Source organism: Salvia splendens, chromosome 21, assembly GCF_004379255.2.
Source record: "Salvia splendens isolate huo1 chromosome 21, SspV2, whole genome shotgun sequence".
Classification (NCBI taxonomy): domain Eukaryota; kingdom Viridiplantae; phylum Streptophyta; class Magnoliopsida; order Lamiales; family Lamiaceae; genus Salvia; species Salvia splendens.
The window spans coordinates 20,904,556-21,048,734 of NC_056052.1; the positions used below are offsets into that span (position 1 = coordinate 20,904,556).

Below are 144,179 nucleotides of genomic sequence, written 5' to 3' on the forward strand. Positions count from 1 at the left end.
TCAAGTGATGTCGTGCCCAGGAGTAACTACATGGGAACAATAATCAAGATGATGGCGGAACTCAAGGGCGAGTTCACGGGATTCAAGTGCGAGCTCAAGGAGGGCCAAGCCCGGATGGATGCACGGTTGAAGAAATCCGAAGTCTGTATACTTGCCACCCAAAACACTCTATTTGAAGAGTTCAATGTTAGAGTTTGTATACTAGAAATCACCTTTCGAGTGATTGAATACTGTAAAACTCTATATGTTATTTTCCAAAGGAATGAAACAGATTATTTTTGTCATAATGTTGTTATGTTTTACATTTAATGGATGTTTATTGCATATTTAAATGTATAAGCAACGTAACAAAGTCTAAGTCTTTGTTTTAGTAGACCGGTTGTGGGCGTCGTCCACTTTAAGGTAACACGGTCAGTTCTGAACAAAGAAAAATAAGAATTTCACAACCTAGATAAGCCTAGACTACCTATCGTGAAAGGTTGCAATGTCAGACCGCATATTTCTAATTCTTACTGAAATAAGATGACATTGGTGTGGTATAACACTGAATTGGATCTAACAACAAGACGAGTCTTTTTACTATCTACTGAAAGACGAGGTCTTGATAATTAATTTCTTAATCAATGTACGTTAGCATTGAGCATACAGTATTGATTATGCACTACTTTGACTTACCAAAAGGTGCGAGTTTTTCGCAACCCAAGAATCCTGGTATATTGGGTAGTGGTGATTAATATCTAGCGGTGCTAGGATTGCTATTATATTGAATCGTGTGCGAAGTTAGTCTCGTTTGATAACGTTCACAAAAGGAGCTCGAAACAAGATTTTATTATTCGGAACCTAGCTAGTTGGAGTTTGATTACTCTATGAATAATAAATAAGCATTTTTTGCTAAGTCAACTCTTGGAGTTAATGATATGTTAATTAATTAAGTCCATAGAAAAAATTGATTAATTAATGGAAGTTTCTATCTTAAGCGCGGAAAATTAATGACAAACAAATGGAAACCCGGAATACTTGTAATTTCGGATTTAGATGGGCAGTGCAATATTACTTCTGTAGTGGCTGCTCGTAATGTTCCAATATAAGCTTATATTAAATTGTGGGTTCAATTTAATTAGTAAAAAGCTAATTGGGTGAGGTCATATCCAAATTCTTTCATAGATCTCTGAATGGGTCCAATATGTGACTAAATATAAATAGGAGAATAAAGGAGATAGAAAATACACTTGTATTTTCCATCAAAATTTCATCCCCCTCCTATTTCTATAGGGAACGATTTTTTCTCCTCCGTGAGAAAGGATTTTCGTCTTCTTTATTTAAGTCCTAGTTCTCTGGTGAGATTAGCTCACACTAATATCAGATTACAGTCCGGGAACCAGTCAGAAGATCTGTGGTTTAGTACTCAAGATCTTCACGAGGAGAAGACGCGAGCCATCTTCGATTCTTTAGTGAATTAACGAGGTAAATTGGCTTACTCTGTAGAAAGCATGTTTTAGGTATTATTTGTGACTAAAACGTGTTTAAATTCAAGTTTTGAGCATGATACATATGAGAATTACGCGAATATAATTTGTATAAATAATCTGCTAAATAGATCAGAATTTATGTGATCCGTTTTGAACGCACGCTTCCACTGCCAACCACAACAATTGGTATCAGAGCCAGTCTTTGGCTCTGATGATTTGGATTTAAATTTTACAAAATTCATGTATGCATGTGTTATTTGATTGCGAAGCATGTTCTTGGTATTTTGTTTATTTTATATGCATGATGAACTCAAGAACTATCGAATCTTAGAACTTGATTTTTTTGATCGTACGAGACGTGCGATCCGTCGTCGCTCGCGCCGAGACGGATCGCACCACGCCAATGTTTGTAAGTCGTCCGATATATCGCGATATATCGCCTGTATCGGTAGGCCAAGGGTCGATACACACCCAGATGCGACTTAGGCGACTAACATTCGAGTCGTCCGATATATCGCGCGACTCGACCGATTAGTCGGCTGATCGAGTCGAGGACGACTTAATGGGCTTCACTCCAGATTGGGCCAGGCGGACAAGTAGGTGTCTATTCAGCCCATTAGGGTTTCTTTATACATCCCCCACACCCCCTCCCCACGTCCTCCTCCTCCAGAACTGCAGCCGCCGCCGACGCTCCCTCCACCTCCAGAAACTGAAGAACGCCGCCGCCTCTCCTGGACACGCCTCCGGCCTACCTCATCCGCCGCCTCTCCTCATTCAGGATGAACTCTAGTTCCGGTAATGCTCCAGTTCCTCTTCCTCTCTTATGTCTCTCCTCTCTCGTCTATTATTTGAGTTCCTCAAGCGCTGCATCTGTTCTCTATTGTTATTTTTTAGAGCAACTTCAATTCTTGACTGTGTTCAAGCGCTGCAAATCGTTGAACATGACTAAATCATTGAACAATATGATGTTGTGTTTTTTCCTGTTGTAATTTGAAGTATATATTGCATATTTTACATGTGTAAAAGGGCAAGTCGCTCGATATATCGATATATATCGGTCTTGAGGGACCTGGACGACTTGTCTGGTGAGTCGCCTGACTTACTATCGATATATCGACTTAGTCGACCGATATATCGACTGAGTCGATATATCGGTCCTATGGCGACGCGGTTCGATTCACCGACTTAAAAACATTACACCACGCGCGATCGAGACAAGGTGGTCGATTGACTGGGAGCCAAGGGTTCACGATCACGGGGCGACAAGAAGAAGAAGAAGAAGAAGAAGAAGAAGAAGAAGAAGAAGAAGAAGAAGAAGAAGAAGAAGAAGAAGCCTTCGAGGATGTGTTTCAAGTGTGGAGAGAAGGGGCATTGGAAGCCAGATTGTCCTAAAAAGGGCAAGGCTACAGGTATGCACCAAGCTCTAGTGGTCGAGTCATGTTTGACTTCGACATCTACTCATACTTGGGTCATAGACACTGGAGCCACTGATCATATTTGTTTTGATCCTGACTTATTACAGGTGACAAGATGGCTATATGATCATGAGATCAAAGTCCAGTTAGGTGATGCTACAAAAGTGGCGGCCGTTGCAGTGGGAGACGTTTATTTGCATTTTAGTAGTGATAGATTTTTTATTTTGAAGAATGTTTTGTTGATACCTTCTTTTAGAAGAAATTTAATTTCAGTTTCTAAATTGGTTTTTGATGGATATTCGATTTCTTTTAATGACAATTGTGTTATTAAGAAAGATGGTTCTTATATCTGTCGTGGTATCATGGAAAACAATTTGTACACAATCACATCTACACAGTTTAATAATCACAAATCAGAACTCAATACAACATCGAAAATTTCAAAGAAAAGAAAAGCACCTTCAAGTTCAATGAACGAAACGTACTTATGGCACCTTAGACTTGGTCATGCCAATGAAAGGAGGATCCATTCTCTTATGGAACAAGACCTTATTAAAGGTCTAGAGAAGGAACATTTTCATAAGTGTGAATCATGCTTAGAAGGCAAGATGACCAAGAGATCTTTTAAGACTAAGGGCAATAGGGACAAGGAAGTACTTGAGCTCGTTCATACCGATGTATGTGGACCAATGTCAACACAGGCAAGAGGTGATTTTTGATACTTCATCACTTTTATTGATGACTTCTCAAAAATTAGATATGTCTATTTGATGCGCCACAAGTCTGAATCTTTTGACAAGTTCAAAGAGTTTAAGACTTATGTGGAGACGTATCATGGAAAGAATATCAAAAGCATGCGATTTGGTCGCGGAGGCGAGTACCTCAGTACCGAGTTTTTGGACTACTTATCGGTGGCGGGAATTGAATCCCAACTGACCGCGCCGGGCACGCCCCAGCAGAACGGCGTGGCTGAAAGAAGGAATAGGACCTTGTTAAACATGGTCCGGTCGATGAAGAGTTTTGCACGGCTACCTATTTCGTTTTGGGGACATGCCTTGCTTTCTGCAAGTCATATTTTACACAACTTACCGTCAAAATGCGTACCTACTACTCCTTATGAGTTGTGGACTGGGCACAAGCCTAATCTAGCACATCTCAAGATTTGGGGTTGCCCGGCTCATGTATTGGAAAATGATCCAACTAAGCTGGGATCAAGGACGGAGGTATGTGTGTAGGGTACCCTAGAGGATCGAAAGCTTATGAATTCTATAGTCTCCGAGACAAGAAAGTTACTATGAGTACTCACGCGACATTCTTAGAGGAAAACTTTGTAATGAATCATAAACCCAGCAGTGAAGTGGCTCTTGACGAGCTAACTTCTGTCACAAGTTCCATTAACCAAGAACTCATATCTAGAGTACAAACAATTCCTGAAATTTCAACTTCTACTCCAAGTATTGTAGTGTCGCGCCGCAATGGGAGTGTCTCTCATGAGCCCGATAGATACATTGGTTTGGGGGAATCTATGGATCACTCCTCGGACAGCAATGTGTTAGATCACTGGAACTTTTCGTAGGCGTAGGCAGATGTCGATCATTGCGAATGGGTGAAAGCAATGAATTTGGAACTACAATCTATGATAGACAAAGACGTGTACGATTTGTCCATCCTACCTGAAGGCTGTACTGCCATTGGGAGCAAGTGGATATACAAGCGTAAACGTGGACCCGATGGACGAGTTAAACTCTTTAAGGCAAGACTAGTGGCCAAGAGGTATACTCAAAGGGAAGGTATCGATTACGATGAAACCTTCTCCCCGGTGGCCATGCTCAAATCTATCCGGATACTGTTGTCTATTGCAGCTTACATGGATTGGGATGTATGGCAGATGGACGTTAAGACTGTGTTCTTGAAAGTGGAATGTTGTGTTTATAAGAAGATTGAAAAGGGGAATGTTGTGTTCTTAGTTTTATTAGAAGATTTAAAAGGGGAATGTTGTGGCCAAGTGAAAGTTGCGTTTATAAGAAGATTGAAAAGGGGAATGTTGTGTTCTTAGTTTTATATATATATGACATTCTTCTAATTGGAAACAATAAAAAGATGTTGCCATCAGTACGAACTTGGTTGTCGAACCAGTTAGAGATGAAGGTTATGGGAGAAGCGGGACACATCATCGGGATCAAGGTTCTTAGGAATCGTAAAAGACGACGTTGTGCTTATCTCAAAAACCTTACATCAATATTGTACTTAGTCGCTTTAGCATGCAAGATGCCAATAAAGGTTTCTTACCTTTTAGACATGGCATCCATCTATCTCAAGAGATGTGCCCTAAAACGCCATCTGAGATAGAAAAGATGAAAAGGATTCCATATGCTTCGGCAGTTGGAAGTCTCAGTATGCTATGCTTTGTACAAGGCATGATATTTGCTTTGCTGTTGGCATGGTGGCAAGATATCAGTCGAATCCGGGCCAAGGACATTGGACTGCCGTAAAGAACATACTCAAGTACCTTAAACGGACTAAGGACTATGCTCTAGTTTACAATGCAGCCGAGCTCTTTCCTTTGGGATATACTGACTCGGATTTCCAATCTGATCAAGACTTGAGAAAATCTACTTCTGGATATGTGTTCACCTTAGGCGGTGGAGCCATAATTTGGAAGAGTGTGAAGTAGAAAGCATCGCGGACTCGACCATGGAAGCCGAATATGTGGCCGCTTCGGAGGCTGCAAAAGAGGTTGTATGGTCCAAGAACTTCCTTATGGATTTAGGTGTGGTTACGAATCTTCCAAAGAGCATCACCATTTATTGTGACAATTCTGGTGCTGTGGCAAACTCGAAAGAATCAAGAGCTCACAAAGCGAGCAAACACATAGAGAGGAAGTATCATATCATCAGTGATATAGTGCAGAGAGGAGACATACAAGTGGTCAAGATTGCGTAAGAGAACAACCTGACATATCCCTTTACAAAGGCATTGGCGGTGAAACCATTCGAACGCCATGTCGAAGGGATGGGAGTTCGACTCATTCAAGACCTCAACTCGCTTTCAGTATAAGTGGGAGAATTAGACGTGTGCACCTATATTTTTTATACTCGAAAGCTGTTTTGAGTATAGCTGGGAGATTGTTAGAGTTTCTATACTAGAAATCACCTTTCGAGTGATTGAATATTGTAAAACTCTATATGTTATTTTCCAAAGGAATTAAATAGATTATTTTTGTCATAATGTTGTTATGTTTTACATTTAATGGATGTTAATTGCATATTTAAATGTATAAGCAATGTAACAAAGTCTAAGTCTTTGTTTTAGTAGACCGATTGTGGGCGTCGTCCACTTTAAGGTAACACGGTCAGTTCTGAACAAAGAAAAATAAGAATTTCACAACCTAGATAGGCCTAGACTACCTATCGTGAAAGGTTTCAATGTCAGTCCGCATATTTCTAAGTCTTACTGAAATAAGATGACATTGGTGTGGTATAACACTTAATTGGATCTAACAACAAGACGAGTCTTTATGCTATCTAGTGAAAGACGAGATCTTGATAATTAATTTCTTAATCAATGTACGCTAGCATTGAGCATACGGTATTCATTATGCACTACTTTGACTTACCAAAAGGTGCGGGTTTTTCACAACCCAAGAATCCTGGTATATTGGGTAGAAGTGATTAATATCTAACGGTGCTAGGATTGCTATTATATTGAATCGTGCGTGAGGTGAGTCTCGTTTGATAATGTCCACAAGAGGAGCTCGAAACAAGGTTTTATTATTCGGAACCTAGCTAGTTGGAGTTTGATTACTCTATGAATAATAAATAAGTGTTTCTTGCTAAGTCCACTCTTGGAGTTAATGATATGTTAATTAATTAAGTCCATAGCAGACATTGCTTAATTAATGGACATTTCTATCTTAAGCGAGGGAAATTAATAACAAAAAAATAGAAACCCGAAATACTTGTAATTTCAGATTTAGATGGGCAGTGCAATATTACTTCTGTAGTGGCTGCTCGTAATATTCCAATATAACCTTATATTAAATTGTGGGTTGAATTTAATTAGTAAAAAGCTCAGTGGGGGAGGCCATATCCAAATTGTTCCATAGATCCTGACTGGGCCCAATATGTGACTAAATATAAATAGGAGAATAAAGGAGATAGAAAATACACTTGTATTTTCCATCAAAATTTCGTCCCCCTCCTATTTCATATAGGGGACGATTTTTTCTCCTCCTTGAGAAAGGATTTCCGTCTTAGGTATTTTTTGTGACTAAAACTTGTTTAAATTCAAGTTATGAGTATGATACATGTGAGAATTACGCGAATAGAATTTGTCTAAATAATATGCTAAATAGATCAGAATTTATGTGATCCGTTTTGAACGCACGCTTCCGCTGTCAACCCCAACATTCAACACTTTGAAGGAAGAGCGGAGGACTAGACCTCCCACTCATATGGGCAATGCCATACCCAATGAGGTCCCGGAGAAATTTGTTGAAGAGGAGGTATATGAGGGATGGCAAGGAGGGAATGTTCGGGATAGAGTTAACAACTTGGAGAATGGACGGTTTGGGGGAGGTAATGGAGTCAATATGCAGTTTGGAGGAGGAAATGGGGGTATGGTCGTTTTGGGGTAGGAAACCAACATGGAGGGATAGAGCCTTATGGGAATAGATTTAGGAGGGATAGGTACTATGAGGAGGAACCCCGACCGAGATTTGGGATGGGCAATCAACGAGGGAGAGTTGAGCTCTATGGTGATGATAAAGGTGGCTATGAATCAAGGTTTCATGAAGATGGACTTGATAGGAGAAGTCGTGGGGAACGAGCTCCAAAGTTTCATGGAGAGTGGCATTCTAGGAGTGTGAGAAACCATGCTAGCTTTAAGGGGTTTGAGAGGCCAATTGAAGAAGAAGTCTCATATAGAGGTCAATTGAGGCCTACCTATCCACATGGTGGTGTTGACACAAACCAAATGGGTAACTCATCAAGTCATTTGACTACATCATCTTATTTCCATTTCTCACATAAGCCACTTGATGTGTATGGAAATATCCCCTCTTCGATGAGCTTAAGCCAAATTAGTAGAGAAAAAGAACAAGAGAGAGAGAGAGAGAGAGACAAGGCTTGAGAGTGAAAGTGAGTCTAAAAAGTCAAGAGAGTGTGATAGAAGACAAGAGTGTGAGGTGCAAAAGTCAAGAGAGAGTGGTGGGTGAGAGAAAAGAAAAATATCAAATGAGATAAAAACCACAAGCACAAGTGAGTAAAGGGTACTTATTAGATTCTAAAACCAATCTTGGGTGGGCACTAAATGAGCCTTTGCCTCTTGCCCTTGGTGAGGAAAATAAGTTTTTACCCACACTTCTTGTATGTCTTCTTGTGTTGATGACTTTGTAGTGAGTAAAATTGAAGACATAGGAGTGATGCACCAAGTTGTACATGGCTTGGAAACTACTCCCCCGGATAAGGAACAAGAGGAACGAGGGCAAGTGGATGAACTCCTTGCCCAAGGTTCAAGTGCACTATCCTTATCTCCTTGTGATGATTCATTGAGTGTGATTACATTAGAGAAGTCCCTTTGTGTTGATAGATTTGTTATTGATGACTTGTGTAAAAAGTGGACTCATGAGCTTGAATCTTTGAATGCTAAATCTACCTATGCACCATATGTTGATCCTTTTTGGTTAAATACAAGCATTGATGGACGTGACATTTCTCTCGTGGAATCTATCTTGAATGTTGGGGTGACTTCTTCTCTTGCTAAGATGCCTAAGATTTTATTTGTTAGTAATTTTGAGCTTCATGAATATGTCGATGAGAATAGTAGAGCCAAGATAAGTGAAAATGTTGATTGCTCTAGAACTTGGTGTTTGCTATGTTGTCATTGCAAAATGGTAAGACCCTTCAATGGGATTGGGATTTTCTATGGTCGTTTTGTAAAGGATTTTTCCACTCACATGTCTCTTGTAGATTGTGTTGTGTTTAATGGCACGTGGATACATTGTTCCCATAGTTGTAGTTGTGTTCTAAAATTGTTGGAGCAATTATGTGGGACTTATTTTGAAAAGTTTCTCATGATACTTGATATTGCTTTTTACAAGGGTCACATGCATGGTGTTGTGCTTTGTCTCCATGTTGTGCATAGTGGTTTATGGACGTATTGCTCCCTTATTTTTGATAATCTCTTGAAATTGTTGGGGCAATGAAATGAAATCCATTTTGATGAACTTGGTTTGTTGGTTGATACATCTTCTTGCAAACTTGATGTGAGTTGCGATGGACGTACTCTATGTGTTGAATATGGGCTTGTCCATTTGTGGAGTAGCTCTCATTTGAGCAAGAATGATATATCAATGGTTTCTTATGATCTTTTGTTGCGTAATCTTGAGAATAGGAATCTTGTGAATAGACCGTGTTTGGTTATTTTTGAATATACACACTATGAGGATCTTGTCTTGTATATGCCTAGTCTTGTTGAGAATGTCAAATCTTTTGTGAAAATGTTCAAGAGTTTGGGCATAGATAGTGTGGGGATGATCGGGCCAAATGGAAACAAAGTGCTCGGGGAGTATGTGACTTGGCATGTTAATTGCATTTATTGCATGTCAATAAAGCCTTTCAATGGAGTTGGGATCTTTTATGGACTTTTTGTTAAGAACTTTATATCTAATGGTTCTGTTTGGGACTACATTGTGAATGAATGCCTAGTCTTATGTGCACCCACACCTAGTATATATATTGTGAGGTTATTTGAGTATTGGTATGAAGGATATCTTGATAAATTCGTCTCGATTCCTTATGGGTGGAATTTGGGCAAGAAAGAATTAATGTTTTTGTGTTTTCACACTTATTGTGACTTGGCCTTGAGCTTAATGGAACATGAATTTGGAGATCCATACAAGGTCTTTGGTGTAGTATTGCCTCTTAGAGCCGTTAGTGGTCTTAATCGTTTTCATCATACTTTGATATTTGATTTTCTCTCGTTCCATTTTATATGTGTGTGGAATCTGGATTTGAGGGAAAATCCTTTCCAAGAAGGGGAGGATGATATGACCACGAGTGCTACACGTCAAGGATCTTCACTTCGGCGTGAGCCATGGGTTGATTGGGGCCCAAGGGTAAAAGAGAAGACATGCCAAGGATCCAACAAAGCTAGAGGACCTTTCGAGGATGTGAGGAATAGAGAAGGCCCCGATTTGAGGACAAATCTTTTCCAAGAAGGGGAGGATGATATGACCATGGGAGCCGCGCATCAAATTTTGTACCTGCAGTTGACTTCAATCAGTATTCTGCTATCAATATGACATCCAAAAGCTTTGAGACTACCACTATTGTCTTCATTTTCGAGAGAGCTTCGCGTGAGTATCTTACACGCCCCAATCAAAGTCAGGAGGAGGGAGTTATGATCGTTTTACAGAAGTTGTGCAGTGCAGAAAAAGATATGGCGGGATCAGCAAGTTCCACCCAGATGGGTGGCTTTCGCCACCAAATTCCACCCGGGCGGGTAGCCCACGCAAAGACCAGATTTTGTGGGCCTTTTTCTTGGAATTTGGCCTTCAACTATAAATAGGACTTTACCTCATTTTCTTCTATTGATTAATGAATAAAGATATCTCCTTGGTGAGTTTTTCCTCTTTGAGGATTGTAACCTATTCCTTCTTTGAAGATTGTTTGTTTCAATTCCATAGATTGATTCAAGTAGAGATATGCATCAATGGGGTGTACTCATTGAGTAGTGGAGTCAAGGTGTGATAGAGCTAATGAAAGTTGCTTATGGTTGTCTCCATCTTTTTGGTTAAGGTCCTATGGTTGTAGCTCTTTTATCTCATTATTATACATATGATTTCCTTTCCTAATCTACCATCCTTTCTAGTTTAGATTCAATTTTTGTGGTTGGATCTCTTTTTATTCTTTGTTTTTATTGAGAAATTGAAAATCAATCTCACAAAAATATCTAGATCAAACATTATAAATGGATAATTTCTTGGGAAATGGATCTTAAATTACTTGGATCCACATCAATAATATAATTATAATTATAGTTACATGGAGATCATTATTATAATAATAAATATTATTATTATTATTAAAATATTTACGAATATTATAATTGAATAAATTTTATAATTTAAAATTTCACTATGAATTTATTGATTAATTATTAATTTATAAAATATAATAATCATTATTTATTATACTAGTTATATTATATAATTATATTTTAATTATATAATAAATTATTAATTTCTATGTTGAAATATTGTAAAACATAGTTATAATTATGGTAATTTAATCATAGTTATTTATTATACTGAAATTAAGTATGATTTATAATTTTATATTATTTTAAAAATATTGTAATTAATAATAATAATAATAATAATAATAATAATAAAATATACTATATTACATTAAATATGTAAAAATCCTAAAACTGGGAAAAAGAATACCTAAGAAAAGTTAGAATTCAGAATCTTGGAAAGTTGTATTAACTTTCCTTGTTCTCAGGATTCTGATTACTTTCACAGTTTAATTAAAAACCGGAACAAACATAGGAATTTAAAATTTAAGGAATCAGATTACTTTCCCAGACAGAATCCTGACAACCAAACATTGTCATGAAGTATTTTATAACTGACCTCCATCGTATTTGAACTAGTTTAAATTTTCGTGATTTTCGGGTCGTTAGCTTTTTTGGAAAATTTAATTCTCCCTTTGTCCCATAAAAATAGGGACTTTGGGGACAATACTTATTTTAATGCAAAATTGGTAAAGTATGAGAGTGATAAAAATGAAAAAAATGATTACAATATTGTTCTTGGAAAATGGGATCCACTTTATAAAAGAAAAAAAAACTTGTCAAAATTAGAAGATAACCAATTTTGTGGGACACTCCAATATGGAAAAAGAAATATTGGTTTAGTTTGTAATAAAATCATTTTAAAGTTATCAAACTCCTGAAACATAAAACTTCTGAAACATAAAACTTCTGAAACATAGAAATAGTGCAACCTCCCATAATTAATAAAATCTTAAAGTCATTTTAAATTTATGATGAATATCCAATAATAAAAAATATAAATAACTATAATTGTAATAGTAATAATTATATTTATTATTTTTACTATTTTGTTATAAATTTATAATTTATAAGATAATCTTATTGTAATTATAAATATTATGAATAATGAATAATACTAATAATTAATATGTCCGTCCCTTAAAAATAACAACTTTTGAAGGGGCACGAGTTTTAATATGCAATTAGTAAAATAATAAAAATATAGAAAAAAGTAATCGAATATTGTTAGTAGATAATGAGTCTCACTTCATTACGGATAAAAAAAAGTTTCCTGCAAAGTGTATAATTTTAAAGGACAGACTAAAATGAATTCATAATATGCATAAAAGTAATCCGATCGAAATCATATTATTTGGAATCTTATTATCTGAAATCATAATCTCCAACAACAGTACTATCATGGCGAACAAACATACTCTTAAATTGTACTTGACAAATTGAGAATGATTAAATAGAGCTTGTGTACAACTATCCAAATTGCATATTCTGAAATTACTGTGTTGCAATAGGCCAGTACATTTTTTTGTATGCTCTAATCCATTAACTTTCGAGTTTAAGTGTGTTCGGAGATGATGCCTAAGTTATGTAAAAAGTCATCCCTTGATGTAGTGTTACAAGAGATAATGCGTTAAATATGATCGTATCAATCGTATTTATAAGTTGAAATCTATTTTGTTTAGTAGAAAAAGAAAACGCTCATGCAACGAAAATGTTCAGCTTAAAACAATGGGTTGAAAGTACCTATCTGAAGCTTTCGCATTGCTTATAAAATGGGTACATAATATTATTATGTTGTTCAAAAAATTTCCGGTTGATAATGAAATTACTACTGCTGACTTTTCGTTTTCTTATTGTTCAATTCAAACTTATCATTATTCAACTCAAATATGCGCCACAAAGTCAGATATAATGAATTAAATAGTAATCTGTCAATACTTTGATATATTCACACTTCAAAACGCCTAGAAGAAATAGAAATTCAAGTCTGTGGAGATTGGAGAGTCACGTATTATCCCAATTTATTACTCATATACATTAAGTTATTTGCAACTTATACTACCATTAAAATGCTAATAATAATATGAATAATACTCCTACTATCCATTAACACTACTTTAACTATCATTCTCCTCTCTCTCTCTCTTATTTCACTAATTTTGTTTTAATTTCGGTGTCGTATCATATGTCCATATTTTTATGGGACGGAGGGAGTACTAATCTGTCAATACTTATTATACATTTGCAGATAGTTCAACTTCAAAACTCCTAGAAGAAATAGAAATTCAAGTCTATGGAGATTGGAGAGAATGTGCATTTGTGACTTTGATTAAGAACAATTGGTGAATAGAATAAGTTTGTAAGAAAGAATATAGCATGAAGTTGAGTTGTCTTTATTGACCATTCTCATACATTCAAATGCATCCGCGCTCAGCAGATACATCATCATCATCATCTCTTCAACTCTTTTTCCTATAAATACTCTTTCAACATTATGCCAAAGTGTCATTCACTCACTCCTTTTTCTCTCTAATTTCTACTATTGTTTGCTTACATTTTGTATTAAATGGCGAAATCACACGAAACAGAGCACCCTGTGAAGGCATTTGGATTGGCTGCCACAGACTCATCTGGCCATCTCTCTCCTTTCAAATTCTCTAGAAGGTGCTTTGCTTTTCCAATATATATATATATATATATATATATATATATATATATATATATAAATCTCTGATGATGATGAAGAAGAACAAGCTAGGAGCCTAGGTAGTAAATTATTATACTTATAGTTGATCATTTTGCAGGGCGACTGGTGATGATGATGTGCAATTCAAAGTGTTGTATTGTGGGATATGCCACACCGATCTTCATTACCTCAAAAACGAGTGGGGCGTCACTCAATATCCAATTGTACCTGGGTAACCTTCTGCAAATTCATATCATGTAATCATGCCATTAGACGCCCATAATTGATATGGATATATAATTACAGGCATGAGATCGTTGGTGTGGTAACAGAGGTGGGAAAAAAGGTTGAGAAGGTCAAGGTCGGAGACAGAGTTGGTGTGGGATGCATGGTCGGATCGTGTCGATCATGTGAGAGCTGCCAGGAAGATCTTGAGAATTACTGCCCCAAGATCATCCCCACTTACGCTGCTCCCTACCACGATGGCACCATCACGTATGGTGGTTACTCTGATATCATGGTTGCTGACGAGCATTTCATTGTTCGTATTCCCGACAACATGCCATTGGATGCAGCTGCTCCTCTTCTATGTGCAGGCATCACCACCTACAGCCCCATGAGATACTTTGGACTAGACAAGCCCGGGATGCACATTGGAGTTGTTGGTTTGGGTGGACTAGGCCATGTCGCTGTTAAATTTGCCAAGGCTTTCGGTTGCAAGGTCACAGTCATTAGTACTTCCCTCAGCAAAAAGGACGAAGCGCTTTCGCATTTGGGCGCAGATTCATTCTTGATCAGTAAAGATGCTGATGAAATGCAGGTACAAAAAGAAATATCCCAATGTTTTATCAACATCATCATCATCATCATCACTAAATTAATATAGATTGTATTACTATGACCTATGTAGGGTGCGGTGGGAACAATGGATGGTATAATTGATACAGTATCAGCTCATCATGCCTTGATGCCACTCATTGGCCTCTTGAAGGCTCACGGAAAGCTCATCATGGTTGGCGCCCCAGATAAGCCTCTTGAGCTACCTGTGTTTCCTCTACTTGCAGGTACAATACCCATATGGAGTATCATATTCTAAGATTGTATATACTAAAATCAATCATTTTGATGACATTAATGTGTGGTTGTAATGAATATTGTTGTAGGGAGAAAGATGATATCAGGGAGTGGGATTGGAGGAATGAAAGAGACCCAAGAAATGATTGATTATGCAGCCAAGCACAATATAAAGGCAGATATTGAACTAATTTCAGCAGACTACGTTAACACTGCATTAGAGCGGCTGACCAAGGCTGATGTGAAGTATCGCTTTGTGATAGATGTTGCCAACACCCTCACACAATCTTGAACTCAAGTCTTCGATGGAAGTGATTGTTCTTCTCCTGTTTTGTTCGGTCTTTCATGAAAGCTATTGTTCTTCTCATGTTTAGTTCGTCCTTTGATGGAAGAGATTTTTCTTATCTTCTTTTGTTCAATTTTACGCATATATTCACTGTTGAATTGTGTTTGAGTTTTGTACCTGTGTTTTATACACACATATTATAATAAATATATGCTTTTGTTTGTGAACTGCATATCATATTCTCAAGTTCTGTACCCGTGTTCTTCTCTTGTTTTGTTCGGAGGGAAGAGATTGGTTCTCTCCTGTTTTGTTGAATTTTACAATTATATATTTTATCTAGGAAACTGAACGTCACGTTAGTGTTGAATTTTCATCAACTTCCGTACCTGCATTGTATATACATATTATAATAAAAATATACTTTTGTTAGTTGACATAAAGAAAACAATTTCAGCATAAACATAAAGAGAAAAAGTTGGTTGGATAAGAACAATAAGATGCAACATAATTTCGTTATTATTAAGTGTAGAATGAAACCGGAAGAAGATGTGAAGATGATGCGGCAGTGCACGAGCCAACGGTATTCCCACCGATCGAGTTACTATTGCCCGGCCTAACAATAATTCTATAGCAACATGACCCAGACTACCTTTTATTTTGTAATTAACTGAGAATTATAATTTACATATCTAATTTTAATGTAATATGTGAGTATTAGTTTATTTATGGTAATTTTCTCCATAAAAAATACTCCCTCAGTCCCAACTAAGTTGAGACAAAAAAATTTAGCACGGAGACTAAAAAATTGTGTTGAAAAGTAGGAAAGATTAATAAAGTAGGAAAGATAAAGAGAGTAAAGTAGATAGTGGAATAAAATGCCCCCTCCGTCCCATTAAAGATGACTCACTTTCCTTTTTGGTTTGTGAGTTTGTCCTAATCAAGATGACCCATTACTAAAAATGGAAATACTTTTATCTCTACTTTATTCCCTCTCTCTTACATTACTCTTTCCACTTAACATACAAAATAAAGCTACCTAAAATCTCGTGCCGCCCAAGGAATGAGTTATTTTCTTTGGGACAGAGAGAGTAAGAGTGATTGGATGTTTTATTTTTTATTAAAAAAAGAAATGACTCAACTTAGTTGGGACATCCCAAAGAGGAATACGACTTAACTTAATTGGGACGAACGGAGTAATAACTTTGTCCCAGCCTAAGCGAGATGTTTCATTTTCGAACATGTTTTGGAAAAATGATTATAAATAGTTAAAGTGGAGACATAAATGATTATAAACGTATCGCTTAGGCTGAGACGAGGGGAGTATTGATTAGTTGTCTTAACTGGGTAAACAACAAAATACATAAAGGTTTAACATGCAAAATAGTACTCCCTCCGTTCTCTCATATTAGAGGTGAAACTTTTCGGCACAGAGTTTAAAAAAGGGATGTTGAGTGTGTTAAATAAATTGATAAAAAAAAGTAAGAGAAAGAAAAAGGTAGAGAGGATAAAGTAAAAAGTGAATAAAGTAGAGAGAATAAAGTAAGAGAGTAAAGTAAAAAAGAGAAAAAAGTTACTATATATGGAATGACTCAACTATGAGAGAACTTTCCGAAATGGAAAAATGATTAAACTATGAGGGAACGGAGGAAGTAATTAGTAGATTTCGAAAAGGAAAACTCACGAGCAGATTCTATTTCGCGACTACCGTGGAATCAAAAAAATATTTGAAAAAAGTAATATAACCCTTTTAGGGTACGGGCTATTTGATTTAGGGTCATTCGGTTGTGACTTTTTTGGGCTATAAATATTCAACCCTAACCATGTCAAATTGTCTAACTAGGCATGCACAACGGTTCATGAACCGGCGGTTCACGGTTCAAGATATGCATGAACCGGAACCGGCCCGCCAAGGGTCCCGGCAGTTCCGGTTCCGGTTCAAAAAACTGGCGGTTTACGCGGTGGTTCAAAATCGCCGGTTTTCGGCCTGAACCGCCAGTTCCGGGCCGGTTCGGCGGTTCGTCCAATTTTTTATTTTTTTGCATTTTTTTATTTGTTTATGTATGAAATGTGCGTAACTAAAATTCAAAAAAATACGATGAAAGTTGCAATTTTATTGATATTACACGTTACAACAATTACAAATCAAAAAACCTTGAGGCCTTGAAGTCTTAAACAAAAATTTAAATACGAACGAGACTACTAGTTAACAACGAAACTAATTACAAATGGCAAAAACGACGTAGAAGTTCTTCTAAAAAAACTTATAAGTATATATACTCTTAATCGGCGAAGGATATCTTTCTACATAACTAAATTAAGGACACATTTAGCAATTCAACTTTAAATGTTGAGTTTAGTCTAACAATTAACAATTATAGTAGAATTGTCAAAAGTTTCCCGGATTTAGCCGTATAGAGAAATCTACTTCATCGACTAGAGTATATACAAATACAATTATCTGATTGTATTTGCATATTTTTAAAGTAGGAACAAATGGGAAAAAAAGAAATAAAGGAAAAAGGACTTGAGCTCAACTTAAATTTAAAATTTAAGTTGAGGTGCCAACGTATCCACAATGCTCATTTGCAAAAGGGAATCAAAGCCCACGTAGTTCTCTTACTTTACTTACCTATTTGGCTTGGCCGGCGGCGATTGACGGTTGGCCTACGATTCATCCCCGATGAATTCATCTTGTGATCCCTCCTGATGATCATCCCAATCATTTTCTTGTTCTCTGACGTTGGCTTTGGCCCAATCATCAAGTAACATCACGACTTCCATATTTTCCTCCGAGAGCTTACTTCTTGATTCATCCAACACACGCGAGCCAACACTAAAAGCGGACTCGACGGCGACAGTGGAAGCCAGAACAGAAAAAATCTCCTTGGCCATTGACGCAAGGATGGGAAAATCTTTCTCGTGGGTTCCCCACCAATCGAGGACGTCGATTTGGGAGGGAGGAGTAAGACCTTCATCACCAAAGGAAAAGAGTGAATTGAAATATATATCTAATTCACTTACCATACTTGAGTACCTTCCGCCGGTGCTGTAGCTGTATAGGTCGGCTAGTTGGGATTGCGCGTCGGGGTCATCATAATCGGCTTGAAATGCAAAGCCATAGTTATGTTGTTGAGGAGGGGGGTCTTCTAACTTGGTGGGTATTGTTATACTTGGTTTCATATTCGGTGTAGAGAGCGCGCAAGTTAAACTCGAAGGTATGTTGGATAGTCGACCGGTCCGGGAGGGTTATTTGAAAGGTTTCTGAGAGGTCTACTCCAAATTCGTCACTGGTATCGGATTAGATTGCTTGAAGGGGGCCAAGATCAATTGAACTCAAATTGTTATAATAAAAATCTAAAATCTTAGAGGTACCGGCTAATTTCCATTTTGGATCCAATACCTTTGCAATCAAAAATACGGTTGGAATCTCACTGAAATACCATTTTTCAATCATATAATATAAACACACATTAATTCAGGTGAAGAGGAAGCATTTTTCATTACAGTTTTAAAACCAAGTGATATATACATGCAATGATCTAAAACACGTATAACGGTGCAATAATAAATACTTGATAATTCAACAGTAGCATTTTTTAAATATTTGAACAATTTAAATAAAGCGACGCTATGTTCCCAACAACTATGTGAAAGATATAAATCATGTACGGGATATTTCTAAAAAAATTACATAAAGAATCTTTATGCATCAAAGTGGAATTCAAACAATCATATGTTGAATTCCATTTATGAGACACATCCATAGTAAAATTCGTATATCTAACATTCTTTTGCTGACAATATTTCTTCCATGCTTTGCCAATATCTGGCTTTTGATGGATTAATCTAACTGCAGTTCTAATAGGACTAACATGCTTTTGCCATAATTCAAGTGCATCTTGTACACATAAATTTAAAATATGACATATGCATCTTTGATGAAAATACTTACCTCCAATTACCGGAGAACAAGCCGCAATCAACTCGCTAATACTTGCGGTGTTAGTAGTTGCATTATCAAAACCAATAGAAAATATCTTGTTGCATAATTGAAACTCATTCAAAACTTGTATAATCAAAGAAACAATTTCGGGTGCACTGTGCGGAGTTTCAAATTCTCTAAAACCTATTAAGCGCTTGTTTAAAGTCCAACTATTGTCCACAAAGTGAACTGTAATGCCCATGTATGAATGGCGGTCAAAACAATCAGTCCACACATCTGAGCAAATGTTCACTTTGTGGCCCAAGTTAACTAAATTAGGTGCTAATTTAACATTTTTCTCTAAACATTGTCTAACGGTAGATCGTTGAACGGTCATTCTACCTATTCTTTTGATACCTACGTTTAAACCACTTTGCATAGTAACCTCAAATTTTTTGTCATCATAAACGTTAAAAGGAAAATGCTTCATTGCCGCCCATCTAGTCATAACATCAGAAAATTATTTTTGATCATATTTAAAAAGAGACGTACCTGACGAACACGAGCCATCGGGTTGGAAGTTTAGTTGGGTTTGGGTAGAGGTAGTGTTGCATTCTACCGGATGCTTTGTCACCAAATGGCGACGGAGGGTGCCATATCCCCCACCACTCGAGAATTTGTACACTTTATCGCAATAGTTGCAATACGCATGAAACGCCGATGTCTTTTCTTGAGAGTGCGGATCATGAGGACTTGGAATCACCATCGGGACCTTCTTGTAGTGTTTGATAAAAATATCAGATTTCAAAGCTTTTGCCGTGTTAGTGGGTGGAGGGGGAGGCATCTCCTCATTTCTGCCGATGCTAGACGGAATACGAGAATGAGATCTATCATCGTTGTTGTCCTAGTCTGACGATATAGACACATCGTACTCGTCATTTTGTTGGGAACCCCCGCCCCCACCCCCACCTTGATGCATTTCAGCGAGTAGCATGGTCATCCTATGATCTTCTTTTATCTATAAATATAATATAAGTTGAAGTTTAATTAGGAACACAAAAAAAATTAAAAAACTCAATCTTATGAAATTATGAAATATGAATTGTAAAAATAATTTTTAATTAATTACTTGCATGCGTTCAGCCTGCACTCGGGAAACCTCTTCCATAATTTCTCGACGACTAGGTCACCTTGATTTTGAGGGACGACTAGTACTTTGATCTTGGGCAATTCCCTTGCCCCGATCACCACGTCTCGGTCCACCACGAGAAGAAGACATAGTGGTAAATGAAAGTAGTATGGATGGAATATGTATGGAGTATGGAATAAGTGGTAAATTACGAGCACAACAACAAATATAGTAGTAAGTAGAAACTAGTAAACAACTTGAGCAATTAGAGAGAATGATGAGAGAATAGAGAAATGGAGATTGAGAGAAGGAAATCTTTGTTAACACGAGAATGTGGTGAGTAGAAATGAGGGGGGAGAGGGGTATTTATAGGAGTAAAATTGGAAGAAATAAAAAAAATTGCAATTTCTAATTCGGCAGAAACCGGCGGTTCAGTCCACGGTTTTCTGACGGAAACCCCCGGTTTCTGACCGGTTTTCAGGCCTACACACTGCACCCTACGACCTGTCACCTGAAAAGTCACGGAACCGGTGGTTTCTAACAAAAACCGCCGATTTTCGTCAGAAACCGCCGGTTTTCTGCCACCCTAGCCTGCACCCCTACGGACCCTAGCCGGAATACCGCCGGCTCACGGTTCAACAATACCTCGACCCTTAACCGGCCCGTATGAACCGGCAACCAGCCGGACGGTTCAACCCGCCGGTTCCGGTTCCGGTTCCGGTTCATGAACCGGCGGGCCTGAATCGGCGGTTAACCGCCGGGCCGGTTCGGGTTGTGCACGCCTATGTCTAACTATTCAGGCCAACCTGCGAATTTTGGGTTGAATTCACATCCCTATCCGCTATTGTTTGGGTTGAATTCACATCCCTATCCGCAATTGTTATCTCTCGATCCAAAGGAGATCCTAGTCTTGCAACGTGCTACATTATAATTAAATCTTCCTCCCTGACACCCTCAACATGAGTGAGGAGTTCTTCTAACTCCGTTTGGTAACTCATAACGGTGGTTTTGTGTCAGTTTTGACAAGCTTCCTGGCGGAATATATTGAAACAATTCTTATTATTCAGTAGTAGCATTAAATTATAGTTGTCCACGTAAGCATATAAGCTACTTTCTTAATTTTCGAGTAATGTCAAACAGGCAAATAGATAAGGTGAGGTTAAGATTCTAGAATGAGTTTCTAAGACTAGAATTTAAAAAATGAATGTTGGCTTTATTGAATAATCTTTAACAGTCAAAGCAAGGCTTACGCTTATTCCAATGGGTATTCACACATCATGAGGAGGCCATGCGCTCAGCATATACATCATCATCTCTTCCATTCTTTCCTATAAATATGTATCTAACATTCTCCCAAATAATCAATCACTCATTTGCATTCTCTCAATTTTCTATATTGCTTGCATACATATATTTCTAATTACCAATACATATACATACATTTGTGTTAAATGGCAAAATCACACGAAACAGAGCATCCTGTGAAGGCCTTTGGATTGGCTGCCACAGACTCATCTGGCCATCTTTCTCCTTTTCAATTCTCCAGAAGGTGCTTTTCCTCTCCTCTCTCATGCTGCTAATTCTTTTATATCAATGCATCCTAAAATACAACTCATTTCCTTTATTCTGGCAATCGATTTTAACTATAACATCGATATCCGTGGCGTATTTTTCAGGGCTACTGGCGACGAAGACGTACAGTTCAAAGTGTTGTATTGTGGGATCTGCCACTCCGATCTTCATTACCTCAAGAACGAATGGGGCATCTCCCAGTATCCTCTTGTTCCCGGGTGAGTTTCCCTTTCTTTCTTACTATAAAACATTTTCTTACCTAATATATAATGTGAATTAAAATGACAGGCATGAGATTGTGGGAGTAGTAACAGAGGTTGGGAAGAAGGTGGAGAAGGTGAAAGTAGGAGACAAAGTTGGTGTGGGATGCATGGTCGGATCGTGTCGATCATGCGAGAGCTGCAAAGATGATCTTGAGAATTACTGCCCCAAGATCATCCCCACTTACAGTGCACCTTACTCTGATGGAACCATCACATATGGTGGTTACTCTGATATCATGGTTGCCGACGAGCATTTCATTGTTCGTATCCCTGAAAACATGCCACTGGATTCCGCTGCACCTCTGCTATGTGCAGGAATCACCACCTACAGCCCCATGAGATACTTTGGATTGGACAAACCTGGAATGCACATCGGAGTTGTGGGTTTGGGTGGACTCGGCCATGTTGCCGTTAAATTTGCCAAGGCCTTCGGTGCTAAGGTCACCGTCATTAGCACCTCTCCTAACAAAAAGGAGGAAGCACTCTCAAACTTGGGTGCCGATTCCTTCTTGATTAGTAAAAATGATGATGAAATGCAGGTACAATACAATCACTTTGATTTTTATTGAGCATCTTCACGAATTTATTCATCAAGACTAAATCAATTTTCGGGTACTAATAACAGGGTGCTATGGGAACAATGGACGGTATTGTGGATACTGTATCGGCTTATCATCCTTTGATGCCACTCATTGGCCTACTCAAGGCTCACGGCAAGCTTATAATGCTAGGTGCCCCGGATAAGCCTCTTGATCTACCCATCTTTCCTCTCCTTGCAGGTTCAAAACCCTTACATATATGCATAACATTGTTTCTTTCATGTGTCCATTATTATAGTGAATTGGATGAATATTGTTGCAGGGAGAAAGATGATTTCTGGGAGTGGGATTGGAGGCATGAAAGAGACTCAAGAAATGATTGATTTCGCGGCCAAGCATAATATAAAGGCAGATATTGAACTAATTTCAGCCGACTATGTTAACACCGCGTTGGAGCGTTTGGCCAAAGCTGATGTGAAGTATCGGTTTGTGATAGATGTTGCCAACACCCTCAAACAAGCTTGAGCCACTATTGAATGTTATTTTCATCCATATTATACTCATGTCGCTTGTCTTTACATTTTGTACGTGTATTTTATACACACTTATTTTAATAAAATATATACTCGATTGTTGAAATTTACATCATTTTAATCCGCATTATTTATAACCGAGACTCAGCTTGAAGCAAGGTAATCACATCCATCGTCAAAGATGAGACAATGGAGTATAGATTGGCAATCTGAAGACCAAACACATTTATGTTATGTTACTTTGTCTTCAGTATTTATTGCTTTCGTGTTTAGTATGTTAGGCTTTAACAAACCCATCATATATATAAATGAATAAGACTATTGCAAGAATAAGGCTTGCTTTCGTCTATTTGTTTCATTGTTTTCTTCATAACTCCAAACCAATCTTAGGATCACACATACAGTGACTCAAAGGAACCAAAAAAACCGGAGACTAGAGCAAAACATTTCCAAGATATCAGCCGACACCAAAAATTCAACAATCTTAAATACATACACGCATCATCAACTAAAAGTCGAAGGAACCTGTTTTAGAAGACCCGGAACAACTACCAGAAGAACCATAAGAGCTTCCAGTTGCACCATCTACAGGTGCTTGGTTTATACATTCCAAAACTAAGGATCTTCGCTTTTGCAGTTTCATCGAGAATGTGGTTGTCTCCAGAATTGCAGGGACCTATGTTAGCTAGGGCATGAATCAGATGTTTCTAGCCATATCATATTATGATAATTTAGGAGAAAAACGTTCTAGATGAGTTCAGATGCTTCATTGTGATAGATAACAGTGATTTTACTACACAAAAAAGAGTATAAATTACAAAAACAACTGCAATAGTATAAGTATCACTTCCAGTTTGATATAGGAATAGTAAATGATGTGCCTTTTTTCCTTCCCAATGTAGAGTTCAAAATTTCTAGCTTTTCACTGTAGTGCTCATACAAAACAACATAACAAAAAGCATCAAGTTGTAGTAGCAAACCACACATATGACATACCTGTGTGTTAAAACGTGCAACTTTGTGCACACTAAGAAGTCCAACCATATCCTGGTAGCCTGTAAGAAGCTTCGCCAGTTCCTTGTCTTCATCTAATCGAGGCATAACTAGTATGTTACATTTCTTTGCAAGTATTGCGGGTAGGTATTATGTGTGAAAATAGAAAAGAACAGTAAACACCTGGAATTGCTTTCACAGAAACTAATGTGTCAGCCAAATGTTGCAGCCTTATTGAGAAGGTTGTTGAAACGAGAGAAGGTGAAAATGTTACGACAGCTACTGCATTTGACAATCTCACAACACTTTTCAATGATCTAACAAAAGAAAGCATTTCCCATTCCTACAGAAGAGTAGAGATCTATCAGCAAGGCCAAACACCTAATCAAATTATAGTAAAATACAAGATTCAAATGAAATAGATACTTACTCTGTTGGAATATTCACACTGCGGCGAACACAGTGACTGAATAGCAATACGCCCCCCTGTTATGTTCCCATTGTTCCTAAAAACAGATGAGACAAATCAGATTATACAACCTCCAGGAACCAAAGAATGATTGGGTCATGCATATATAGTTGATTGATCAACTTTGATTTGATCACTGTCATCCCAATTCGATCAAACATCATGTTGATTTATTCAGTAATACCATGAATATTGACCTACTAGTAATCTAGTATATTCATATATAAGAACTTTTAGGGGCTTTAGTTGAAGCATGAATGTAATATGACTTACTGATTTGCTTGAGATAAGAAACTCGAACAACGTTCATGAAATGCGCCAAGATCAGCAGATTCTTTTAGGCTAACACAATCAATCTGCTTCCCACTAAAGAAATGCCTCTCCAGGGGCTTCCGCAGATCAAAGTCATTGCAGTACTCTGACTTTCCATCTGTTTATCAAGCACATGAAGTCATGAACCATTTTCAGACAGGAAATGTGAAGATGTAACTGCTAGCAAGAAATAGGTGAAACAAGCCAGGCTCGCAAATAAGTCACATTCATAGGGTCCAGTAATATTCTATTGCATCACGAAATATTGAGTAATACGAATCTTCCACCTGATCTCACAAGCAATTAAATTTATTTGCCACTCGACTTCATGCACATCCTTTGTCTCGTCTTATGTTTTGTCGTGTTATTCAATTATGCAAGTAAAAACAATGATTTTATTTCCCTTTCTTTCTCGGGAAACACTTTCATAAGTGACTTCCGACAAGACTTTTTTACCACATATCTCAAAAAAGTAATGTCTCTTCAGCCAGTTAATGTTGATCCACAATATAATCTATCTAATACGGATTAAAAGTGCTTCCCTAATGCAGATAGTGGACAGCCATATTTACCAACTCATTTCAAACACCAATTGGAGGAAGAAAATAGCTAAAAATCACATTAAGCAGTAAAAGCTTATAACAAATATCGTGATTACAGAAGTTGCAAACAAGAAAACACAGTCGTAAAACTGACCGATATTGATTAACTTCACCTTTGTGAGACTCTGAACTCTGCTCTCCAAAATACTTCTTGTATTGCCATGCAATTCTCAGCCCTTTCTCCTGCATTCAGAATACATTTATTCTTTCAAAGCCCATGAACTCTAAGCAAAAAACCATTAACTAGAAAAAGGTACCTGCTCAGTCTCATGGACACGAGATTTGTCATCTTTGGACACCATGGGACTAGGCAAGGTACCAAGAAATCCTCTGGGATCACTTGCAGGACTTGCATATATTAAAGGTTGATGATGAACCAACCCCTGAGACATGAAATTTCTCAACAATAACATATGATGTGGTGCCTCTGGATCTTCCCTCACCACCACTAAACTTCCCAATGCAAGCCCACCACCTAGAATCTCTGTCAAGATAAAAAATAATCTCAAATAATGCACATGGAACTAAAACAAAAACCAACTCTACTGCGTAAAAAGAATTACTATCCAGGTCAGGAATGCCAGAAGAAAGTAACATGGTCCCGTTTGGACCATGCTTAAGCCCAGGAATGCTAGGAACAGAGCTTGACGCTCCACCGAAATTCCGTGAGAAACTGCCGCTCCGAGGTTTATTAGCAGCCATTACCATAACTGAAGCTACCACCACCACAAGTACAGAAAATGAATCTAAAATCAAATTAACAGAACTGAACCAAGTCAATTCCAGAAGCAGAATGCTTTGGGCATTTCATCGAACACATGATGTGCAACAACTCGGTAGAGTCAGGTTTAACCAAAACAGAGTAGTTTTGAGAATCGAAGAAAACCTCTGGATCCTCACTTCAGTCGGCGACAGAGATGCTAAAGAAACTTCGGAGAATTGAAGTTCGAGATTGGCAATACAAAATCAGTTAAACTGGAATCAGTCAATTCATTTGTCAAAATGAGTTCTGAGAAGAAGAAGGCAACGCTTACGGTAGTGGGCCAAGTTATGTATTCAATATATGGGCAGCCCATTTTACTTTGTGTGGGCTTACACAGATCCATTATTCAAGTTTCACACGAACAATTTACCGTTTTACTTAAAACAAAAACTGAAAACCACAAATCATTTCAGGTTAGTATTATTGATGACATCACCAGCTGATGCCATTTAAACAAGGGTACAGTTGTAATCTATTTTTTTTATTTAGTACTACTGCTTTTCTTGTTAATGTAACCATAAATAATATTTGTAAATAATTAGTCCACAATTAAATTAGATAGGGAAATAACAGAAATTAAACATAACGCATGGCATGAGAAAGAATTAAAATAAAAAAACTCTATTCAATTATTGATTAATCCATAATTCAGTTATGCATACATGTATATTTTTTTTTTAAACATTCAAATTTTGGTAATAAAATTTGAGTATTATAGTTGATTGTATATCGATAAATTTTAATCTTGTATATAGTGAAATTCATGGTGGGATACATGCAATATGGAGTATGAAACACAATATCTAAAAAAAATCGTCTAAATAGTGTGTTACTTTGGTCAACTCTCACGGGAAATCACACCCCTTCACGACATGTTTCACTCTCCCAACTATTCATCATTTCATCATATTATTACTAATTGATAACAAAAAACCGATTTTACGCCTTCCTTACCACGTTTATTCATCATATTTTTATTAATTGCTAATAAAAAAACAGAATTTACGCCTTCCTTAACACTTTTATTAATCATATTTTTATTAATGGCTAATAAAAAACCGGGAAAAAAAATAAATAAAACCTCCCTAAATACTGCTCTATTTGGGTTTGTTTTATACTAGTATCTATCGATGCAAATGCAAATCCATTTATATATTGCTTGGATTGCGAAGTTCGTAACACCGACGCTAATGACTAATGTATCATGCATATTTCTTGTTTCATTTTTTATTCTGTTGTTTCCTTATATACAATATTATGCATGACATAACAAAATATTTATATGATGACAGTAAAGTAGTGGTTTTAATTAGCTATGTGTAAATTGATAGCGTTGTATCAAAAAAGTGTCTAATATTTGAGTCACATGATGAACTTAGGTGATGGTTGGGTGAACAGAAAAATAGATAGTAGTACTTATTTTATTTATAACCCATAAAAATAAATATGACAGCATAAACGTGTGTATATGTGTATGTATCAGTGAATGATTATGTCACGCCCGCATTTTCTAAGGATAGAAAACACGGTTGATCGCGACTAGGGGAGGATTAAAGAAGCGGGGAAGAAAGGGGGAAAACAACACAACTCGACCATAGCTCGAAACAAACGGGAATAGCTTGAATAAAAATCAGAGTATCATCTCAACAATTGAGAACTCAAATAGATTATATCTCAACAATACATAAACTCAAAAGAAACAACATTCAGCGGAAGCATTTCGAGAGTAGAATAATGCTATGTATGAAGACACAACATATTCTAGACATTTGATAGACATTCTTCACCTTTTATGCTCAACACCCACCGCACTCGTCACCGCTCAATCTGCACATTAAGAAAAACAATATGCAGGGCTGAGTACTTATTGCACTCAGTGGACACACGCCAAAAACATAGTTTGTCATGCCATAACAGTGTAACCTTGGGGTTTTAAGTGTAAAGAAAATAACCAAGTACACTAAAACATATTTCATAAATTCGACTGCGCAGTCATTTTCCAGAGATTGCCACCGTTATTCCCCCATCATACACTATCTGATTCAACGGGTGACAAGGGGCGTGGCCACACCCCAGGTCAACTAGACCGGCCAACTTGCTCTCAGATGGCTCCCGATCTCGTGTACACTAGCCTGAGGGTTCGCAGCCCAACAGACCCGAATTCGATTAAACATATGTGGTAAACCACTTCAGATAGGTTTCAAAACAAAACAATTGGCAAGACAAACAGTTCACCTCCATAAACATTTCCGGAACAGAGTCCGTATTTGAGATAACCCACAAAATAGTAGGGTAGAAAAGCCCACCTCGAGTGCTTAAACCGAAAACAATTTCTTTCCCTTGCGATCACGATTCACTTGCGATGTTTCACCTTTAAAAAATTTACATAGCACATATATCAACATATTTTCCAATCACATAAATCACATCATAACGTACATCTTTGCATATCCTATCACTTCATCACATATATAATTTCATTTGAAAACTGGCAGCACTGCGCAACGATTTTATAAAAATCATTTAAAAAATCATCCGACTTCCGTTGGGGCTAAAACTTTACCACAATACAGAAGACTCATCAAAGGACTTCCAGTTAAAATTTCATGTCCAAATACCCCTTTTAGGTCAGTTAAAACAACCACGTAACCTACTGGTCGAGAAAACATTTTCGGCAGAGTTGCGCAGTTAACTTCAAAAATTCACCAAAAATTCATCTTTAATCCAAAAGGGTTGAAATTTACACACAACATAGAAGACATCATGAAGTTTACTCAGGAAAAAGAATTGGTCAAATCGGAGTTCATTTGGTCGGTCAAAAACGTGTCGGAACTTACTGTTCGGAATTCATCGAGCAGACGAGCGGTGCCATCGCTGTTCGGCCCGTTGCTGCACGTTGTTGCTGTTGTTGGCTGCTGCACAGAGCCGGGAGACGCTGCTGTACGAACGTTGCTGCTCCGCCGTCGCTCCCTTTCCTCTTTCGACCACCATCACTCATCTCTCTATCAATTAGTTTTGTTCCATCACTGTAAACTCTGCAACTCACGGTCCAGATCGGTCGTCGTCGGCTACTGCCCGTTGGTCAGCCTGTTCGCCGCCGACGTCGCCGCTGCTGACTCCGATTCGTCACCCGTGTCCACCACAGACGCTCGGCGCTGCTGCGTCGTCGCTGCTGTGCAGTCGAAGGTCTCGCAGCGTCGTCGTCATTCGCAATTAGCCACTGCATTGTCTGTTTGCTGTTCGGACAGCCATCGTTCCTCACCGATTCAACCTCGAAACGACACGGCAGCCCCTGAAACATCTCCGAACAGCCCCGAACCAACTCCGAACCGCCCCGAAAGATAAGTTCTCCTTCAAAAAATATGTTCTTTCGTTTCAGTTTTCAAAACGCAGCAAGGGGGCCACTGTTCGTCGCCACTGCTGGATCGTTGCCGCTGAACTGACGTTGCTGCGTTCGATTGAACCGGAGCCCTCACGCTTCTAACGTCGCCATTTCTCTTCCTCATCGCCGCTGCCTCACTCTTCTTCTCCCCTCATCTCTCGGTTTCTTCTCCTCTCTCTCTTTGTTCTTGTTGTAAAGTATAAAGTGAGAAGAGAAGTGAAAGGGTGGAGGTTTAAATGGGGTGTCTTTTGGTTGTAGGATTAATTGAGGGAGTTGGAAGGTGGAAGATGAAGAGTGGAAGGTGTCGTGGGGTTGAGGAAAGGATGCATGTAGAAATCATTAATCTCTAATTGGGCTTCAAAGTGTGGTTTCCAAATAAAATGAATTGGGCTTGGAAACTTAAAGTTCTTTGATGAAATTGGGCCCAACATGTAAATTGTAGAGTTTGGCTAAGTTGGTTAAAGAATAAGAAAATTTGGATGACCCAACACTCTTAAAATTAATAGCCCAAAGCCAAATTGTAAAATTATTCTCTCGACAAAAGAAACAAGGTCGAAAAAATTTTCAAGTGTACAAACGACGGTCCTTTCAAGAACACAATAAAAGAGTAGAAAAAGTCGGGGTGTTACAGATTAAATATGATAAAGAGATTGTTTGATGTACAAGATTATATCTCATAATTAAATATAACATTGAATTTTGGAAATGGAGTATATATTTGTGCTTACCAATTATACAACCCATCTCAATTTTTCTAGAAGCCAAATATTATTTTATATAAAACTTACACCATGTTGTAAGATTATAAAATAAAATTATTGTGCTTACCACTCATCGTATGTTATCTATGTTTATAAAGGCTTTTAAAAGATCGGGCCGTAGCAATACAATTAGCATAAAGCGATTAATTTTCAGCCTTCTCATAATTAGAAAATTGCACATGGATGCGGCAAGCGGCTTCTCTTTCAACACTGCATTAACGGTCTTCTTTGCTAACATTTCTGCATGAGTATCTATGCATCTAAACAATTATATTTCCCTTGAGCTTGCGAAAAATGGACCGGCAGCAGGAGACCCTACAGGAGAGCCGGCAAGAGCAATTGACACAACCGTCCCTGACACTCTGGAAAAGGAGGGGACTAACGCTCCGACACAACCACAACCACAGGAGAAATCACATGAAGTAGGGCCTGATCCAGATCCTGCCAATGCCGAGCAAAGCACAAAGGAGGGAGGCCATAACGAACCAACTGCCGATGGTGACCAAGTTGCTGAAACTTCAGGACGACAAGGCCGGACCCCAAAGAAGAAAGGAGACACCAACAGGAGGAAAAGCTGTTCCAAATCATGTACAAAGGAGGAGACTGAGTTTGTAACGCCCCACTTTTTGAACCCTAATTTGTGAACCCTAAAGTACTAGTTTTAATGCTATTGTTTTGCGAAGATCCGTGATTTAATTGTGGTGAATTAATTAGTGTTGGACTGAGATTTGTGAAATAAATGGCTACGCGAATCTAATTAATTCCTACCCGTGAGGAATATTTATTGGACTCAATTCCGTGTTGGATCCGATAAACTAAATAATTAATATAAAAGTCCAGTCCGTGATTAATAAATTGGGTACTGCACAATTTAAAATAAAATACAATGGGCCGTGAATTAAACTAAACTAATTAAAATAAAATATCTTTAATTAAATATTCTACGCAGATTTTCCTCCTCCGTGAGTAGATATTTCTCCTCCGTAATCTGCAAATAAAATACCAAATAAATTCAAATAAGAAAAAGGGGAATTTCAAAATTTACTCTCATTTCCCACTACTAAAAAACCGTCCCTCCATCTCTCCCATAAATCTCTCCCGTATCTCAACCTCCTTTCCCCTATATTAAATCTTCAACCATTGCTTTTTCCTCACCTATCGTCTCTGCAAGCGAGAATCATCCTTCAACTTCTACTCAAGGTAAACTAAATCCTATCAATTTGTATCTAAACTTTCTCCTGCTTCAAAATCTAACATCAAATTGTGCTATTGGCAGTAACCAAAATCCTCCCGCTTCAAGAACCATTTTTTTTCTTCCTCAACAACCGCCTGCAATTGAAGGTAAACACCTCTCCCATCCAAATTTCAATTTCATTCTACTGCATCCATACACATTACACCCTACAATTACCACAATCTGCAATATACCTTGAATCGAAGCAAAATAATCTAAAGAAACAAATTTTAATCAAATAAAGAACTTACCTTCGGGGAGGAAATCGTGGCTGCGCGGTATTGATTCGGGTCGATTCGGGGCTGTTCGGAGTTGTTCGGGGTTGCGCGGTATCCGTTCGGGGTAAGTAGGGACTGCCCCGATTGAATGACGGCGACGGTGGTTTGCGGCACGGGCGAACGGCGCTGCGCCTCCTGCTGCGGCCTGACCGTGCGACGGCGGCTTCCGGCGGGGAGCACAGCAGCGCCTCCCGGCAGCGACGGCAGCAGCAGCGACCTTCCGGCGTCGAGCTTCTGCAATTTTGGGCGAGAGAGAAAGAAGAAGAGGGAGAGAGAGAGAGAGAACCGAGAGTGTGAATGTGAGGGGGAGTACATTTTGATTTTGGGCCTCATTAATTAGAAATAAATGGTATGGGCCTTTTGTTTTTTTTGTTTTGGGCCTTGTTAATTGATTGAGGAAAAATAAGAATTAGCTTTGGGCCTTTTTAATTTAAATGGTAGGATTTGGTTAGTTGGGCTCCAATTTAATTTGTTGGGGCTTCCTAATTTAATTGGAGACATAAAGTGGGGGAAATAATTAAGTTTTGGGGCTTTTAAATAAATCTTTGGGCCGATAATTAATTGTGTCGAATTATCTAATTAATTTCGGAATATTTCAACGAACGAATAATTATATCCTAAGTCTGAAATAAATATAGTTCGAGGGGAAAATGCTTGCGATAATTTAATTACTTTTATTAATTTTGGGGATTTTAATTCGATATCAAGAGGGAAATTACGAGGAGCCATCGGAGCGATTATTGGCGTAAGCGGCCGAATAAGCGAAAAATTGAGAGAACAAGATAAAAGACTTCAAGTAGAGCGCATGCATTTTATTGATTTAATTGGAAAGTATGTTGATATATGTATTATTTAAATTCTAAAGGTGAGACTTCGCAAGGGAATCGAGATACTAAAGGGAAGGAAGTATAGAGAATTATTCAATTGAGGTGGGCTTTCTTTTAAATAAGGACAACGTCCTAAATATTTTGTCGATGGAAATGAAACTGTATTTATCATGCTATGATTTGATTTTTACGTGCCTATCTGATGTGGCTTTATGCCATTATTATATAAATCGAATTCGGGTCCTTGTAGGGCCGCAAACCCTACTTGGGCTAGTGTACACCTATGGTAGATCGTGTGCTAGCGTACGGGCTGGCCGGTCTAGTGGCTTGGTTTGTGGCCACATTCCAAGTCATGTATTGGCAGATATGGTAAACGTCTATGGGAAAATGACTAATCAGTCGATGTTTGAAATGAAAATGATTTTAAGTGCCTCGGGCATTTCTAAAGCTAAACCCCGATGGTTACTTGTGAATGGCATGATAAATTACTTTTTATGGAAATTGTTTTCGGCATGAGCCCATTGAGTATTTTTATAGTACTCAGCCCTGCATGTGTTTTCCTTATGTGCAGGTTGAGCGGCGACGAGAGTACGGTGGTGTTGAGCAAGTAAAATGGTAAATGAACTGTTGTTTTTGAATTATGGGTGTCGTTGTGTCTTCACACATGACGTCACTCTTACTCTTGGTCATTTCCGCTGGGATTTTACTAATTTATGTCAAATTCTTGGTCGTTTTATTTGAATATTAATTGTTGGTCAAGCTCGTTATTAAAACCCTAGTCCTTTTTGTCTTTTTATTAAATTCTCTTAATCACGATCGCCCATATTTATTAACCCTAAAGGGCGGTCGTGACAGAGTTGGTGTGGGATGCATGGTCTGATCTTGTCGATCATGCGAGAGCTGCCAGGAAGATCTTGAGAATTACTGCCCCAAGATCATCCCCACTTACGCTGCTCCCTACCACGATGGCACCATCACCTATGGTGGTTACTCTGATATCATGGTTGCTGACGAGCATTTCATTGTTCGTATTCCCGACAACATGCCATTGGATGCAGCTGCTCCTCTTCTATGTGCAGGTATCACCACCTACAGCCCCATGAGATACTTTGGACTAGACAAGCCACATTGGAGTTGTTGGTTTGGGCGGACTAGGACATGTTGCTGTTAAATTTGCCAAGGCTTTCGGTTGCAAGGTCACAGTCATTAGTACTTCCCTCAGCAAAAAGGACGAAGCGCTTTCGCATTTGGGCGCAGATTCATTCTTGATCAGTAAAGATGCTGATGAAATGCAGGTACAAAAAAGAAATATCCCAATGTTTTATCAACATTATCATCATCATCATCACTATATTAATGTGAATGTGGATTGTATTACTATGACCTATGTAGGGTGCGGTGGGAACAATGGATGGTATAATTGATACAGTATCAGCTCATCATGCCTTGATGCCACTCATTGGCCTCTTGAAGGCTCACGGAAAGCTCATCATGGTTGGCGCCCCAGATAAGCCTCTTGAGCTACCTGTGTTTCCTCTACTTGCAGGTACAATACCCATATGGAGTATCATATTCTAAGATTGTATATACTAAAATCAATCATTTTGATGACATTAATGTGTGGTTGTAATGAATATTGTTGTAGGGAGAAAGATGATATCAGGGAGTGGGATTGGAGGAATGAAAGAGACCCAAGAAATGATTGATTATGCAGCCAAGCACAATATAAAGGCAGATATTGAACTAATTTCAGCAGACTACGTTAACACTGCATTAGAGCGGCTGACCAAGGCTGATGTGAAGTATCGCTTTGTGATAGATGTTGCCAACACCCTCAAACAAGCTTGAGCCACCATTGGCTTTGGATGGAAGTGTCAATTAGTGTTGCACGTTATTTTCGCTGATTCGTTCATATTATGACTCATGTCGATTGTCTTTTAATTCTGTTCATGTTTGTATACACATATGTGCATTTCAATAAAATATCTCTCTTTCAACTCGGTGCTTCATTGCAGGAGAAATTAGAAGCTGATTGCTTGAGAATGATTTGAAAGTGCAATCTTGGTGTGTACAAATGATACTAATTTTGATTATAAGCAGTAAAAGTGTACGAATAATGATACTGAATGTAAATAATAAAGTACATCATTAAAACCAAAGTTGTGGAGGCTATCTACTACATATAAGAATGAATGACTGCCTGCTTATTCTTGGTATTACTTGCTCTATTCTATAAGCAAATCTTGGATATGAATATTAATGAATATATATAACTAGAGTGAGGAGGAGGATTATTCATCATCTTGTTTTCAGGTCGTTGCTCTTCTTGTTGTTGATGGTGGTGGCACTCCTCATCAAGTGAGATGCTCTAGCTTGATTCATTCTGTTAAATTGATGTGATAAGAATCAAGATCTGGCATAGGCTAAGTAGATCTGAAATCGAGTTTTACCTGTGCAACCGCTTCTCCAAGAATCTGGCCAAGGTTGCTCGTCGAGCCATCGCCACCGTTGGAGTATGACCTACACCATCACCATTACAAATCAATACTGAAATATGTGTAAATAAAAGACCAATTGTCTCACGTCGAAATCACAACACGTACCTACTGTAGACATGCCGGTGGATGCAATGTAGACATTAGTTTCAGCCGACAGAGATATGTCCCTACAAAAAGTAATATTTCCAACTATAAGTTTCCACCCTATATATCAAACATGTGATTCATCATTTTATTATTATAAAATTGCATAGTTAACACGGATATACGGAAACATATGGATAAATCTTTTAATGTCGATAATGATAGACATGTGAGTAACATGGCTGGCCTATGATATTTTTTAGTAGGTTAATGTTGTCAAATGAAGGGATTAAATTTCACTTCCCTTTACTTATTTAATTCGATTGGGAAATAAGCTTCATAACCTTTACCTTAAAAATATAACATGTTTAAATAATCATAGTACTAAATGAGTATTATCATTGAAAAAAGTTTAGGCTATTGCACTACTATTGTCAAATATTCCCTATATTCCTTAAAAATAAAATGTTTTCCATGTTTTGTTGTGCTATTAAAAATAAAACGTTTAATAAAATGATAACGACGTCATTTATATTATTCCATCTCTTCTTAGTTTGATATTTCTTCATTAACTCACAAAACAATATAAAATTTTATGCCGAAAACTAACTATTTCATATTTATTGGGAAGGGAAGTTTTATATTGCTAACTCAATACTTAATTGTTAACTACAACTAAATAATAGTCATTAAATATTCAAATTAAAGGCCTAGATCATTAGTCTCGGAATGTCAATACGATCAACCAAAAACGTCAATAAGAGTATTAAGGTCAATTTATAGCAAATTAGTTGTACATAAGTTTTGAAAAATATCTCATAACTTTAAAACGTATATAACTTTCTCGATTTAAATTATTTTTTCGCACAATATATATCAAATTAAAGATAAATTCATAAGAATTCTAACGAGATCTCACTTGCATATGTTGCGATGTCAAAATTTGAAAAAAAATTTGAAAATTTTCAATTTTTTCGTACAACAACAAATGTTAACATGATATATAAAATATGTCAATATAATACATGTAGAATGTCAATATAAGCAATGTGTTAACATTCTCAAAGCATTCTGTTGGCATTCTCACATCATTGTGTTTATATTTTTGAAACACTATATTGACATTTTCATCCAAATCCCTAATTAGGTAGTTTTTTTTATTTTTTTCGATTTAATTAATAAAAATAAAAATTACACGTGACAAATTATAAACCACAAGTTTTTTAAAATCCTATGATCTTAAATTAGTCGTAGTTAGCAATTAAATGATGAGTTAACAATTGATCACTCCCCTTATTGGGAGTATATATATGTGTAGTTAGATAGATCTCGAGTTTGAGAGTTGCCTCTAAATTTATTATTAATTTGCCCATAAAAATAATAGAATATAGATCTCCCAAGATATTGGATTAGATTAGGGACCTTAAATTGGGGGTGGCATCATTGAGGTGGTAGAGAAATCCGGCGGCGGCAGGAGGGCGGAAAGCAGGCGGCGCAACCACAAGTAGGCTTGGATTCTCGTGAGAGTAGGAAGAAGATAGCATCTCATCACAAGCTGAATATTCCCATTTCTTCTTCTGTAACTACAAAAACAAATGCATAAGTCTCCAATCTAAATCACAAAATACAGAAAAATGAAAATGAAAAGAGTGGGAAAACACACATCGGAGAAATTGAGGGAAGAACTTGTACTGAGAGACAAAGATATCTCAACACCTCCAGCTGGAAAATCAAGAATACTGTGTTAATTTAATTCCATAAAATCCAGTAATAATTTGAAAAGTACCTGTATCTGAGATTGGATTCTTGAGATTCCCCTGCTCCAATTTGTACTTGGGAGAATTCAAACCCAGAAAATCTATCTCCATGATATAGAAATTAGGAAGAAGAAAGTGAGAGAGAAATGAAAAGCCAGAATAGAAAAGAAGAAATACAAATATTAATAATGGACATATTAGGGTGGGTGTGGGGGCTTGTCTAGACTCTAGAGAGGCAATGAATGGTTATCTTTAATAAAAGTAAAAAACACGTGCTGAGATGAACCAATGAATATGATAAAAAGATAAAGAAGCACCACATAAACTGAACCACGTGAAACTTTGCCACATTTATTTATATTTGAAGTTTCCACTACAACTCTCTCTCTTCAAAAAGAAATCGATCAATTGCAGCAGTACTACAAGCTATGTGTACATTCTTTGATGTATGCAACCAAGTTCAATTACGCATATTTTATGGCAAGGTGATGAATTCCAGATTTGCGCACTTCTCATGCTCGGTTTAACACACAAATTATACTAATACAATATTGCGAAAAATCAAAATTCAAAACTATAATTTGAGAAGAGATAATAAAATAAAACACACAATTATTAGTATTAATTCCTTTATGGGAGGAGGATATTACTTTCCGAAAAGAGTCTCAAAAAATAAGGGTAAAGTTTAGGGACTTATTATGATATTTTTTTTAATGTGCAACATACAAAATTCAGATCGTATTTATGTAGTTCACTCAAAGAAAAGCAATTATTCCATGAATGTACGATAATGCAAGGTATAGCAATGTACATACATTTTCAATAAGGTACCCAATAATTCTAAAACTATATAAGTGAGGGATAATGTGATAGGATGTGTATCCAATTCAACTGAAATTTTTAAAAGAGCTGTTGGCTTTTATAAAAAAACACGTTTAAATTGTTAAAATGGTCAATAATTCATATTGGCCAGTATTTTCAATGTGTAAGTGGAATCCTAATCTGGATTGATTTAATATATTTGAAAAGTTGGAATATATAGTAAGTGGTCAACTTACTCTGTAAATAGTCCAGATTGATTAGGCGTGTCTATGATTCAAAACCAGCACTCCTTCTAGTTATTTAAATTTTACCTCAATTTTATACCCTTTTTACTATTTAGATCGGAACGAGAGATGTGATCAATTACTAACTAAATTTTTAATTGCTTACTACAACTAATTTAAAATCATAAGATTGTAGAGACTTAGTCGTCTATAAATTATCATGTGTAGTTTCGTTTTATTAATATTTAAATTTAAAAAGATAAGAAAATCACAAAATTAGTGTTTTTTATTAAAAAAATGTCAATATACTGTATTAAACATATCAATACGATTCATTTAATATGTCAACACAATTTAGCATTGACATTGTATATGCTTTATATTGACATATTATCTTAACTGCGTTGACATTAAACTGTTTATAAAAAATACGAAAATTCTAGATTTTTTTTCAAATTTTGACATCGGAACATATGCAAGTAATATCTTGTTATAATCCCTATAAAATTATCTTTAATTTGATGTATATTGTGTGAAAATTTTTTTATTGAGATAGTTATAACAATTTAAAGTTTTGAGATATTTTTAAAAAGTTAGTTATAACTAACTTTTTGTTAATTGACATTAATATCATTAATTGACATTTTTTGTACACTCTATTGATATTTGTTCCTTAATGATATGCTACATACCTTATATGAGTTTCTTATGCGAGCATTACTCTCGTTTGACACATGTTAACGTTGTTCGTTTCGCTTTATTTATTTAGTTTAATTCTAATACATTAAAAAATGTTATTGAAATTTCTAATTTCACAAAATTAAATAAATCAAAGCTTGATTTATTATTTTATTAATTTATTTGAAATTATAGATAAAACGAGCAAATCGAACTTTGATTTTTATGAATTTTATGAAATTAGAAATTTCAGTAACATTTTTTAATGTATTAGAATTAAACGAAATAAATAAATCGAAACGAACAACGTTAACATGTGTCTAACGATAATGGTGCTCATATAAGGAGCTAGCATGCTCATATAAGGAGCTAGCACAAGGTACGTAGCATATCATTTCTTATTTAACCATATATGAGTAAGATAATATAATAAAATATAATGATGTTAGAGCATCCGCATCGCTGCTCGATGCGTCGAACGGCATCTATGCCGCTGGCGCGGCATTGTGCTGTCCGCCGCTATGCTCTTGCCGACGGCACGGCGCTGCTCAATGCATCTAGCACGTCCGTGCCGCTGAGCAGGGCGACGTGGCGTGACGGGATTGGCCAACGGCATAGTCGTTGGCATTTTAATTTTTTTAATTCAATTTTTAATTAAAAATCATTTTTAAATTTAAAAAAAAATCCACTTCCCAATAAATTATATCCGTTTTCTCACCACTTTTAATTTATTTTTCAATTTTTTCCCCAAAACTCACATTTTCATCTATATATACCCTCATTTCCATACAAAAAATTTCCCACCACACTACACAATTCTCATTTCAATTCTATCATCAATTTCTCAATCTTTCCAAATCCCAAGTTTACACACCATTCAAGTACCTCAACGCTTGGCTGGAGGTGCGTATTCATCCGAAGTATAAGGGAGGCGTATCATCCTCCTCCAGCTCCTCAGCAAACGGTCGAGGTCGGTATCCCTATCCGACGCCGGCGATGATGAGGTGGCCAACCGCCGCCGCGCCGCCCCCGCTCCCTTTATGCCTCTTCAACCCCCCATCAACTCGTTGTGGACCCTTTTGGCTCAACTCAATATGGCAGAGACGTCTCACATGTCACCCGAGCAACTTGAAGCACATCGGGCAATGATACGAGGTCTCCGACAAACATTGGGGATAGGGCCAGAGAACTAGTCTTCCACGAGGTATTTTTTAGCCTTTAATTATGTAATTTTTAATTTGTAGGATTTTAATTATGTAATTTTTATTTTTTAGGATTTTAAGTATGTAATTTTTATTTTTAAGATTTAATTATGCAATTTTTATATATTTTTAATTTGTAATAGTAGTTCGAGTATTTTTAATGTATTTTTATATTGTAGAAATATTTTTAGTAATTGAAGTATTTAAATTAAATAATGGAATGATGAGACACTTGAGCATTTCCTTGCGGAAGAGTATGAATATGAGTGTTGTGCTTTTGAGGAAGAGCAGAAAGTAAAAAATTAATAAAAGTGGGTGTCTAGGCCACATCCATCCTCTTTGACAAGAGCATGGATGAGGATGATGTAAATTGTAATTCATTCTATTAGACACGCATCACCTAGTATCGGTCCTATATTTATTATTAGACACGCATCACACAGTATCGGTCCTATATTTATTATAGAGTTTAATAAGCCATTTAATAATGTTCCGGTAGAATTTATACTCCAAATGGAAATAATTTTAGTTCTAAATTTTTTGCAAGGCAGCTATTTGGATCGATTCATGTAGGACAGGTTTAAAAGTTTTTGTGAATTGTTTTTAAATGCATCATTTAATTATTATTTGTTTTCCCCAGTAAATGTTGAATCATGTTAATTGATTGATGTATTTGAAGGTGAAACGCTACTCAATTAGTAAAAATTTGCCAAACAATCAAATAAATAAAATAGGTATATGTCTCGAAAAAAATCTTTAAAAAAATCCTCCCGCCCTATAGTGGCCAAATTAATTGAAAGGCACAATTCAAACGGTTACGTGTTTTAATTTCTACCAAATTTTGAGGTTGAGTTGCATAGGATAGTCGATATGGTCCATATGATTTGGCAATTGGCAATACAGTTGACACCTATACAATACGACAACGTTAGGCTTGGTTGGGTGAATTTATTTAATGTCTTTTACTTGAAATTCGTACAAATAGTGAAAAGCATATATTTTCATTATTTTTTCACTCTTTTCGTGTTCTATTTCTGGATATTAAAAAATATCTGACAACCATTTTTCCTATTACAATAATTATTGATATATTTTTAATAGTCGAGAAAGAGAAGACCATTAGTTTTGGGCCAATAATTTTTATCATTGGGCTGCCATTTTGGTTATGTATACTTATATATAATGAATATCCAATCCAGATTTCCATGTTTCGTAATAACAATTTGGGACTTTTGAAACAAATTACAATTTGTGATTAAAGCTATGTAGCAGGCTAGCTAGTATTCGAATTATATAGAAATTTGTAAACTAGCTGACTAGCAACTGTGGAATATATTATAGTAATAGGAATGAATATAATTTAAGAAATCTTATATAGTAATATTTCAATCAAGGCCGATTAATTATATAGGTAGTAGTAGTAGTAGTAATAAAGTTGAATTATTTAAATATTGAAGATTGGTGAGAGTTTTTTGACTTTTCTTTGTTAAATTCATAAGACAAATCGGCGAAGTAGAATGGAAGAAGAATAGATGAATGAAATTTTAATTCTATACATTCAGTGAGAAATTGTTTTTAAAAAGTGAAAATGAGATTATTTTCGATTGCTTCAAGATATGATGATTAGTAAAAAACAGTTACTACTCCACCATTTTGGGTCTCATAAAATTTGTATAAACATTATAGTATATAAAATTGAATAATTTAATGAATATTAGTATGTTTTAAAATTTCAGTATCGATTTATTTAAATTTTTTATTTTGTCACTAGTTCGAATACCTATATATAATTTTACGTGGATGTATTCAGATTAATGTGTAAAAAACTGTTAAAAATTAAAACCACGTGGATGTATTCATATTAAAGTGTAAAAAATTGTTAAAAATTAAAACTAATTCTATCCATTGATTAGTGGTTATCTGATGGTTGATATATGAGCCACTTGTAATTAAATTTAAAAATAAAAAATCGAAAAGGGTACGGATGGTATAGCACAAAATCAACAATTATTCATAGCACATGATTCACGTAAGATTTTTATTCTGGGAGATTTATTTTCCGTAATTATCACACATCACCACTAATATTCTTCTTTGCGCCGATTCTGGAGAGGAGAATTACTGTAGTTCTTCATCGCCTTCTGCTTCCAACAATTCGAGTAACTACAGTTGTTCATCGTAGTCGTCAATTCGTGTAGGAAATCGTTATTAAACCTGCCAATTCATCTGCAGTTGTGGACGATGGAAGAAGGTAGTTTTGTATTTTGTATTTATGATTTGTGAATACTCTTCAGATTTCTAGTATTGCTTGCATTTGTTTTATGGATTTGTGAATATTGTTCGTCATTTGATTGTAACGATGATGCACGCATATGATTTTTTAATGTACAAGCTCTCTCTGCATAATGCACGAAATAAGCCGTTTAATGTTTTGGTGTAATTGATTCCATACCCTTTGGGTTTAGCAACCCTTTGGGCTAGGTTGTAGTATTGATTGACTAAAGAAAACTTCACCAAGGCTAGGGAGATCAATCCTTTTCCCTAGGGTTTATAAATTCATTTGGCAATGGCAATTACCTTCACTGTCATAGAATTTATATTTTTACTCTTTGATTTTGGTTTCATATAGAATTTGATGTACGAATCTATTTTTTAATGTATATGCGTTCTTTGATTAATGTACGAAAGAAGTAGTTTAATGTGTGAGTCTAGTTGAATCCATACCCTTTGGGTTTCACAATCCATGGGGGTTAGGGCATATTATATACTAACAATTTCCTGTAATTTATGTTCGTATTTTTCTGTTTTTGGTTTCATACATATATTTATGTATGAATATGGTTTGTTAATGTATCAATCGTACACATTAATGTAAGGAACTGATTGAATGATGTAACATAACATGATGTGGAGATATTGCTTATTCATGTAACAGTGAAGGATGGTATGCACTTATGTACACTTATGCTTGTATAATGTATCACGAGTCAACACATTAATGTAGAGAATTTAACCTGTTATTTTTTGCTTTGTTTACAGTGTTGGTTGTACCCGAATGTTCTCAAGAGTTTATTCCGGTTGTTGGTCAGATGGTCAAATCACTTCACTACGTTGTTGCCTTTTATGACGTGTATGCCTGAGTTAAAGCTGGTTGTTGATATTTTTTATTTTCTGTTTCAAACTTTTAGTTTTAAACACTTGCTTCCGGTATTCATTTGTGTAGAAGTTGTTTCTGACATTATATTCAGGATTTCGTACATTAATATTTGAGTATTCTTTTTTTAAATCATCTGCATTACTATTAGTTAAGTTTTACATTAATATGCAGTACTAGTTCTATAAATTAAGAGATACATTATTATGTTGTAATAGTACATGACGCATGATTAAGATTTCATTCTCTGTGTAGTAATAAAAAAATTTATGCTAAATATTAATGTACACGTATTTTTTTACCTACAACATGGAAACATTATATTATGCATTTTTTACATTATTCATTATTTCACACATTTTGTACATTATACATTATGACATGCATTTTGTACATTTATCTTGAATATATTAGTTGATTAACTTAATTATTTTTGCAGCATCTTTATATCAACCAATACATCAAGTCCTTATGATGGCTATGTTTAAAAGTGACGGCGTACATTATTATACCATTTTCGTACATTATCTTATATAATTTTTGTTTGTATCCTTTGGGTTTTTGGTTTCACACAGATCATGATGTACGAATATGGCTTCATAATGTAAGAACGACTTAGTTTAATATACAAAAGATTTAGTTTAATGTCTTGTAGCACGTTGCATCCATACACTTTGAGTTTAGCAATCCATCGGGCTAGGTTGCAGTACCAACTGACTAACGAAAACTTCACCAAGAGCAGGAAGATAACTCTTTTCCCTTAGGGTTTAACAATCCATTTGGCTAAGGCATATTACCAACACTTTCCTATAATTTCTGTTTTTATCCTTTGATTTTGGTATCATACAGAACTTGATCTACGAATATGGTTTTGTAATGTACGAAAGACTTAGTTAAATGAAGAAAAGAATTAGTTTAATGTCGATGTTAATGTATGAAAATGGTATTTGAATGTATGAATCCCAGACATTAATGTAATTAAATTATTGAATAATGTATGTGCATATATAGTTACATCATGTTGCAGTGAATGATGTTTTGAAGTCATGTACAATTATGCACGTATAATGTAACATGGGATGGGAAAGGTTGCATTTCCTCCTCAAAGTCCTCATCACCAAGAATTTTTGGGGGCTTTGTACCTATTCAAAATATTGTATTGAGGAGATTAGACTACAGGCAATATCAAACCAAAGTACGAAAAGATTACACTATAAGAAACATCAAACAAAAGTACATCAAATAATAATATAGATAATCAAATGTATGTAATGTACAGAACATGTTCACCATTGTAACTCAAACTACCTTAATACATATTAATATAGCAGATATCAATGATTAATCTAATGTTTTCCATCAATGTACTTCTGAAAAATATCCACATAATAATGCAAGTTCAGAGGTAAATAATGTACATCTGGGATTGTATAATGTAGCAGTCTATATCAAAATAATGAACAACGATGTTTTGTTAATGAGTCGGTACTATACCCTAGCCCTATAGATTGCTAAACCCTTTAGGGGATAGATTTAACTTCCGCAACACATTAAACTCATTATAATCTATATTAATATGAATGTGACATATACCTTAAACAATCATACTCGTACATTAAATTCAAAGAAGTATTCACAACGATTGTTTGATAATCGTACATTAAATAACCATAATCGTACATTACCGAGTAAATGTATCAATTTGTGCGAATAATGTACACGACCTGAATGTAAAAAAAATTCAATTGGCGACAAGCATTCACCAACATTACGTTACAGTTGAAATCACACTTAGAAAGATGGTTTATAGTGATTTTAAGCACTACATCAAAGTGGGTTTCACCACTTTAACCACTTTAGATTCCCTAATGTGCAATCACAGGCGAATGAACAATGCAAAATCAATTGACAAAAGCTTCAATTTTATGGCAAAAACCAGAAACTCAACCAACGAAAAACCCTAATCCACACGAACAAACTTAGAAATCAAATTTGACACCACGTAATGTACCAAGACAATCAAATAGCAGTTTCTCAAATTTGAATCTACCAGAATTTGAAGCAAACTTAAAGTTTCGGCCTTACCTTTCATCCCACAGTCGAAATCAGATGTTAATTGAAATGCTTCCGTCGCCGAAAATGAATTTGGTGGGTATACACCGGGATTCTGTCATCGTGATGGACACCGATTCGCCATGACAAAGGTCGTTCGTCGAGATGAGGGTAGGTAGAAGAAGCTTCGAGTGAGGCAGCGACTAGGGTTAAGTAGGATTCCTACTGAGGGAGGAGAGAGGGTGGAAGTAATGGGGAGAGAGGGTGGGAGGGAAATGAAATGACGAGGAGTTGAAATCCCGTAAATGACGCACCTGCTAATTAGAAACCGAACCGTCCAATAATGTTATACCAAAATTGTCCTGCTATGTACGAAACTAATATCATAATGTACCGTCTACCATTTAATCAAAGCCATTAGATTAATAGACCCAATGGTGTATATTAGTCCTATGTTTTATACTAAGGTGTGAAAAGGAGGGGTCATGCACCCTACTTTACATATGTGATATGTAGATAAATAGTAGAGGCTTAGTCCCTGTGTCGCTTGATTTCCATTGTCTTCTTTTTTTTCAACTAAGATATTTATAAAGCAAACACTTTTATTTAATAAAATGCTAATTATTTCAAATAGAACCCTTATAACAGCTAGCTCCTACCGGAATCCAGCCAAAATATTGTTAAAACTTTCAAAGACGTGAACCCACGTAAAAATCAACAATTAATAAAAATAAAGATTAGCATTAATAGCTATCATGTTGGAATGGGAAGATAAAATCAGATAATATCTGCATAGAAGGGGATTGAGGATTTATTCAATTAAGCCAATTGAATGTAGTCATAAAAAATTTTCTGCGTATTTTTCAATTCAATTCTGCGTATTTTTCAATTCAATATTTATTTCCGAGTCTCAATTTTTATTTTTAGCATGTCCCACGCCAAACGAAACGTTACTCCAAAGTCCCAACTAAGTTAAACTTGGAATGTAAAATCTAAACTAATAATCACTAGTACTATCATGTACAATATGAAAAACATTTTATTTTGTTTTGTTTTTACTTGTGTTAGTATCAAATTATCTCTACTACAACTAGATTGCCAAGATACATAGAAAATTAATAAAATATTGCTTATATAACAAAATTGAAGTAAATTATTACGAAATTATTTTTTACTAAGAATGCATAAGTTTATAAAATATCTTATTATAATTGAAAATTACCATTTTTCAGAATTTGATAACTTAGAAGTTCATCAAAAAATAAAATTTAGAATATCATCATACTACAATTCAAAATTGTCGTTGCACTTATTTCCTTTCTGGGCGTCCCAAGTTATTTGCACTATTTCCATTTTTAGTAAAAAATTTCACCTACAGCCGTAATATTTGACTTTGCTATACACTCATTCCTTAATCTCCGTGCCGAAAATTAAACGTGCGAGTAGTGCGGGACGGAGGGAGTATTATATTAGATCTTTCTTTTGAATAAATCGCACTCCCAATCTTTTAGTTGAGGCCATTTGAGAATGCTACTCAAACTCAACAACTTTAAAGAAACATACATTTCGATTGATTCCAAAACTTAGAAAGCAGTCATTTATTGAAAATAAATCTTGAATCGATTGGATTGGATTGTATAATCCCAGAATAGCTGCTGCTAACTTATAGTATCAAATTATACTAGGAAATCTCCTCTGCAGACTAAAATAGTACTCCATTTTTATAAAAAAAAAAAAAGTAAAATAAAAAAGGGCCTAATTCAGAGTGGTCCGGTCCCCAAAAGATGAAGAGAAAATGTGTAAATAAGAAGCAGCAAAAGGAGAGAAAGAAAATGTAAGAAATAGACAAGTGATGAATTTATGTGTGTGAGAGGATATTGGGAGCGCAGAGGAGGTGAATGTGGGCGGCAACCTCCGGCATAGAGGGGCGGTTGTCCGGGTAAGGAAGGGTGCAGTGAAGCCCAATCTGCAGCATCTTAACCATATCCCCTTCCACATTCTCACTCACTACCTCTTCATCCAACACTTTTGAGGTCCAGTCCTGTTTCACAACACACCTCACCCACCTCGGCAGATCCACCCCCTCCTTCCCCGTCACCAACTCCAGCACCACCACTCCGAAGCTGTACACATCCGCCTTCTGCGACACTCTGTGAGGCTCCGTCACCTCCGGTGCCCTGTACCCCGTCACTCGGTTGCTGGGGGTCGCGCTCCCCCCAAGCTGCGAGAGGCCTGTGTCCGAGACACGGGCCTCGTACGACTCCGTGAGGATGATGTTGGACGACTTGATGTTGCCGTGGGACGCGGTGGGCCCCTGCGAGTGGATGTACGATACCCCTCGCGCTGCGCCCAGCGCGATCGCGGCGCGAGTCTCCCAATTCAGCGCCCTCCTCCCACCCTCCTTGTTTCCTGCAAAGAAAAACAAGTTTCAAACTCATTTATTAAACTAATGTACAGTCGACGATCCTAATATAAACTGACCATGCAGGAGTGCAGACAGGCTCCCCATGGGCAGGAAATCGTAGACCACGAGCTTTTCGTCCCGATCGAAGTAATAAGCCCTAAGAGGGACAAGATTCAGATGATCCATCCTCCCAATCTCTTCCATCTTCCCTCTCAACTCCATCTCCCCCATCTTCACGTCTCTCAGCCGCTTCACCACCACCGCAATCCCCGTTTCCAGCACCGCCTTGTACGACGTCCCGAACGTCCCCTTCCCCAAAACCTCCGCAGAAGCTCTCAACAATTCCTCCAAATCAAAATTCCACCCTGTCTTCTCAAAAAACACTAATCCCTTATCCCTCCCCTTTCTCCCCATCGCCGCCGCCGCTGCCTCCATGTTTTCAACTTCTTTCTCTTTTCCATTACCAGCTGCCATTCTACACAAACAGAAAATCAGGAATGAGATAAGAAAGAATCCGATTACGGAGGCGATCACGATGCCGGCAATCGCCCCGTCAGAGAGCTTCTTCTTTCCTTTCTCATCGCCGCATGAATCGAGAGGGGCCCCACAGAGTGAGTTCCCGACGAAAGAGGCTTTAGGTTTTCCAGCGAGCGCGGCAGGGATCCGGCCGGTGAGATTGTTATTGGAAACATCGAATTGAATCAAGGCGGGTAAGTTCAATTCAGGAATTTCTCCCGAGAAACGGTTGTTTTGCAGAAACAGCGTTCCCAAACGGGTCAAGTTGTTGAACGCCGGCGAAATCTGGCCGGAGAAATAGTTATGCCCCAAATTCACGCGCACGAGTGATTTGACGTAGAAGAGAGAACGGGGGATCCCGCCGGTGAAGAAGTTGTTGTGCATATAGAGGTTGCGGAGGGAGGTGAGGGAGGAGAAGACGTCCGGCGGGAGGGGGCCGGAGAGGGAGTTGAAGCGGAGGCTGAGCGTCTGGAGATGGGTGAGGTTGGAGATGGTGTTGGGAGGGAGGCGGCCGGAGAGGCCCATCCCGGGGAGGCGGAGCTCCACGACGGAGGACATATCCGGCGAGCAGAGCACGCCGGCCCACGAGCACGGGGAGGCGCTCGAGAGGTTCCATAAGAGGACGCGGCCGCCCACGGCCCTGCGGAGGGCGACTAGAGCGGCTCTGTCGGAAGCGATGTCCGACGTGGCGGAGGGAATAAGAAGGAGCACGAGGAAAAGGTGGTGGAAATTGAAGAGCACCATTTTTCAAAACTTAGCCAAATCAAGGAAGTTTCAGGTGGTCTGAGCAAATCTTCATGTCTCAAAACTTACACTCACAGAGAGAGAGAGAGAGAGGCGAATGTAACGGAATAGAGAGTTGTGAAATGAATCGTGTGTACCTATTAGAATACATTGAAAACATTTAAATACGAGTATATTTGCCAACTCTAACATATTTATTCCCTTTGTGATTTTATAAATCAAATAGGCCTTAGTTAGGTCAAAGGAAATTCTCATCACAGAATATACATGGAATATGTATCTCATGGTAATTTGGAATGTATATTGGTTTCTTTTTCAACAAAATATAGTGACATTTTTATATGTTGTCACTGTTTTAAGTATTATGTATTCCTTGTGGCGGACTTGAGCATAGTGCGGTCTTTTTCTTTGGCTTTTTTATATTTTTTTAATTATAACTAATTAATTAATTTGTCTAATAAATAACATCCTACAACAACACTTTCTTTCTAATGTTTTCCAACTAACTAATTTGCAAAATCGAGAAATGCTGTTGGAAAATTCATCAGTGATAGCAACAGCATTGATGTATTCTATTTCTATACAAGTATAACTGAATATAGATATTGAAAGAGATAATAAAAGAAAAAGGGATATTGACACCTATTACCATGGAACTTTTAAAAAGTTGGGTTTTTCCACGAACTTCGAAATTGGCAAATAATATCACGAACTTTATCCCGAGTTTGTTATTTCCCACCAATGAATAAATTCCGGCTATATTAATAGATTGAAGAACAAATTTGGAGGGTTTGCTTCAAGAAAAACTATTCTCAAATATTGAAAATCTTGAAACTCTCGAAGTTGTTGTCGAGAAATGACGAAAAAAATTTGTATCATGATATTATTTGCCGGAATTTTTTCATTGGTGGGAAATAACAAACTCGGGATAAAGTTCGTGATATTATTTGTCAATTTCAAAGTTCGTGGAAAAAACCCAACTTTTTGAAAATTTCATGATATTAGGCGCCAATATCCCAAGAAAAAATGATACTCGTTGTAGGTGATTATTATAATACTCTCTTTGTTCATAATCATTTTGCCAAAATGAGTTATGTATTTAGTTGAATTAGTTGTTAGAATGTGTTGTCGATGGAATACCGAATACAGATACGTACTTTCTATAGTATTTTCTTTATATAGTTTAGAGATTAGGAGGTTTTTATAATAGATGAGATGAATCGGAAAAAATTGCTACAAACTAATAATGGATAGACCGAGTTATATTGCATTATTTATGGACTATATAAAAGCCATCATATAATATTAAAAGAAAAGTTATCGAAATAGTAGTAAGATAGATTTTTTGGATGGATAATTTAAAATCAAATTTATTGATATTACTCCATATGACTATTATCAAAGTACACGCATTCGTCCAATAATGCAAATATTATTTTTTTCATTTAATCAAAACCTGCAAAGTGTATTGACACGAATTATAAGGTAGTAGTGCTATGTAGTAGAAATAAACTAATTAATGGAGTACGTATAAGAGTATAATTATGTGAATAATAATTGGAAAGGAAAAGTCATGGTGATAAGCATGTGTGTGAACAACAAAGCTTGCAAATTGGAGGAAAAAAAACGTAAAAACTGCACTAAAGAGATTTGGAACATTGGACCAGATGAATCTTAAAGACAATTTGAAACCTATTGATCAGGTAGTATAGAAACATACATTGAATTTTAAATATGCATAAGAAAATACTCCATCCGTCCCTTAAATATTGTCCCACTTTGACCCGACACGAGTTTTAATAAATGTAATGAAAAGTGAATTGAAAAAGTTAATGGAATGTGGATCCTACTTTTATATATTAGTTTTATAAAAAAATGTGAGTAGAAATGAGTTAGTGGAATATGAGTCAACTACCAAAAATGGTAAAAAGTGAAATAAGACAAATTTTGTGGGACAGACGAAAATAGAAAAATGAGACAAACTTTTAGGGACGGAGGGAGTAATAGAAAACGTTTAGATTATTGAAGGGACGATGGTCCCCAAAGACTAATTGACTAAACATGGCTCTGTTTAGATTTTGTTTTGATTTCTATATTAGTTAATTCAGTCCGAGCCACGGTTAACCAATGATGATTTTTATTTTAATCTCCGAAATTTGTAGATTTTGAACCGATATCTTACTATTATATCTATAATTAAACCGAATCAATAACATAAAATGCAAAGATTATTTTTTGAGATTATCTGTAAAGACAATAATGAGTGTGCATATGTTGATGTATTCATAATTCATACGTTTAATTGAATATAGTTTTCATTTCCTGATCATGAAATATCTTCACATAATAAACACAATGACTTCAAATAGCAGGTTTCATTTAATTAATATAAATGTGATTGTTGGAATATAAAAATAATCTACTGAAAAAATCAGCAGGTTACATTTACTTAAATCATGGAGTAGTAATTAACACTAAATACTTCTAACCAAATTGATAGTTGCGCTCTCCATTATTAAAAATCATAATTACTCGGACTCATTAGGAAATTCGATTTGATAGCGTTAGTAAAGAATGAATAACCAACCCCCTAAAAAGGAGTGAATGATAAAAGTAATTAAATATATGGCTAATCCACTGAAATCCAACAAGATAAACTCAAAAATAAAAGTTCAACAAACATTATTTGCTTAAAATAACAGCCACCAACCTGACCGGCACAATATTATGAAAAATTGGTACACATTTCTTTACTTTTTTTAGTAGGTGTCAAAATCACAACATTGAAGTCATCCAAAATATAAAAATTCAACACACCAATCTTTTATGGTTAGAACAACTCAAAATTACTGGCAAATGCCTTTCAAACTTTAAGTAGAGATGGCAAAAACAGGCCCAGCACAACAGGCTCGCCTGGTTGGGCCAATAAATTTTAGACAGAGGGATTGCAGCCCAACCCAGTGCAGAATGGCGAAAAGCCTGATGGATTTGGGCTGGCCCAGAAATCAACAATAAAAACTCGGTAGGCGCTCGAGCCGGGTTAGAATCACATTATAAGTAGTATGCAAGATCATACAAAGAACAACAATTTCAGCCCTGAGAGTAAACCATACGATCCACGAAAAACATATTTTCATATATTAGCTTGTTATCTGAGAGAAGCCAATGTCTCTTTAATAGTTCATGAGAATTTCAGAACAATTACCAGAAGAAGCACCTAGTTACCCATTTCCTTTTTCCATAATCATACCCACCATGTAACCAACCTGGTAAATCGGACCAACTTTAGTATCTTCTCAAGCATCAAACAGTAATTCATAATTTGTTCCAGAGTGGCTTTTTAAGCAAACTTGAACCCATTTTAACACTTGAAAAGATATTAGCGGATCATCTAGTCCGAATCATCATCTTGTGAGGGTAAATCAAGCTAAAACTCATACAGAGGTTTCCTTTCAAAGCATCAAGTAAAAATACAGCCAAGAGACGAGAAGAGGAACAAAATCCTAAAGAGAACAGCACAAATCAGAAGTATAAACCATCGACCTAACACTTGATGACCTTATAATCATCATTTTCTCGATGATTCACCCGTCAGTGTTACACTTCCGGTGAAGGCAAGGTTAACTTTTCCTACAATGAGTTGCATAAGTTGCTGGCACACTTCTGGGTAGAACATCGTGCGTGAACAATTAACAATCCAGGAAAGTTTTCAGGTTTACAGTGAACCAAAATAACAAGAAGAAAGGTTAAGGCACTCCTATATAGGCTTGTTTATTTTAAGTTGCTACTAAGTTCTAAATAATCAAGCACATTTAATAAGAGCAGTAAGACTTTAAACCCTTTGATCTAATCCTAGTCATCAGAGCAAGGTTGGGGTAGGCCTAATTCAATAAATGTGACTGGTCAACAAAAGCACAACGATACAAACTAAGATAGCTCCCAACTGAAACAATATCTAGCACTATGGTGAAACTACCATTGAAGCCCTGCACCATTAATGAATACTCATATCCAACACAACTTTAATTGATCATGCCACATCCATTGCTAGAACTACGATTCATAAAAGTCACCTAATCTAAAATACATACTAAACAATTTCATAATCCAAATCCAACAATAGCTTCATGCTTTGGCAACCATGTTGGATTTGCAGAAGTAACAGAGATTCTTCTTTTAAAACAGAACACAAATGCCTAGTGATCATAAGAGAAACACAAATTCTCAGCACTCTAGTTGAGATCCAAAGAGAAACACAAATTCTCAGCACTCTAGTTGACATCCAATAGCAATGAAATACGCATTAACCGTAGAGTATATATCGTTAGCCGATCACCTCAACTGGTATAATTCATAACAGAAAATAAATAAATAAATAATTCAACACCAAAACATGGAACTTAGTTTCTATCAGATCAAACCAACAACGAGAATCAGAAATTCAGTGATGAAAGCAATCACAAGATAGCAGGGAACAATCAAATGTAAAACCATCAATATTAACTAGGGAAATGTACTTGCAACTGAGATTCAAAATGAAGCATACACCAACAACAAAACGAAAACACAGACCCTAACAATTACGACGCAAAAAAACTCAATTAACCACTAAAACAGCCCGTAACAGAGATAGATGTATAATACCAACATAAGAAAAACACGCGCAATTTCATTTCCGAATCATTCCCGCTTCTGACTCTCGATCCTCTTGTTGAGAAGATCCATCTTGACGATGAGCCCCGTGACGGAGTAGAGAAGCCAGTAGAAGATGAGCGCCGAGGCGATGAGGAGCGCGTTGCGCTGCGATTTCATGATGGATTTCTGGTGGCGGAGGTGCTCCGATGGGGAGCAGGAATCGGAGTCGCAGGTGGGGCGGGTCTCGTACTTCCAGTAGATATCCATGAGCAGGAAGAGGCAGAAGGGGACGACGGCAAGGAAGGGTTTGAGGAGACTCCGGGTCACGGTGATCAGCCCCTTCCGTAGCGGGTCAAGGCCTGGGAGAGTGAGGAAGATGAGCATGATGGCCTCTGCGCCAGCGGCGTAACCGAGAACTACCCATTCCAACGCCATTGACGGTGATCTGAGAGAGATGAAAGGGAATTTCGTAGAAAGATAAACTAGGCAGGGGGTGGGGAGATCTTAAATTGGGAATGGTTGCAGCGGTGGATGATGACTTCGTTAAGCTAAGTACCTTTGAATGGGCCTATTGGGCCTATTATTCAAATATCATGGGCGTTTTAGGCCTGTGATGATCCAATACTATTTCTTTTGCAAAAATTAATAAAATCCTATGATGTGTTTGCTAAAGTAGTCAATAAAATTTAATCTTGTGATAAATAGGATAGAAAATGTAGTGTAATATGAAATCATTCAAATTTATAAAGAAAGAAAAAATGATGATGGTGAAAATTCACGGTGAAAATTCAGAGTTTGCTAGTAAGGTTGATGTTCCTGAGGTTTGTTGGTTGCATCTTTGGGTATAATCACGCCGTTGTCGATCTGCGCTTCACATCTTCAGGCAGCTCAATCGCCTTTCCCATTTTCCACGTCCCAAACGATGTCTTTCTCTTTTCCCTCCCCAAATTCAGCTTTCCCACCTTCACCTCTAATGACGAGTATATTCCCCTTCTCAACCTTCACTTTCACATCCTCCTATGTTAGTTACCAAATCGAATTCCAATTAAGTGAAAGAAGCGGAGACAGAGACCAAACTGACCAGGAACGTTGATTTTGAACCAGTCAAGGAGAGCCGTTGATCTGTGGGAAGGGATCGCCAAACACAGCCATAATCAAATCACTAGTATTTGTATTTTTAGCTGGGTCTATGAACTGCTACTTAAAATGATAAGCTCTTCAAACCACTCTCGAAGCTTCCCAAGGCATATCCATCTATTTGGACTTCTATTATATTCTAGAGAATTGTAAAAAAACTTAGAAAGAGTTGGGCCTAGGAAGAGACTGAATGATATTCATAAACAATACTTACATTCTACATAGTTGAAGTAGTGACTAGTGAATACATCGAACCAATCGCCACTGTCCACCACTGCCCGTGCGTCGTTCTACCTGCGGGGAACAGCCATCCTGTTTGGAACCGGACAAGTCACATCCCTATCAGCCTGATAGAAACCCGTACATGAGCCGCCAGCCCCGGCGCCACCATCTGTCGTCATACCAACCACCACCCAATCAACCTACCGACCCCATGGATTGGCAACAGCCGTACCAACCCCGCCGCAGCTACCACCCGTCTGGAGAGCCACAGCAGTTCGACCAATCTCCGAGTCACCACACAACGATGCTGCCTGCAGCTGCCCGGACCCGATCCGGCTCTGTGCTCCTGCCTCAAAAGTCCAAAAAGTTAAGGGATTCGAGGCAAAAGCGTGGTCTCCCCAATAATCCCGAACTCATGGTTCGATTAGTCACGCCTGTCCAACAAGCAGCCTTAGACGAATACAACGAGAAATTGCGTATTTATAGATTGAAGCAAGCCGCCCTTCTCGCCCGCGTGAATGCATTATTTGAGGAGAATATTGATGACGATAATCTAGCTGAGGATGTTCCCGACAGCGTTGCTCACAATGGGGGTGCTAATATTGTTGTATCAAATGACGAGTCCCTGGAAGAGATCGTCAAGACCGACAATACGCCACTGCAAGTGCTCGTCGGGGCATATGATGAGAAGATTGATGATATTAGTGTTCCAACACATAAGGAATTGGAGATGAAAGATGATGTAGCGACTTTGCTGGAGAAAGAAAATAAAGCCGAAGCCCTTCGATCTAGTTTAGAGCCGAAAGAAAAGGATTTATGTGTGTTGAAGCTGAACAAGAGAGGGAGCATGGAGAATCAGAGCCTTGTTGATGACATCGAGGCTGGATTTGATAAGAAAAAATAGGACAATCAAGAGGAAATGGAAAACAAGCAAAGGTTGTTTGAGGATGAGCTTAAATTAAAAGCAGAAGAATTGGGTAAGACGGGATGCTCACTCCGGTTCGCAAGCACTTGTTTGTGTCTATGTGGATTTGAATGTCAGTAATGTTACAAGTATGAATCCTCGATTACTATCGCTCGACGCCGATGCAAGGTTGATTCCTCCGGGAAATGACACGCCGTGTTTGAGCATTCATGGAGGTGTGGCAAAACTTTTCATCTTAGCGTTGAATTGTCACGACAACAATGTGGCGGGGGTGTCAACCATATCTTATACCCAACACGGTTCTCTATTGGTGATTTTGGGTGGAAATGATGAAGGGAGACACAACTATTCGGTGGGAATTTGATCCAGGAGGAGATACCGCGTCAAAGCTTCTACTTTCAACTCTCTTCGTGGTTTTATGGTGTCTACCTTGAGGACAAGGTGAATTTCAACTGTGAGGAAGTTGATACGATCCTATCTCCCAATTATTTAGTTATATTTTGATTTACCGTATCTTTTCCATATTTGTTTAGATATTTGTTTCTTGTTCAATAAGTTAGGGTAGTAGTATTAGAGTATTATATTTATGAGAGATTGTTATCATTTTATGGAATCAATAAATGAAATATTTTCTCCACCAAAGATAACGTTTCCAATCCTAATTTTGGATTCCCTCCGCCGATCCTAATTGGACGCCGGAGTATTCTATCAGCCGCCGAGTTATCTGCCCGAGGGGAGCGACTCCTGCGCACAGTAACTCCGCCATCATCTGCCGAGCCTGTTGGCCGCCGGAAATCTATCTCCACCGCCGAGCGAAACTCGCCACCGGTGCTTGTTAAGGGAAACACCCTTAACAGTTGCACACTAGGCTGAACAAAATATACAATCAGAATACAACTGGAATGGCTGACAAAAAAAGAGAGATGTTAGAAAGATTTGATCACAACGTTAAGATTTACACCAGATTAAACAGAAGCTTCAGAATCATCTTCTGTGGTGACTTCAGCCAATGCCTCATCCTCATCGCCCTCACTGCCAGCATCATCGTACTCGTCTATCTTAACTGTTGTCTTGGCTGCCATTTTTGTCATTGCTGCTGTCTTACTCGCCCTTTGCGAACGAGTACCGATCACAGGAGTGTTGGGAACCACAGAAGTCGGAGAGGCTTCATCATCAGAGGAAGAGTCCTGGTGTGCCCTTGCTCTTCTTCTAGTAGGTCTTGGCTGGATTGACTGTGGTGCTGGAGTAGGGGCTGCTTCCATTGAATCGTCTTTTTCCAAGTTGAATGTTAGCTCCAGCTTCTCTGTTAACATAAGAACAATAATAAGCAACAAAATATGAATTGAGATCATGAAACAGTACAAAGCTAGCTTCCTATTTATGGCTACTCCTCATCTCATTATACAGGCAGCACCTAAGTAGTGATTTTAGCTCTTGAGTTCAAGACTACGCGAATCAAGTGGAATGAAAGCCTTTCCGTTACCTAAAATCTGAGTAGCTTGCTCAGATGACAATTGTTCGACGGGATTTCTGTCTATTGCCTTTAGGCGTTCAGCCATATGCATCAGTTCCTTCGTGAGATCTTTTTCGGCTGCTACAGCTGCACTGGCACGACTCAAAATCCGCCTCATCAGTTTTATAACTCCCTGTTCTGAAACTCGGAACTGAAGCAACACAAGTATTTTACAAAGAGCAGCCACGTATGATTTTTCTGCAGCTGTCTTTTTAGCATTGAAACTTGCCACCTGGATTAACAAAACAAAGAAATAATCATGTGAAACCAACAAATATTAGCAGGATTAAAAATTAAAAGGGAAAAGGAAAATGTTAAAGACGTATATGCTGAAAGGAACATGTAAAGGACGAAGAAAGGAACAACCAGAAAATAGCTATCGCACATTAAATATTGGCTTTTAGACCTCTTACAACTCTTCTAATGGTAATCTGCTATCACACCATGTGTATCGCTAAAGATAATGCAGGAAAATATCTCTATCACCGGGAGATCAGAGACGAGCCCTATCATGGGAATGCTACGATCTCTATAGAAAAACATGTTCTATTTTCTTTCATTAGAAACATGGAGTCTAAACCTGGAAGCTTCGAATATATGAGCTTGGCAACCAAGAAGAAAAAAATATTATAACATGTCAAAAATGTTGGGAATGCAAGAAAAAAAAAGCTTTGTTATAGCATTTGTACTCCCATTTCTTCTTTGAAAAGGATGATGCTAACTGAATCTACAATCTTTGCCCTGTCAAAGCACACCATGTAATACCAAAACCAAGCATCGTAAACATGAATGATTACAGTTGCAAGGATCACAAAGAAATAAAAGCAATCAACTGAAGAAAGTCTTTACTATTTGAAACCACTTAATGGTATATTACTTATAATATTGCAAAAATAAGTAGCATACCTCTACTGCGATTCGAACAGCGAGCCCTTCCTCTTCACTCTTTAAATCAAGTGAGGGGCAAGTCTCTACGCCAGGATTCTCACTTTTATTCTCTTCTGTGATTGTACTATCTTTAGCTAGTAAAGGAGCTTGAATCATTTGCAGCATAAAACGTGATGCTTGGAAAGCAATTTTACGCATGTTGGATACCATCATGGTAGATCCTGCAGCATTGCCACTGATTCCTGGCCACAAGGAACGCATAACTGGCATGAAAGCCTTTGACAAACATTTCTGCAATTTGAGGGAAATGCTTTTTTTGTGAGAAAACAAAAATAAAAAAATAATGGCACACTTGTGTGCTAATTGAGTAGAATATAGCAATGCTGCTGCTGTATCAACTCAAACCTTGTGATTTATGGAGAGGGATGGATAATGCTCAAAGAAAACTGACAGACATTGTTTCAACCTACAAAATATCAGCTAATCATACATTGTTCTCTTGTCATATAAAATGGCCAACCAATCAATAGAGAGAAGTAACCAACCTTTGAAATTCCTCATTATCACTACTAAAGTACAGTCTGATGAGCTTGGCCAATATCAAATGATGTTTTGAAGTATGCGATCCTGGGAATTTATTGCTCAATAGTAGAATTTTTGCCAAACCTTCTCCGAGAACATCTTGAATTGATTGATGGTCTTCAACCTCTTCTAAATCATCCCAGTCATGTTCAAGTCCCACACACAACAGATCAAGCAGTTCAAAATTTGAATCCTCACGTGCATCACCAAATTCAAGCAGGGTAAAAGAAATATCATCATCGTGGATATCTGATGAGAGATTACAGTTCATGGCTTTATCCATTTCATCTGGGCCATGCCATATTGCAAGATCAAGTAACGCCTTCGCTGCCATTATTGATACAGTAGAGGGTCCCTTGACAAAAGAGCATCTTAATTGCTTTCCTAAATCCTCGCTAGGTTTTCTTTCTAACAAACCAAAAAGGCCAAGGCACCTAACAGAAGCCCTCTGGACATCCAAGTTGGAATGCTTTGCCTGTATGTACAAGCCAACAACAAAACCCAGTTACTGCAGTTTAAGGGACCATAAAAGTAGCCAAACAATTGCAGCTAGCATACCACCCAGATGGCCATAAATCAAGAAATGAAAAGACAGCATAGAAGACCAGGAGAAGCATACCCCTGGAAGCAATAGAGAATGAAGAATTTCAGTAGGATCAATTGCATATCCCTGCATATGACGAAATGAAGTTGTGTTTTCCAAAAGAAGCCCAACCACGGCAAGACAGTGCAGCCACTGCTTCCAATCTGCTGTCCTCTCCCTGCAAGGCTGAGCAAGTTCTTCTACCACATTAAGAACAACCTCTTCAAACTCTCCTGCAGCTGCATGGACTTTTTTACATAATTCTGCTACAGCAGCAGCCCAATTTTTCTCCCCTCCTAAATTGAAACCATCTCCAATGATGACTTCATTTCCACTCTCATCCAATTCATGATCAAGGGCTTTATGCAACAAATCTTGAAGAAACACACTGGCCACTTTTCTGTTCGAAACGTCAGAGAAGTCAAGCATCATGCCCAAAAGTAGCAGTTGCCGGGATACAAATCGGTAATTTGGCCCTGCAATATTAGATGGCATAAAATGTCCGGCACTCAGTTACAAATAAAAAAACTGTCATTCTGAAGTTCACCCACCAGCAACAATGTGATCATTAACCAATTCAACATAATCAGAAACTGAGGCAGGAAGGATTCGGTCAAGAAGATCGTTGTTGTGTGAAGCTTCCTCTGCATATACAGTTGATTCTGTGCCCATAGTCATGGCAGCATCGGAACCTTTTTTCTGATTGATCATGAGAAAAAAGTCAAGCAACTGAATAGAAAATGAACATACTGCTGCAACTTCTTCTAATTTAATGGAGAATATAATCCTGTCATTATTGATGCATGGTCACCGACTTTGTCACTTGGTTTTCAGTTTTTAGCATTATTAATCACTCCTATTAAAGTTCGATGAAAAATCAAGTGATAGGATAGGTTATAGTAAAGTTTCAAGTCTCAACTATATGTTTCAGGCCCAAAGGAATTAACAATGAGATTATGAGGAGCGAAAAGAAGAAGACAAGAAATGCTTCTAAGATATACATCCGAACAGAAAGAAAGACTTGATAATGAGCAGAGTGAAATCATTTAACTGGTGAACATGTAAAGCCATATTCAACATTGTCTAGCAGACCACAAGATTTTCACAACAGGTCATCTAACTCTCGATATAAATAGCCATCTATAATAACATAAAATTAAATTATGTTAATCATTATAAAAGCATGGTTAGCATTTAGATTTTCCTCAGCTCACATGTGCAAAAAAATATATGAATTGACACCTTTCCTATCAAATCAGCAAAAAATATCCAGGATCAAACAAAATACTTAACACCAAATGCTTACATGTGCTTCTATGTTCAAGTGCCTACAAACCACTCTCCAGAAAACAGCAACTTCCGCATCCATTAGCTCAATGGAGTGACTGCAGTTTCCTCCTGTATTGGAAGACATATTAAGAGTGAACAAATTTACAAGACTTATACACAAGTATTCCACAATCAGAAAATTCAAGAAATAGAACCCTTACAGAGTTATAGTAAGTTAACATATGTGTTGCTAATAAGGATGTTCTTGCAGATTCATACATTAGCAATGAGTCCAAATGTCCAATAAAGGAAGTGCTGAAACAAGAGACATGGCATCATCTCCCATAAGCTGGAAGGATATACTCCTTGGACCACTTTGCAGACAGAACAAAGGAAAGAATGAAGAGCGCGTGGCATGTGGTCCATGAGATCTAATGCAGTGTTGATTTTCTATTGGTTGCACTAGCTGTAGTTTGTTAGGCTTCCTTATCTATTTGTGCTTGTAGTTATATATAGAGCACAGCTAAGAACCATCATCTTCATGATTCCAGATTTTGAATTATCAATACATTGCAATTCTATTTTAGCTATGAGTTCCTTTTACTTTATCGCTTCTACTCTAAAGCTTTCATGGTATCAGAGCCTAGGTTCTGCATACTCCCTCTTTTGTGTTTTGTTTTATTATCTAAATCATGGCTGAAAGTGACAACTCGGGAGGTGAGGAAAATGCTATCTCACCCTTTTCTTCTTCTGTCACAGTGTTGAATCAAACTCATCCGATAGCAGTGAAGCTTACGGAGAGCAACTATTTGGTGTGGAGATAGCAGCCGATGTCCACAATTCGAGCTTTTGAGCTAGAGCCCTTTCTCATTGAAGATCAGGTGGTTCCACAAAGAATGATAGCCGTGGAAGGAACATCTAAAATGAAGTTAAATCCAGAATACCCACCATGGAAGAAGCAAGATCAGCTGCTAGCATCTTGGTTGCAGTCTTCTCTCTCGGAGAACATTCTTGCACTCATGGTAGGGTTAACCACAAGCCGTCAAATCTGGCAAGCATTGGAGACCAGTTTTGCTAGCCAGTCTAAGGCAAAAGCAATGCAGTATAAGATGCAGCTTCAAAATATCAAGAAAGATTATCTGCCAATAATCGAATATTTGGCAATAATCAAGCACTGTTGTGATCTTCTTGCAGTTATTGGATGCAAAATTTCAAAGGATGATCAGATTTTGTATGCTCTGAATGGTCTAGGACCTCAATATGATCCTGTTATGGTGGCAATCTCAGCTCGTGTAGATGGGTGGACAATGCAGGAAGTATCTTCTCTGCTGATGAGTTTTGAAACCAGATTGGAAGGCTCAAAATCCTCTTCCTCGCATATAAATGTTGATGGCTTTGTTCCCTCATTGAATCTCACTCAAATGCCTGCCTTTAGAGGAAAAGTTTCTCCGGCTCCCTCAAGTAATAAAGGAGGTAACATGTACCCTTCAAATAGGTCTTTTGGAGGTGGGAGAGGAAGAGGCGGTAGATCTGGTGGAAGAGGCAGAAATGGGAATAGATTGGTGTGTCAACTTTGTCAAAAACCTGGCCACACTGCAGATCGTTGTTGGCATATACAAACTTTTGCTTCACAGCACAATGCTCAAAGGTCTCATCAGCAGCATCAGCCACCCTATCAGCAGCAATTTGGAAACTCTCATCCTGCTGCTGATATTGCTCAGATCAAAGGAACTTCTACTTATGGATCTCCTTCAGATTTCAACACCAACACTCACTCAGATGCTTCCTCCTCTATATCTTGGTACCCAGATTCTGGAGCGACTCATTATGTTTCTAATGATCTGAATAATCTGAACAGTGCCTCAGAGTACAAAGGAGGTAATTCTCTACACCTTGGTGATGATTATGGCATTGGCATTGAACATATTGGTGATGCCATTCTTACTCCAGCCTCTAGTACTCATCTTAGTTCTCATTCTCCTAGATTTTTTCATCTTAGTAATTTGCTTCATGTGCCCAAAGTCTCTAAAAATCTCTCAAGTGTTTCTCATTTTGCCAAAGATAATGGAGTCTTTTTTGAATTTCACCCTTCCTTTTGCCTTGTGAGAGATCAGGACACCAAGGAGGTAATACTGTAGGGCACACTTGATAATTGGCTTTATAAATTCCTCTTCAACAAGGCTCCCATCTCTCCAACATTTTCCCCTTCAATCAAGACCAAGCCAGCCTCTGCTTCAGCTTGCTCACCTGCTGTTTTTCAAATTTCTTGTAAACATTCTGATAGTTTAGATCTTTGGCATCAAAGACTAGGGCACTGTGCCTTGCCTATTGTCAAAAGAACTCTATTAGATTGTAATATCCCTTTTGCTTCGATAAATTCTGATTTTGTCTGCCATTCATGTTGCATATCCAAGAGTCACAGACTCCCTTACTCACCTTCTTCCTCACATCATAATGCACCTCTTGAACTAATTCACTCTGATCTCTGGGGCCTGCCCCAATTGTTTCCAGAAATGGTTTTCGATACTATGTTAATTTCATTGATCACTATAGCCGTTTCACTTGGCTATATCTCCTTAAAACCAAAGATGAACTATTCTCTGTTTTCAAACACTTCAAATGCCTGGCTGAAACTCAATTTGCTTGTAAACTAAAGTCTCTTCAAAGCGACTGGGGAGGTGAATATAGAGGTTTAACTAATTATTTACACTCCGAGGGAATACATCATCGAGTCTCTTGTCCATATACCCCTCAGCAAAATTGCCTAGCGGAAAGAAAACACCGGCATATTGTAGAAACCGGTCTTACTCTCCTTTCTCAGTCAGGTCTTTCCTCTGGTTTTTGGGATGATGCCTTTGCTACTGCAGTTTATCTTATCAAGAATTCCATCTCAAGTCTTGTCCTATAAATCTCCATATGAACTTTTGCACAAAGCCAAGCCAAACTACCTAGCACTCAAATCCTTTGATTGCCTCTGTTACCCTCACCTAAGACCTACAAACAAATCCAAGCTTGATTTTAGATCTGATGCTGCTGTGTTTCTTGGCTATAGTCTTTCACACAAGGGCTATAAAGCTCTTCTCAGTTCCGAAAAGGTCATTATAACTAGGGATATCACTTTTCATGAGTCTATCTTTCCTCATAAATCAATGCCCCCACCATCATCTTCATCGCCATCCCCTAATTCATCTACTCAGTCACCTACTTATTTTCCTCTCTTCTCATCAATACCTAGGACTCCTCCACCTCCTCCAAACAATGATCTCAATTATTTTTCAGCTACACAGTCATCTTCCCCACTCCCTGCTCCTATCTCATCTACTCCACATACTACTCCTCCCTCATCTCCTGCCATCTCTGATTCCTCTTCTTCTAATTCTTATCTCTCACTTTCTCGTGACTTACCCTTTGCATCTCCTCCTATCATCTCCGGCATACACCATATGATCACTAGAGCCAAAAATAAAAATTTTTAAACCCAATGCTTTAACTGCAGCTGCTTCTTCTACTGAGCATGATGAACTTCACCTTACTATACCTTGCTCTGCAAAGTTTGCTGCCATTCCATTTTGGAGATGTGCTATGACTGAAGAGTTTATGGCTTTGCTTGAGAACAAGACTTGGTCTCTCACCTTTTTGCCTCCTGGAAAGAATTTGATAGGCTGCACTTGGGTGTTTAAACTCAAAAAACATGCTGATGGTTCTATTGCAAGACATAAAGCTAGATTGGTTGCTCAAGGATTCTCTCAAGAAGCTAGTCTTGATTTTCTTGAGACTTTAGTCCAGTTGTCAAGCCTAATACAGTTAGGCTTATCCTAAGTATTGTTGTTACTTATGGATGGGATATTAAACACTTGGATGTGAACAATGCATTTCTTAATGGGGATTTGAATAAAGAAATCTATATGAAGCAGCCCCTGGTTTTGAACAAGGTCCTCCAGGCATGGTCTGTAAGCTCAATAAAGCTTTATATGGTCTTAAACAGGCTTCTAGATCATGGTTTCTCATGATGCAGTCTACCTTGATTGGTTTTGGTTTTACCCAGTCTAAAGCTGATCATTCTCTTTTCTTCATCAAGACCAAGTCAGAAACTATCTATCTTCTTCTCATGTTGATGACATGCTCATCACGGGCAACACTTAATCTGGAATTGCAAGAATTGTCGATCAGCAGAATAAGAAATTTTCTATAAAAGATTTGGGGGAAGTGAAGCATTTTCTTGGGATTGAGGTATCAAAAATTGCTCTTGGCCTACATCTTTCCCAAGCTGCCTACATTACTGAGTTACTAAACAAAGTAAAGATGGTTGATGCTAAGCCACATCCTACACCTATGGTTTCTGATTTAAAGCTAAGCAAGACAGAATGAGAGCCTACTACTATTGATGGAAAATTATACAGAAGTATAGTTGGGGGTCTAAGTATGTCACCATTACAAGGCCAGAACTTAGTTTCTCAGTTAACAAGGTGAGTCAGTTTATGGCATGTCCTTTGGATACTCATTGGAAAGCTGTAAAACGCATTTTAAGGTACTTAAGCGGCTATGTAGATTATGGACTGCTTATTAAGCCTTCTTCTTTTAAGCTAACTGGATTTTCAGATTCTGATTGGGCTTCAGACATTGATGATAGAAGATCAACATCCGAATATTGTGTTTATTTTTGGGATAATCTTGTTTCTTGGTCTGCAAAGAAACAGAAGGTCTTATCTCGGTCAAGTACTGAGGCGGAGTATAGGAGTTTAGCTGTTGTGGTCTGTGAAATAACATGGATCAAGTCTCTGTTAAAGGAGTTGGGTACTTCAGTTCATGGATCCCCCATTGTTTGGGTTGATAATTTGAGCACAATTGCTTTGGCCTCCAATCCAGTTCTACATTCAAGAACTAAACACATTGAGTTAGATATTCATTTTGATAGAGATAAGGCTGCAGCAAAGGAGATAGATCTTAGACATGTTCCATCCATTGACTAAGTTGGGGATATTTTAACCAAGCCATTGAGTCAGCAATTCTTCTCAAGGCTCAGAAACAAATTGGGAATCTATTCTCGCACCTCTCTGAAATTGAGGGGAAGTGTTAACATATGTGTTGCTAATAAGGATGTTCTTGCAGATTCATACATTAGCAATGAGTCCAATAAAGGAAGTGCTGAAACAAGAGACATGGCATCATCTCCCATAAGCTGGAAGGATATACTCCTTGGACCACTTTGCAGACAGAACAAAGGAAAGAATGAAGAGCGTGTGGTATGTGGTCCATGAGATCTAATGCAGTGTTGATTTTCTATTGGTTGCACTAGTTGTAGTTTGTTAGGCTTCCTTATATATTTGTGCTTGTAGTTATATATAGAGCACAACTAAGAACCATCATCTTCATGATTCCAGATTTTGAATTATCGATACATTGCAATTCTATTTTAGCTATGAGTTCCTTTTACTTTATCGCTTCGCTCTAAAGCTTTCATAGTAATGTCCAAACTTCAGTAAAGGGGGGTTTGATTTAGATTTTGGCTAATATTGAGTACTGAAATCGACCTATCAGATTTTACATATCAACCAGAACATTTTGCTAAATTAAAGCAAACCTTAAGTCACGGTGTCTCTGGGTGATGCAAAGACATAAGAAATTAAAGTTCTGATAAGTAATAACGACATCACAAACTTCTAAAACCTGGTATGATGTCCCACGAGGTCTTCTGGACTTAAAGAAAATTTGATTGCAATCAAACAGCCATAATTTTGTGGTGAATCAAAATGATAACTGGGAGAAGAAACACTCAGTCACATACAAAAAAGTAAATCAAGCAACATGGCAATGCTCACCTTCAGCTGAGTCACCACCAGGTGCAATGAATTCCCGGAGAGTTTGACCATCCTGCAGTTTAACTAATCCTGCTTTCAGAAGTGTGGACACAACTGTCTCCCCAACCGATTCATAGGTTTCAACATCAAGAAATTTAAGCAGTGCAATAGGGTTTCCATTGCAACACTTTTCAAGCCATTCATCCTTCATCATCCTGAAGCACTCCTTTGCTACAGCTGCAGATCTCTCAGCAAGGCCCCTCTGGAGAATAGTTGCTCTGAGCTTGATGCTGAAATATAAGATAAGGAATATGCCATAAAATAAGCACGTAGAATATTTACTTTTATATATTTAAATCAGGATAATAGAGGCCAAACTGAATAGGCAGAAACCATGTTGGAAATGAATAGAGAAACCATGCATCAGAGATACACAGCAAGTGTATAAAGTGTACAAGGTGAAACAAAAGACTAAATGACTGAATTACCTGAGGCTCTGTAATGAGAATTTACTTGCTAGAACACAATATGCAGCTTTCCTGGCAGATTCGTTTACATCCAGAGTGCAATCAATTATCATTGAAAAAGTCTCACTTGAAGGAGGCAAAGACAGCACAAGAATTTTACGAACATCCTGCAAATTTGTTACAGACTTACTCAAGTAACATACCATATATAGTAATGTGCAGAAATAATTATTCTCCTTGAGCAGCATCAGAAAAAGTGATTCAGAAGGTCGGGAAGATCGTGTAAGCATATCATCCAGATATATACTCAAAAGGTTACAAACATATGATGCTATTGCAAATAGATGAAAGACATACACCATTCTGCTCCAGTGGAAGCTTCTCAAGGAACAACTCGAGAATGTCACGGTTCTCTGAATCATTTGCAAACCGTGCAAGAGACCTGATGGCAAATGTTCGAACTGTGGGTATCTTATCACCCGCACGTATCTTCATGCATTCTATCACCTCATCCCAAAGTTCACTGCTGACTTCCATATCATCCGGCAACCGCATAATGATCTACAGTGATAAATATGTTGCTTTACTTTATCTAATAAATAAATAAAATAAAATTCTTGAATTCGAATCACATTGCTCAGACTCAGAAAACGTATCTGCTAGGAACACTAAACGCTCCTAGTCTAATTTGAAAAAAATTCAATCTCATCCCTTCTGAAATGTGCATTTTCAACTCCAAAATTCCAGATACTGGCAGAAACAGCAGAATGGAATCATAAATGCTAAGGTCTTTTCGTTGCAGTTCTTGTTACCCAGCCTCGGCTCTAACTTAACTGTCCCAACTAAAAAAAAAATCTAGGCGAAGAATATAAGTAAAACTAAAATACACAAAAACCCAACGAAAATCCAACCGGTAAAAAAACACAGAAAATGCAGGCAAAAAAACCCAAAAACGCACCTCAGAAACAATCTGACAAGCCCTGAATCGGGCAGTCTTATTCGCCGCAGTTGCAGCCAGCAGAAGAAAGCTGAGAAAATTCTCCAGAAATTCATCAGCGGAGTCGCCTTTCTCGCCGCTCGAGCAAGCGAAAGTGGAGACGAACTTGATGGTGCGCTGGGAGGAGGAGTTTCTCCTCTGGAAATTGAAAAGTGGTACTAGGGCTTGGCAAAACGCTCCGCAGAATTCGGCCGGAGACGACAAGCGAAGAGCGAGGATTTCTTTGAGCTTGCGTCTGTGAGTGGCGTTGGAAGACCTAACCTCCTGGAGAATCGCAGCGATTTTAGCGGAAAGTTTCCGGTGGCCTTCCAATTGACCGATCGCCATGGTTGCTTTAGCTGGTTAATTTTTCGGGATTTGCTTTTTTGAAATGGTTTTGTTTTCTGGAATTCAATTTGAAGCGGGAAAACAATTCTAATTTTCATCAAACGAACGGTCTCTACTTTTCAAACTGACCTAAAAATCAGAGGGTTGTGGTTTATAAGCTAAAATTAGGCCCATCCCGTATGTCATCTTTTCCCCAATTTTCAATTTCATTCGAGTTGGAGATATATAATTTTCGATTTTCATGGATTTAGAATTCTATTCCTATGTGATTATTCTGCTGACTATGCTTCGTATTGATGAATAATTGAAGGACAAAAACTGCAATTCTACTCAGGTTTCGATTTCTGGATATTGTACTCAAATTGATTATATTTATAATTATGCAATTAGGATTAGGATAAGATGATTTTTTTTTTATTATTATTATTATTATGTTGATGAATTGTGCATCAAAATATCCAAATTAGATGGTTGAATTGCTTTTAATTACTTTTCCGGGTTACCAATTAAATTGGACACTTGGGTCTTCAGTTAGTGTTGAGTATATTGTACTTGTTTGTGTGTTTTATACATTCAGATTTACGATGATTTATTATCAAGTTTAACAAATTTTCTAAATGTGAAGAACGAACCTACGGTTGTGATGATCGAAATGCAAATTAATGAAATGACAACATGCAAGGAAGAACACAAGCGAATTACGTGGTTCGGCGTAAGCCTACATCCACGGGCAGAATCTGGTGTGTTTCTTTATTGATCACTCGAGAAATTACAAACATAAGAGCACTCAAAACTCTCAAGAATTTACAAGATGGAAAACCCTCAACTCGCCCGAAAACTTCTTGCTTCGAGAGCTAAAAACGCACAGCTGAAAGATAACACTTCCTCTCTTGAATTCTCTCTCTATCACTTTTGATTTCTGTTGTTGTTGGTTCTGGAATGAATCGCAACTCCCTTAAGAAGTATCGATCAAGAAAACCGCCGAACAGCTTCCTTTGCCGAACAGCTTCCTTTGCCGAACAGCTTCCTTTTGCCGAACAGCTTCCTTTTGCCGAACAGCTTCCTTTGCCGAAAAACGGTTATAACCGTTTCCAACGGCTAGTTCCTGTTTTGGTTCCCAACGGCTATTTCCTGACTTGATTCTTCCACCAGCTCAATCCGATCTTGATGAGCTCAAACACTAACAAATCCTCCACCTTTGAGCAATCTAAGATCCATCACCACCAGTTCCACCTTCCTTCCCATACTTACAAATTTCGGACCACCCCAACCAAATCCAAGCAATGTCGGAACTTGGATCTTGGTAGGGCTTTAGTAAGTGCATCAGCCGCATTGTGCTCGGTGCTGACCTTCTCAATCTTCACCGCACCCTTCTCAACCTCATCTCGAATGAAATGCAGCCTCACGTCTATATGTTTGCTGCGTTCATGATATGTCTGATGTTTCGAGAGACAAATCGCGCTATTGCTGTCGCACTTGATCACAACATTCTCTTGCTTCACCCCAAAATCACCAACTATACCCCTAAGCCAGAAGCTTTCCTTTACTGCCTCAGCAAGAGCTATATACTCTGCCTCCGTCGTCGATAGAGCCACCACGGATTGGAGATTAGACTTCCAGCTCACCGCGGAGCCGAACAAGGTAAATATGTACCCAGATTGTGAGCGCCTATTATCAAGGTTAGCTGCATAATCTGAATCGCAAAACCCAATAATGCTATCCTTATCTCCTTCATTCTCTGATTTGAACATTATTCCCAGATCACTACTTCCTTTGAGATACTTGAGAATCCCTTTCAAAGTCAACCAGTGCTCTCTTCCCGGACAGGACATGTATCTGCTCACCACGCTTACCGCATGAGAAATATCAGGCCTTGTGCATATCATCATATACATCACACTCCCAACTATGTTGGAATAAGGTATCTGGCTCATCTCTCTTTCTTCTTGCTGATTTCTGGGACATTGTGATTTGGACAGCTTAGTCTGTTGTGATAGTGGAACTGAGGTTGCTCTACTCTTGTCAATCTGATATTTGTGCAGTACTTTCTGAATGTAGCCTTCTTGGGACAACCACAACACCCTCTTATCTGCATTTCTGAATATATCCATTCCCAAAATCTTGCTAGCACTCCCCAGATCCTTGATTTCAAATCCCTTTTTCAATAAGGCTTTCACCCTATCTAGCTCCTGTCTATCTGGTCCAGCAAGCAAGATGTCGTCTACATATAATAGCAAATACACAGCAGGTCCCTCAGACTTTGATTTGAAGTAGACACAACTATCATATCTGGAATTTATAAATCCCATACTCTGCATATGTTCATCAAACTTGATATGCCATTGTCTACTTGCTTGCTTCAAACCGTATAGACTTTTCTTTAGTAGACAAACCTTATCTTCACTCCCATGTATCACAAATCCCTCTGGCTGATTCATGTATATAGTTTCCTCAAGCTCTCCATGAAGAAAGGCTGTCTTCACATCAAGTTGGTCCAAAAACCAACTTCTTTGAGCAACTATAGCTAGCAAAATTCTGATTGAGGCATGCTTTACCACTGGAGAAAATACTTCATTATAGTCTATTCCCTCCTCTTGTGTGAACCCCCGAGCTACAAGCCTAGCCTTGAACCTAATCTTGTTCCCAACTTCCAACTTTTTCTTGTATATCCACTTACAACTCACTGTTTTTGTGTGGAAGGTCTCTTCACAAGCACCCATGTCTTGTTCTTGATCAGGGACTGTATTTCATCTATCATAGCCTCCATCCACTGCTTGCTCTCCTTAGAACTCATAGCTTCCTTGAAGCTTGAAGGCTCTGCATACTCTATGTTTTCTGCAACACATAGTGCATATAGCAAGTATTCTTCTTCACTGTATCTTGTAGATGGTTTAGGGATTCTTCTGACCCTATCTCTGGCTAGAACATAGTCACCCAAATCCTGCTGCTCTTCTTCAGGGTTCAAGACATCAGCATCTGCTTCTTCTTGTTCACTATGATTTCCCATCTGCTGTTCAGGCTCAGCAATTCTATCTGCTCCAGAAACCTCCACCTGAACTGATTCCTCAGCCTCCTCAGGTTCTGGAACACCCATCTCCACCATCCTCTCAGGCTCTGGTTCTTTCTCAGAATGAGATGGCCTCTGGCTCTCTTGAGCCTTTTCCAGAAATGGCATCCTACTTTCTTCAAATTGCACATCTCTAGAGATAATAACTTTCTGATTTCCTGGCTCTATGCACCACAGTCTGTAGCCCTTCACTCCCTTTTGGTATCCAATCATCACACATCTCAAGGCCCTTGGCTCCAACTTACTTTGCCTGATGTGTGCATAAGCCATACAACCAAAAATCTTCATATTCGAATAATCCATGGCCTTTCCATACCATCTCTGATCAGGAGTGTCAAAAGCTATAGCTGAAGAAGGACTTCTATTGATGAGAACTGCTGCCATACTCACAGCCTCACCCCAGAATCTCTTAGCCATTCCAGAGCCAAAGAGCATACATCTAACTCGCTCTAGGATGGTTCTATTCATGCGCTCAGCAACTCCATTCTGTTGGGGATTAGATGGAGATGTCCTATGCCTCTTCATACCTTTCTGCTTGCAGAAAGAATCAAACTCCCCACTCAGAAATTCCAGCCCATTATCAGTTCTTAAACACTTCAAAGAACACCCTTTCTCCACCTCCACTTCCCTACACCACTCCTTGAATTTCATGAATGTCTCTGACTTTTCCTTCAAGATAAACACCCATAATTTTCTAGAAAAATCATCAATAATGGATAGAAAGTATCTACCTCCACCCAATGAAGCTGGTGTAGCTGGGCCCCACAAGTCACTGTGGGCATAGTCTAGTGGTGACTTTGAGCTGTGAATTCCTCTTCCATAGGGCAGTTTCTTACTCTTTCCGAGCACACATTGCTCACACAAACCCAACTGCTCATTGGGATTTTCCAGCTTAATCAGCTTCTTCTTGGCCAATTCTTTAATTCCAGTTTCTCCCAAGTGTCCGAGTCTGAGATGCCACATTCTTAAGTCTAATACCTGCACCAGATTCACAGATCCAGTAACCACACTTGCCTTTAGATAGTATAGGCTTCTCTTTCTCTCAGCCATCATAACAACATCACCATTCTTGACGATGTTCATAATCCCATCAGATAATATGCAATTATATCCTGCTGCATCCAACACTCCAATAGAGATCAAATTCCTCTTAATCTCTGGAATAAACCTCACACCAGTGAGTAACCTGATGGAGCCATCATGAAGTCTAAGCCTGATGGACCCAACTCCTCTGATTCTGCATATCTGGTCATTTCCTAACAAAACTGATCCAGCTGCATTCTTGATTTCCTCAAAATGACTTCTAGTTGGACACATGTGGAAGCTACATCCAGAATCCATGATCCATGGAAGTTCTTCCATGTCCTCAGTCACACACAGAGCCTCCGGGACCACCAACTCTTCTGCAATATCAGCATTGTTCTTGCCATTCTCTTCCTCGGCCTGCTTCTTCTTCCAAACCCAACAATTCTTCTTTATGTGGCCTGGTTTCTTGCAGTGATGGCATGATCTGGTCTCTTTCCAGTCAGCTGTCTTGTTTTTCCATGGCTTCTTCTGTGACTTTCTTTTCACATTCTTCTTGTGATCAGCAACACTCAGACTCTCAGACACCATTTCAGTGGACTTTGGATTAGATTTCTGGATTTCCTTGAGCTTTAGAGCAGAGTACACCTCTTCATATCCAATCTTGGACTCTCTACCAAGAAGTATAGCATCCTTGAAATGCTCATAACTTGGTGGCAAGGAATTCAACAACATCAGAGCCTTGTCCTCATCTTTAATCTCTTCATCAATGTTCTCAAGATCATCGATGCATTTCCCAAATTCTTCGAGCTGTTCCAACACACCTTTTCCATCAGCAATCTTGAAAGTGAGAAGTTTCTGCTTCAGGTGCAGCCGATTTGCCAAGGATTTGGCCATGTATAATGACTCCAACTTGGACCAAACTCCAGCCGCTGTCTCCTCCTTTGAAACTTCTCTGAGGACTCTGTCATTGAGGTTGAGTATCAAGGTACTATATGCCTTGTACTCTCTGTCTTGAGCCTTTGCCTTCTCCTTTTCATCAGGCTCGGGCTTCTCCTCCTCATTACTGCCTCCACCATTTAGGGTTTCCCATAAACCCTGTTGCATCAAGATTGCTTTCATCTTCAGCCTCCATAGGCCAAAATCATTTCGGCCTGTGAACTTTTCAACATCAAACCTTGCTGCAGCCATTATTCAAACAGGTTGAGCGCCTTCTTGAGGAAAAAAAAAAACAAAGAAAGAACTCCCAAAACTTTATGCCTTCTCGATCAATTCAGTGGACGAATTTCCCACAGACGGCGCCACGTTGTGAAGAACGAACCTACGGTTGTGATGATCGAAATGCAAATTAATGAAATGACAACATGCAAGGAAGAACACAAGCGAATTACGTGGTTCGGCGTAAGCCTACATCCACGGGCAGAATCTGGTGTGTTTCTTTATTGATCACTCGAGAAATTACAAACATAAGAGCACTCAAAACTCTCAAGAATTTACAAGATGGAAAACCCTCAACTCGCCCGAAAACTTCTTGCTTCGAGAGCTAAAAACGCACAGCTGAAAGATAACACTTCCTCTCTTGAATTCTCTCTCTATCACTTTTGATTTCTGTTGTTGTTGGTTCTGGAATGAATCGCAACTCCCTTAAGAAGTATCGATCAAGAAAACCGCCGAACAGCTTCCTTTGCCGAACAGCTTCCTTTGCCGAACAGCTTCCTTTTGCCGAACAGCTTCCTTTTGCCGAACAGCTTCCTTTGCCGAAAAACGGTTATAACCGTTTCCAACGGCTAGTTCCTGTTTTGGTTCCCAACGGCTATTTCCTGACTTGATTCTTCCACCAGCTCAATCCGATCTTGATGAGCTCAAACACTAACACTAAATGTACTTATCTAGGCATACAGTATTCAGTAATGGTTGGATGAAGACTTTGGAACATAGGTCCATATTCTTATAATAAGCTTGTGTATATAATGTGAGACTCGTTGGATTTTGTTTGGTTGAATTACAAGAATCTATATGATTATGGACCATCCAACTAAGGGGATATATGAATAAGTTTATTAATTAGCTATTAAATGTTACAGTACTATATCAAGAAGTTTTAGGCAATTAGAAAAAAAATGGGAAATGTATTACTACTACTCTATTAATAAATTGAATAGTAATTGGTGTGTGTGTGTGTGATTTCTCAAAGCATACACTAGAGTATTATTTTTTTTTGGAGAGATTTCAATGTTGACCACTCGTGATATCTTATTATGTTAAGTGGCACGAGAGGATAACATAAATCTTTAAGGACTCGTTTGATAAAAAAGATGAGATATGAGAAGATATGTGAAATAAGATAAGAAATACGGATTTTATGTCAAGATATGCAAAGATGTGATTTTTTTTTAGTTGTTGTTTGATAGAAAAGAAATTATCTAAATTTGTATAGTATATTATATAACATGGCTTAACTTGACAAATTGGTGAGTTACATAAACATGGTTAAAGTTAAAATTTTGGTAAGATTGAAAAGGGCCTTTGTCTTATATTGGGCTTTGAGTTAAGCTTAACTATGATATCAAACAATTAGAAATATCCATATCTAATTTTCAATCTTGGTATTACTAAGTTATCAAACACGCCCTAAACAATAATACCATTCTGTCAAACAAGTGTTATCTGATAGATCTTGAAGACCGGATAATTAACTTTGCAGATTTAAAATGGGATTTAATCAAGTAAGATATTGTATTTGGATTAATAGTGTTTTATATCTTCAATGTTCTGTGCATTTGAAAAAATGTCCCTAATTTTTGTTTTTCCGTCAAATGTTTTAGTATCTTTCAGCGTTTTTCATTTTAACACGTGAAATAACTATGTTTTATCAAAAAATAAGAAGGGCACTATACCAATAAAAAAAAGGTTAATAGTGCTTTGTATTCTATTTTTTTTCTCAAAAATGAGAAAAAATTTCTTAAGTAGTATTACCTTATAATTAAGTTGAAGACACTTTCTATATATATGCTAAACTTAGGGATATTTTCTAGTAGTAGTAGTAGTATATGCTAAAAATTGGTAAGGCAAAACGATATGAACATTTGCTATCTTTTATTAAAATGACGTCGTTGTGTGTGTTGAGGGAAAAAATATGTACATACCTAGTAAGTTATGACGATATAAATAACTTTTTAGTCACTACATTTTCTATGTCTCTATAATGAGACATTTTATGGAAAATGTTGAATGTTGGGGGCATTTGGTGAAAACCAAAATTTATGGATATTTTTTATAAATGCGCTTAAAGTCCCAAATATAAAACACTATTAATCTTTTTTTAATCAAATTAATCAATTGTATATTACAGTATACTTTAAGCAACATACCTTATTAGTGGTTGTCACCATCCACAACCATATCACGCATGGTCCGCCAAGTTTGCGGTTTCTTTTCAGTGTAATGTGATAATTGAGGTTGAAAATGTTGCTCTTCTCTCAAACATCATCGGATAGAATTCATTTTTGATATGTTGATACTATGCCTCACAAGATTAGTATTATTAATACAATGGTATCGATTCTTCTTTAGTCACTCACATGCTACCTTATATACTCCTACATTATTACTCTAACCACCTATCCACTACTTAGAGAATAAAACTTAGTTAAATATATCAAAAGGTCATTTTTCTAGTGAATTACAGTGTGTTCACTTACTCTTATAATTAGAGAAAAAAATAGTACTACTATTGAATTACAAAGTTCGAGTAATAGAATGATTCATCATCATCACCAATACACATTTTGTTTTGTTTGAGCCCAAAATAAATGTATTGAAATAAATTTTATATTGAAGCATAAAAAAATTTAAAATGTGTGGAAATGCCATCTCTACAAGAAATAAGGATTTGATCGAGATAAGTAGGAACCTTAAGAATAAAAATATAGAGAAAATTAATATTCGTGATGGGTTAAAAATGCAAGTAGCAGATTCTGAGAGAGTCTAATCTTGAGGTATATTTCAATCCTCCAACTACACAATAGCCATTAGTTTTGGGTACAACATGTTTTATTGATTCATTCCTTATCCAAATATTATACTATATTGTCTGGTTTTCGGTTGTACGTAATGAACCTTCCTTTGAAAGATTTCGTAATAATATATCTCTATGTATACTTAGTTTCGTTTTTTATTGTTCTGATTTTTCTATGGTTTCTATTAATTGTTATGTAGTGTTAGAAAACATATGTAAGTGAAATTTCATTTGATTCTGAACAAAAAACTGCAATCAACCATTGTGTTCGAAAACATATGTAAATGAAATTTCGCTCGATTCAAATGCAGGAACTGCATTAATTCAACCATCGAAGGAATACATCCCGCTTTACATCTTGGCGATCCAAGGCTAAAAAAGGTTCCCACATTAGAGCATCCACAGTGGGGCAGACGATAGTCCACCCGATGCATCGGGCGTGCTATCGTCCACCACTGTACACATGCGGACTATGCTCGATACATCGTCTGTGCCATATGCATCGTCCGCGGCATCGTCCGTCCCAGTGCGGGCGACGCGGACGATGCAACGCGTTTTAGTTTTTTTTATATTTTTTTAATTTCTTATATCTATATATACCTCACTTTTTATTCTATTTTTTCACACTTTTCTCTCTCATCTCTCATCTCAATTATCTTTTCCCCACACACCAACCTTTCTCTCACTAAAAAAATGAGACCCAGCGACGATTGGAGTACCTCGGAGGGCATTACTTGGGCCTTGTTCGATTGCGTTCATGAGGCTGCAGCGGAATGCTTGGCCGAAATGGAGCGCGAGCGTGAAGCGGCGGAGCAGGCCCAAGCGGAGCAGATTTAGAGGCCGATTCACCATCGGACGTTTGTCCGCCGCGAGCACGACCAAGCTCACCAACGTCTTTTCGCAGACTATTTTGCGGAGGAACCACGGTGGAGCCCGACGGTTTTTCACTGCCGGTTTAGGATGAGGCGAGATCTTTTTCTCAGCATTGTCCACACGTTGGAGGCACGTGATCCTTACTTCCAGTATCGGGAAGATGGCATCGGCAGACCCAGACTTACGCCATTGCAGAAGTGCACGGTTGCGCTCCGACAGTTGGCCTACGACACCACGGCGCACCACTTGGCCGCGAGTGCCTGAAGAAATTATTGGAAAAAATGTGTAAAATAGAGAAACTTTTGATGTGGCCAAACCTTTGGCTCTTCATCTTGTGTAACCTCCAAATGCATTATGGGATGCCTTAATGCCATGACTCTTCATGTAGGCACACCTATCCTATAAATAGATGGAGTTTTGGGAGATGAGAACACCAACAACAAATATTCTCTCTACTCTCTCTAGTCTCTACATTCTAGTGTGCATCTTAGGAGCATTGCATTGCTCGGTTCTTGCTTCCAATTCAAGTTCGCTGGAGCCTACGAGTTTGAGGTGCTTCAACTCGATAGGAGGAAAGTCGTTTCATCTTTGGGGACATTATGTCAATCCGTGAGCACTAGCCGGGGCATATTTCATCTTGCGGAGAGAGGGTCACCTCGACTCGACTTGAAGAATACTATAGTTTGCATCTCTTTACGTTCATTGTAATTTATATTGTTACATTTACCTTTCAGTTTTTGTTCTTTTGTAATAGCAAGGGTTGTCCATGTAAAGGCTGCAATATTTCCAACAATCGGAAGACGAAATATTATACTCTTGCTGAAATCATGTCGACCGAAGCTAGAGGGAACGGAAACAACACCATTGGATCGTCTTCTGCTGCCGCTAACACCTCAATGTTGGCACCTGTTTCGACCTCAAGGGTCATGGCTCAAGCTGAGAAGCCTGAAAACTTTAAGGGCTCAGAATTCAAACGTGGCAACAAAAGATGTTGTTCTACCTAACTACGTTGGGTGTTGCCAACTTCCTCGAGGAGGATGCTCCAACTGTACCTGAGGAAGAGACGGACTTTAATGTTTGAGCTGCCTATGATGTTTGGCATCAAGGAGATTTCTTGTGCAAGAATTATATCTTGAACGGCTTAGAGGATAGTCTCTATTCTATCTTTGTTGGGGCTAAAACCTCCAAAGTGTTGTGTGAGGCTCTTGACAAGAAGTATGGCGTCGAGGACGCCGGTACAAAGAAATTGTAGTCGCAAAGTTTTTGGACTACGAGATGGTGGACTCTCGTTCAGTGGTGGCGCAAGCTGAAGAGTTACAAATCATAGTCCACGATGTCCACGCTGAAGGGATGGCCCTACCAGACCAGTTCATTGTTTCTTCAATGATCGAGAAGCTTCCTCCGTGTTGGATGGATTTCAAGAACTATCTAAAGCACAAGAGAAAGGAGATGACGACAGAAGACCTAATAGTCCGTCTTCGTATTGAAGAGGACAATAGGCGGTACCATTAGAAGTCGGGAGGGCCAGAAGTCGCCAAGGCAAATCTGATGGAGAAGGGACAATCCTCCAAACATCCCTGCCCGAGCGCAAAAGATAAGGGCAAATGGAAGGCAACTGTTGGCCGAAAGTTTGAAGGCAACTGCTTCAACTGTGATTAGCCGGGCCACATGGCGAAGGACAACCGGAAGCCTAAGAAGATGAAATTCAAGAAGAGTGCTCAAATGGTCGAGAGAGATTTCAACGATGATGATTTGGCTGCTGTGGTTTCTGAAGTGAACCACATTGACAATCCGAAGGCTTGGTTTGTTGACACCGGAGCTACTGTGCATGTGTGCTTCGATCGTAGCCAATTTTCGACCTACAAGCAAGTCGAAGGGAAGAAGCTCCACATGGGCAACCAAGACTCGTCTGAAGTCGTTGGCATGGGTGAAGTGAAGCTTTTAATGACATCTGGTCGTGAGCTGAAGCTGAAGGATGTGCTGCATGTCCCAGACATCCGTAAAAATCTTATTTCTGGTAGTTTGCTTGTTAGTCATGGCTTTAAGCTAGTGTTTGATTCTGACAAGTTTGTTTTATCTAAGTTTGGTACTTTCCTTGGAAAAGGTTATCTTTCCAATGGTTTGTTCAAACTCAATGTAATGGCCAAGGGTCGTGTACCGAATCAAGTGAATGCTAATAAGAATACTTCTTCTTCTTACTTGTTTGAGTGCTCTGATTTATGGTTGTAGATTAGTACATGTAAATCTAAATGCTATAAAAAGATTAGTGAATCTTGATTTACTAAAAGTTCACGAGTTTAACTCACAAAAGAAATGTGAAGTCTGTGTTGAAGCAAAAATGACCAAGCTACCGTTTCGCTCAATAGAACGGAGCACAAAACCTCTAGAGTTAATCCATACAAATGTATGTGATTTAAAATTTGTGCAAACTAGAGGTGGTAAAAAGTATTTCATCACATTTATAGATGATTGTACAAGGTATTGTTACCTTTACTTATTAAGAAGTAAAGATGAGGCAATTGAAGCATTTAAAGACTTCAAAAATGAAGCCGAAAATCAACTTAATTGTCGAATAAGTGTGTTCGAAGTGATAGAGGTGGTGAGTATGTAGCCCTGTTTGCAGAATTATGTCATGCAAGTGGTATAATTCACCAAACAACGGCTCTATATTCTCCCTAGTCAAATGGAGTTGCTGAACGAAAAAATCGAACACTTAAAGAGATGATGAATGCTCTGTTGATTAATTCTGGTTTATCCCAGAACATGTGAAGGGAGGCTGTGTTAACAACGAATCATATCCAGAACAAAATTCCACTCAAAGAAAGGGATGTGACTCCTTATGAGTTGTGAAAAGGAAAGAAACCTTCATATACATACCTTAAAGTGTGGGGGTGTTTAGCGAAGGTACAAGTGCCGCCTCCAAAACTAGTTACAATTGGTCCTAAAACTGTGGATTGTATCTTTGTTGGATATGCACTTAACAGCAACGCATGTCGTTTTTTAGTTCATAAGTCAGCTATACCTGATGTAGCTGAAGGAACGATAATTGAATCTAGGAATGTTGTATTCTTTGAGAATGTGTTTCCTTGCAAGAAGCAAGATGATCGTTCTAGTGATAGAATGGTGGATGAAGCCACTAGTTCTAATTATCCAAAAGAAACGAGGTCAAGTCCTGAGAATGAAGAACCAAGACGTGGTAAAAGAGTTAGAGTTGCTAAGACTTTTGGTCCAGACTTTATAACTTTCATGTTGGATGGTGAACCAAAGTCATTGGCGGAAGCTTTATCTGGCCCAGACGCAGCGTGGTGGCAAGAAGCTATCAACAGTGAAATTGAATCCATCATGAGAAATAACACTTGGGTGTTAGTAGACTTGCCTGAAGGCTGTAAGGCTTTAGGGTGCAAGTGGATTCTGAAAAGGAAATATAAGCCCGATGGTACTATAGATAAGTACAAAGCTCGCCTAGTTGTCCAAGACTTTAAGCAGAAAGAAGGGTATGACTTTTTTGATACCTATTCACCTGTTACGAGAATCACTTCCATTCGGGTGCTTCTTGCGATTGCTGCTTTGCACAATCTTGAGATTCACCAAATGGATGTGAAAACTGCGTTTCTGAATGGTGATCTGGAAAAAGAAATATATATGGAACAACCCGAAGGGTTTGTTGTGCCTGGGCAAGAGCATAAAGTATGCAAACTGGTAAAATCATTATATGGGTTGAAGCAAGCACAGTTACAATGGCATTTGAAATTTGACAATGTGATGTTGGCAAATGGATTCACTATCAATGAGTGTGACAAGTGTGTTTACATTAAGAACACTGATAATGGATTTGTTATTGTGTGTCTTTATGTAGACGATATGTTGATTATGGGCAGCAATAGCAGAATTATCAACGAGACAAAATCAATGTTGAAAAGGAACTTTGACACGAAAGACATGGGTCTAGCTGATGTGATTCTCAGAATCAAGATTGAAAGGAATCCCGAGGAAATTGTCTTAACACAATCTCATTATGTTGAGAAAATGCTTAAGAAATTCAACTCGTTTGATTGTAAGCCAACAAAGACTCATTTGAAGCTCAATGTCCATCTGAGCAAGAATATGGGTGATTATGTTGCTCAAGAAGAGTATGCAAAGGTCATAGGAAGTTTGACGTTTATCACAAACTGTACTCGACCTGATCATGCTTGTCATGTAAACAAGTTGAGCCGATTTACGAGCAACCCAAGCAAGGAACATTGGAAAGCTCTGTGTAGAGTTCTGAGATACTTGACGTATACTATTAACTTTGGGTTGCATTACACAAGATATCCCCAAGTACTTGAAGGGTACTGTGATGCAAATTGAATCTCTGATTCAAAAGACTCATTTTCGACAAGTGGGTATGTGTTCACTGTGGGGGGTGGTGTTGTCTCTTGAAAATCAACAAAACAAACGTGTATTGCTCGTTCTACCATGGAATCTGAGTTTATCGCATTAGATAAAGCAGGGGAGGAAGCCGAGTGGCTCAGAAATTTTCTAGAATGTATTCCATGTTGGAAGAAGCCAGTGCCCGCAGTATTGATACACTGTGATAGCAAAGCAGCTATAGGTAGAGCACAAAGTGGCTTTTATAATGTTAAGTCTCGACATATTCGTCGGCGACATAATACCGTAAGGCAGTTGATCACAAGTGGCATTATCTCAGTTGACTATATAAAGTCAGTGGATAACTTAGCGGATCCGTTAACGAAAGGTTTAAACCATGATCAAATGCATAAATTGCTAAAAGGAATGGGACTGAAAACCACATCTTAAAAAGATGATTATAGTGGTAACCCAGCCATACGATTGGAGATCACATGGGCTTGGTTCAATGGGAAAACGAAGCTATATTAATCTAGCTATAACACTTGGAAGATTTTAATTTTCGCCCATTCTTTAGAAAGCACTGAATGTTGTAACATATACATGGTAAGAGGTTAAGTTTTTGACTTTTAATGATTCTTGAAATCTCAAGGAGATGTAGTATGACAGGATACTCGTGGAAAAAAAATCACCTATATAAGTGAGAAGTGGGGCCGCTTCGTGTGTGTGTCACTTATGAATTCCGAAGAGGTGTTCCAAGGCCGAAATGGACACAAACGTGAGAACTGATAGAGTTGAGACAATATTGTGTTGATGCTATTGCCTAGGCATACACCAAGGAGGAATAGTTCAAGGCATCGCGTCCACTAGCCCGCCGGTATGTCCAATAGTGTTGACTATGGAAGGTTCAAAAGCACAAGTTACCTCTCCAAATACAGTATCGTTTCTCGAGAACTAAGCAAAAGAGTTTGCATGTTGGTTTGAGCTTGCAGTGCTCTAACCAATGTGTTGGAAAAAATGTGTAAAATGAGGAAAACTTTTGATGTGGCCAAACATTTGGCTTTTCGTCTTGTGTAACCACCAAATGCATTATGGGATGCCTTAATGCCATGACTCTTCATGTAGGCACACATATCCTATAAATAGATGGAGTTTTGGGAGATGAGAACACCAACAACAAATATTCTCTCTACTCTCTCTAGTCTCTACATTCTAGTGTGCATCTTATGAGCATTGCATTTCTCGGTTCTTGCTTCCAATTCAAGTTCGCCGGAGACTATGAGTTTTAGATGCTTCAACTCGATAGGAGGAAAGTTGTTTCATCTTTGGGGACATTACGCCAATCTGTGAGCACTAGCCGGGGCGTATTTCATCTTGCGGAGAGAGGGTCACCTCGACTCGACTTGAAGAATACTATAGTTTGCATCTCTTTACGTTCGTTGTAATTTATATTGTTACATTTACCTTCCAGTTTTTATTATTTTGTAATAGCAAGGGTTGTCCGTGTAAAGGCTACAATATTTCCAACAGAAATTTTGTAGGGGAGTTGTGGAGACTTACACGGACACATATTTGCGAAAGCCGACTACTGATGATTGTCAGGCCCCGATGAAGATGCACGAGATGGTGTACGACTTTCCTAGAATGCTAGGGAGCATAGATTGTATGCACTGGGAGTGGAAGAATTGTCCGACGGCGTGGAGAGGTCAATTTACTAGTGGATACAAGGGCAACCACCCGACGATGATCCTCGAAGCCATCGCTAACCATCGTCTCTGGATCTGGCATGCTTACTTCGGTGTGGCGAGGTCGAACAACGACATCTATGTCCTAAACTCCTCATATATCTTCACCGGGCAATGCAATGGCAACGGCCTAGCCATCGAGTTCACTGCAAACGGACGCCAACATCATATAAGGTACTACTTGGCCGATGGTATATACCCGAGGTGGCCTATTTTTTTGAAGATGATGACCTGCCCAATGGTGAGAGGAGAGTTTTATTCGCGCAAAAGCAGGAGGCTGCGCGAAGGATGTGGAGCGGGCATTTGGTGTGCTCCAAGCGCGGTGGGCTATAGTGAAGGGTCCGACGCGGTTCTGGTACAAGGACGTCATCGCCGATGTCATGTATTGTGCATCATCTTGTATAACATGATAGTCGAACATGAAGGTGGAAGAGTCACCGATTGGGGCCATGATGAAGCTGAATCTAGCTCCATCACGGTGACCCCGCCCCACGTTCGAGGATTACCGGCGGGCTACAATGAGGTTCTAGCTAGACATGCCTCAATGCGCAACCAACATGACCATGCTCGGCTCATGTCCGACATGATTGAGGAAATTTGGAACCGCCACGGCCGTTAAATTTGTAGTTTTTTTAATTTCGTACTGTACTCTATGAACTTTCAATGAAATGAAGTTTTTTATTCAAATTTTGTAGTGTTTATTTATTCAAATAAATAAAATGCTATAAGAAGGACTATAGGGCATCCCACTACAGGTGGAAAGATAGAAGGATAAAATGCTGATATGGCGAAGGATAGAGTGTCCTATAAGGCTGGCTATAAGGTGTCTCATTGCTGATGCTATAACGTGATAAAAATAAGAAGGGTTCTCAATTAAATATCTCTCGTTTAGGATGCAGTATATACATATGACACTTTAATATTTATTTGGCACAAAGTACGCAGTTTTACTAAAAGCTTGAAATATTATACTGCGATTCTTCATACTTATGTTTAATTTTGATACACCATATGAAAATTATACTACTAATATACTGTAAACGACATTTCAATCAAATATAGCATAAGGCCTAGGGAACGATTTCATCGATGGGGTTAAAGAGGCCAAATTAGTACTCTTAGAGCATCCACAACGGCGAGCTGCAGCTCGTCCGTCCGTCCGTCCGTGCCAGCGGCACGGAGACGCTGTCCGCCGCTGTGCTCGCGCCGCTGGCACGGCGCTGCTCGATGAATCGAGCACGTCCGTGCCAGCGAGCAGGCGACGTGGCCGGCGGTGATTGGCCAACGACATAGCCGTTGACAAATTGATTTTTTTTAAAAAAAATCGGATTTTGATTAAAAAAAGCCAATTGAAAAAAACTAAAATATTTTCCCACTTCCCAAAAAATTATATCCGTTTTCTACCAACTTTTAATTTATTTTTCAATTTTTTCCCCAAAAATACACATTTTCATCTATAAATACCCTCACTTTCACACCTAAAAATTCACACCACACTACACAATTCTCATCTACATTCTCTCATTTCCATTCTCATCTACATTCTCTCATTTCCATTCTCAATCTTTCTTCCACTCCTACAACATAACAATGTCCGGCCACGGCGATCACCCACCGGGCTCCCACGGTTGGAACCCCGATTGGTTCGGTTCACAACCGTTTTCTAGTCCGAAAACGGAATATTCGGCCCCACCTCAAACCCAAAGTTCGGGAGTTCCGGGTGGCTACCGGCCTTACCCGATCGACGACCAAGATGCCCCCAAAGGGCAATACGGGTGGACACCCGAGCCTAGAGCGAGATCGAGCGGCCCCTCCCAAACTCCGACTCCTCCTACTCTCGGTGTCCGCACACCGTATACTCCAGCGGAGATGGAGCAATTGTTCAAGGCGTTCTTGTCAATCTCCGAAGATCCAGAGGTTGGCACGAACCAATCCGGCGATCATTATTGGTGGCGCATCTGTCGCCGGTACAATGAAAACCGGCCGGCGGGAACAATCGAGCGCAACGAGAGTATGGTGCGCAACACCATATACAGAGCCAACGAAGAAATCCAAAAGTTCCAGGGATATTACCTCCAGGAAGAGCGGTAGGCGGGGAGCGGCCGGAGCGAGGTCAGCATCATCAGTTCTGCCTTGTCGACCTATCAATCCATGAACTACAAGCCGTTCAAGTACCTCAACATTTGGCAGGAGACGCGGTCGCATCCGAAGTATAGGGGAGGCGTAACATCCTCCTCTAGCGGCTCCTCCAAACGGTCAAGGTCGGTATCCCTATCCGACGCCGGCTCCGAAGACGTGGCTAGCCAACTTGCCGGAGCTAACTTGGGTAACCCTGACGCCGGCCTGAGCGATTTCCAACGCCGACCGCAAGGAAGGAAGAAGGGGGCGGCCAACCGTCGTCGCGCCGCAACTCCATCCGGCGATGCTCCCGAACCTGCTTCCGTTCCCATTCCCTATGCGCCACCTCCACCCCCACCAACTCGTTATGGGGGATTTTGGCCCAACTCAATATGGTCGATAGGTCAACTATGACCCCGCGCAACTTCGATCGCATGAGGCCATGATATTGGGCCTCCAAAAACAATTGGGGGTAGTGTCGCCGGATGAATAGTCTTCCACGGGGGTATTTTTAGCCTTTAATTATGTAATTTTTAATTTTTAAGAGTTTAATTATGTAATTTTTAATTTGTAGGAGTTTAATTATGTAATTTTTAATTTTTAGGATTTTAATTATGTAATTTTTATTTTTTAGGATTTTAATTATGTAATTTTTAATTTTTAATGTATTTTATAATATTATTCCAGGTATTTTTAATGTGTTTTAATTTTGTGAAAATGTTTTTATTTAAATTGAATAATGGAATGGTGGGACCCTTGTGCTCGTCCTTGCAGAAGAGTATGGACGTGGGTGTTGTGCTCTTGCCTAAGAGCAAGCAGAAAAAGTGGGGTCGGACTCACAACCGTACTCGTTGGCAAGAGCATGATTGTGGATGTTCTTCTGTTCTTTAATTTTAGTATTTATGAAATATTTTTAGGTATGCAATTTAGTTCTTATCAATACACGTGCGATGAGAACATATAGATCACAATTAGCATTATCCTCTAGGCAGTATAAAGATTTTGATGAAAAATTTTCGGCCTTTTCAGAAAGTTTTTTCGCATTTGTAAGTTTTGACGCATCAAAAGTTTATAATTTTACACACAAAAATGCAAAATTTATGTATATAAAAAGGATCATATAAACTCCAAAATTGGATGATTGGCTTTTGAAGAGTGGTGACTTAGCTAATGATGATTTTTTTGTTTTAATTTGCTCAAGAATAAATCTTGGCATGAACGAAGAATTCATGCACACTTTTGATTTCAATGGTTCAACATCACCAAACCAAAACAGTGGATGATCTGACTCGACTCACTCTCTTCACCATAAGAATTGGAACTTTTGGGGGATATTTTTGAAATTAAATTCAGTATCCAATAATAAGTGTCATCTTTTTACACCATTCTTTCTATTGAGGGAATATTATTAAACATTAAATATACCTTCAAACTTACACTAGTGGTTGTGGTGCACTACTTTATTTAGGTATTGACTAAATGGTGGGTTATGGAATTCCTATAGATAACTTTATTTTTTAGTGGAGTAGTTGCATTTGCAATGCCTTTTTGTACTTTCATACATGCACTAAAAGTTGAATTCGCCGTAACCAAATTAATATTCATTATATATTTAAAAGCATGAGATTAGTGTATTTAATGGACCCAACCAAGTAACAAACATGGAGTATAAAAAATGGTTCAAATATAAGAGGGCGACAGCCATGCACTACCGACGACCTTGGACGATATCAAATGAGGAATTTTCAAATGTGAACGAGACTATGATGTAAATAGTTTGAACTGCAAACCAATAACAAATGAACGAGACTAATTACAAAAGTACCAATGATCTCTAAAAGCTCTCCATGAGAAATTAGAGCTTTAGAGCATTCACAACCGTGCTCTTGTCAGCGGCACGGTTGTGGGCCCGGCCCCACTTTTTCTGTCTGCTCTCTGGCAAGAGCACAACACCCACAGCTGTGCTCTTCCGCAAGGACGAGCACAATTAATTTAAAATTCAATTAAATAAAAACATTTCAATAATACTAAAATTCATTAAAAAAACCTAAATAATATTACAAATGACAAATAAAATAAAAACGACATAATTAAAATCCTAAAAATTAAAAGATACATAATTAAAATACTAAAAATTAAAAAAACCACTAAGCGTTGCCGAATTTCGCCCACATGTGTTTGATTAGGTCTTCTTGTAGTTGATTGTGGATTCGGGTATCGCTCATTGTGTGCCTTGTCTCGATTCTCTGGCCAACCGTCGTATGCTCGCCTCGGCGTGGGGGAGACCTCGCTGTTGAGCTTCCGGCTTCGTCCTCGTCGTAGAAGCTAGCCGCCCTCGGCCCTTCGTTGGCTATAATCATGTTGTGTAAGATAATACACGTGAACATGATGTCAGCGATATTATTCACGTACCATAGCCGAGCCGGGGACTTAACAATGTTGAATCGGGCTTGAAGGACCCCGAAAGCTCTTTCGACGTATTTTCGTGCGGACTCTTGACGCTGCGCAAAAAGAACCCGTCTCGGGTTGTGCGGGTTGTTGAACGTCTTCACGAAAGTCGACCACCGTGGGTAGATACCATCGGCGAGATAGTAACCCATGTGGTATCTATTTCCGTTGATGGTGAAGTCGATCGCCAGTGCTACACCATTCATCACATCATTGAAGAGTGGTGAAGAATATAGCACATTCAAGTCGTTGTTGGATCCAGCAACGCCGAAATATGCATGCGAAATCCATAGGCGGTAGTCGGCGACCGCCTCAAGGATAAGCGTTGGGCCGCTGCCTTTTTGACCGCTCAAGTGTTGCCCCCTCCAAGCAGTCGGGCAATTCTTCCACCTCCAATGCATGCAGTCAATGCTGCCAAGCATTCCGGAAAAGCCATGGACTGATTCGTGAAGACGAAGCAACCGTTGGCAATCATCGGTGGTGGGTGCCCGAAGGAATTCATCCCCGAAAGCTGAACGAACGCCCTCGCAAAAATTCTTTAGACAAAGGATTCCAGTGGACTCACCGATATGCAAATACTCGTCGAAGATGTCGGCCGTTTGCCCAGTAGCGAGTTGTCGGATGGCACACGTACACTTCTGCAACGGCGTGATACTTTGCCGGCCGGCTGCATCTGGACCTGTTTGGAAGAATTCAACACGTGCGGACAATGTGTTGACAATTCGCATGAACAAGCGCTTTGACATGCGAAAACGGCGCCTGAAGTAATCTGCCGAAAACCGCGGCTGGTCGGCAAAGTAGTCGGCAACGAGCCTTTCGTGGGCTCCCTCCCGGTCACGATGGATGTAGCGGCGATTTGATCTGGTTCGTTGAGGAGGAGGAGAGGGGGTATTCGCCGCGACGTATGCTTCGTAAGCGGCACGATGTTGTTCGTAGTATTCTTGTTCTTCGCGCTCCGCTTCCGCCATAATATGGGTGAAATCCATTTGAGGTTTTGAGTGAGGGATGAATGTGTTGATAGTTTATATGAGAATTATGAATGAGAGATGAATGAGAGATGATTTGATGTGATAAATGGATGATGAATGTGTGTATTTATAGATGATTTTGGGGGGAAATAATAAAAAAAATTCAAAAAAATTCAGAAAAAATGGGAAAAAAACGGCCATATTTTTGGGATTTGGAAAATATTTTTTTTATTTTTTTTATCATTTTATATAATTAAAAATCGAATTTTAAAATAAAAAAAATAATTCAAAGGCATCGGCTATGCCGTTGCCCAATCGTAAGCCGCCACGTCGCCTGCTCGCTGGCACGGCTCTGCTCGATGCATCGAGCAGCGCCGTGCCAGCGGCGCGAGCGCAGCGGCAGCAGTATGCGTCCTCGCCGCTGGCACGGACGGACGCGGGGCCGCCGTCCACCGTTGTGGATGCTCTTGAATTTACAGTTATAGTTTTTTAAATTATTTTTTTTATTTTAGTTATGTAAATTTTAGTTGGAGTATAATTTTAATAAAAACCATATAATTGATTATTCGGATATGAATTTAATTATGATATAATAGTAGACACAATAATAAATTATATTCCCTCTATCAATCTCGATTTCCAAAGCTCAAAAAAATTAATTATCTTATATTTTTAGTAAGTTTCTCCTTATATGAAATTGACATGACATATTTCCTTCGAAATAAAATTTTCCTTTTTTATTTCTTTCTTCATCATCCACTGTAGTAAACAAAGAAAACATAAAAAATAAAAGAGCATATGCATGAATAGGACATGACATGTGATAAGAGAGGGTGTTATATTGCCAACTCAATAGTTATTGCTAATTACAATTAAATAATAGTCATTAGATATTTAAATTAAGGGCTTAGATCATTAGTCCCGAAATGTCGATACGATCAATAAAAACCGTCAATAATAGTATTAAGGTCAATTTATAACAAATTAGTTGTAACTAACTTTTGAAAATATCCAACAACTTTAAAACGCATATAACTTTCTCGATCTAAATTATTTTTTCACACAACATATATCAAATTAAAGATAATTCATAAGGATTCTAACGAGATCTCACTTGCAAATGTTCCGATGTCAAAATTTGAAAAAGAATCGAAAATTTTCATTTTTTTCGTACAACAACAAATGTCAACATGATATATAAAATATATTAATATAATACACGTAGAATGTCAATATAAGCAATATGTTAACATTCTCAAAGCATTGTGTTGACATTCTCATAGCATTGTGTTGATATTTTCAAAACACTATATTGACATTTTCATCCAAACACACATATTTTCGAAACAATATATTGACATTTTCATCCAAACCCCTAATTTGATATTTTTTTTATCTTTTTTATTTAATTAATAAAAATAAAAATTACACGTGGCAAATTGTATATCACAAGTTTTCTAAAATCATATGATCTTAAATTAGTTGTAGTTAGTAATTATATGATGAGTTAGCAATTAATAACTATGATGTAATAAGACGAGAGTAATATGTAATTCTTGGATTGAATAATGGAATGATGGGGAGTAAGAGCATTAGTAGTGGGGCGGACGATAGGCCGCCTGATGCCTCGGGCGCGCCATCGTCCGCCACTGTGGGTGCCCGGACGATGCCCGATGTATCGTCCGCGTCCTATAGATCGTCTGCGGACGATAGGGCATCGTCCGCGCCATCATCCGCCCACTGTGGGCGACGCGGACGATGGGCGGATGATGGCGCAGACGATGCAACGCATTTTTTTTGTAAATTTCGAAAATTTTATTTATATAAATATCCCCTACCCCACCTTCATTTGTAACCTTTCCATTCACTTTTCCACACTCAAATTACACTATAAAATGATTTCTGTGAATACTCAGGATTCGTAAGGTCTGTCTGACATGGAGTCGTCTCCAACTCGTCCCGCCGCCCATTAATTATGGTATTTTTTAATTATTTTGCATCGACATATTTGGAAACATTTAAATTGATTAACAAAATAATAGTAAAACCTATAAGGCAGTTTTTAGGGCGGCTTATAAGACGCTTCACTGCAAGTGGAAGGGTAGGATGATAAAATACTGACGTGACTGTATATAGGGCGGGCTTTAGCGGACGCCCTAGTACGGATGCTCTAAAGATAACGAGAGAGGAGTGGGCGAGGTTGTCGAAGAGGGAATCTTGTCCCATATATGATTGGTAATTTCAAGGTGGCTTCGGGCCCCACTTCGATGATATAGACGAACACGTGTCGATTAAAATTATGTTTTCATCTACGCTGTCAATCGTCCTTTTTTTTTTTTTATGTCAATCGTCCTTCACCGTACAAATTTTTGTATTTATATTTTGCTTTTTTTCTGGTACTTTTAACACTCCATTTATAAACGACGACCAATTCCACTCACTTTCCCAACACAACAACCCACCAACGTGCTTGGCCTCATCTATTAAATATTAATTTCATGTTTAGAAGACTTCAATTGCTAATTTTCTTTTTTGATGATGGACTCAATTGACTTATATCTACTCCTACTGATGGAATAAATCGATAGTTTTCAAAACCTACTCCAATTTTCCATTTTGTAGTGACAATGTATATATATTCAGCAGCGTCTATGGACAGGACAAGATCTGTCACATATTCATATGAACTCTCTCACTCCATAAAATTAATATTAAGCTATAAATTACTTCATCGGTTCTACAATAAAAGTCTTATTTTATCATTTTCGTCTATCCCATAATAAGAGTCTTTATCATAAATAGTAAGTAGACCTCACATTTTATTATAAAACTAATATATTATATAAATAGGACTCATATTCCATTAAACTTATTCAACTCACTTTTCTTTACATTTCTTAAAACTCGTGCTCAGATCAAATATGACTCCTATTGTGGGATGAATGGAGTAATAAACAACTTTAGAATATTATTTATAATTGAGAAGAGTTTGGACTTCAAAATATAAGAAATCTGAGAAAAATACGTTTTTTTTTAAAAAATGGCTTTAAAAGACAAAACATCTAAGAAAATTTACGCTTTTAAGGTAATTTCAGCAGATCGTTGGATGTATTTTGTTCCGTGATGCAATCTTAACAGATAGTTGGGTTTGAGGTTTGATGATGTGTGTGTTTGGACTCTGGTGTGATTACAACGGATCGTTTGGGTGGATATCGAGTAAAGTCATAGGGGTGGCAAATCGTGCGTGTCGGGTCGTTATCGTGTCGACACGATAACGACACGAACACGATAACAACAAACACGAACACGACCCGTTAAGAAAACCTCAAACACGAACACGAACACGACACGAAACCCTCAGACACGAACACGACACGAACACGACACGAACCCATTAACGACACGAACCAATTCGGGTCAACACGACACGATAACAACACGTACACGAGATGACACGATAACGACTCGATAACAACACGACCTGATAACGGTTAAACCTATTAAAAATGAAAATAATAAGAATTAATAATATTAAAATATTATTTGTTAACGGATAACACGAACACGACACGAACACGACACGAACACGTATTGTTAACGGATAACACGAACCCGACACGAAACCCTCAGACACGAACACGACACGAAATTTTCGTGTCCTTAACGGGTCGACCCGATAAGGACACGAACCCAATAAGCTCTGACCCAAACCCATTATTTTCGTACCGGTTCGTGTCGTGTTATCGTGTCGTGTCAAAAATTGCCAGCCCTATAAAGTCAGTTGACCGCTCGCAGTTTGGACTTCAACTTTTGCACATTTCATTCTTGATCTCTTTTGAGTAATTTTTACTTTGAAAACTCAACAGAATGATCAAACAACCAACTGATAGGAATATAGATTTAATCAAGCCAAGTCTAATCCTTAAAAATGTGTAAAATCCATGAGGATCAAACACCTAAACTTAACTATTTATTCACTACAAAAAAATGCAAAATACTGACGGAATTAGTGACGACAACAATAGCTCAACAACTAGTGACAGAATTAGTGACTGAAAAGTGTCAGTCACTAATTAGTGACAGATTACTAAGTCACTAATGCAAGTTCTCGCCTACGGTTTCCGTCATAGGAAATTTAGTGATGGAAAACCCGTCACTAAAATTTTTACCGACAAATTTATTAATGACGGATCTGCCCAAACTTGGTTTATCACTAATCTGTTTAGTGAAGATTTTGTAGTGATTTCTCCTTGAGCAAAATAAGATATAAACCAAAGAAAGCTCACATATAATGAGTCTAGACTTCATCATTGTTTATGAATTAGATGGATAAATGACAAGTTTATTAAATTACAACTTCGCAAGTTAAAAGTTAAACAATGCAATTTCACTGCTAACTCCAATATGATCTTAAAATTCATGTATCCGACAAGTATAGTGATGAAATCAAATTCAACTTTAATTGTGGCAACTCAAATCCTAAAATGCTAAAGATCATTGACTCTACTACATTCATTTAGCTTCATTATCAAATTTAAATGATTTTCTAGACTTTGTTTAGAATCCTTCCAACTTCCTTGGTTTCCAGCGTCTAACATTTTCGTTTTCTTTTCTATTATACTCCCTCCATTCCACAAGAAGTTATCAACTTTTCATTTTGAATTATCTCACCACAAATGATAAATTTCCTTTTTTTAGCTAAAAACAAAACTTCAACCCTCTCTTACATTATTCCCTCTCTTTTACTTTGTTATCTTTTTATCTGTCTTAGTTTACTTTCTCCACTTTAACTCAATATATACTATTACCTCCGTCCCACAATAGGAGTCCACATTTGATTCGTCATGAATTTTAAGAAATGTAAAAAAAGTGAGTTGAAAATGTTTGTGTAATAAGAGTCTCACTTTTATTTATTAATTTGTCAATTTAATAATGAATGTGAGTGGAATGAGTTAGTTGAATGTGAGACTTATGTAAAAGTGGAGTCTTATCGTAGGACAAATTAAAATAACAAAAGTGGACCCTTATTATAGAACGGAGGTAGCATATCATTTTCTTAAATCTCCGTTTCATATATAATGAAATGGATGAAGTATCATTCTTTTTCTTTTGCACTTTACAGTAATTATTTTTTTCGCATGCAATTTTCGTCAACTCAAACCACATTTACTTTTTCCCAAACTTATCCTCTCACCTCCTTTTGGCATATTTCTTTTATAGAGTGGTAGGATACTCAATCCCAATATTTAGTGTCCAAAGAAAATGCCTTTAGGCTCATACATGATGTATAGCTGTAAATGTAGCTACGAATGGTGAATTTCACTTCCTATATGTTTAAGTAGAATACGAGCAAGTTGTAGAAATTAGTGTAAAAAATGTTGATAAAACACTTGGAAAAGAATTATAAGCTCAAACTACACTTATGTACTATAATAAGATGAATTAAAACTCATAAGCAATTCATTAATTATGCATTTATTGTTAAAATCGTTATTGGTTATAATAGCTAAAAATGGAAGACTTTTAACATTAGTAACAACTCATTTAGGCCATAAACCAAGATGTAAAGTGACTTTAAAGTATAGTAGATTAATGAATCGTATCACATTAATGCGGATTTATATCATAGTTTGTTGTACCTGTCATGCTTATTAGTATCATTAACGTTTAATTAGAAATTGTTTCATTATCTACTACTCCCAACTGACTCTGATATCTACGTGCAAACAAATTTAATGATAACTACGAATATAACTCTTCGAACCATATATAGCTGTATGCCTGCATCACTCTGATATCCATCATAATCAATAATTCGGAAGAAACAAATAGTTTTCCACAAGTGTGCATAAATGTAATTGTTTCATTTAGATTCTGCAAAGATTTAAGAAGAAAAGATACAATAATAGATATGACGTCATCATCAGTTTGCTACAATTTCGCTTACTTCCCCACTTTTCTGATTATTGGAGTACTAATTAAATTCGAAATATCTAATTTAATAAATCCTTTTTCTTTTTATTTATTTATTATGAAGCATCAATGTGTCAGCAACTATAAATTTCCACACTCCAGACTCTGGTTTCAATACAATCATATTTTTCCTGAAGAGAGAGAACCGAGAGAGAAACTTGTTGATTTCTTCGCAAAATGTCTCTTCTGCTTTCAGATCTCATCAATATCAACCTCTCTGAAACCACTTCCAAGGTCATTGCTGAATATGTTTGGTGAGTTTTCTCGCACTTGTCTCCATTTCTGTTGTTTGCGATCCGTTTTGTTCGTGACTCTGTTTTCTCATCTCTTTGATTTTGTTTAAAATTATGTTTCTGGATTGTTTTGGAAGATTACATGCTGTACCTCCTTGGTTTCTCGACCTTGAATATGGCTTCTTGTTGTTTATGATATTTCCGGCCTTAAACTATTCATTTCTATGTATTTTTATCAACGCACCAGTTCGTTTTCTCAACGGTTTTGATTCTCTATCTATGAGTGGATTTTGTTATGTTTAGCTATTATCATGTGATTAAGATCTCGCTATTATCATGTGATTAAGATCTCTTAGCGTTGCTTGTTGGTGATTAATTCCAGATCTTTATTTATTTAATCATTATTATCATTGGTTTGAGTGATTTACTATTCGATTCACTAACAGTCCCTTTTCGGATTCAAATTGGTATTTTCCTATCAATTATCGTTCCATTGTTTGTGGTTTAAACCCTTCACATACAACTAAAACGTTAAAGCTTCTTATCGATTACTTTTTGTATGATCAATGAGCAGTATATGAACTGTGAATGCATGCCAATCCTGTTTGGCTTGGTTAGCTATGATGTTATGTTTATGAAAACTTATATGCTTTGGGTTGTTCATTTTATTAGGATTGGCGGCTCTGGTATGGATCTTCGGAGTAAAGCAAGGGTAAGAATTTAATTGAAAAAAGCTTACATTCTTTAATAAAATAATGTTTCTATTTCGATCACATAAGAGTAAGAGCATTTTTGTTGTTGTATTTGTTTCTAATTGTTCTTTTGTAGACTCTTTCTGGACCAGTAAGTGATCCTTCAAAGCTGCCGAAATGGAATTACGATGGGTCTAGCACAGGACAGGCTCCTGGAGAAGACAGTGAAGTTATCCTCTAGTAAGTGTTGTGCATTGTTGTTTGTTTGCAATTTGGAAAAACAGTTGCAAATACTAATTCTAATTATAATGTGTTTCGTTCAGCCCTCAAGCAATTTTCAAAGATCCGTTTAGGAGGGGGAGCAACATTCTGGTTTGAGTTTTCATATGAATCTCTGCATTATGCACTTAAATTGCTCTTGAATTGTTTTCACAATGAGTCTTCCTTTTTTCATTGTAGGTCATGTGTGATGCTTACACACCAGCAGGTGAACCAATCCCGACGAACAACAGATACAAGGCAGCAAAGGTTTTCAGCAACCCTGCAGTTGTTGCTGAAGAACCATGGTAATATGTCGGCAGAGTTCTATTCCGGTGTATGCTACATTTTTGTACAGCATGCTAATTCTGATATTTTTATTCTTTCTTTTTGATAGGTATGGCATTGAGCAAGAGTACACTCTGTTGCAGAAGAATGTTAAGTGGCCTCTTGGATGGCCATCTGGTGGTTATCCAGGACCTCAGGTGATTTTCACCACAATAGTTTTGCTGTGCAGCATGATTTTAGTTTTGGCTTGGTGGTTTCCATTGGTCTTGTTTCCCCCACCATACACACTGGCTGAAGGATTTGATTAGTTAATGAAATACTACCTTGAATCCTCTGATGTGGAGCTGAGGGAGCATTATTTGCAGTCCTTTTATCTAATGACATGAATGTATATTTGAGGATATCTGCATATTTTGTTTTCTTGCCTTATGGACATGCCAGTTTCTGACAATCACTTTAATCACAACCCTTTAGTGGAAAAGGTTGATGACCGGAAAGATACACATATTCCTTAGAATTTCGAAGCATTCTATGAAGCTTTTGTATTGCTGTGATTTTTTTCTCTCATTTTGTTATACAAGCAATTTAGTCTTAATTGCGTCTAGGGTCCATATTATTGTGGAATTGGAGCAGACAAGGCTTTTGGCCGTGATATCGTAGATGCTCATTACAAGGCATGCCTCTATGCTGGAATTAACATGAGTGGCATTAATGGGGAGGTGATGCCTGGCCAGGTAAAAACGTTCTTCTGAAAAACCTGCTCTAGTTGGCATAACTTGCATTGATTATCCTTTGAAAATTCTAACTTAGTGTCAATTTTAGTGGGAATTTCAAGTTGGACCTGCAGTTGGCATTTCAGCTGGTGATGAGTTGTGGATTGCTCGTTACATTTTGGAGGTAGTATTAAGTTTTTAATAAAATGCTATTTGATGGAATCATGTATTTTATGCTGAAACAATTGCTCTGCTGACAGAGGATCACCGAAATTGCTGGGGCAGTTGTTACATTTGATCCTAAGCCTATCGAGGTGAAGATTTCCTCATTTATTTTCTTTTATTGATTCATCCTTGCATTGTTCTTAAGTAATGGAGAACTAAATTGCCTTTTCTCTTTGGCTAAACTGATTTCCTCTAGTAAGTAGTTTGAAATTGGTTTTTGAAATAAATAACTAGGACTACATTATTTTTCTTGGTTGATTGAGCTTTGTGTGTCATTCTCTTATATTTTTCACTCTCAGGGTGACTGGAATGGAGCTGGTGCTCACACTAATTACAGGTACGAGTTCTCTTAGTTTATTAAATGTTTACATGGTTTTTGGCATAGAATATGTTGTTAGCTTCTCAATTGTTTTGCAGCACCAAATCCATGAGGGAAGAGGGAGGCTATGAAATCATCAAGAAGGCTATTGAAAAGCTCAGCCTGAAGCACAAGGAACACATTGCTGCGTATGGTGAAGGCAACGAGCGCAGGCTCACTGGCAAACATGAAACAGCTAACATTAGCACATTCAAATGGGTAAAAGCTGTTTCTTAACTTTTTAAATGAGAACATTCGTTCTCTGATGTTAGTTGGCGCTTAGAGCTATTTCTACAGACCAACTAATTGGTTAACGTTGGTTTGGCTGTGTAGGGTGTTGCGAACCGTGGTGCATCTGTTCGCGTTGGGCGAGACACAGAGAAGGAAGGCAAGGGATACTTTGAGGACAGGCGGCCTGCCTCGAACATGGACCCATACATCGTCACCTCAATGATTGCTGAGACGACCATCCTCGGAAAGTGAGTGAGGATTGTAGTTTTAGCGGGCTATTGGATTACTTTGTTTAGCTAAGTTTCTGCATTATTATCACCTATCACTTTCTCCTTATCAGACCTCTGGTTCCAGGCCTTTCTTTATTGAGAGCCTGCTTAATAAGAGTTGATATAATACACTACTAGTTATGACGTAGAAGAGTGGATCTTACCATTTATTTAATCTTCTCCAGATTGCTTGTTAATTACAAATGTTGTTTGAACAACAGTTTCGAATCCTTGGCCATTAAGTCCCTTTTTAAACGAGTTCCGATTTTTATAATAGCATTACCCTTCGTAGATGGTGAAGCAGTTCATAATGAACTAGTCGGATTACTATTGTGATATTGTAGTTTTGTCAATATCATGTTAATTATTTATAAATTTGAGAGACAATTGAAAGAAAGAGAATTATTTTTGTGAAGATTAGTATTTAATGGAGTAAAACTTTGAAAAACTAAGTTGGAATAGATTAGCTTATTTTAGAGCTTATATTTTTTTTATAGATGTAGAAGCTCAGCCATGAAATCATAGTTAGGTAACATCAATTATGAGTGATTAATTTCAATTCAAATAAAAGTTATGAATGATTAATTTGTTTTGCCGGTTAGTATATTGTACTAACACATACAAATTTGAAGATTTCAAATATGTTCGCTATATGTCTTTGTTAGTTAGTTAAAACGTCAAAACTTGAACTTTTTATTGATACCAAACAAATGGAGCTATTTACGAATGAGTATGCTTATATACTAATCAAATTCAACCATTTATTTTGGGTTTTCACTCCGTTTTAAACTTTTATATACCAAACAAAACATTGAGGTTCAAATTGAATACAATATAATTAATTACCGTTCTTCATTTCCTATTCTAATCATTTGCTTCAAAGCTTAGTTGATTGTTGGTCCACTAATTGAACCGTTATAAACAGTAAACAATCTATTGGAACTTTAGTTAATCAGGATGATTTTCCATTTAATTAGTCATAAGTAATACGTTTACCTTGTAATTAAATAGCCAAAAAAAAAACATTAAATTGCATCCCTTTCCTAAAACAATTGCTAATAATTTCTCACCTAACAACAAAATTTGTAGTGGCCCAGATGCCCCACCAACTTAAATGACAACTAAACCATTCAAACTTTATAAAGACAAAACTCCAATTGCCACTGCTCTCAAATGATAATAATGGCATCATTCGCTTACAATTTCATTAATCACTTTGACATTAACATGTACGTCACGATCAATTACAATTATAGTATATCGAAAATAAGGTTGTAATTACATCACTGAAACCGACCGCAATAGCCAACTCTATACACAAAAGCAACATTATATCGTGGAACTTTACATTCCCACAAAATCCTTCATTCCATCCCTCAAAATTCAACCAAAAATACGATTCAATAATTCCACAGATAAATCGGGCCTAGCCAAATCCGCTGCATGGGCATGGTACGAACGCGGATCCGGGTCGGAGGGGTGGGAAGTGGATCTTTGGAGGTCGAAACCGGAGCCTAAACCATCAAGGTACAAGCTAGAAGCATTGAGAAATTTACAAAGAGATCATATAAATTCCTCTACAAATTCTCTTCTTGATAATTACGAGATAAAGAGGATATCAATGGAGCTAAATCATTACATACAAGCTAGTCATGCTAAGCACCACGGCGGCGGCGACCCCCCCCAAGGCGGCGTCCGATAATGTTTTCTTGAAAAAGAAGAATATGGTAAAAGGGTTTTGGTGGAGACATGTTCCGGCGTGTGGCTCATCGAGAAACGATGTTGTCGAGCCACGGCCGCACTTGAGGTAGGTGGTTTTCATACACATTGGTGATTCATTTTTACTTAAATGTGACATGTAGTGGTTCGAGTCAATTGTGATAGAGTCTTTAAATTTCTGTTTAGTTATCGATTTAAAAAAAATGTGTATAGTGGATATAAATAAGAAAGCAACTATACAATTGCTATAGTGAATTGCAATATGTGTTTACTTGCCCTTTGAATAGTGACAAAAGTGAAGAGATTAAGGAATGAGAATGGTAAATTGGGGAGAAATGGTAGTAGTATGAATTGAAAGGTATAAATGCAGACAGATAAGTGTCATTGTAATAAATGCTTTCAAAATATTTAAAGTATGGTCCTTTTTGGCGTCCTTGTGTAAAAGTATTCATGGATGATTTCCTTTCGTGCATTGTTCATTAAACGCTCTCTTTAATAATAAATTCAGGTAATATAAATGGAAATAGACGTATCATTCTACCTTCATATACATCTGAACTCTATTAATGTACTTTTTATATGTAGGGAATAGTCGGACTGAAAATTAATGATAAAATAAAATAAGGAATCATGACTTCTGTCAATGTGGAATATGCTTGAATTTTATGTGAAAATGTACGAGTTTAGATATTAAAATTTTATTTCCTATAAAATTCGGACCTAAGTTCACGAATTAATGATAAATGTTTGTGTTCTATGAATCAAAAATAATTTCTAAATAATATTTTTTTGGGAATTCCATATGTGCAAATGAGATACATAGATCATATGAAATTCAGTTAAATTTTTTAGGATTGCTTATACATGCTGCAAACTTTAAGCATTTAACTATGTATTTTATGGAATGGATGTATATAATTGAAGTGGAATGCATATTTTTATACTGGCTCAGTGTAATCTTAGTACCACACTAAATGAGTCATGAATTAGTAAATTTCATAGTGTGTTTGTTGTTATAAACAATTTACTGAAGATTTTGTTTCTTAAAAGAGAATCAATTTTTTGCGGTAAATTAAAAGTTTGATCAATTTGTTGCATATTCAAAAAAGAGAATCAATTTTTTCCGGTAAATTAAAAAACACATGGACAGTGGTTCAAAACTCAAAAGTTTGAACCAGAACAAGCAACAAAAAGTAAACTAATTACAAAGCCCAAACCAAAATTTATTTGTTATCGAACTACTCCACAAAAAAACTGATCCCTAGAATTTTGCCATTGCCACTAAGAACTTCAAATAAGGATTAAGATGACAACAACATTTATAATGACAACATGCCTGCCACTAATATAATATCATTAGATTTTGAAATCGGATGGCTCACAGCCTTGGCAGGTGAAATTCAATTAGAAAAATGATATTTCATCGTGAAGGGGTAAAGAGGGTAGATACATTTTGGAGCAGTTATTCTCATCCCTTAGAGTGTTCACCGTAGGAAGGACATTTCGGTGGACAAGCCACTATTTTTTATCCATAGTCACTTTTTTTTTCCACGACCACTTTTTTTTGTTGCAATCAATAGTGGACACTTTGAAGCCACAAATCACATTTTTATCAATTGATTGTATATTTTAATTTATAGTTAATTAAAATTATCAGACTGAAAAAGTTTAGGATAAAATTGCTGAATATAAATCGCACGCAATTAGTGGCATATTCCTAATCTGATTCAGTTTTAAATATAGTAAAATGACATAACTACCCATGAACAGCAATACCTAGAACACTAGCATGAATCTAGAATATATTCCTACTAATAAAATCTCATGCCTCAGTCACTAGATCTAACGGATCTGATTAGTGGTACATAGTCACTCTAAGAAGGCACCATAACACTCCCTGTACAATGTATATATAGAAATGTTATAGCATAACAAGCACTATGAGCACAACTATGAATTAGTGTTGTTTGTTAATTTTTAGATAATTTATAGAATTAATAAAGTTAATTCATAGAGATAATGAAAAAAATCATATCGTGATTGATTTCAAAATCAGATTGAATTTACAAGTATAAAACTTGTTATGCAAAACTAGAATTTTACAAAAGAGTGGAAACTACATTTTCAATTCTTTAAATTGCAATTGCAATACAATTTCAAAACTTCAAGTGCAAATATCAAAAGTGAGAAGAATTATGGTTAATTAATGTGGTCACACAAAATTCATTCAAGATAGAGACAAGGGGTGACAAATTACTTTACTTTAGCATAATTGCGATAAAAAAAATTACATTACATTGAGGAGAATTGGTTTCTCCGGAAGTGGTGGATCAGTAGCCGCGTTGAAACTGAGGGAAATCGCTACGGCGCTGGAGAGGGGCAGCAGTCTAAAACAAAAAAGAAGGAAATATGGTAGAAAAGAGTGCTCAACAAATTCCTGAAATATCTCTAACACTATACTAACATAAATAAACTACTAAACTGATCGATGACATAAATGATTCCTAAAATCTAGAAAAAAATAATTATTAGAAAATAAATAAATAAATCACTAAGCAATAGAAGTAGGGGGCGCTGGATGAGGCGATGAAGACAGTGAAAACTGATAGGGCAACAGAAGCTGCATGCATAAAAACAATTGAATATAATAGTATTTAACAAAATGATTATTTATTATTTTTAAAATTTTATTTATAAAAGTGTTTATGATAAGGGAAGAATGAAATATAAAATCGGTATACTAATATCAAAATAATAAATCAAAATATACTTTTATGTATATTTGAACAAAAAATATTTTACAAAGGTTTTGAAAATTTGAAAATTAAATATTGAGAATTAACTCATTTCAAGCCAATCCAAGAGGCTCGAATTAATTTGGTTAATACTTCAATTGACCGGACCAATAATGTATTGGAATAAAGGAGCTGATATAATAAATATTTCTTATATATTATAATTATATAGAAATAATATGCTATATCACTCTCGTTTGAATAAGAAAAAAATTGAAAGAGAACAGCCTAAAAAGAAGTAAACTAATTATAAAGTCAAAACAAAATTTATTTTGCATTCTACTCTGAAAAACTGACACCGGAATCCAATATTCCAATAAGAACTAGTACAAATAAGGATTGATTTATGGAGTATAAAATCAGTATATAGTAGTATGTAATAGCATAGCAGTGAGCACCCCTATCAATTAGTTAAAGTCTAGTACAAAACGGAAATGAAATTTAATTTCAGCTAAAACATTCACAATTTTCAGACAGATGAATTTCTTATTGGTGATGGACAAAAGTAGCATGATCTCCAAAAATACACTGAGCAAAAGGATGTAAAACCTCCATACAATTCAAATTCCAGGTCTATTAAATCATTATGTTACACATGATTCATTTAGTTTCGTAGACGAGATACAGCCTCTGCCTGTCCACAATAGTATCTACATCGGTAACTTGACATCCTTCCTCACTTAATATCATGCATTTTGCTTCAAGCATCCTCAGCTTGTAGGATGCATCTTCTGTTAGCTCTTCCATGGTGTGAGGAACCCACATCCTAATTCCCCTTTTTCTTCCTTCTATAGGATCCCATGGACGACATGGAAGCACACTGCACACCTTCTTTTCATGCGTTTCCTCACGACCCATCATTGCCTCTTCTTCCAAATATCGTCCTTCTAGAGGATCCCATGGACGAAATGGAAGCACATCGCACACCTTCTTTGCATGCGTTTCCTCACGACCCATCTTTGCCTGTTCTTCCAGATATCGGATCATGTTTTTGTTCCCACAGATTCTCGCTTCATCTATAGGACTCTTTCCGCATCTGTAAAGACAATGTTGATATTTCAGATAATTTTACAAACAATGCGAACAAGAATGAATCAATCAACTTGTGTTACTTGTCTTTTGTTAAGACATTGGCTCCTGCCAAGACAAGCATCTTTCCCATTAGATACAATCCTTGAGAGGCAGCTATGTGAAGGGGGCTTCGATGATCATAGTTTTTCAAGTTGGGATCCAAGCCATGGATCAACAACCTTCTCAGGAGATCCGAATCTCTTTTTAAAACCACTAAGCACAAGTAGCTACCAGCATTGTCAATTTTCAGTTTAGCCCCGCTTTTAGATAGTAGTGAAGCAACCTTGTCGTGTCCATTCTTAATGGCTTCGAACAAGGGGGTGTTGCCAAAGTTATCTGTTTAACGAAACATAGTATGACACAATTGTGAACAGAAAAATGACCCATTATAGTTATTTTCGGAGCTTACCTTTTGCATTGATGTCTACACTTTCTTGTATCAAGAACAGAGTGATTTTTTCGTGTCCTCTTGATGCAGCAAGATGCTGAGGACAAAACATAGCATTACAACACTATTTTATGACAATTCATTCAATGCCATAAATTTGAGTCTTGGCCTCACAAACCATACATCAAACTATATTTTCGGGTGAGGGCAGAAGCATTTTAAAGTAGATGCAGTGAGAACATAACCATAAGATACCAGAAAAAGTTTGAAATAACATAAAAATAGATGGGAGAGGAGAATCAGAAAGTACATATGAAATACTAAGTTATTTAAGTTATACAACTATAAAGAAGCATAAAGTGAATGCCTAGTGCCAAATATTCATAAGTAATTGTTTAAACTTTAAACCATACCAGGGCTGTCTCTCCAGTATAAAATTTCATGTTCGGATCAGCTCCAGAACGGATTATGCTTTTAAGCTGATACAGGTCACCGTCAAAGACTGCATTATGCACTCTCAAAATAAGGGCAGCCCGTTGTTTAGAAACTTGGACCATAATATCCAACTTCGATTGTTTCAGACGAAGATTAGATTCTTTTCGCTGACATAACTGATTAGAAGAAAGACAAATATTAGATTAATTTCCCTAAAGACACTTTATTCATGCTAAGAGAGGAATCACAATGGCAGTCAGTTAATTACGTCAAACACGTTGGTCATGACTTTCCGGCTATCATGCAAATATATCTCGAGGATATTGGACAAAGTCTGTCTATCAACACGCAAGAGTCGACATTGTTCACGTACGCGTACAGTATAAGGCTCAGGAAATTGGTCAAGAATGGGAATATCTCCAAACGAGCTATTATGCTCTAGGAGAGAGACACTCTCTTCTAATCCATCAGCCCCTGTTCCAACCTCCTCCTGTAGAATATGACACCAATCAATCAATCTCATATCTAACAGGGAAATAAAGATATTTAACAAAATACAACATCATAATCATATCTAAAATATGTTTCATGGGAAAATACAAGTCCTATTCATCCTTGATGCAATCCTATGTATTTGCTAAAATATATCTATATGATGTACACCCCTCAAGGATATTACATGAATAAGCAACCGTGCCAATTTGAAATTGCTCAGCTCCTGTAGAAAAACCTTAGAGGAACTAGTGTATTAAAATATAAAAGATTTAAGAACAAGATTTAGGATGTTATACCAAGACACCTTGACAGACAAAATAGAGCTGATCCACAACGTTCCCTTCTTCCATTATGACTTCTCCTGGAAGAAAGAAATCCTCATGGACCCGAGTTACCTGCAAAGTGAGATATGATTAGCAGCAATGAATGATGAACAATTAATATATTTATATGCCAGACAAATTACAATTTACACATTAATGTTCCGGAATATCTTTGTTTATAAAAAAAATTCAGTTTGACATATTGTAGCCCACTCGTCGTGCCTTCAATTATTGAATGAAATTACTTGATGACAAACTCACAATTTCATTGATGAATTCTTGGGAGCAACCTTTGAAAAATGGGATATTTTCCACACATGACTGATACAAAGTTTGATACATCTGCAAAAAAATAAATGACTGTCACGAAAAAGGCAATTTCCATTCAACAAGTGAAGAATTTATCTAAAACATGACTAAAATTAGTCAGACTGAAATATCTCATGTTCTCAACGCAAAACACTTAAAACAATATCTGAAATAAGTAGTTTCAGATATCAGGACATTATCAACATTTAAATAGGTATTTTTACAAAACAAAGCAGGCTCTTAAGGAAAATCATATAGTTCAAACCATTTTTTTAGAATTTATGAATCGGCACTCTACAAATCTACATTGTAAAGGTTCAGCAATATGACCAAATTCATAGCAGCCATCAATTAACAAATAAAGGTGGAGCAATGATTTTTAAACTTGAGTTTGGCCCCATTCTGGTTCTAAAGACAAAGTATGAAGAAGCATATGTGTCTCTCTTTCTCTCTCTCTCACACACAATAGTAGATTTTACCATAGGCTATAATAGCATGCATTCCAAGTTTCCATCTCACAAAAGATGATATCAACTGTCTGTATAAACTCAGTACACAGTTCCCAGATTCTTACTTGTAGAACAATGGCATCAGTATAGCTACTTCCATATTGCAATCGCGAGTGCCCTTTTATTTGATTACGTAATATCCTTCCAAGTATGTATACAGTCATAGATTTGGTAAGATCACACATCTTGTCCCAATATCTGAATGTCTTTGATCCTTTCAAAATTGCTGCTGCAATGAAAGAAACATAGATTATAATGAATATCATTTACCTTATATTTTTAGCCAGTATATCTCCATAACTTGCACTCCAAAAAAGAGAGACGAACAAAATAAATGAATCATTTCGCAAACATGTCATATGGTAAAGTTACAATATACTGATGACAATAATTTCTACAAAAGAGAGAAAAACAAGATAAATGAAACATTTTTTTAGATCACAAACATATCATATGAGAAAGTCACAATGTGGTATTATGACAATATAGTGAAGGCAAAAGCTAGAGCATTATTCAAATTCTTATGGGCTAGTAATTTTCTCATATCCCCTAAGTAACAGCATGACAAACAAGCACATTATAGGAAAAGCTAGCCCCAACTAATATTTTCTCCATTGTAGCTGAATAAAACAAGTTGTCGTGCAAAGTTAAATTCACCAACTTTATGAAAGAACTAAGTTTTGAGATATAACATTTTATCCATGGTTAATGAGAAGAGTAGAAAAGACTAACCTACAGTTGCCATGGTGACAATGGAAAAATAAATCGATGTGGTGCTAGACATCCATATGTAATCACTTAGTTTCAAGCTCTCAATCCATGTGTAACCTTTCTCCTCTTCCGGGGGCGTAGTGGTTAGGTAGTAGAGGATGCAAGTTGTCATATAAGTGCAGTAGAGTGCAATAGCGATAAGTTTCACTTTCTTCATGAAGAGATAAGTCATTCTGATGTACTTTTCCATCTTTCGGAAGTAATCTGTAAGTCTACAAACCCGTATCAGCTAATTCAGAGAAGATACCTCACCTCTTCTTCTTTTTTTCCACAAGCCTATTCCGATGTACATATTATATACATGTTATCCAGCTACGAAGGTAACGACGCGCAAAAATGTTAAAAGAAAAGAGAGAATCAAACCTTGTAAACATATATATATATATATAGGGACGTGCTCATTTAATAACCAATTCTTATTGCAGAACTACAATCCATGAACATTTTATGCACTTGTAATGAACATTGTGGGCACATGTGAACATGTAAATAATGTAAACAACACTTATATATTATTATTTTTTGTTCTTAATTATCGTTTTTGTTGAATCGGGAAATTTGGACAGAACATGAATTTAGTACTTTGACATTTATCATCTCTTCGATCCAAATAATTTTGGGATTAAAGATAAACAAGCCGATTAATTAATATATTCACCCACAATTTCAAAATTTCAATCTGGGAATAGAAATCATAACTCAAACTTCGATCTAAGAAGAATTATGAATAATTAAGATACTCACACAAAATTGATTCAAAGATAGAGAGAAGGGTAGCAAATTACACTATTTTAATAATTGCGATAGAAAAAATTACATGTAGGAGAGTTGGTTTCTCCGGCAGTCGTGGAGCAGAGGCGGCGTTGAAAGTGAGGGAAGCCAGAGGCGGCGTTGGAAGTGAGGGAAACCGGGGCGGCGCTGAGAAGTAGGTTGCGCTGGGCGAGAGGATGTGAAAGAGGCGTGAAAGGATAGAGCCTATAGTTTATTTTCTTTACGGCACAAAAACATAATAATAATATAAAAAAAAGACCAAGTACTTGTACTTGTATAATTTGTACTATTTTTTGTTTCAATAATTCCTAATTTAACAATGCTCGTAAATCATTTAAGTTTTCTGTTATTTATATATTGCTCCATCCATCATAATATATGTGTTGTTTAGGTGATAATATAAAATTTTAGGAGAGGTTATTGTGTGTTAAATGAATAGAAATATATATAGGGGTGTGATCAAATACTAATTTTTTTTAGTAATAACTAATAGCTAAATATCAATGTTGTATGTTAAAAATATCAATACAACGACATTAATTTATCAATCTTTCTTGTGTTGTTAAATTATTTCTTTGTGTTGATATTTAAATTTACTTGTTGTATTGATATAATTATGTCTTTGTGTTGATAATTTTAATACACTGTATTGAAAGTTATTAGTTATTACTACTATAAATTAGTTAGCACACTAATGCAACCTATATATATATATATATATAGAGAGAGAGAGAGAGAGAGATGGTCCTGTTAGGTTGAGATTTTTTAGCTTAATTAAGAATTGAGATAAATTTTCAGCCACTCATCCACAACATTTTTCAAATGTCAATTGCAAGTAGATTATATTAACTCAGGGTATTATCGTTAATAGCATGCACATCAAATGTCAACAACTTATAGTTGACATAATATGTGTATAGTTGACATGAATTGTATATGTGGTTGTCATTATATGTGTAGTTGACATGAATTGTATACGTAGTTGACATGGATTTTACACATAATTGACATTATATGTGTGTAGTTGACATGATTTGTATATGTAGTTGACATTATATGTGTGTAGTTGACCCAAAAAAATCAATTTTTTTTAAAAAAATAAAATTATAAAAAATATTTATTGAATAAAATGTACCATGAAATTACCATTCTGCCATTTCATATAATTAATCTAAAAATATTTTCCATGTGGCAAATTATGGACTACTCATTTAATAAAAATGAGCGGCTGATGGTGCATCTCAATTATCAATTAGGCTAAAAATCTCAATTAATCACAACTATATATATATATATATATATATATATATATATATATATAGTTGTGATCATATAATAACCCCCAAATCACGTAATAACTCTATAACCAAATCTGAACCACACATATTTTCTAATCTTGTGGCTGAGATTCAAACTTAGATTTACTTCATAAAAAAGGCGCAGAGGGAAAATATGTCATTTCCCTCATTTAATTTCTGAATTTCGCTCCATTCTTTCACTCTCTCTCAGTTCGATGTTAGGTTTACTGCATAAAATGATAGTTTTGCCGGATAGAATGATACTCTGAGTTGATACAATGATACTTTTATTGATTTGTAGGTATGTACATAAAATGATAGTTTTGCCGAATAGAATGATACTCTGAGTTGATACAATGATACTTTTACTGATTTGTAGGTATGACAATCGGGCCAATATGCTCGGATTGTTGAGTTTTTTGAATACATGTCATTCGGTTACAAATTTTCAATAGTACGTATAAACTTTCGGACTAACCCGTTGGGTCAATAAGGCTCAAAAGGTTTTATAAGTTTTTAAGTAATATACTTCATACTTTTATTGATAAATATAAATATAAATATACAATCAAATGAGTGTTATTTCAACTTGAAATTGATATTATGTAATTCAATACAAGGCTCATAGTTATAACTCACAATCACTGTATATTATGAAGAAGTGAAGACATCAATTCACTAAATTCAGTATAAGGCTCATAAATAATGTTCAAGGACAAAAGAACTATTCTTCTACCATCCTAAATACATGATTTATGTATATCTAATGTTGAAAACATGAAATATAAAAAGAAAAAACGATCTTCTTATGTTACGACCGCACTTCCTAAGGATAGGAAGCACGGGATCGTGACTAATGGGGGAAATAAGAAGCGGGGAAGAAGGGGGAAACAATTAAAGGAGCACGACATATAGATAAAAAGATGAAATTTCATTATCATATCAAAGTTTAAAATCACGAAGCAACATTGTGCGAATGAACATAGTTCAATAATTTAAAGAGAATAGTAGAGTTCTTAAAACTTAGAGTAGCGGAAGCGATTGAGAGTTGGCTACTACTATGTATGGAGACACAGTAGCAACCGGAACGTTTATTAAACACGATCTTGGTCCGATGCTCAACATCCTCCGCCTCCCGTCCACGCTCAACCTGCACATAGGGAAAACATATGCAGGGGCTGAGTACTTAATGCACCCAGTGAACTCATGCCCGAAAATACATTTATCGTTTAAGTTATGTCAAGCCATCATTGAGTGAAACTCGGGTTTTACTTTAAAAGGCCGAGAAACACTAAATCATTCCTTAAATAAAATAGTGCCTGCAGGCAATCGTCATCCTCCATCTTGTACCATATCTGAACCATCATGTGAACGAGAATGTGGCCACAAACTCGATCACTGGACCGGCCGACCCAAGGGACGACTCACGATCCCCATCAGTGCACTAGTCTGAGTAAGGACTCACTCCCTAGTCAGACCCGAATTCGTTAACCATCAAAGTCTAGTAGGACATTATCCTAGTAGACAATCAGATAGGCAATTCAAAACATAAAAATATGGCATGACATACTATTTAAAATCACCCTTATTCCACCATAAACATATCATCTAAAATAAAAGAGTTTAAGTAATAAAGCCCACCTCGAAAGCTTAGAATTCCCTTAATAGCTTCTCGTTCCGACTTTAGCGGCCGTGCGAACCACCTTTTCGGAAAATACATAAAGTACACATCAATCTCAATAACGAAGACATTTAGAATGCATGCACTCTAATTAACGTCTTTTATTTCGTCTTCTCGATTTTTGTGTATTTTTGATTATTCGGCGGCCGCCCAAGGCGTCGCATGCGACGCCGGTCGGCCGCTTACGCCTATTCTTTCCTCCGTTGGCTCCTCGCATTTTTTCCACGACGTCGGAATAATTTTCGAAAATTAATAAAGCACATAATTAATTTATCTCAACTATTTTCCTTCGCAATTATTTTATTTCGGGCTTGGGATAAATTATTCACCCTTCAAAACATTTCGGAATTAATTAAATAATCCTCAACAATTAAATTATCGGCCCAAGGATTAATTAATTTGATCCAAGTTAATTATTATCTTAGCCCACCTTATTTCTCCCTTTTTATTTTAGAGCCCAAAACATATAAAAGATTGAGCCCAAAAGAATGGCCCAAGTAAAATAAAATCAACCCATATACCTCCTTCCACCTCCATCGGTCAACTCCTCTCTTCTTCTTCTTCTTCTTCTTCTTCTTCTTCTTCTTCTTCTTCTTCTTCTTCTTCTTCTTCTTCTTCTTCTTCTTCTTCTTCTTCTTCTTCTTCTTCTTCTTCTTCTTCTTCTTCTTCTTCTTCTTCTTCTTCTTCTCTCTCTCTCTCTCTTCTTTTAAGATTCCCGTCAGCCCTCCCTTTCCGCGTCGGAGCCGCCGGCCCGGTGAGAGGAGTGCTACCGCCGTCGCCTTCGATTTCATCAATGTCGCCGTCGCAGTGGGTGGGGGGTCTCCGCCGATCTGCCGCTGCTGTCGTCCAGCCGGAGTTGCCGTCGCAGCTCGCCGGCCACCGCCGCTGCTCGCTGGAGTCGTCGGCCGCCGCTGCTGTGTTCGCCGGCTCCCTCCAGCTCCACCAGCGCCGCCGCCGCAGGGTCCGGCGGCGACTCCGTCGTGTTGGAATAATTGAGTGAATAATTACATAAAGCTCTCTATGATGATTAACCAAGAACGACGGAGAAGGAGCATAAACTGTAGAGCGGAAGCGTACCTTGATCCATAACGAAATAAACGGTGGAATTGCTTTGCAGCGGCTATGGATCTTCCAAACGATCAGAGACGTCCTTCACAATAGTCTGCCCAGAGAATACAGAGATATTGAACGTTCTTCTGACGTCTGGGGACCATAACCCTAGTTTATATTTATATTAAATATAAACCCCTTTATTTTCTATTCGGTCCCTCATCAAATAGAAAATCCCATATGGTATCCACACTTATTTCCATAACAAATAAATACACTTTAGCCCAAACTTTAATCTTTAATAGATCACTTTAATTGGGCAACTGAAAGATAGCCATACACATTGAATTAGTCATGTGGAAGCCCAAAAATTCCAACAATCTCCCACTTGGGCAACACATGACACCAAATAAATGTGTACTAACGGAATGAGCGCTCAAAAGTGCTATCACATAGTGTATTTCCGAACAATCTTATTATCAACCATATCAACATAGGACTAAAGAGGCAGTCACCATATTTTTTTTCATGATTAAACCCATCAGTAATCACATATACAAACATAATCAACAACAGATCAATTATGGAGTGTAGCATGGAAATTTCATGCAAGGTGATCATACATGCATATTTCCAACTGGTCCTCCCAAAGTGAGATCAAACCAAAACCAAATTACACAAGTAATGAACAAAACATAATACTTTATTTCTGCAGAAAATAACATGAGTTTTATAGCATGTTCAAAAACAATATAGAGCATCAACAAAATTAATTTCTCCCACTAAACGGAAGTGTCCTCAAATGACAAAACACCCATATGGGCTACATGCCCATGAAAGACCTTAGGTGGTAGTCCTTTAGTAAGCGGATCTGCAATCATCAAATTCGTTCCTATATGCTCTATAGAAATTTGTCCATTCTGAACCCTTTCTTTTACAACTAGGAACTTTATCTCAATATGCTTTGACTTAGCAGAGCTCCTATTGTTGTTGGAGTATTGTACTGCAGAGTTATTGTCACAATACAACTTAAGTGGTCTTTCAACTCCTTGAATAATACGCAGCCCAGTGACAAAATTTCACAGCAATAACCCATGACAAGATGCCTCATAACAGGCTACGAATTCTGCTGCCATGGTGGAAGGTGCCACAAGTGTCTGCTTAGCACTTCTCCACGATATGGCTCCTCCAGCCAACAGAAATACATAACCCGAGGTGGATCTCCTACTATCTTGACATCCAGCAAAATCAGAATCAGAATACCCAATGATCTCCAAATGATCTGATTTTCTGTATGTGAGCATGTAATCTTTCGTTCTCTGCAAATATCTCATAACCCGTTTTGCTGCTTTCCAATGATCCATTCCGGGGTTACTGAGATACCTTCCCAACATGTTAACAATAAAAGCCAAATCGGGTCTAGTACATACTTGGGCATACATGAGACTTCCAATAGCTGAAGCATATGGAATCTTTTCCATCTCATTTATCTCAAGACTCGTTCTAGGGCATTGAGCAAGACTAAACTTATCTCCTTTAGTCACAGGGGTGTCTAGAGGCTTGCAGCCATGTATCTCAAACCTTTTCAGCACTTTTTCAATATATCCCTTTTGTGACAATCGTAGAATATCACGAGAGCGATCTCGGTGAATCTCGATCCCTAATACAAAAGAGGCTTCCCCAAGATCTTTCATCTCAAATTTCTTTGAGAGAAAATTTTTGGTGTCGTGCAACATTTCCTTGTCATTTGTGGCAATCAATATGTCATCAACATACAGTACCAAGAAGATGCATCTGCTCCCACTGAACATGTGATACACACAATCATCAATAACATTCTTTTCGAAACCAAATGAGAGAACTGCTTCATGAAATTTGTGGTACCATTGACGAGAGGCCTGCTTGAGCCCGTAGATGGATTTCTTAAGTCTGCAAACCATTTTCTTTGGATCTCCGACCACAAAACCTTCTGGTTGCTCCATATAGATCGTTTCCTCAAGTTCACCTTTGAGAAACGCCGTCTTAACATCCATCTGATGTAGGTCAAGATTAAAATGTACTACTATTGCCATGATTATTCTAAATGAGTCTTTCGAAGAAACCGGAGAGAAAGTCTCTTTATAATCGATGCCTTCCTTATGAGTAAAGCCTTTAGCTACAAGACGTGCCTTATATTTATCCACATTACCCTTTGAATCCCTTTTGGTCTTAAAAATCCATTTGCAACCAATGGGTTTCACACCTTCAGGTAATGGGTAAATATCCCAAACGTCATTAAATAGCATTGACTTATATTCCTCATCTAAGGCTTGAGTCCACTTCTCAAACTGAGGATCCTTCATTGCTTGAGCAACAGTGACAGGGTCATTGTTTTTCAAACCGATATTATCCTCATTTTCAGAGAGAAAAACCACATAATCATCCGAAATGGCATTTCTCCTTTCTCTAGTGGACCTCCTTATTGGCATTGGTTCTTGAGGTTGTTGAGGTTGAACTTGAATAATCTCATCAACATTATGTTGGTCCTCAATGAGATCATCAACTTGGAGTTGTGCATTTATGACATCATTTGCTTGAGGTTCTTGATCTGCTTCTTCTTCATTGTCAGGAATAGAAATTTGGACATTGTCAAAAGCAGTAGTAGGAATCATTATAGACTCCTCCTCAAAAGTGAAGTCCCTTATTGTATTCTTCCCCCTAAACTCAACATCCTCAAAAAACACCGCATTTCCCATCTCGAAAATTGTTCTTTTGGTGGGATCATAAAATTTGTAACCCCTTGACTTTTCTGCATAACCAATAAAGTAGCTGCTCACTGTTTTAGAGTCCAATTTCTTTTCATTTGGCTTGTAAGGCCTAGCCTCAGCTGGACATCCCCAAATGTGAGTGTGATTTAGGTTAGGCTTTCGCCCAGTCCAAAGCTCATAAGGTGTTTTAGCAGCTGCTTTGGTTGGTACCCTATTTGGAATATATACTGCAGTCTTTAATGCCTCTCCCCAAAGTGAATGTGGTAAGGAAGAATGAGAAATCATACTCCTCACCATATCTTTAAGAGTTCTATTTCATCTTTCAGCAACACCGTTCATGCTAGGCGATCCTGGCATGGTGTACTGAGGGACAATCCCACACTCTTCCAAATAGAGAGCAAAAGGTCCTTGACATTGTTCACCTGAGCCGTCATTTCTACCGTAGTATTCGCCACCACGGTTAGATTTGACTTTCTTAATGCTTTTGTTGAGTTGGAGCTCAACTTCAGCCTTGAATATTTTGAACTTGTCTAGAGCCTCAGACTTTTCATGGATTAAATATAGGTACCCATAACGAGAATAATCGTCTATGAATGATATAAAATATTGTTGACCATTCCAAGAAGCCGAAGGGAATGGACCACAAATGTCCGTATGTATCAATTCTAAGACGTCTGTAGCTCTATCGGCACCTAATTTCTTACGTTTGGTCTGTTTTCCTTTGATACATTGAACACACACATCAAGATCCGAAAAATTAAGTGTGTTCAACATACCATCTGATACAAGTCTTTCAATTCTTGATTTTGAGATATGACCTAAACGCTTGTGCCATAAGTTTGCCGAATTTTCATTATTTAATTTTCGCTTAGTCCCCTTTGATTGAACATGTAAGGCTTCTGAATATGAAGCAACACAATCAAGCATGTAAAGATTGTCATATGCACTTAAAAAACCAGTGCCCACTATACCAGAATTATTTGAAAGAGTAAACTTATTATTTCCAAATGAACAAGAAAAATCAAATTTGTCCAATGCAGAAATAGAAACCAAATTCCGTCTAAATGACGGTACAATAAAAGTATCTTTCAAATCCCGAAAATTTCCAGTCTTTAACAACAATCTAAAATGCCCAATAGCTTCTACTTCTACCGACTTGCCATCTCCCACATAGATGTATCTTTCACCATCAATTGGCCTTCGGCAGCTCAGACAGCCCTGCATTGATAAACTTATGTGAGTAGTAGCACCAGAATCTACCCACCAAATATCACTTGGGACTGAAGCTAAATTAACTTCAGAACAAACCAAAGAAAGAATCATACCTTTCTTAGCACGCCAGGCGCTATACTTAGCACAATTCTTCTTCATATGATCAGATTTACCACAGAAGAAGCAACCATTTTCCTTATGTTGCTTCTTTTGTGATGATCCCTTGTCCACAACAGCATTCTCAATAGGCTTTCTCTTAAAGCCCTTTCCCTTATTGCTTGAGCTAGTAGCCAGTTGAGCAACCTCAACTCTAGCCCTATACTCAAAGTCGGTCCACTCACTTGATTCTGACGAACGTTTCCTTGACCTCCTGAAGAGTTATTGTACTGATTCCCTGGACCCTGGTAATTGTTTTGAAAATTCCTCTGGTGCGGTGGTACATAGGGGTTCCCTTGATTATTCTGATTTCTGTTTCCCCAGCTTGAGTGGTCTCCTTGGTTCCGATTGATCCAGTTGCCCTGCCCCTCTTGGTTCCTTCCTGGCCAGTTACTTTGTCTTTCGGGTTGAGGTGCAAACTGCTGACTTTGTTGTGGTGCTGGCTGATTCTGCTCATTGTCAGTCCATCTGAAATTTGGATGGTTTCTCCAGGGTGCATCTCTCTGTCTCCCTGGATTCCAGCTCCTATCGGGGATTCCAACTTCCTATTGTATTGACCTGGGCCTGATAATCTCCTTCCTGGGTCCCGTAATATTGCTGAATTTGATTATCTCCTGGACCCGGAGGTTTCTCCTTCCCTGGTGAAGCCAGTGGAATCGTCTTTTCAATCGCGTTCAAAAGAGCCTTCTCGAGCCTATCGATCCTTGCTTCCACTTTATCATCTTCTTGCTCTCTCACAGCATGCACCGATCCTCTTTTCACTGCATTCCTAGGGTTATCGTATGCCTTCTTAGCGTCGATCAACTTCCCCAGAATCTCTCGTGCTTCACTTGCCCTTTTCTTTGTGAAATTCCCCCCACTCGAGGAATTCATTAAGTCCTTAAACTCGGGAGTTGCCCCTTCGTAAAACAGAGAGTAGGTCTCTGCCTCTATCATTCGGTGGTTCGGGCATGCATCCAACAACCCCTTGAATCTCAACCAATACTGACTCATAGATTCGTCGTAATCCTGCTTGCACACTAATATTTCTTTCTTTAGCGCATTCGTCTTGTTGGACGGGAAGAAATAATCCAAGAATTCCAACTTGAAGCCCCTCCATGTGCGGATAGAATCCGGGGGCAACCTCAATAACCACATGTTAGCTTTCCCTTTCAAGGCAAATGGAATTGCACGCAAGCGATAATCCTCCTCAGTCGTCTCATTCGGCCTCTTCTGAATACTACATAACTTACTGAATTCATTTAAGAATTCATACGGGCACTCATTCCTCCGTCCAGAGAACGTGGGTAAGATGCTGAGTACGTTCGTCTTGATCTCAATAGCTCTCTGACGCGGGTTCATCACTATGGCCTGGGCCGGCTCTCCATCTAAATGAGCCGTGAGCGAACCGATCTCTGGATCTGGATCGATAATATTCGCCATAACTACTTTCTCTGTTTCGTTTGTTTCTGACTCTGTTCCCGATGATGACTCGGTTGATGATGACTCGGGATCCTTCCTTCCGGATGAATTCCAATCCTCTTCACTTTCCGAACCGAACGGAAATGGATCTCCCGTAGACAACCCGGATCTGGTGGTGACTGTGGATGCTGTATCCTTATCCTGCCAATTAAATCTATCGTCGCTCCACCCAGACGAGTTACTCCAGTGAGCAGATCGTAAGCCCCTGCTCATAAACTACAAATAAAAGGAAAAATAAATAAAAACTATTTACACCACAGACTCTAAGCATTAACACAAAGTACGCCATCCATCCCCGACAACGGCGCCATTTGAAGTCGGCTTGTAATGAACAAGTGTTATGCGAGGCAAGTGTGCACAGAGATAACTAATGCAAGTGTTTGGTCAAGACACCGCGCTTCTTAAATCCACTGGATCACCAGGTCCAGGAACTCAAGGAACACAGAGTGTTTCTGTCGTTGGACACACTCGACTCACCTTCAACAATTAAATCCCTCAACCCAAATACTATGGATTAGTATAGGGAAGCGGGGTCGATCCCACGAAGATGGATTCGTAAAGTAGTGCTTAGAGACTCTGGAAATAAACGGCTGCTGCCACGCAAAGGGTTGAGAATTTTACCTAACTCTAGACCTAGGCACGAAATGTAAATGCTAGACCTAGGAAACTGTAAACACACTGACAGCAAACATCGTCATGATCGCGAGGTGTTGAAATCACTTCCTAGACCGTTTAAACGATTCACTAACTAAGACTAGACAGAGAGAATAAAACAGCGGGGACCATGACTCCAAATATAGTAAGTACGGCTAAAGCTACAAATAACAAACTCATACTCCAACTAACTACGACATGAAATTTCCTAACCGATTCAAGCACGAAAATGGAGAAAACAGAGCATATATCTGGATTCGAACAGAATATAAAGATGTGGATGCTGGAAACTCACCATGAACCGGAAATACATCAGATCTACGTAAACTAGGCTAAACGAAATGAAAACACGTAAACTAGGCATAAATTTAAATCAATCTTGCTCAGATTCACGTCGGACGCTTAATCCACTCCGGATCCAAGCGATTCGAACCCAATAACAGACACAAAGATGTGGATTCGAACAGAATATAAAGATGTGGATGCTGGAAACTCACCATGAACCGGAAATACATCAGATCTACGTAAACTAGGCGAAACGAAATGAAAACACGTAAACTAGGCATAAATTTAAATCAATCTTGCTCAGATTCACGTCGGACGCTTAATCCACTCCGGATCCAAGCGATTCGAACCCAACAACAGACACAATCGACTTCATAACTCCAGTTTTCACAGATCTGCTCCGATTAACTCCGAATTCAAACAATCACTAACAACTCCACGACACCAGCGAACTCAATCCTCCGATTCAACCACAAACATACTCCGATAACTCCGATCTCCCTTTACTCTGTTCAGTTTCAACAAACAATTGCGAAACGCATCCAAAACAAGTAAACTAACTCAAATTCCAGAAGATCATAGCAGCAAAACCAGAAATCAACATCATCGACATAACGGAAAATAAAACTTGCATAAAATACGGAATAGACAGTAAAAACAACCAGAGGTCCAAGCTTCGAACAGCGAAGCTCGGCGAAATCAGCAAAGTACGAAGCGGAAATTAAATTGTTTCTTCGCCCCACAGAAGGACGATGTTACAACCAAATCGAAATGTATGAAAGCTAGATGTGAACCACAAGTGTGTCACCCTGAATCTCCCACCGAAAAAGAACCCAAGTGTGTGAAGAAGTGAACTAAGCTACAGGCTGTTAGCGAGGTCTCCAACCGAGAAGATCCCTCCAGCGTGCATGCTTCTCCCTTTTATAGATGCGGACATAGCCTTCTAGAGTCTTCGTAGAAATCTCTATTCTACCCTTCGACTCCGAGACTTCCTCCGTCAAGCAATTTCCCGCATAATGTCCACTCATTCGCCTTCTTCCTAGGTCCACGCAACTGTCCTCCTCCTTTGCTGGACCTGGCGAAAATCTTCACATACCTGGCTTAAAACGTGCGTTAGACCCAGAAATTTTACGAATTAAAGCCCTAGACCTATGCATGAAATTAGCCTTATCAGGTATCGTGGACAACGCCCGACCGGGCGTTTTTGTGATGTCAGAACGCCCGATCGGGCGAACTCTCTGGACTCCTCGTGCGTAACCAAAATCACCCGACCGGGCGTTTTGCAATATGAAAATCACCCGATCGGGCGAACTCTCTGGACTCTACTCATGCTTTTACGTGTTTCGCCCGACCCGGCGTTTTGAAGCTCATAATCGCCCGACCGGGCGAAGTTTCTGATCTCTGCATGCTTTGCCAATTTCTCCCGGCGAACTTCCAGCTTCCAACCCTCCTAAACTCCAATACAAATACAACTTGATGAGTTATAATTAACATAAAAGTGTGTAGTTTAGGGGGAAAGGTATAAGAAATATGCTACGCATCAGGGAGTTGAGGAGTAAATTTTGGAGGGAGTAGGCACCGGTTTGAATTTCAAAAGGCAACTTTATGGGGAGAAGTACGGACGCTTACATCACGCCTGCAACCGCTGCAAAACCGTCCTCTCCCATACCTACAAGCTAAATCCGTGTATCTCCTTTTATTTTCCATAACACACTCTCTCTACACAAAATAATCCCCAAATCTCTCTCAAATTTTCTCTCTCTCTAACCCTATTCGGAAGGTTTTCGTCCGAGTTTTTCAAAATCTTTCAGAATGTACTATAGAGAACATCGGAAACACTTCAGGATCTGGCGTTTCTAACACAGCTGCGTTCATGGCCGATTTTTTCCAAAAGCTATGTGGGTCGGAAGAAGCGATGAAGGTGTTTGCCTTGTTCGCCGCCACGATGGGACAAATCACACCGGTCGTTTCAACATCTACCGCGCCACCACCATCAAAAATTTCAGAGGCTTCACCATCACAACCAGAGGTCGTTCCTGCCGTTGCATTAACCGCCACCGCCGTCGCAGAAACAACCACCGCGGAATTACGAGGAGAGGAGGCAAATCTGGCCACGGGGTTGGAACTGTTGGCTGAAAGCGAGCCAAGGATTGATTTGTTTGTGGAGGGGGAAACCCCTGTTTTGTCTGATAGAGATGTTGTTGTCTCTGAAGGGGTGAACCCTGTTTTAGCTGCCGGTGATGTGGTTGAGAAAGAAACCCTAGGTACACTTGTGAGTGTGGATCTGTCCGCTGCTGTGCCTGTTGGTCATGCTGAGGGGGAAACCCCTGCTGCTGAGAAGTTCGAAGGGCGACGAAGCCCTAATTTCCGAAATGGCTGTGGAAGGGGAAACCCTGGAAGTTTTTGGGGGCAGTGAGGCCCATGTTTCTGAGAATGTGAGTGAGGGGGAGACCCCTGAAAAAGCTATGGGTACTGAGGCCCATAAAGAAGAAGGTTCAGTTGGGGTGGAAACCCCTATTTACATCTCGGGGGCAACCCCTTTGTTGAATGAGGGGGGAGAAGCCCTCATCTCTGAAAATGTACAACAACCCACCGACGACAAGGTAGATCTTTTTGTGATTCTGACTGATGACCCCAGGGGGGCCGATTCACCGAGTACTGCACGAGAAGTAAGAAAGCACGCTCGTCGGAGCTTGATTGATGAGATTGACGAACCCGTCCAACAGACAGAGGAAGGAGCACTGGGTCTAGCAACCGCGGCCCCTGAGCAGGCAAACTCCCCCAGACCTAGCAGTGTGGGGAGCGAAGAGGAGGAGAGTCGCCAGGCGACCGAGAGAAAGATGAAGGGAAAACAGGTTGTTCCTTCCTCGACCAAGAAAGCTAAAGGGAAGTCCGTTGAACCCTCTCTTCCTCCACCTGCCAAGGTACCCTACGCTGCTGAGTCCGAAATCCCTGCTGGGTCCAGAGACTCCGAAGAAGAACAAGAAGAGGAGCTCAACTTCGAGCCCACTGAAATCTGGATCACCAGGGAACTGCTGGATGCGGTAAGGAAGTTCACAGACCCAAAGCGTGCGGCGACATACAAGGAAAAGAGTGCCGTGGAAAAATATGCTAAGTCTGGGAAGATGTATGACCCAGAGGAGCTCAAGGAGATTGCATCTGACAATGAATTTCGGGAATACATAGATGCAATCGGTTTTGACTGGCTGCTCAGGCATAGCACCTTTGAGGTTCCGATAGCCCTAGCACGGGAATTCTTTTCGACCTTCCGGTTCAAATCCACCACTGACTTGGATGCTGATTCCATTAACTTCTGCCTCTTCAATGAAGAGCATGAGATGAGCATCAGAGAGTGGACTCTCCGGATGGGTCTGCTGACACGTACACAAGACGACGAAGGTTTGTGGAACGAGAGAATGGTGGGTCCACCCAAATTCACGTCTGGTTTCAAGACGCAGAGTGCTTGGGAGTTTGTTACCCACCTAAGGGTGGGTCAATTTAAGACCAGCTTTTCGAAAGCCCACCACATCGAGAACAGAATCCTGAGATTTGCCCAGACGTTCGTGAGCTATAACCTGATGGGCACCGCCAACAACGCCTTGACCACCCCCGACCTTTATTTTACTTGGTGTATGGCAATAGGGGTTCGGGTCCATTTAGGCTATTGGCTTGCCCAGACTTGTCACCAAGTAACTGGCAACCCTTCAAGGCACCTATACACTTGCCATCTCTTAGGGGCTTGTTTGCAGCGCAACGTGATCATGAAGATCCACAAAGCTTGCAGAGATGTGGAAATGTGTCTACCCCTGGAGGTCTTCAATATGGATTACTTTTTCAATAAGGGGCTGCTGATCACGCATGGAAAGGAGGTTTGTTTTTACGAGGTTGGCAAGCCGGAGGCGCAGATGAAACAGGAGCCGGATGTGGTGGAAGTGAAAGGAAGTGTTGATGTGGACGACGTCAGAAAGGAAGTTGAGGAAGTGAGAGGAGAAGTTGCAGGAGTGCGAAAAGAAGTAGTTGGAGTTCGGAAGGAGGTGACCGAGATTAGGAGGGAGGTAGGGAAAGTCAGGGAGGAAATGGTGGCCCTCAAAGGGCGCATTTCTGATCTTGTGGCAGCATCGTCAAAGCACGCCGATAGGATGAGTGAGGTCGTCTCACTAATGCTGATGATGACGAAGTGGTTTCGTGAGAGATTCCCTGACGCACCAAAGTCACTCTCTGGACCTGGCAGTGTTTCCAAATCACCGGGTCCAGAGAGTCTATCTATTCAGAAACCCCCACAAGCATCGAAGCCCTTGACTACCCCATCTTCCACTAGACCGTTGATCGTGAAGAAGACATCCCCCAGACCGAGTGAGGCTGAGAAGGCAGCGCCGGAATCTCCGGCAAGGAAGAAAACGAAGGTGACCCAACCCGTCCGCCCCACCCAAGTCTGGCTCCCGCGGTGGCCAGACCCCGAATTGATTGCCCCCAAACCAAGTAACTTTTTTCTTTTTCTTTTCTTTTCTTTTCTTTTTGGTTTCCTGTTTATGTTTATATGTGCCAGCATGCTTCGTTTTTGTATATATGTGTTATACCTTCCCACACTTAGCCCAATCTTCGGTCTAAGTGTGAGAAGGGGTTGTTCTGTTTTTGCATGCCTCGGTTTTATTTGTTGCGCCTTCTCCCACTTAGCCCGTGTTTCGGTCTAAGTGTGAGAAGTTTGTTTTGTCTGTGCGCGTTGTTTGTGTTTAGTGTTTAGTGTTTCTGTCTGCTATTCATACTTCCCTTTTCCCCCCTTCACTAGGATAGCTTGGGGACAAGCTTGAGTGAAGTGGGAGGGGGTGGGAGTAAGTGCAGTGTCTGTTTTTGTGTCTTGGAGTCTTTAGGTATAGCTTAGGTGTAATGGTTGTTTTGTGTATCGCATGAGCTAGTGAGATAATACGGCAGGTTTCCTTAGTGAGAGTGATTGAAGAAAGAATACATGTCAACTTTGACGCCTTCGTCCTTAATAAGCTAAAAATGGTCTGAATGAAGTAAGGACGATAGAAAATGCCCTAGATAACCTAGCTGTGCAGCCCTTCTATAAGAGCGAGTTATAAGGCTAAACACTTTGAGCTAACATTTGAAAATATGGCTGCCACTTGATGCTTAGGGAGTAGAGTATGAAGGAGAAAAAAGGGTTATGGAGGAATAAGCTGGACGAAGTCCAGGAAAGGAGGTATAAGATAGACGAAGTCCAGGGGAGGAATGAAAAGATAAAATTTGGAGGAATAAGCTGGACGAAGTCCAGAAGAAAAAAAAAGAGAAAAAAACAAAAAGAAAAAAAAAAGAGAAAAAATATATGAAAAAGAAAAAATATCATCCTTAAGGGCAGGAAGCAATCGCAACCTGACCCAGGGAATCAATAGTGAAAAGGAGTAGTAAGAAGGAGAAGCTCTCATAACCCGATGCATCAGTGGTGTAACTTTAACTTTGGAGCATTTTCGATCCTAACATCCCTGGTGAGGAATGAGTGATCGAGCGGACCTAACCGCTGGGAAATCAATAGGCTATCTTGACGAGCTGACGGACCGTTTAGGCAGAAGAGGGAAGGGGGAGGATTTGAAGACTGTAGACGATTGGAGAGAACTTAAGCTTGTGGGGACAGTCGCCTAAAAGTTAAAACTAGTTCATGCTTATCTGTTGTGTTTTGTTTTTATGTGTTTTTTTTCTTTTATGAGTCTGTAGTTGTCTAGGTCTAGGAGTCTGTTCTTTGTTAGTGTCTTGTTTGCAGAGTAGTACATGGGAACCGTGCATTGAAATTCGCCTTATTCCTTTTACTTGTCTTTCATACTTGAGGACAAGCATGGTTTAAGTGTGAGCAGTTTGATAAAGCTAATTTCATGCATAGGTCTAGGGGATTAATTCGTGAAATTTCCGGGTCTAACACATGTTTTAAGCCAGGTGTATAGAAGAAATTCACTGGATCCAGGAAAAGAAGGCGGTAATCACACGCCCGAGGAAACTGGCGAATGAGCGAGTGGATTAAGCGTTCGATGTAAGATCTGACCCGAGTTGGTTTATTTTGATGCCTAGTTTTCGTGTTTTCATTTCGCTTCGTCTAGTTTACATAGATCTGCACTATTTTCGATTTGTCGCGAGTTTCCGACGACCAAACTTTTACATTCTGTTCGAATCTAAGTATGTGCTCTGTTTCCTGCATCTTCGTGTTTAATCTCGTTGAAGAAATGCATGTCGTTACCAGTAAGTTTCTCAGTTGGTTATTTGCAGCTTTTCTGCCGTACTTGCTATTTCTGGGTCATGGTCCCCACTGTTAGTTGTTTCCTGTTTAGTAAAATTAGGCAGTTATTTACACGGTCTAGGAAGTAGTTTTATATACCGAAGTCTCGATGATGTTTGATTTCAGCATGTTTACAGTTTTCTAGGTCTAGGGTTTACATTTCTTGCCTAGGTCTAGTAGTAGTCATACCTCAACCCTATTTGCGTGGCAGCAGCTGCCTTGTCCAAAGTCTCTAAATGCTTTCGTACGAATCCATCTTCGTGGGATCGACCCCTGCTTCTCTATACTAATTCATAGTATTCGGGTTGAGGGATCTTTGAAGGGGAGGTTAGTGTGTACAACGACAGAGTATTCCGTGTACCCTTGAGTTCCTAGACCAAGTGATCTAGTGGATTCATAGGTCTTGGTATCTCGACCCAACATAGCACATCGTATTTTTAACACGACAACACTCTCGCCTCCCATCAAGGGGGTACAATTGTACCCCAAAAACTTTACGATAATATCATATAGGATCCACTTTCAAATAATTGACAGCAATGACCTAGAGGTAGGAATTCTCGCCTCTCAACCAATGGGCCAGAGTTCGACCTACAACAACAGAGGGTTTCATTTTTATATTCATTTTTATATCCGACTCCTTTGAGTGTAGTAGATTTTTTTATACCCATTACTAATGTATTTAAATATATAATGCCTCTAGTTTTTTATTAATTTTTTAAATATTCAATTAATATAATAAATTTTCTTATCTTTTCATTAATTTGTTATAAAGCTTAATTCTTTTAATATATTTAATTTTTTATATTTTGTATTTGTCATGCATTAAATTTTTTAAACTGTTTTTTACTTCTTTTAAATTTATTTATTTTTATAATTTTTTTGGAGTAGTATTAAAGTGAAGATAAAAGTCAATTATGAAGCGCAAAATTAATATAATATTACCGCACTCTTAGAGATGGTAATCAAGAGTTAGGCGATTCATAGGGCAATTAGAAGTAATAAAAGAGCTTTGGAAGAAGATGATTGCTTGTATTTGACTGATTATTGTCTCTCGGTCATTCCCTCATTATATAAGGGAGATTACAATGTAAATTTGGTAAAGGATCATCTATTTCTAGACTATGTATTACACATTTATTCCATATCAATTTGATGTCAATTTGATATCTTTCTCCTCTAATCATGCCCCTTCCTTTGGTAAGTTATTGATTTGGTATGTTTGACACTCCCCTTCAAGTTGAGCAAGGGTATCTCCAATGCTTAACTTGGCCAATACTTCTTTGAAGACTCTTGGATGAACCGCTTTGGTTAGGATGTCTGCCAGTTGTTCCTCTGAATGGACAAATGGGAATTTGATGATGCCTCCGTCGAGTTTTTCCTTGATGAAGTATCGATCAACTTCCACGTGCTTGGTTCTATCATGTTGAATTGGATTTTCTGAGATGCTAATTGCAGCCTTGTTGTCACAATACAACTTACTCTTTCGAGTAGATGGGATGCCAATTTCTGTGAGTAGTCTTCTTAGCCATAGGATTTCCATGAGTCCACTTTTCATTCCTCGGAACTCAGCCTCGGCGCTGGATAGGGCTACCACTTTCTGCTTTTTACTTCTCCACGTAACCAAGTTTCCTCCTATGAAAGTAAAATAGCCTCCTGTAGATTTCCTATCCACTGGATTGCTTGCCCAGTCAGCATCGGTGTATCCATCAATCTCCAAGTCTTCCCTCTTGGCTAGGAATACTCCATATCCCAGAGTACCTTTCAAATAGCGCACGATCCTCAATGCTGCTTCCATGTGATTAGTTTGAGGTTGGTGCATGAACTGACTTACAATGCCAACGGCGTATGCAATGTCGGGTCTCGTATGAGAGAGATAGATGAGTTTCCCGACAAGCCGTTGGTACCTATCTCTGTCTGCGAGTTCTGCTCCTTCCTCTAGCTTCAAACCATGGTTGGGAATCATTGGAGTTTCTGCTGGCTTACATTCGAGGAGACCAGTTTCGGCTAACAGGTCTAGGATGTATTTTTTCTACCTTAGGAAAATTCAGTGTTTGGATCTCAACACCTCTATCCCCAAGAAGTACTTCAGTGCTCCTAGATCTTTCATCTCGAACTCCTTGAAGAGATTTTCCTTCAAGCTCTGGATTTCCTATATATCATCTCCAGTGATAATCATGTCATCAACATATATAATTAGACATGTTATCTTGTTGCCTCTCCTTTTTGTGAAGAGTGTGTGATCAGACTAGCTTTGTTTGAATCCATGCTTGAACATGGCTTGGCAGAACCTGCCGAACCATACCCATGGAGATTGTTTCAGCCCGTACAACGTTTTTCATAACCGACACACTTCTCCTTCTCCAAATTCTACGGAGAAACCTGGCGGGACCTCCATGTATACCTCCTTGTTCTGTTCAAGTTCTCCATGGAGGAAGGCATTGGTCACATCAAACTGGTGCAAATTCCAGTCTTTGCTTGATGCTACGGAGAGTAGTGCTCGCACAGTCTCCATCTTCGCCACTGGTGAGAATGTTTCTTCATAATCCACTCCGTAAACCTGGGTGTATCCTTTTGCCACAAGTCTCGCCTTGTATCTCTCGATTGAACCATCTGCTTGTCTTTTTATGGTGAATATCCACCGACATCCAACTGGCTTCTTTTCCTTTGGTAGTGTACATTTCTCCCATGTACCGTTTTTTACCAATGCATTTATCTCCTTCTTCATGGCTTCTCGCCAGTGTTTGTGTTTGCTTGCCTCCTCAAATGACTGGGGAATGTCCTTTTCCTCTTATAGAGAAGTTTTGAAGGCCCGGGCCATTTTTGATAGGTGACTCTAGGTAAGGTTGGATACTGCGTACTTAGCCTTTCTCCCTTTCCATTCTGGTGAGTACCGTCGAGGTGGTACTCCTCTTGTTCTCCTCGGAGGCAACTCATATGAGTCACTGCTTCCACTAGTTCCACATTCTTCGTCATTTCCCCTATCAAGGTTAGTATCGTCCGACGGGATATTATCAAAATCTGAATTGTTTACCTCAAGAATCGAAGGCGGGGATGCCGGTTGGTTGTTGTCATGCTGCTCATCGTTCTGTATTATCGGATTTGACGGCCCGGTGGTGTTGCTAACTTCCTCAGGTGGACCAACGTCCGTGACATGACTTGGCTCAGACTCTCCCCCTGTCTGTGGTTCCCCCGGCGACTCTTCCCCTAAGTTATGGTTTTGAGTGTCAGGTAGCCAATCTAGAAGGTCAATGCTTTGACTATTGTCTAAGGTTTGTGTCTCCCCCTGACCGCTAGATTGGTAGTAGTACTCCTCTTCCACAAAATTACAGTTCATGGTTGTGTGTACCTTTCGAGTTTTTGGGTCATAGCAACGATATCCTTTTTTATTTTTTGCCATAGCCAATGAAGACACATTTGTGGGCGCATGGATTAAATTTCGAGCGCTCGTGTTTAGGAATGTGGACAAAGACGGAGCATCCAAAAACTCTGGGTTCTAGGAACAGGGATGATGGTATTGCAAAGTGCTGGGAAAAAATGTCTAAGGGGAAGCTAAGTATGCCAGTGGGTAGACGAATTATGAGATAAACGGAGGTGGCTATGGCTTCCGGCCAAAAGGATTTTGGGACTTTGGATTCAATTATGAGTGCTCGAGTATTTCTAGAATATAACAGTTCTTTCGCTCAGCTATCCCGTTTTGTTCTGGGTTGTATGCACATGAGGTCTGGTGGGCAAGCCCATTAGCTCTAAAAAATTCTTGCATTTTATGGTTGACAAATTCCCCCCATTGTCCGATCTAAGTGTTCGAATGGTATGTTTATATTGAGTTTGAATAAGGTTATAGAAATCTACGAACTTATCAAACACGTCATTTTTATTTTTCAAAAAATAGATCCAGGTCATGCGGGAATAGTCATCAATAAATAGCACAAAATATCGAAAGCCTTGCCCCCCAGTGATAGGCGCGGGACCCCAAACATCAGAATGTACTAAAGCAAAGGGAGATTTGACTCTCATATTATTTAACTTAAACGAATGTCTATGGTTTTTGGCCAACACACAAGTTTCACAACGAAAAGAGTTTAAAGTTCTAGCTAATTTAGGAAAAAGAAGACGGAAATATCCCAATGATGGGTGCCCTAACCGACGATGCCAAAGCCAAGCCTGTCTGTCATTCAGTCCGGGAGTCAGCATCATTGCAGCACTCTGTTGGGCTATCTCGTCCACATAGTACAGTACACTTCGCTCAGTGCTACACCCAACTATCATCCTAGTCTTGATATCCTGTAACATGCAAAATCGAGGCTGCATTAGTAATTTGCAGTTCAGTTCCCTAGTCACATGACAAATGGATAATAACTTATGAGATAAAGACAGAACAAAAAGACAATTAGATAGGCGTAGAGTGGGCGAGATATTTATGGTGCCTGCCCCCATTACTTGTGCTAGGTCCCCACTGACGGTTTAGACATATGATTTTTTGGAATTGGTAATTGAAACAAAGTCTAAGGTTTCAAACGAGATTGTATCGGTTGCCCCACAATCAAAAATCCAGTGAGTATCCTTAGGGCCAGAAATGGACGTAGAGGAACAGGCTAACGCGTCGAAGGAGTTACGACATGTAACATCTCGAATTATAGGGCTCGATGAAAGGTTTGGATATGTGATGAGGAATAGTAGTTAAGTTAAACCGTAAGGTATAAATTTGATACGAAATGCCGATTAGTCAATTTTCGACAATTTCTTTTGTCCGTGTAAAATCATAAATCGAAGCTAAGAGTAATAATTTTATAAATTACAAATTATGGCCTAGAATAATTGTAGATAATGTGAGGAATTGTTTTGGACCATTTGAAGGTAATTAAAAATTTTATCTCCGATTATTTCATTTTTTAGGGAAAACGATCGGTGAAACGTTTGGAGTTATAGACGGAGATAATTTTACATTAAACTAGAATATAAATGCTAAATGATGGTATATATAAATAATAAATATGAGATCTTATATATGGAAATAAATTAGCACAAGAAATGAAATTAAGTTAACTAATTAAATAACTATAAATTAAAAGAAAATTCTAGAAGATTGCCACCTATTATTATCAAATAAAGCTTGACTTCTTCCTCATCGGGAAAAGAAGAAAGAAACAGCAGCCATGGGAGAAGAGAGAACCGTGAGTTCTCATGGCACTTCTAAGTTCGATTTTTCGTCGAAATATCGATCCAATCGTGTAAACGTTAAGAAATCAAGTAAGGTCTTTCTTCCTATACTATTTTTATAGCATGGAATTCAATATATATTAAGGTTGGAAATCTGAAAATTTCGAGCTCCATAGGTGTTGGTGCATAAATGGTTTTATGTTCGATTAATTGTTGAATACGTAGCGTATAGACGTCGTATACCACGTTTTGATGGATAATTTCAAAGTTAATTTGCCATGGTATCAGTGGCGGACACATTAAGGAGGGAGGAAGGGCTTAAGCCCCTCCCAAGAAGTATTTTTTTATTTTTTTCTACTTAATTTTTTTTGAAAAAAATTCTCAAACACTCTTTAGCCCCTGCTAAGTTAATTGTATTAGAGAGTAAATCATCAAAAATGGAATAACAAAAGGGGATGAACTGAGTTTTTGGAATAAAATTGCAAAGGTGAATTTTTAGAGATGAAAAGGGTTGTCATCGTTTTAAGGAAGAAGACACATTTTTACAAAAGTTAACAATATTATATTAGTAATAGTAAAAAGTTTTATCGAACGCAAGTGTAGATATTGGGACTAGTTCTAATAAACTGCCTTATTTCACAAACACAAAAGTAAAATCAATTTAAAATTTTTAATAACATTTTCTGTTTACAACATTCTAAATTGATAATTTAGCTTTTTTACCAAAAATTTAGCACAATATTATTTTAGAGAGTGTAACAACATTCTAAATTGATAATTTAGCCTTTTTTAGCCAAAAATTTGCCACAATATTTTCGGTCATTTACAAAAAGAATTGATAAGTATATTTATAATAATATATTTAATGTGTTGTTTTCTCTATGTAAATTGGCGACTATTCACGTAGTATTTGATTTGAGTTTAAGAATTGGTGTATTTAGTTGGATTTAGAGTTTAGTTCAAATTTAATTTTAATATTATCTATCTTTTGTTTATATTACGGCATGGTTATATTTTAAATTATATACTCCTTTAGAATAAGATATACTCTCTTCGTCCGTGAAATGTTTTCTACTTTTGTCATTTCAGTACGTGCGTCAAATGTTGTCCACTTTGCATTTTTTCGATATTTAGTAAATGAAGCACTTTTCCACTAACTCATTGTATTCACATTCTATTATAAAACTAATACTATTATATTTCACGTTCCACTAACTTTTTTCATTCACTTTTCTTCAGATTTCTTGAAACATGCGCTGAGTTAAATGTGGAAAACATTTCACGGACGAAGGGAGTAATATTTATTCATTTTTGTGGCTGTATTTGTATTTTTTAATATATTATTTTTATTAAATATATTTATTTATTTATTGAGTATAATATATAGTGTAATGAAGCCCTCGCCAACAATATTTTCTGTGTCCGCCACTGCATGGTATGAACTTGATGTTGAGATTGAAAATACACCTTAGGGTTTGTGGTTTTAGTAGTTAGATGCTCAAGTTAGATGAAATTTAGGATTAAACATGAATTGAAATAGAATTGGATTAACAAGGTTTAATCCCCTGTTTTTCTATGATCTGATCTGAATTGTTCGGCATGTGTAGAACAGTGAAAATTCTGGTTTAACAATTTTTGAAACAACTTTGATGAGTCTAGAGGATCCCTGATTTGTATGAAGAATTTAGGAGTTCGTTTACTATGTGTATAAATTGTTATAACAATACAGCTACGAACTGTCAAAATTCTGGTACTGTCATATTTTGGTATGTGTTATCCGAAATATTCAGGGCATTTAAGTTCGATGAAAACTTGATTGCATAATTTCTAAATTAACTATAAGATGTGTAGTTGTTCTCTAAATTTTATGACGAATTAAAGAGTACAAATACCATTTATAAAAATTGTTTAGAAACTGCTGCCAGAAATAGTCTGATTTTTGGTAGTATGTGGGAAAACGAGAATATCTCTTAAACTATTAGGAATCTTTGAATGAATCTTATTGGATTATAAACTAGACTTCATTGGGTATTTACAAATATTAGGTCAAGTCTCTAAATCCTTCCGTATGAATATAGAAGTTTTATGACGAATCAGTCCAGTGCAGTTGTTATATTAGAAAGTTAAAGAATGAGAAGATATTAAGTTAATATAGCAAATTAATTTATTTAGATGATTTAATGATGAAAACATGATCATGGGTAAATATGAGTTATTAATTGCTATGCTATTTATATTATGCATAAAGGCGAAAGAGCCTATAGTGTGTTTTGGACACAAAAGAAATGGACCTAGAAGATAGCGAAGGGTAGGAAGGTGAAATAGGCTTATATTCATAAGCCTGCGAGGTAGCGTATCCTCTCTATGGTTTTTGATTCCTTTGGTTGAGATGATGTGTGCTATAATGTGATTATATGTGAGATGTTAATTAAATAATGTGCTTAAATATGCTTATGATTTAATATGTGGATTATTATGATACTTATTCATTTTAATATGAATGATCTGCGGAAAAATGGTACAAATATGAGTAAAAGACATTGGATATGATATGCAATGAAATGTAATAAATTATGAAGATCTGAATAATGTGAAATATGTCTGAATAGATTATGAAAAGATATCTGAATGTATATGAAAAAGAAGTTATCTGATAAGTAGAGTCTGAATAAAATGAAACAAGAGAATAGTATGTAAAGGTTAAAAAAACATATACCAAAAGTTTAGAATGTCTGTGAATTCGATAAGAATGGTTATCTGAAGTGATATTTGGAAATAGAATAAATGTGAAAAAGTTATTTGAAAGAATAATATGAAATAAAACGTCCCATTTGCTTGGTCATATGTGTTGGGTACAATTGGCATGCCATAGGACAGCAGCGCTGCATTATCTGTGATGACTCGTCTTCTGGATAACCGAAGCGAGGATCGTCTGTTATCTGATGGGTGGTTGATTATCTGTCTGTACCCTCATAGGTGGTCTGATTATCTGTCTGCACCCTATGGGTGGTCTGTGCGGAGTCCTCTCGAGGACAAAATCCGCGTCTACATCTGATTCTGTTTCTGATCTGGTCAGTGTACCCTGCCTGAAACCAAGCAGATATTGGGGCTATATGATAAGATAAAATAAAATAATATCTGATGATTTCTGAAGAAATGATATGTAATCTGTAATCTGTGATATGTGATAATATAAGATAAAATAATATCTGATGATTTCTGAATAAATGATCTATAATCGGTAATCTATAATCTGCGATATATGATAAGATTAGATAAAATAATATCTGATGATTTCTGAATAAATGATCTGTAATCTGTAATATGTAATATATGATAAGGAAAAAAAATAATAATATCTGATGACTTGTGAATAAAGGATCTGTAATCTGTGGTCTGTGATATGTGATTTGTGAAATATGATGTATGATATGATTGTTGATCGGTCCTCACAGAGGAAATGATATTTTATGTTGAACGGTCCCCGCTCGGGGTAATTAACACGGAAGAATAGTATATGAAAATAAATGGTAAAAGGAGAAAAATGTGATACGAAATGATATATGATGATATGTGAAATCTAGAGAAACCAAAGCTATAAGATACAATGAAAACGTTGTATTATAGAAATAAATATATGAATATATTATCAAGAGACCGTAAGAGAAATATAACGAGAATGATATGACGAATATATATGGGTATCTGAACAGGTATGCTTTGGTGTGAAAATTATGAGGATTTGGAATATATATATATATATATATATATATATATATATATTGTAATAATAAGTCAAGATGATAAGGAAATGCCATTAAAAATGAAATCTCTGAAGAGACATGAGTAAGAATGTATGGAAAAGTTGTATGACAATAATACAAATAAGTTTGATATAATGAGTTTGTAAGTAATTTTGGAAATCTGCGATATTGAAATGAAAACAAGCAAAAGATTAAAAAGAAAATAATGTAGTTATTATAGTTACTATTGTCTTAGCTGAGAGAGTTGGATTCTGTAGTTTGGATATTGCTACTGGGCTTTCGAGCTCACTCCCCCTCTTTCTCCCCTGCAGGTTAGAGTCGACATTATGTCAGTGGTGTTGCGCAGCTTTGCATCTTTGGCGAGTCACTGGTGGTCAACTTGGATTAGTAGACGTGGCATGTTGTGTAATAGTTTAATCTTTAACCTTCCGCTGGATAAATGTTACGTTTTCAAATGTAATAGAATTTAATTGTGCTTTTAAGCTAAAAAGAAAAGGAAAAATTTCAGCATGGGTTTTTGATACTGAAACGTGACATCACTTGTTTGGTGGGTTACCAACCGGGTAAGGGGTGTTACACAACATGCTATGGTTGGCTGATATTTTTCGATTTTGGACTCCTGGGGTGTAATTTGCAAAGTTTTCGCAACTGGAGGGTGTTTTTGCAAAAGGTTCGAAGTTTGGGGTGCTTTTCGAGAATATAGGTTTTTGTGGGGGTAGGCTTGTAGAATCTGGGAACTGGCGGGGTCAATGTGAGAGATTCTTTCTAGTCGGGGGTCAATGTGTGATATAGGGAATTTTTGGGGTTTGAATGTGGGAAACCTGAAAGATGGAGGTTTACATCTGGGTTTTTGTTTTGTTGGGGGGGGGGGGGGACTTTGTGTTTTTTGAAACTAAGGCTGATTTAAATGGGGTCTGGGAAACCCTAGCCGTCGTGCCCCCTTTGCCTATGGGAACCCTAGCCGCTCCTCCTTCCCTTCGGTTACAGCTTTCGTCGGTGATTTCGCCGGCAAGACCACCAATTGGTGATTCATTACCTTCTGACCATGTCCGAGCCATGGAAATCGATGTGATTGGGGGCTTTTCTTCGGTTCGGATCTCTCCACTGCTGCCGGAAACGCCATTGCCGCCGCTGCCACCCGTCGGATTTTCGGCGTAGGAGGCGCGGTCTTGAGCTATGAAGGCTGAGGCTCGTCCGCCTCCCCTGCTCCCGCCGGCTCGACCTGCATTCCGGGCTTGCCTTGCCTTCTTCATCTCTTCCCACCACTCCGGGAACCCGTGAATGTGGAAACATATTTTTCTGGTATGCTTATTGCCTCCACAATGGCTGCAGACTAACTTACTTTTGTCTTCGTCCTTTAGGTTTCTGGATGGGTGATGGAGGTGTTGTGGTGCTCGACTTCGATCGTGTACCGCAAGCCCTACGCCGATTCCCGATTCCTTAATGTCTGGGTTGAGTAACTTCTCATTCACTGACTCTCGTCGGACCAACCCGTAAGCTTTCCTTGCCGTCGGAATAGGATCCATATTTAGGATCTCTCGCTTGATCTTGCTGTATTTTTTATCGTCTAGTGCCCACACAAACTGGTATAGTCGATGTCTTTGTGTGTGGTGGATGTACTTCTCAATGCTTGATGGGGTTTCCATTGGATTGGGATCCCTGGTATCGATCGAAATCCAGAAATCTTGGAGCTTCTGCCAGAGACTCTCCAGTGAAGATTCACCTTGTTTAATGTTATATGCCTGTCTATGCAGGTCTGAGATCTGGAATTGATCGGCGCCACTTCCATACGTCATGGCTAGACTATCCCATAAGTCGTAGGCCGTTTCGTATTGGGATACCTCATTCACGAGGCTGGCGTCGATGTTATTGATTACCCAATTAAAGCAGCAATCATCCCGCTGCTGCCACCGGTTGTAATCTGGGTCCGTTGGAGGGGGGGGGCTCTGTAACTCCATTTATGTGAGATGCCAGGCCTTTCCCTCGGATTGCTCGACTCATCAGCTTTGCCCATAACGGGTAGTTATCCCCGTTGAGTTTTTCTGCCAGGCGCACCTCGCCTAGTGATTCAATTGATGAAGGCTGGTGGGGTGGAGTTTTCTGAGACATATTTAGTCTCATAAGTTCAACAAACTGTTCTGCTGAAAGGGTTACGGCTATATTGGATTTGGGAGGTTTATCAGAATCTTAATCTGACATGTTGGTTGTGTTTTTTTTTCAGGTTCAAAGGGTCGGGAAAGGTATTTGAGACGATGTTGAAAGTTTTCTGAGTCTCAAACCCGGATAAACCTGCTCTGATACCATCTTAGAGATGGTAATCAAGAGTTAGGCGATTCATAGGGCAATTAGAAGTAATAAAAGAGCTTTGGAAGAAGATGATTCTTTGTATTTGATTGATTATTGTCTCTCGGTCATTCCCTCATTATATAGGGGAGATTACAATGTAAATTTGGTAAAGGATCATCTATTTCTAGACTATGTATTACACATTTATTCCATATCAATTTGATATCAATTTGATATCTTTCTCCTCTAATCATGCCCCTTCCGTATGTTATTGATTTGGTATGTTTGACACGCACCCCAGAACAAAAATCCTGAATCCGCCACTGACTTTCTCCATATCAGACCTCTGGTTCCAGGCCTTTCTTGATTGAAAGCCTGCTTATTAAGAGTTGATATAATACACTACTAGTTATGACGTAGAAGAGTGGATCTTACCATTTATTTAATCTTCTCCAGATTGCTTGTTAATTACAAATGTTGTTTGAACAACAGTTTCGAATCCTTGGCCATTAAGTCCCTTTTTAAACGAGTTCCGATTTTTATAATAGCATTACCCTTTCGTAGATGGTGAAGCAGTTCATAATGAACTAGTCGGATTACTATTGTGATATTGTAGTTTTGTCAATATCATGTTAATTATTTATAAATTTGAGAGACAATTGAAAGAAAGAGAATTATTTTTGTGAAGATTAGTATTTAATGGAGTAAAACTTTGAAGTTGGAATAGATTAGCTTATTTTAGAGCTTATATTTTTTATAGATGTAGAAGCTCAGCCCTGAAATGTCTCGTGCGTGCCGCCAACAAGAGCTTAGTGTAAAATTACTTAATAAAGTAATTTAGTATATAATTAATAAATTCATATGTTTAAGCAAGTATGTAGCGTTGGGCGTGGGCCTTTCTGGAAAGAAAGAAAGAGCGAATAAAAAGAAAGGTAAATAAATTTTGATAATATGGGGAGGTTGTGCTGAGATCATTAGTAGATATGTATGGCAACATTCAACAGATCTTTATATATACGACACAACAGAGGTTTTTAATTTTTATTCTTCATTGTTTCTCATTTCACTCTATTTTGGAACTCTAAATTTAACGTTGTTTGCATTAAAATTAATACTACTATTAAATAGGGTTTCAATAATGGTGTTGCGAAATTGGCTTGTGTTGTGCACAAGCTTGATCCACCACTATCAACTGAGAAGAAATGCGCATGTTAGAGGAACAAATTTTAACTTAATTCGGTGAAATGCTTGCTATATAAAAACAAGAATCCGATGGAAGTTAGAAAATATTTTACATTAAAATATCCTTTAACGATAACGATATAATATCAAATTGGTTACAAAATGCCAAGATGACACCTATGATTCCTTCCCTAAATCATAGTTAGGTAACATCAATTATGAGTGATTAATTTCAATTCAAATAAAAGTTATGAATGATTAATTTGTTTTGCCGGTTAGTATATTGTACTAACACATACAAATTTGAAGATTTCAAATATGTTCGCTATATGTCTTTGTTAGTTAGTTAAAATAGATAAATTTTAAAAGAGGAACTGGACAAAACGTCAAAACTTGAACTTTTTATTGATACCAAACAAATGGAGCTATTTACGAATGATTATGCTTATATACTAATCAAATTCAACCATTTATTTTGGGTTTTCACTCCGTTTTAAACTTTTATATACCAAACAAAACATTGAGGTTCAAATTGAATACAATATAATTAATTACCGTTCTTCATTTCCTATTCTAATCATTTGCTTCAAAGCTTAGTGATTGTTGGTCCACTAATTGAACCGTTATAAACAGTAAACAATCTATTGGAACTTTAATTAATCAGGATGATTTTCCATTTAATTAATCATATGTAATACGTTTACCTTGTAATTAAATAGCCCAAAAAAATATTAAATTGCATCCCTTTCCTAAAATAATTGCTAATAATTTCTCACCTAACAACAAGATTTGTAGTGGCTCAGATTAGGGGTGGGTCGATACGAGATATCGTATTGAAAACGTTGTATAGTATATCGTATCGAAAATATCGATATGAAAGAATTTCATATCGTTATCGTATCGAAAGTTTCGATATATCGAACTTTCGATATGGATAATATCAATATCGTTATCGTATCGATATTTCGATATATCGTACCGAAATTCGATATATCGAATTTCGGTACGATATATCTAAATATCGATATCGTATCGAATACCTGTATATCGAAAATTATAATTTCAAAACTTAAAATTCACACAAAAATTAATAAAACTTCAACACAATAAAATTAATAGTGTTCTTATCTCCATAATCAAAATACAACACAACCAAGAGCAATTAAATGGATTTATATATATTTATAATTTTAAATTTTAATATGTATTGAATTTCAATATTTTTCGATATATACGATATATATCGTATATTCGATATAAAACGATATATCGAAAATATCAATATATATCGTATATTCGATATAAAACGATATATCGCCCTATAAGGAAATTCATATCGTTATCGTATCGAAAACTTACGATACGGTATCGTATCGAAAATTATGATATATCGAAAATTAGATAATTTTTTGATAATTTTCAATACGATACGAGCGATATATCATTTTTTCGATATTTTTCCCCAACTCTAGCCCAGATGCCCCACCAACTTAAATGACAACTAAACCATTCAAACTTTATAAAGACAAAATTAAACTCCAATTGCTACTGCTCTCAAATGATAATAATGGCATCATTCGCTTACAATTTCATTAATCACTTTCACATTAACATGTACGTTACGATTAATTACAATTATAGTATATCGAAAATAAGGTTGTAATTACATCACTGAAACCGACCGCAATAGCCAACTCTATACACAAAAGCAACATTATATCGTGGAACTTTACATTCCCACAAAATCCTTCATTCCATCCCTCAAAACTCAACCAAAAATACGATTCAATAATCCCACAGATAAATCGGGCCTAGCCAAATCCGCTGCATGGGCATGGTACGAACGCGGATCCGGGTCGGAGGGGCGGGAAGTGGATCTTTGGAGGTCGAAACCGGAGCCTAAACCATCAAGGTACAAGCTAGAAGCATTGAGAAATTTACAAAGAGATCATATAAATTCCTCTACAAATTCTCTTCTTGATAATTACGAGATAAAGAGGATATCAATGGAGCTAAATCATTACATACAAGCTAGTCATGCTAAGCACCACGGCGGCGGCGACCCCCCCAAGGCGGCGTCCGATAATGTTTTCTTGAAAAAGAAGAATATGGTAAAAGGGTTTTGGTGGAGACATGTTCCGGCGTGTGGCTCATCGAGAAACGACGTTGTCGAGCCACGGCCGCACTTGAGGTAGGTGGTTTTCATACACATTGTTGATTACTTTTTACTTAAATGTGACATGTAGTGGTTTGAGTCAATTGTGATAGAGTCTTTAAATTTCTGTTTAGTTATCGATTTAAAAAAAATGTGTATAGTGGATATAAATAAGAAAGCAACTATACAATTGCTATAGTGAATTGCAATATGTGTTTACTTGCCCTTTGAATAGTGACAAAAGTGAAGAGATTAAGGAATGAGAATGGTAAATTGGGGAGAAATGGTAGTAGTATGAATTGAAAGGTATAAATGCAGACAGATAAGTGTCATTGTAATAAATGCTTTCAAAATATTTAAAGTATAGTATTCATGGATGATATCCTTTCGTGCAGTGTTCATTAAACGCTCTCTTTAATAACAAATTCAGGTAATATAAATGGAAATCAATGTTTTAAAAACCGGACCGGTAAACGAACCGGCGTCATTACTGGTTCACTGGTTCAACCGGTTCACTGGTCGAACCATTGGTTGAACCGGAATATTGTTTATATATATATATATATATATATATATATATATATTTATATAGTAGTAAATAATAAAATTTAATTAAATTTTTTATCAATAAATATTATAGTATTATACATTTAATAGTATTTCTATAGAAAACAAGTCTTGTACTAGTATATTAGAATATTTAACGACGTTAAGTTTAAATACAATAATAAATTATAATACACAATATTAAAAACTAGTATTAAACTCTATGTATAATTATAAACTCATATATTATAAAACATTAGTGATTGTAAAAGTATAATTAAAATATAAGAAATATATTATAATTAACAATTTCTTAAAAGAGTATATAAAATTAAAATGAATTATCTTAAAAGAATATAAAATTAAAAAGAATATATTTTTAGTGAATGATAGAATTTTATTAATTTTTTATCACCAAATATAATTAAATATATAAATTATACTAGTAGTAAGTTATTGTAAATAAAATTTTAATATTTATGTATAAAAATAAATAAGTTCATAGTATTATTTTCAAAAAGTAATGCGGCAAAATAATATTATACACAAAGATATATGAATAAAATAAATTAAAAATATATATTTAGTAAATAATCCTAGTATATAATCAAATAGTAGTAAACTTTTTAATATAATTAATTACATATTCTTAATATACATATATACGTATTAAACACGAATTATTAGTTTATATAGATAAAATATTTCGTGTTTAACATATGAAAATAACTTATGTTTATATTACTATCAAGAAGTCCTTGTGGTGTAGTGGTAGAATTGTTGGTAAGTTCACCGGGAGGTCTTGAGTTCGACCCCTATCAAGGCCAAAATTTTAGAATAAAATTTTGAAAAGCATTTGAACCGGTTTCCGGTTCCCGGCCAGACCGGTCCGGCCGGCCGGTTTCGGTGGTTCATGGCGGTTGAACAAGTCACTGGTTTTATAGTGCTAACTGGATCGGACCACCTACCGGTTCGCGGTTGAACCGGTCGAACCGGCCGGTCCGGTCCGGTTTTTAAAACATTGATGGAAATAGACGTATCATTCTACCTTCATATACATCTGAACTCTATTAATGTACATTTTATACGTAGGGAATAGTCGGACTGAAAATTAATGATAAAATAAAATAAGGAATCATGACTTCTGTCAGTGTGGAATATGCTTGAATTTTATGTGAAAATGTACGAGTTTAGATATTAAAATTTTATTTCCTATAAAATTCGGACCTAAGTTCACGAATTAATGATAAATGTTTGTGTTCTATGAATTAAAAATAATTTCTAAATAATATTTTTTTGGGAATTCCATATGTGCAAATGAGATACATAGATCATATGAAATTAAGTTAAATTTTTTAGGATTGTTTATACATGCTGCAAACTTTAAGCATTTAACTATGTATTTTATGGAATGGATGTATATAATTGAAGTGGAATGCATATTTTTATACTGGCTCAGTCAAATCTTACTACCACACAAAATAAGTCATGAATTAGTAAATTTCATAGTGTGTTTGTTGTTATAAACAATTTACTGAAGATTTTTTTTCTTAAAAGAGAATCAATTTTTTCCGGTAAATTAAAAAGTTTGATCAATTTGTTGCATATTCAAAAAAGAGAATCAATTTTTTCCGGTAAATTAAAAAACACATGGGCAGTGGTTCAAAACTCAAAAGTTTGAACCAGAACAAGCTACAAAAAGTAAACTAATTATAAAGCTCAAAACAAAATTTATTTGTTATCGAACTACTCCAAAAAAACTGATCCCCGGAATTCTGCCTTTGCCACTAAGAACTTCAAATAAGGATTGATTTATAATATTAGTACAGGTATTAAGATGACAACAACATTTATAATACAACATGCCACCAATATAATATTATTAGATTTTGAAATCGGATGGCTCACAGCCTTGGCAGGTGAAATTCAATTAGAAAAATGATATTTCATCGTGAAAGGGTAAGGCCATCCGAATGGCGCCTAGCGCACCGCCTAGCCGAGCGCCGGCGCTAGGCGGTCCATTGCAACCGCTCAGCGGATTTCGGAATTAAAAACCGCAGAGCGCTCGGCGGTTTAGCGGAGCTAGGCGGTGCGCTGGGCGATCCGCTCGGCGCTACTGCAGCGCCCGGATCGCCTAGCGCACCGCCGAGCGGAATTTTTTATTTTTTATTTTTTTTATTTTTGAAACACTATATATACGCGGTTTGCACGTCATTTTCATTCGCACCACTTGTTTTAACGAGTACTCTCTCTATCTTAATTTCTGTACAAGATCAACACCGAGAAATGGAGAACACCAACGAAGGTACTCCAGTGACGAGCGGGTCTCAAAATCTCCCGGTACCCGTGAGAGGTAGATGGGGTCCGATGCTAGGGTACTACAACATGTACCCGTGGCAGGGGATGATGCCCGGGATGGCAGCCGGGGGAAATATGCCGGCGTGGCAGAGGGTACCAGGGATGCAACCCGGTATGCAGATGATGTCGGGGTGGGCGCCCGGGATGCAGATGATGCCGGGGGGGGGGGCATGGGATGCAGATGATGCCGCGGGGGGAGGGGAGGGGGGACGGCGATGCAGCCACCGACAGGGGGGGTACCTGCGACGTAGGGGACGCCGGGGGAGGGGGACGTCTATCGCCCCAGTTTTGATTTTTCGACTGCTTCTTCGCACACATCGACCCCAACGGATGCGCAATTCACGCAATTTGCTGCTTTTTCCTTAGAGGAGTTGGGGTTTGATATTCTCGGAGTTCCGGATACTCCCGTTCAAACGGGGGGGAGCAGTGCAGGGTCGTGGCCCCCCAAAGAAGAAGGGCAAGGGGAAGAAGGTCGGGAGTCGTCGCAGCCGGGTGAGGACGACGGCTCGGTACGGAAAAGGTGGACGGATGCGGACGTCGCCTGTCCAAGGCGTGGGTGAGTGTTTGCGACGATCGTCTCCTTTCTAACAACCAGAGGATCGTCAACTTGTGGAGCAAGATAGCAGCAGCCTATCAGAGATTTTGCCCGGAGGGGAGGCGACGCAACGGGGAGGATTGCCGGAAGGGGTGGGACCAAATCAAGGCTGCTGTCTCCCGATTTTCTGGTTTGTACGCCAACGCCCTCCGCATGCAGAGCAGTGGCTAAACGGAGGAAGACTGTAGGAGGATAGCGGAGAAAGCCTTCCCCCAGCCCGGGTTGTATAAGGACTTCACCTACTGGAACTGCTATCTTGTGCTGAACGACTCCGAGAAGTTCCGAGTAGGTGTCGACGCTGGCTGGCCGAAGAAGCAACGACTGAACTATACCAGTGATTTCAGCGGCAGCAGCGGTGGTTCCCACGACCTCCCCAAGACGGCCCAGGAGGTCCCGACCCCTCGTTCGTTCGCTCGCCGAACTCGCCCGGTTGGGCCCAAGCGGGCTCAACGAGAGGTGAGGGTGGCAGCCGGGGGTTCACAGGAGGTCCAGTCGGCATCCTCCCTTGGCCAATCCACAGCGGATCTCAAATTCTTCGCGCGTCAACAAACGCCCAATCAGATGGTCAATACGATGGCCGAATGGCGGGCGGCGGTGGACCCCGTGGAGAAGAGTTTGCTTCAAACATTGCTCCTGAGCATGCAGGAGGATTTGGAGGCGGCACGGAGGGAGACCGGCGGGAGTAGAGGCGGCGGCGACGGTGGCGACGGAGGCGGAGGAGATGGTGGCGACGGAGGCGGAGGCGATGGTGGCGACAGCGACGGAGGAGACTACGACGGAGACGAGGAGTGAATTATTGTACTTTTTTTAAATTATTGTAATTTTTTTAAATTATTGTACTTTTTTTAAATCATTGTACTTTTTAAAATTTTAATAGTATTATTAATGTTTCCCGTATATGTCTCGTAAATTAAATTCCGTATATTGTGTGATTGTTAATTATTTCATTTTTATATAATTGTTATTAGTGATGTGGCTAGGCTATGGCTGAGCTATTTGCTTGTTTTGATGATGTGGCAGGAGGATTTTTAGTGTTGATGATGTGGCAGGAGAAGTTTGTGGGTAGGCTATGGCTGGACTATTCCTATTGTGGATGGCCTAAAGAGGGTAGATACATTTTGGAGCAGTTATTCTCATCCCTTATACATTAGGAAGGACATTCGGGAGGACAAGCCACTATTTTTTGTCCACAGTCACTTTTTTTTCCACATCTAATTTTTTTTGTCCACGGCAATTGTGGACACTTTGAAGCTACAAATCACATTTTTATCAATTGATTGTATATTTTAATTTAGAGTTAATTAAAATTATCGGATTGAAAATGTTTAGGATAAAATTGCTAATTTAATAAATAAAAATTGAAAACTAAATCTTCGTTGTATTACATGAAGGAAAAAATTGTACAACGAAAATTTTCGACATCACACAATTTCTTCATGCTGCGCTCCCTCCCCTATGTGCCCAAAGCTCTTCAACCAAATCGGCCTGGAGTTGGGTATGTGTTATGTCCCTGCGCATATCAGTGAAACGTTGGAGCAAGTATTCATTACTATGTTGTACACCCATTTGTATCGGCACAGAGGAAACACCGTGACTTGAACTAGCACCATCTTCCAGTGCCCAGCGCTCTGCAGCAAATCCTTCATCTTCTATTATCATATTGTGCAATATGATACTTGCATACATGATAATCGAGACATCACCTTCATGCCAAACTCGTGTCAGGCACCGTATAATGACCCATCGCGCTTGGAGCACACCAAAACCTCGATCAACATCCTTCCTATCACCCTCTTGTTTTCGCGCAAAATAGCCTTTCTTCAGA

At 38.0% G+C, this 144,179-nt stretch overlaps 9 protein-coding genes, 2 long non-coding RNA genes and 1 pseudogene across 26 annotated transcripts; 5 read left to right on the forward strand and 7 right to left on the reverse strand.

The window, feature by feature from the left end:
- Positions 1-13,487: 13,487 nt before the first annotated feature.
- On the forward strand, positions 13,488-15,241 carry LOC121783176 (8-hydroxygeraniol dehydrogenase-like). The gene is made up of 5 exons (XM_042181160.1): positions 13,488-13,627; positions 13,768-13,881; positions 13,956-14,469; positions 14,560-14,713; positions 14,813-15,241. Exons 1-5 carry the CDS (start codon positions 13,530-13,532, stop codon positions 15,013-15,015), a joined length of 1,083 nt encoding a protein of 360 aa, XP_042037094.1. The 5' UTR covers positions 13,488-13,529; the 3' UTR covers positions 15,016-15,241.
- A 6,181-nt stretch (positions 15,242-21,422) lies between these two features.
- Positions 21,423-34,585, forward strand: LOC121783317 (8-hydroxygeraniol dehydrogenase-like). The gene is made up of 6 exons (XM_042181354.1): positions 21,423-21,609; positions 21,737-21,850; positions 21,921-22,434; positions 22,521-22,674; positions 22,757-22,965; positions 34,443-34,585. The coding sequence occupies exons 1-5, from the start codon at positions 21,512-21,514 to the stop codon at positions 22,957-22,959; spliced, it is 1,083 nt and encodes a 360-aa protein (XP_042037288.1). The 5' UTR covers positions 21,423-21,511; the 3' UTR covers positions 22,960-22,965; positions 34,443-34,585.
- On the reverse strand, positions 23,251-26,378 carry LOC121783316 (elongator complex protein 4-like). 5 transcript variants are annotated; one of them, XM_042181349.1, is made up of 9 exons: positions 26,230-26,378; positions 25,907-26,089; positions 25,601-25,827; positions 25,457-25,526; positions 24,703-24,859; positions 24,391-24,466; positions 24,144-24,303; positions 23,964-24,055; positions 23,251-23,643 (listed from the first exon to the last, which is right to left on the reverse strand). In XM_042181349.1, exons 2-9 carry the CDS (start codon positions 26,049-26,051, stop codon positions 23,476-23,478), a joined length of 1,095 nt encoding a protein of 364 aa, XP_042037283.1. In that variant the 5' UTR covers positions 26,052-26,089; positions 26,230-26,378; the 3' UTR covers positions 23,251-23,475. The 5 variants fall into 5 exon arrangements, with proteins under 5 accessions (XP_042037283.1, XP_042037284.1, XP_042037285.1 ...); XM_042181350.1 differs by having other exon boundaries at positions 25,907-26,059; positions 26,230-26,372; XM_042181351.1 differs by having other exon boundaries at positions 25,907-26,074; positions 26,230-26,340.
- On the reverse strand, positions 31,073-32,053 carry LOC121783320. Its single transcript, XR_006046560.1, has 2 exons — positions 31,735-32,053; positions 31,073-31,237 (listed from the first exon to the last, which is right to left on the reverse strand). It is a non-coding gene; the product is annotated as an uncharacterized LOC121783320 (long non-coding RNA).
- LOC121784370 lies at positions 33,229-34,585 on the forward strand (annotated as a pseudogene).
- Positions 34,586-34,694: 109 nt separating this feature from the next.
- Positions 34,695-37,145, reverse strand: LOC121783318. 2 transcript variants are annotated; one of them, XM_042181356.1, is made up of 6 exons: positions 36,957-37,145; positions 36,834-36,892; positions 36,593-36,747; positions 35,192-35,253; positions 35,039-35,108; positions 34,695-34,971 (listed from the first exon to the last, which is right to left on the reverse strand). In XM_042181356.1, the coding sequence occupies exons 1-6, from the start codon at positions 37,036-37,038 to the stop codon at positions 34,887-34,889; spliced, it is 513 nt and encodes a 170-aa protein (XP_042037290.1). In that variant the 5' UTR covers positions 37,039-37,145; the 3' UTR covers positions 34,695-34,886. The 2 variants fall into 2 exon arrangements, with proteins under 2 accessions (XP_042037290.1, XP_042037289.1); XM_042181355.1 differs by having other exon boundaries at positions 36,593-36,753; positions 36,957-37,141.
- Positions 37,146-41,966: 4,821 nt separating this feature from the next.
- On the forward strand, positions 41,967-43,582 carry LOC121784702. Its single transcript, XR_006046763.1, has 3 exons — positions 41,967-42,104; positions 42,893-42,983; positions 43,447-43,582. It is a non-coding gene; the product is annotated as an uncharacterized LOC121784702 (long non-coding RNA).
- Positions 43,583-46,642: 3,060 nt separating this feature from the next.
- On the reverse strand, positions 46,643-48,849 carry LOC121783644 (probable inactive receptor kinase At1g48480). The gene is made up of 2 exons (XM_042181782.1): positions 47,541-48,849; positions 46,643-47,468 (listed from the first exon to the last, which is right to left on the reverse strand). The coding sequence occupies exons 1-2, from the start codon at positions 48,721-48,723 to the stop codon at positions 46,918-46,920; spliced, it is 1,734 nt and encodes a 577-aa protein (XP_042037716.1). The 5' UTR covers positions 48,724-48,849; the 3' UTR covers positions 46,643-46,917.
- A 4,339-nt stretch (positions 48,850-53,188) lies between these two features.
- On the reverse strand, positions 53,189-54,598 carry LOC121784537. The gene is made up of 2 exons (XM_042182695.1): positions 54,440-54,598; positions 53,189-54,357 (listed from the first exon to the last, which is right to left on the reverse strand). Exon 2 carries the CDS (start codon positions 53,791-53,793, stop codon positions 53,404-53,406), a length of 390 nt encoding a protein of 129 aa, XP_042038629.1. The 5' UTR covers positions 53,794-54,357; positions 54,440-54,598; the 3' UTR covers positions 53,189-53,403.
- Positions 54,599-56,268: 1,670 nt separating this feature from the next.
- LOC121783177 (condensin complex subunit 3-like) lies at positions 56,269-68,372 on the reverse strand. 3 transcript variants are annotated; one of them, XM_042181163.1, is made up of 14 exons: positions 67,701-68,372; positions 67,100-67,303; positions 66,764-66,909; positions 66,297-66,565; positions 62,914-62,916; positions 60,515-60,606; positions 59,760-59,907; positions 59,245-59,684; positions 58,589-59,100; positions 58,449-58,509; positions 58,062-58,334; positions 57,126-57,387; positions 56,604-56,945; positions 56,269-56,511 (listed from the first exon to the last, which is right to left on the reverse strand). In XM_042181163.1, the coding sequence occupies exons 1-13, from the start codon at positions 68,064-68,066 to the stop codon at positions 56,608-56,610; spliced, it is 3,114 nt and encodes a 1,037-aa protein (XP_042037097.1). In that variant the 5' UTR covers positions 68,067-68,372; the 3' UTR covers positions 56,269-56,511; positions 56,604-56,607. The 3 variants fall into 3 exon arrangements, with proteins under 3 accessions (XP_042037097.1, XP_042037095.1, XP_042037098.1); XM_042181161.1 differs by having other exon boundaries at positions 56,269-56,945; positions 67,701-68,371; XM_042181164.1 differs by lacking the exon at positions 62,914-62,916 and having other exon boundaries at positions 56,269-56,945; positions 67,701-68,371.
- A 26,376-nt stretch (positions 68,373-94,748) lies between these two features.
- On the forward strand, positions 94,749-98,067 carry LOC121785013 (glutamine synthetase cytosolic isozyme 2-like). Its single transcript, XM_042183337.1, has 12 exons — positions 94,749-94,903; positions 95,555-95,594; positions 95,711-95,814; positions 95,898-95,946; positions 96,034-96,140; positions 96,230-96,317; positions 96,726-96,854; positions 96,943-97,017; positions 97,094-97,147; positions 97,358-97,395; positions 97,476-97,635; positions 97,750-98,067. The coding sequence occupies exons 1-12, from the start codon at positions 94,827-94,829 to the stop codon at positions 97,897-97,899; spliced, it is 1,071 nt and encodes a 356-aa protein (XP_042039271.1). The 5' UTR covers positions 94,749-94,826; the 3' UTR covers positions 97,900-98,067.
- Positions 98,068-102,896: 4,829 nt separating this feature from the next.
- LOC121784785 (potassium channel SKOR-like) lies at positions 102,897-107,720 on the reverse strand. 9 transcript variants are annotated; one of them, XM_042183013.1, is made up of 10 exons: positions 107,549-107,720; positions 106,693-106,935; positions 106,026-106,189; positions 105,404-105,484; positions 105,116-105,214; positions 104,593-104,814; positions 104,303-104,500; positions 103,911-103,986; positions 103,543-103,837; positions 102,897-103,466 (listed from the first exon to the last, which is right to left on the reverse strand). In XM_042183013.1, the coding sequence occupies exons 2-10, from the start codon at positions 106,919-106,921 to the stop codon at positions 103,031-103,033; spliced, it is 1,800 nt and encodes a 599-aa protein (XP_042038947.1). In that variant the 5' UTR covers positions 106,922-106,935; positions 107,549-107,720; the 3' UTR covers positions 102,897-103,030. The 9 variants fall into 9 exon arrangements, with proteins under 9 accessions (XP_042038947.1, XP_042038946.1, XP_042038952.1 ...); XM_042183012.1 differs by having other exon boundaries at positions 106,693-106,943; XM_042183018.1 differs by having other exon boundaries at positions 106,026-106,186; positions 106,693-107,007.
- Positions 107,721-144,179: the final 36,459 nt, after the last annotated feature.

Bases quoted from the DNA above. Each gene is read 5' to 3' on its own strand.
- LOC121783176 (XM_042181160.1), top strand. From the start codon at position 13,530: ATGGCGAAATCACACGAAACAGAGCACCCTGTGAAGGCATTTGGATTG. The intron at 14,470-14,559 runs GTACAAAAAGAA...TGACCTATGTAG, and splicing joins AAGATGCTGATGAAATGCAG to GGTGCGGTGGGAACAATGGA. The intron at 14,714-14,812 runs GTACAATACCCA...ATATTGTTGTAG, and splicing joins TGTGTTTCCTCTACTTGCAG to GGAGAAAGATGATATCAGGG.
- LOC121783317 (XM_042181354.1), top strand. From the start codon at position 21,512: ATGGCAAAATCACACGAAACAGAGCATCCTGTGAAGGCCTTTGGATTG. The intron at 21,851-21,920 runs GTGAGTTTCCCT...TTAAAATGACAG, and splicing joins CAGTATCCTCTTGTTCCCGG to GCATGAGATTGTGGGAGTAG. The intron at 22,435-22,520 runs GTACAATACAAT...TACTAATAACAG, and splicing joins AAAATGATGATGAAATGCAG to GGTGCTATGGGAACAATGGA.
- LOC121783316 (XM_042181349.1), bottom strand. From the start codon at position 26,051: ATGGTAATGGCTGCTAATAAACCTCGGAGCGGCAGTTTCTCACGGAAT. The intron at 24,467-24,702 runs GTAAGTCATATT...ATCTGTTTTTAG, and splicing joins TTCTTATCTCAAGCAAATCA to GAACAATGGGAACATAACAG. The intron at 24,056-24,143 runs GTGTTTACTGTT...TGCCTCGATTAG, and splicing joins TTCTGTGAAAGCAATTCCAG to ATGAAGACAAGGAACTGGCG.
- LOC121783318 (XM_042181355.1), bottom strand. From the start codon at position 37,038: ATGGAGATAGATTTTCTGGGTTTGAATTCTCCCAAGTACAAATTGGAG. The intron at 36,893-36,956 runs GTACTTTTCAAA...TTGATTTTCCAG, and splicing joins GAATCCAATCTCAGATACAG to CTGGAGGTGTTGAGATATCT. The intron at 36,754-36,833 runs GTGTGTTTTCCC...TTGTTTTTGTAG, and splicing joins CTTCCCTCAATTTCTCCGAT to TTACAGAAGAAGAAATGGGA.
- LOC121783644 (XM_042181782.1), bottom strand. From the start codon at position 48,723: ATGGTGCTCTTCAATTTCCACCACCTTTTCCTCGTGCTCCTTCTTATT. The intron at 47,469-47,540 runs GTCAGTTTATAT...TTTTCTTTGCAG, and splicing joins CCTGTCTGCACTCCTGCATG to GAAACAAGGAGGGTGGGAGG.
- LOC121784537 (XM_042182695.1), bottom strand. From the start codon at position 53,793: ATGGCGTTGGAATGGGTAGTTCTCGGTTACGCCGCTGGCGCAGAGGCC.
- LOC121783177 (XM_042181163.1), bottom strand. From the start codon at position 68,066: ATGGCGATCGGTCAATTGGAAGGCCACCGGAAACTTTCCGCTAAAATC. The intron at 59,908-60,514 runs GTAAGCATTTGG...ATGATCAATCAG, and splicing joins ACTTGAACATAGAAGCACAT to AAAAAAGGTTCCGATGCTGC. The intron at 59,101-59,244 runs GTATGCTTCTCC...TTGTACATACAG, and splicing joins ATTCTCTATTGCTTCCAGGG to GCAAAGCATTCCAACTTGGA.
- LOC121785013 (XM_042183337.1), top strand. From the start codon at position 94,827: ATGTCTCTTCTGCTTTCAGATCTCATCAATATCAACCTCTCTGAAACC. The intron at 94,904-95,554 runs GTGAGTTTTCTC...TCATTTTATTAG, and splicing joins GTCATTGCTGAATATGTTTG to GATTGGCGGCTCTGGTATGG. The intron at 97,148-97,357 runs GTGAAGATTTCC...TTTCACTCTCAG, and splicing joins TTGATCCTAAGCCTATCGAG to GGTGACTGGAATGGAGCTGG.
- LOC121784785 (XM_042183013.1), bottom strand. From the start codon at position 106,921: ATGGAAAAGTACATCAGAATGACTTATCTCTTCATGAAGAAAGTGAAA. The intron at 105,485-106,025 runs GTAAGAATCTGG...ATTTTTTTGCAG, and splicing joins CTGATGCCATTGTTCTACAA to ATGTATCAAACTTTGTATCA. The intron at 104,501-104,592 runs GTAATTAACTGA...TCTTCTAATCAG, and splicing joins TCATGACCAACGTGTTTGAC to TTATGTCAGCGAAAAGAATC.